Raw genomic sequence first — 144,179 nt, 5'->3', positions numbered from 1 at the left:
AAGTCGGGGTTAGTATCTTGCCCAAGGATATTTGGCATGCAAACTGGGGGAGCCGGGGATCGAACCACCAACCCTCTGATCAGCAGCTGACCTGCTCTACCTCCTGAGCTACAGCCAGCCCTTAAATAAATATATTAAATGACGAGAAACACGAGCGCACACTGAAAAAAAAACAAGGGACTCTGAGACACTGAGGCAGCTGATCTGGTTGGCCAATGTTAGCATCAGATTGATTCTTGTTTTAGTGGTTCCTTCCAAAATCACAATGCCACTAACCAAAGGTCACGAGGAGGGGGGAGGGGGGGGGGCTAAATGGTTGTTTGTACCAAAGCACTGTCTCGGCAAATTACTGCGTTGTCATGTCCTAATATGTTGATCCATTGGTTGGTGCAGCTCGTGTGTGCAGAGGCAGTTCAAATGGCTGCAGCCTCTTTAACGAATCACAGTTAACATTTGCATTCAGTCATATTCATTGCTTACTGTAGATGTAATATTTAAAGCACAGTGTGCTTGGAGGGAAATTCATTTCTGAAGATTAGTTTCAGTGGTTATTTAGCATGAACCAGACACTGTGCATGTATGCTGGGCTAATCTGTTCATCTGCCTGAAGTTTTGTGTCCAGAGTGGAGGAAGTGCTTAATGATTGGAAGCTGACAGGGAACACTGCACGGAAGGTTTCTTCAGAGAAGGTATTTTTTACTCATCAAATCTTTACATGCGTGTGAAGTATGCAGAAAGGAAGTATCTCACCTTCATCGTATGATGCTGCATTATCTGAACACAGGGGGAATACACCAGTGGAACCTGGGCGGAGAAGTCGCAGGAAATTAATTTTGCTGACTTCAAGTTCTACATAAGCCACTACTTTCTGAAACAAGAGTGTGAAGAGGATGATGGGAAGGAGAACCTCGAGGAAGGTAGAGTCACTTTGTCTGCACTATTATCAACATCAGCTTTTCATTGACTGTTTGTTGTGAATGATGTCGACAGTGTTGGACAGTCCTGCTCAGTGCACATGCAGGCTGTGGTGGAAGGACCGTCACGTTTTCAGAATTTTGTTATCAGAACGATGACAAGCTGACATCCAGACTCCACACCCTTTATTATGTAGCTTTAGTTTTTATTATCCTGCAGGTTTGCAGAAATATTTATTATTATTATTAACATCATCCCAGGGCACAGCTGTGGGCCTCCATCCTCTGGTTTTCATGCTTTGACTCTGGCTTGTACCACAGCCTGCTCCCACACCACTGTTGAAACACTGATGAAGTAAACCTTGGAAAAAGCACGAGGTTTGGATGTATCCGCCTAAAAAAAGGAATAAACACCTTTTTTCTTTGTACAAATAAAAGCAGGCAAAGCAGAAATGTTACCTGGATACTTGCTTATTTGGTTGTGAATGGCAGTGGGCGTCCACTGAGGAGGGTAGCAAGGCTCCATCTTTGAAATTGAACGCTGCACTGAGGTCTAGCAGGACAAGCACAGAGATGAGTCCACTGTCAGAGGCCATAAGAAGATCATTTGTAACCTTCACTAAAGCTGTTTCTGTGCTGTGATGAGCTCTGAAACCTGACTGAAACTCTTCAAATAAGCCTCTGCAGATGATCTGTTAGCTGTTTGACAACTACTCTTTCAAGGATGTTTGATATGAAAGGAAGGTTGGAGATTGGCCTGTAAGTCAGCTGGGTCTGTCCTGTACATCACTAGAGACACCAGTGATGTACAGGACAGTAAATTACTGCCACCTTGTGGCCGCAACAGAAATGAGCATCTGTGAAAGTCAACCCAGTACAGTTATTTTGGTAGATGTCCCACTTTAATAATCATATGCACCTCAGATGGTGTTTAAAATGAACAATGTTTTTGACACAGTTCTTCTATTGGCAGATGCTATACCGTTGGCAATGCAGGATCTTCTCTGTATGAACAATGATTTCCCTCCACGAGCCCACTGCCTGGTCAGATGGTAAGTTTAGTCTTTACTTTTTATGCTAAAAAACTGCTTCACTCAAAGTGGAGTGGAGTCATTTATCTGCACGCCTCACAGCGAGAAGGTCCCGGATCAAATCTGTGTGGAGATGCATCCTGTAACTGTGCCTGCGCAGGTTTCCTCCACAGTGCAAAGATGTGCATGTTAGGTTTGTTACGGATTCAAATATTGGGGATGGATACAAGAGGAAAAACCAAAATAACAACACTGGTCCAGCCGGGTTGAGTCAAACGATGATTTTAATGATCACACGCGTGGGAGATGGACACCGTACGCAGACAGCATCAGATCTCAAAATGGTGGAGCATTGATCAAACTCTTATAGCCTCTAGTGGCCCCCACCTAATCATAAAGCCTAAACATTCACATTCTTTCCCTCACACGGCGCCTAAGCTACGACCTTGGCTCCCTGTTTATCTGCTCCTGCTGAGATGGGGCAGAAAACCTCTCCAGTATGTTCTGTTCTCTTCTAATCAGACAAATAAGGCGATGACTTTCTGCGAACACTATTTCTTATAACTCAGCAGTATAATGCATTATAAAACAATATCATTCATTCACAATAAATCAGCAGTCTAATGTAATGCAAATCAGTTTAACAAATGCAATAGTTATCAGCTTCGTCTAATTCAGGAGAATAATGCAAACTAAAACTACATAATAATTCACAATCTTTAATTAGGGGTCTAACATGGCATAAAATAATATTATAATCCCACAGGTTAAATGGATATGTGAGCTAGATACAGTGTATAGCATAAAGTGCAACATGAACATATAGTTTAAGTGTGTCTTTCATTTAAGAGAGCAAGTCCAGAAAGTGCAAGTGTTTCTGGCTTTGAGTTGCCAGAAAGACTTCGTAAATATAAGCAGAGAATCATAGATGCGTCTACAAAGAGGTAATTCAGACAATTTCTGAATATTTTATTTTTCTTCAGAGTGAAATAGTAAAATAATATCCCATTGATTAGTGATGGTCTTTATTGTTACCAAGGGATCTAACAGCATACAGAATGAAGCAAATGTTTCTTCCATCCTATGTGGATAAATGTCTGCTGTGATGCTGTATGTCTTGGTAGGTTTGGCATACGAGAGTTTGTGGTCATCAGCCCTGGAACGAACTGTGAGGCCGTCATCAGTGAGTCGAAATGCAACCTGCTTCTAAGCTCCATCTCCATCTCTCTGGCCAACAGTGGCTGGTAAGTTACGGTCATCGCACTGCGTGGAAGGTTTTGTGAGCACATTAGTGCCTCCTGACGGTGTGATGTGTGTTCATGTTTGAGTTTTAAGTGTGCAACTGAAGGAGTGATGGTTCACCCTTTGAAGGCGAACCATTTCTCTCTCACTATCGATAACGCCACAGTTTTCCCTTCTCCTCAGGTTAAGAGCTTTGGTGTCATCCTAGACAGTTCACTTTCCTATAAATCTCACATCAATAATTTCACCTGTTCTGCCTGTTTCCATCTATGCAGCATTTTTTTTTTTGCCTGTCCCATTTGGTTCTTTAGCCGTCAGAATTGTTGTCTGAAGACCAACAAGGAGACCCGATGGATTTACTTTGCCAAATGGATCATCGTGGCATTGCCGTACTGGTCCATTTGATCGACCTTTGTTGTTGTTATTATTTATTTTATTTTATTTTCAGTTGTTACAGACGGGACAGACATGACTGAGGGATAGGAAAGGGAGAAAGAAAGAGGAAGGAAAAGAAAAACAGAAGGGGAGAGGGACAGTGAGAGAGGGCACTTAAAAAGAGAAAGAAGAGAAAAAAATCTTCTGGATCACCTGTTGAGAGAAAAAGAATAGAAAACAAGCAAAAAAAACAAAGCAACATACTAAACACAACACCATCACATTAATCTAGCTAAGTGTAAACAGCAGTAAATACTAAATATTGAATGTTGTTGTGCAGCACGCAGGACAGACAGCGCACAATGTGCTTGGAAATAGCACCAATAAAGGTGTAGTTTATGTCTATGAACAGTGAACACCCGTGTGCACACCTGTGTGGATCAGCGCGCTTGTATTCAAAAGGTTTCCCCATGTAACGGTCTGCAAGAGGATGTAGAGAGCCATAGCCCATTCTCCAGGGCATGAAGCAGGCATGGAGGAGATCCAGGCCCCAGACATCCAGAGGCCCCAGAGTGTGAGAGCCCAAGGAGGACCACCGGAGGGGCATCCGTGCCACCCTCCTGGGAAGAGCTGAGGAGAGCCCCAGACGAGGGGTCACCCCAGTAGCCACGGAGCAGAAGCCAGAGGGGGCTGCAGTGGCGTGCCCACCGGCTCTGCCGGCAGCCAGCTGTGCCAGAGTGAACCGAGCCGCAGGCCCGAGGGCCCCCTTTGCCCAGGAAGAGGCCCCGATGGCCAGCAGAGAACGGGGGTGTGTGAAGACCCCAAACCTCCCTCCTCTCGCTCATGTGTAGTGTTGCTGCGTGTTGTTCTAAGGTGCATTTAAAACATGGGAGAGCATGGTGCTGTTGCCAGAGAGCAGCAGGTGTTAGCACGGCCCCTCCCGAGAACCCTCAATGTCTACATGGATTTAAAGTTGAGAGGTGGGGTATGCAGCGTTAACAGATTACGTCCTTCTCTCTCCACCCAGTCTTCGTCCATTCTTGTCCACAGTCTCGTTACCTCCTGTATTGACTACTGCAATTCTCTTTTGCATGGTCTCCCCCATAAATCCCTCCATAAGCTTCAACTGGTTCAGAACTCTGCTGCTCGCATTATCACCAGAACCCCCTCCTACCAGCACATCACCTGTTCTTCAGGAACTTCACTGGCTCCCAGTGAAGTTCCAGATAATATACAAACTTCTGCTCACCTTCAAGGCCATTCATAACCTCGCTCCTCCTTACCTTTCTGACCTGTTCAGCACTACCTGTTCTGCCCGCTCACTTCGATCTTCTTCTTCTATCCAGCTTTCTGTGCTTCCCTTCCGCCTCACCACCATGGGAAGCAGAGCTTTCACCTGCTCTGCTCCCAGGCTGTGGAGCTCTCTGCTCCCACATATAAGAAACACTGGTTCTCCCCCAGTTCAAATCTCAACTCAAAACCCATCTGTTCAAATCTGCATGTTCACTGTGAATCCACTGTTTGTTCATTTTATCTCTTACTTTTGTTTTTATTGCTCTTCATTGTGTCAGTGTTCTGTTATGTGTTTTTATCTATTGTACAGTGTCCTTTGGTGTCTTGAAGGGCGCTTTATAAATACAATTTATTATTATTATTGTTATTCTACTGGAAGAAGAGTTTTACATTTAGATTGGCTTTTATTTTTTATATTATTTCACTATCAATCTGAAAAATGTTAAAAAGCCTTTAAATTAACATGGTCTCATCCACCCCATGCCCCCCCTTTAGACTCACCCCTGTTTGCTGCAGGTAAAATGCGACGGTTGCAGGCTGTGACATGTAAACATGGTATCAGACTAAATGAATAGTTCATCAACATATTTGAATGTAGCCTGACTTCTGTAGCTTTCCTGCTGTGATGGAGGACGAGCTCTTTCAGAATAAAGGTTTTAATGATTTAACCCTTTCATGCACAGTGGTCTGCAGCTATTCAAAGGCTGTTTTCTTGTATTTGTGTTGGTGTTGATGGTAAACTTGCACAGAAACACTACACACTGATGTCTCCATACCCTTCATAAGTCAAAACTTGAGGTTACTCTATTCCGTAACCCCTGTTCTCTGATAACATGAGTGAGGTGTCTCACTATGGGGAACGCTCTCTCAGCGTTGTCCTCAGAAGCCTCTATATCATTACTCCAGCCAGTATTGGCTGGCAGTCGTGACGCTTGCGTCAGGGAGGGGCCACCCTCCTCCCTATAAAAGGGTGTGACGCAGCGTCACCCGTCATTCAAGATAAGCTCACCTCTTCCTCGCTTCGTGCAAGGAGGGTGATCTGGTGAGACACCTCACTCATGTTATCAGAGAACAGGGGTTACGGAATAGAGTAACCTCAAGTTCTCTTTCAAACATTCGTTTCGGTGTCTCACTATGGGGATATGCAGACTCCCGTATTGCCAGATAAGCCCATCTGAACGACTGACTGCCAATTTAGGAGGTCTCGTGGGGACCCACACTTAACACAGCGTAGGCTAGAGACGGTGCAGTGACATCCAACCTGTAAAACCTTGCAAAGGTCAAAGGTGAAGCCCAGCTCGCAGCTGCACATATCTCTTCTATAGAGACACCCCTAAAAAGGGCCCAAGAGGTTGCCATCCCTCTGGCAGAATGGGCACGAAGTCCCTCCGGGGGGGGCAGACCCGTGCTGGAATAAGCCAATTGGATCGCCTCGACAATCCAGTGGGAAATGCGTTGTTTGCTAACGGGCTTGCCAAGATGTTGTTTAGCCCAGGAAACAAGCAGCTGATCCGACCTCCTGAAAGCCTTCGTCCTCTCTATATAGGTACATAAAGCCCTAACTGGACAGAGAGCATGTAGGCGCTCCTGTTCAGGGGAGGAGAAAGGAGGAGGGCAAAAAGCTTCCAGCTCCAATGGGGTGCATTGAAGATAAGGATTTTTGGGCACAAAGGCCGGATTTGGCCTGAGTGTGACTCTAGAGTTATCCCGCGTGAATCGGGTGCACTCTTTGTGTATTGACAGCGCATGAATATCACTGACACGCTTCGCAGATGCGAGAGCCAGGAGCAATGCAGTCTTCAAAGACAGGATTTTTATTTCCACCTGGTTTAGTGGTTCAAATGGTGGCTGTGAAACTGCCCCCAGCACCAGGGATAAATCCCACGTGGGAACGAGAGGTTTAGACACTGGGTGGAGCCGCCGTGCCCCTTTCATGAAACGGCAGACTAGCGGGTGATGGCTCACCGGGCCATCCACGAAGCCCACATGGCAGGCTGAAATGGCTGCTAGATATACTTTAATTGTGGAAAAGGCCTTTCCTTTATCTAACAGTTCTTGGAGAAAGGAGAGAATTGTTGTCACAGAGCACTGAAAGGAGAGAGTGTGAGACTTTCCACACCATTCCTCAAATACCCTCCACTTGTTCTCATACAATGATACAATGATTGTGGAGGGGGCTCTAGCACTCTGAATAGTGGCTATAACACCCTGGGGGAGTCCTGCTGTACTCAGATTCAACCTCTCACGGGCCAAGCCCACAGGGCGAGGCGCTCGGGGTGAGGGTGAAAAATCTCCCCCCTGGCTTGGGAGACTAGGTCTCGTCGGAGAGGGAGAGGCCAAGGTTCGCTCCACAAGAGGGGCATGATCTCCGCTAACCAATGGGACCTCATCCACCTTGGGGCGATCAATATCATTGTTAGCCCTCTCTGTCTCACTCTGGTTAGAGTGGGAGAAATTAAGGCCAGTGGAGGGAACGCATAAAGCAGAGCATGTGGCCAGTTGTGAGCTAATGCGTCTACCCCTAGCGGAGCCTCCTGGTCCCTCAGGGAGAAATACAGTGGACACTGAGCGTTCTCCCTCGAGGCAAACAGATCGACCTGTGGCTGGCCAAAGCGGGTCCAGATTTGGGTCACCACATGTGGGTGTAGGGTCCAGTCCCCGTACTGCGGGTTTCCCCTGGACATTAAGTCTGCTCCCAAGTTCAGGGCTCCTGGAATGTGAGTGGCTCTCAGTGACAACAGATTGATGCTGCTCCACATGATCAGTCTGCGAGCCAGCATGTGCAAAGGACGGGAACGTAACCCGCCCTGTCTGTTGATGTATGCCACAACAGTGGTGTTGTCTGTTCTGATCAGAACATGGTGGTTTCTCAACAGGGGAAGGAAGTGTCTCAGTGCTAGAAAAGCTGCTAGCAATTCTAGCCAATTTATATGAGCACCCCTCTGTTGTGAGTCCCAGCTGCCGCTCACTGCTCTGCCCTCGTGAGTGGCACCCCAACCCGTGAGACTCGCGTCCGTGGTCACCACCTTTCTGGCTGTGACAGCTCCCAGTGACACCCCCTGAGTGAGAAATGTGGGATTTCTCCAACAGTGGAGTGCTGCAGCGCAGTCTGCTGTCACTCTGATATAGCGGTGGGTATGGCGCTTTCGACTCAGTCTCAGTGATGCAACCCATCGCTGAAATTCCCTCATATGCAGTCTGCCTAGTGGAATGACTGCCAGTGAAGACGCCATTAATCCCAGCATCTGCAGGCATTTTCTGAATGGGAGATATCTTCCCAACTGAAAAATGCCGGCATGTGATAGCATTTTTTTTACTCTGTCCACAGAGAGACACGCTCTGTACGAGGCGGAGTTTAGAGCTATTCCTATGAAAGAGATGGCCTGAGCTGGCTGCAGGACACTCTTTTGGTAGTTTATGGTGAAACCCAGAGCCATCAGATGATCCACTGTCAACCTGGTGTGCTCTCTTCCCATTATTTCTGACTCTGATAGCAGCAGCCAATCGTCTATGTATGTTGCTATGCGGATGCCCCGCCTCTTCAGTGGGGCTATGGCCGCCTCTGTGCATTTCACAAATACCCGAGGGCTCAGTGAGAGACCAAACGGCAGGACCTGGTACTCGTACATTCTGCCCTGAAACGCAAAGCGCAGGAATTTTCTGTGAGGCGGGTAAATAGGGATGTGAAAATATGCGTCCTTCAGGTCTATTGATGTAAACCAATCGCCTGGGCGCACTACATGCAGCAGAGTGGTGGTCGTCAACATCCTGAATTTGTATGACCTCAGATGCTGATTCAGAGCCCGTAGGTCCAGTATCGGACGTAGTCCCCCTCCCTTCTTGGGCACGAGAAAATACCTTGAGTAAAAGCCGCATTGGCTCTGCTCCTGGGGTATTTCTCGTATTGCTCCCTTTGACAGCAAGGTAGTTATTTCTTCTTGCAGGATCCTGGCTGATTCGCCTTTTGCAAGAGAGAAAATCACTTTGTGAAATCTGGGAGGGGTGGTTGCGAATTGCAAACGATAGCCTCGCTCTAATGTCCTCACAACCCATTCTGGCGCAGCGAGAGCTCGCCATCTCTCTATTCTTGCTGACAGCGGCCCCAGAGACAGGCACTCCACAGTAGACGGAGCTCTGGCTCCCTCTTGTGGCGGAAACTGGTCCTTCGGACCAGACCCGACTGCGCATGCGCGGGCGGCCCGCGCTTGACCAGCGATTATGGGGCCGGACACCACTGAGGGAATCAACCCCGGTGGTGTCTGGGTGTGTGGGGGCATTATGTTTTTCAACATACTTTCTGTGTTTTTCACACATTTTTCCCGTGCCCTTGGCAACATGCCTGGATGCAACAGGTGAGTTTTTAATAAACAGTGTGTTTTGTGAGACAGACATGCTTGATTCAGCTGAACAGCGTTTCGTCGTCTCTTTTTTGAAATCCGCTCTGTGGGATCCAACTCGAGTCCCAAGCGCTGAAAGGTGGAGGCAGAACACACTTCTCCGAACGGGCTCCGGAACTGAGCCCTGGAGTGAACTTGGAGCCCGGGCTGGTCCGGCTCCGATCTCCCCGTGGGGGATGTTAGGCAGTCCGCTTCTTCTTGCGGTCCGACTGCTTGGCTGGTGGTGGGGCACCCTGAGCGGCAGCAGGCGGGACGTGTTTCTTGGGCCAGTGGGTCTTAGGGTTCTGCGATCCTAGAGGACCCTGGGCCGCGACCTGCGGGGCTGGGCGGCGAGGGATTTTAAACGTCGGCACGCCGGCTGGATGGCTGGTGACCTGAGCGAACGTGCGGCGACCGGGTGGAGGCGCAGCCTGGGTCTTCCTAGGGAGACACAGCTGCAGGGCCTCTCCCTCTTTCTTCTTCTCCTCGCACCGTCTTTGCATGGTGGCAACGGCGGTCCCGAAAAGCCCAGCGGGGTCGATGCTTTCGTCCAGAATGTCACGTTTTTCTCTGTCCGAAAGCCCCGACAAGTTCAGCCATCTTGCCCTCTCCTGTAGGACGATGATGCTGAGGGCTCTGCCCGCCGCTTGTACTGCTGCTCTAGTGAGGTGGAGACACTGATCCGTAACTACGCCCAGCTCTTCCCACAACTCGCTAGCATCCGGGTTCGCAGCAGCCTGGTCCTGGAGCTCCGCCGAGTAGGCTAGCAGGAACGATGAGGCGTTCAATGCCCTCGTGGTGGTGGCAACCGATTTATACGCCTTGTCAGCCAGGGAGGACTGCAGGCGTTCAGCCTTGGAGGGCAGGGACGGACCAGATGACATGGAAAGTTTCTGGTTTGGGTGGAGATGAGAAGCCACCAGATTCTCCACTGTGGGAATTTGGTAGATGCCCTTCTCTTTCATTCCAGCGCAGTCAAACGCCGCCGCTCCCTGCACGGGGTTGGGTGACGAAAATGGCTTTGTCCAGCAGCGTGTGACCTCGTCCACGCATTCGGGGAAAAGCGGCAGTACCTGCTTAGTAGTGCGCTTTGCTTTGGGGAGCCTTTTACCCTCGTATCGTGAGGTGGAGGTCTCCGTTGTCACCGCGGGCCATGGGATTGCCAGCTTTTCAGCTGCCCGTTTTGCAACGTCAAATAGCTCCATGCCGCGGGACTGTGTGCCGGGGTTATCACAATCGGCCCCTTGTGTCGCAGAATTCCGACCAGAGGGGGCAAAGAAAACGTCGTCATCCTCGTCCGAGACGAGATGTTCCGACGCTCCCTCAGAGGATTCGCTGAGTAGCTCGTCATTAGCCTCGAGGGAATCAAGCATAGCTTCGCAGCTGACCTCGGCATCATCCACCAGCGGGAGGACGATATCCATGTCGTCGCCCCAGCTGGTGCCTGGTGTGGCGGACTCAGTGTGCTCCATCGGTGGGCCGATTGGAGACAGCATTGGGTCCTCCTTCGAAAGGCTAGCCTGGCGGGCTAGCCTTCGGCGAAGGCTTTTTAGGGTGAAGCGAGCGCAGTGTTCGCATATACCCGGTGTGGAAATAGCCGCTTGGGCGTGTTGCAGCCCGAGGCACATCACACACACGTCATGTGTATCTGAACCTGAGATTTTGCAACCGCAGGGGCAAATTCTGGGCAGCGGTTTGCAGTCTGCCATATTAAGGAAGCTTGGTGTAGCTAGCTTGGAATGGCTGGACGGCTAACGCTGATCTTTTTTTTTTTTTTTTTCGGTCGGGTAGCTATGGTGAGCTAGTATGACCTGGCTAGTGTGGTGGCTAGCGCTTGTGCTACTTGGCTTGGTGACCGTGTGTAGCAAAGACAGTTAGCTTGGTCAGCTAACTATTGTGCTAGATGCGTGGTGGCAGCTAACACACTCTCCGACCTGGCTCTGTGGTGAAGAGCAGGCGACTCGAAACGCGAGCCGTGCTAGCGCCCGGTGACCAAGGTGTAGCTTGCTCGTGTGGACAGTTAAGCTAGCACTCACGTTCACAGTCAGGAGAGATGAGGTTTCTAAGAAGCGAGAAGAGGAAATTGAATGACGGGTGACGCTGCGTCACACCCTTTTATAGGGAGGAGGGTGGCCCCTCCCTGACGCAAGCGTCACGACTGCCAGCCAATACTGGCTGGAGTAATGATATAGAGGCTTCTGAGGACAACGCTGAGAGAGCGTTCCCCATAGTGAGACACCGAAACGAATGTTTGAAAGAGAACCTATGTTGTCCACCTAAGTGGACATTTAAAAAATGAAGTTCAAAAATCTTATATTCATTCCTAAAGAAGAATAAAAATCCTGATTGATGTTGTCATCATCCACACATGAGGGTTAAATGTGTTCAGTATGTTCCCAGAAACAGCCGACAATGACGAGGTGTAATCCACGCCTGTACAGAGAGATTAATGCTGCAGCTTGTTACCATAAACATGAGCTGATGTCTTCCTGTTGTCATCAGGGTTGTTCCCTGTTCCCTCTGCCTCCAGTCAACATCGCCATTCGCTTCACCTACGTGCTCCAAGACTGGCAGCAGTATTCATGGCCACAGCAGCCTCCAGGTAGGCAGTACATGTTATGGTATTAATACACAAATAAAAAAAATGTAATATTATTATTAAGAAATTATTAAATTTTTTTAAATACATGTCAGCAAGTGGCTGACATCCAGAAACCCTGCCAGTGGCTTTTAGGAGGCGTGTGTGTGATGCAGGTCATGTTGTTGTTTCCTGTGGAACGATTGTACCTGCTGGTTCCAGGTCGTTCTTCTGATAAGTCTTTTCACTCGTCTGTCTGAAATCGTGTGGGGAGCGCTTGGTCGTGGCTGGTTTATCGTAAATAAATAAAAACCCTGCAGGGGCAACGCCAGGTTTATGGCCCCAACAGTGCTGACTGGAACCTTCAGTAACTTAGAAATTCTTCTGTAGCCAATGCCATCAGTCTTAAGTGTGCAAAGGTCTTGAGAGAGCTTGTTGGTTTTACCCATCATGAGACGCTTCTTGTGTGAAACCATATAAATTTGCACTTATTCAAACCGACCATTCAGGATGGTTTTCTATTGTCAACATAAAAATGATCTGAATGAACTGAAATGTTTTCTTTTAACCATCAGCTGCACACAGAGGATTTTCACAGATTACAGTATAATCACAGTAAGTCTCTTTCTGTGGTCAACACTAGACTTTAACATCAAAAGATCACAGCAACAAAAAACGACGTCAAGAAAAGAATCATGAGTCAAAATAAAACGACTGAAATGAAAAAGCTGCCCTGTTGTTCCTATAAAAATGACAAAAATAAAAAAAAATGGATGACATCAAATTACAGAAACAAGTCGAGACAGTGACTATAAAACAGTTTATTTAATGTTTGCTTGGTGTGCAGGGAGACGTTGACATGCAGGGTTTAAAACATCGTTATTTTTGCAGCGAGATTCATTCTCTCACCGTCTGAAACTCCTGATGTCGCCATATTTTTACCTGTTCAATTCCATTTTATTTATACAGCACCAAATCACAACAGTCGCCTCAAGGTGCTTTATATTGCACAGTATCGTACAATAATAGATACAGAGAAAAACCCAACAATCATATGACCCCCGATCAGCAAGCACTTTGGCGACAGTGGGAAGGAAAAACTCCCTTTTAACAGGAAGAAACCTCCAGCAGAACCAGGCTCAGGGAGGGGCGGGGCCATCTGCTGTGATTGGTTGGGGTGAGAGAAGGAAGACAGGATAAAGACCTGCTGTGGAAGAGAGACAGAGATTAATAACAAATATGATTCAATGCAGAGAGGTCTATTAATACATAGTGAGTGAAGAAGAAACACCCAGTGCATCATGGGAATCCCCCGGCAGCCTACGTCTATTGCAGCATAACTAAGGGAGGGTTCAGGGTCACCTGGTCCAGCCCTAACTATATGCTTTAGCAAAAAGGAAAGTTTGAAGCCTAATCTTGAAAGTAGAGATAGTGTCTGTCTCCTGAATCCAAACTGGAAGCTGGTTCCACAGAAGAGGGGCCTGAAAACTGAAGGCTCTGCCTCCCATTCTACTTTTAAATACTCTAGGAACAACAAGTAGGCCTGCAGAGCGAGAGCGAAGTGCTCTAATAGGGTGATATGGTACTACAAGGTCATTAAGATAAGATGGGGCCTGATTATTTAAGACACAGGCATCGAACTCCAGGCCTCGAGGGCCGGTGTCCTGCAGGTTTTAGATGTGTCCTTGATCCAACACAGATGATTTAAACGGCTAAATCACCTCCTCAACATGTCTTGAAGTTCTCCAGAGGCCTGGTAATGAACTAATCCTTTGATTCAGGTGTATAGACCCAGGGTGAGATCTAAAACCTGCAGGACACCAGCCCTCGAGGCCTGGAGTTGGCAAAGCCTTATTTAAGACCTTGTATGTGAGGAGCAGGATTTTGAATTTTCACCATCGTACGTAGAAAGACTCACAATACATCGAGTTTATTTGTTATATTGTTTGATTTAAAGTTGTTTCTCTGCATGTGTGGATTGGATGGGTTGTTACCAACATCTAGTGAGAATTTCATGTGAACATCACCTTTAGAAATATATGTAGACAATTGGTGATGCGTTCAATATGTTTTACGTGTGTGTGTGTGTCACAAACAGAGGTTGGTTGTGTTACTGAACTCCCTGACTGTGAGGACGCCCTGGGTGGGCTCTGGTGACAGACTGCCTGCTCTGCTGTTTGGACGATTATTCAGTTTTTTTGTGTTTTTTCTGGCAGTTTTGATGCGCTCCTTGGTGGCGAGGTGGGGGGGGTGGAGTTTGGGAAGTTTCCATTCGGTGCCTGTGAGGAGCCAATAAGGTAAAAACTGATGATACTTTCTAAAAATTACAGTCACATGTTTTCTGCACACTGAGCAGTCGGTGTGACGGCTTTGTTGCTTATCACGTGGTCTCGGAGCCTCTTCATCATCATCCTTATCTGTGGGTCTGAGGAAGACTTACTTTGTTTGCTGTTACTGTGTAATAATAATAATAATAATAATAATAATAATTGTTATTATTATTATAATTAACTCCAATAATAATCCATCAAGACTTTGTGGATATGTTTTAATCTCTGTAAAGATTATTATAAAATGTTGTGAAGGTTTTGTTTATTTCAAAAGGATCTGTATTAGTAAGATAATAGTTTGCAGGTTTACTCGATTTTAGGCTTTTTCTCATGTTAACAGTAATTGAGGTTACAAACGTGGCAGGTCTTTCTTTTAATCACAGCTTTTTGTCACTCTGGAAACACTGTCATTTCTTCTCTTTCAGAGTCTGCTGAAGATATTCCATCAGTGCAAAAAACCATTCAGCAAGCTACAGTTCAAGCGAGCAAGCTCCTGCAGTCCCCCAACCAGGACTACAAGAAGTTAGAGGTCAGTGAAAACTCGACCGGACTTTCCACAAATAATTCAGTTTAAAAGAAAGTATCATTAGATTCACCCAAAAAAGTTTTGTTTTTAAATAAATTATTAATTGATTGTTAACTGTGTTTGTGTTGTAGTTAGGGATGGGTACCGGTGTCCGGTGCCATGATGGCACCGGTTCTGACATAAACGGTAGTAACCAGACTGAAAAGCAGCGCACATTTCGGTGCTTTATTTCGGTGCTTTTTTTTTTCCTGAGCTGTGATACACTTTAGATTCTAGCCAATCATTTTACGTTTCCGAGGATAGTAGGCGGGGCCAGGTACGTACGTTCTTTTAGAGCAGAGCTACAGATTCAAAATGCCCAAGGCGAAGCGGTCAAAGTCTGGCTGTACTTCACAGCAAAAGATGCAAACTCAGCAGCAACAAGTGCTTTAAGCTGATACTGTGATACTGTCAAAGGAGGTAACTCCTCGAATCCGATGAAACACCTGACGACGCATAGCGTTTTTTTTAAAAGCCGAGAAATGCGCCGTATGATAGCTTGCTGCGAGACCTCACACCGAGCACATCTACTGTGGGTGGGTTGCCAGTTATCGGACCCGGAGTTAGCAACATCCCCCGAGAACCCGAAGAGGAGAGTCCTGGCCCCTAGCCCTGCCAGTGTAGCAGAAATGATGAGGATGATGATGCAGCAGCAGCCGTTCTTCTCTGCGTGAGTAGGCTAACCACGTTATTACATTAATGCATGTAAGGTGAACTAGCAAACATCATCATAGCTACATGCGGCTGTCTTCTTGTTTGATGGCAGATGCTCCCTTCACCCTGGCCAAAAAGGCTAAAATGACCAAAGAAAAAGTGGAAAACAGTTAAACATGAGAGGTTTTTGGACAAAGTTTGTGTTTTTCCATTGTTTAAGCACTGCTTCCAGCCAAGAGTGATACCATACAGTGGGGCAAAAAAGTATTTAGTCAGCCACCGATTGTGCAAGTTCCCCCACCTAAAATGATGACAGAGGTCAGTAATTTGCACCAGAGGTACACTTCAACTGTGAGAGACAGAATGTGAAAAAAAAATCCATGAATCCACATGGTAGGATTTGTAAAGAATTTATTGGTAAATCAGGGTGGAAAATAAGTATTTGGTCAATAACAAAAATACAACTCAATACTTTGTAACATAACCTTTGTTGGCAATAACAGAGGTCAAACGTTTACTATAGGTCTTTACCAGGTTTGCACACACAGTAGCTGGTATTTTGGCCCATTCCTCCATGCAGATCTTCTCGAGAGCAGTGATGTTTTGGGGCTGTCGCCGAGCAACACGGACTTTCAACTCCCGCCACAGATTTTCTATGGGGTTGAGGTCTGGAGACTGGCTAGGCCACTCCAGGACTTTCAAATGCTTCTTACGGAGCCACTCCTTTGTTGCCCGGGCGGTGTGTTTTGGATCATTGTCATGTTGGAAGACCCAACCTCGTTTCATCTTCAAAGTTCTCACTGATGGAAGGAGGTTTTGGCTCAAAATCTCACGATACATGGCCCCATTCATTCTGTCCTTAACACGGATCAGTCGTCCTGTCCCCTTGGCAGAAAAACAGCCCCATAGCATGATGTTTCCACCCCCATGCTTCACAGTAGGTATGGTGTTCTTGGGATGCAACTCAGTATTCTTCTTCCTCCAAACACGACGAGTTGAGTTTATAGCAAAAAGTTCTACTTTGGTTTCATCTGACCACATGACATTCTCCCAATCCTCTGCTGTATCATCCATGTGCTCTCTGGCAAACTTCAGACGGGCCTGGACATGCACTGGCTTCAGCAGCGGGACACGTCTGGCACTGCGGGATTTGATTCCCTGCCGTTGTAGTGTGTTACTGATGGTGACCTTTGTTACTTTGGTCCCAGCTCTCTGCAGGTCATTCACCAGGTCCCCCCGTGTGGTTCTGGGATCTTTGCTCACCGTTCTCATGATCATTTTGACCCCACGGGATGAGATCTTGCGTGGAGCCCCAGATGGAGGGAGATTATCAGTGGTCTTGTATGTCTTCCATTTTCTGATGATTGCTCCCACAGTTGATTTTTTCACACCAAGCTGCTTGCCTATTGTAGATTCACTCTTCCCAGTCTGGTGCAGGTCTACAATACTTTTCCTGGTGTCCTTCGAAAGCTCTTTGGTCTTGGCCATGGCGGCGTTTGGACTGTGACTGTTTGAGGCTGTGGACAGGTGTCTTTTATACAGATGATGAGTTCAAACAGGTGCCATTCATACAGGTAACGAGTGGGGGACAGAAAAGCTTCTTACAGAAGACGTTACAGGTCTGTGAGAGCCAGAGATTTTCCTTGTTTGAGGTGACCAAATACTTATTTTCCACCCTACTTTACGAATAAATTCTTTACAAATCCTACCATGTGAAATCATGGATTTTTTTTCACATTCTGTCTCTCACAGTTGAAGTGTACCTCTGGTGCAAATTACTGACCTCTGTCATCATTTTAAGTGGGGGAACTTGCACAATCGGTGGCTGACTAAATACTTTTTTGCCCCACTGTATATGCCACATAGCTGCAGAAAAGGCTAACATTGTTATCTTTTTACAAAAAAACAGCTGAACACGAGAGGTTTTTGGGCCAATTTTGTGTTCTCCATTCTTTAAGCACCGTTTGAGCACCGGCACCGTTTCAAAAGTACCGGTTTGGCACCGGTATTGGATAAAACCTAAACGATACCCATCCCTAGTTGTAGTTGAGTATGTGCTGTACATGAGGTGATTGGACAGTGTGCACCATGGCTGAGAACTTGGCTGATAATTATTATGGCCATTGATGGCTGAACCATGAAAACAGGGGTGTGGTGCAGTGGGATTGTAGTGGGAGCTGGAGTAATAAACTCCAGTGCTTCCTCAGTGATGGCTAACTTTTTTCTAAACCTAGGTAATTCCTTCGGCTGTTCCCACCTGGGCTCAAAGCTTTTATACTCTGCTGATATCGGATGTGTTTATCAGTGATCGAAAACAGAGACTGAGATTGTTATTATTGAGTTTGATCACACGTTAGGTGCATTAAACACCTGCTTTAATACTGTCCTAAAGTCTGAGAACAATCATCACTTCTTCACATATAAAAATGTTCTTCTCACTAGCACTCAGTATCCATACAGCCCCTTTTCTTTGAATGTCACTGTACAGCTGCACAGCTAAACCCCACCATGTTAGTTTTGCTTGATTGGACAGTCTTGTTGTGTAAAAGTATTCTTGGCTTTCTCAAAGTACATTTAAGTATGCCATGTATCCACTGTGACTCCAAACACGCCTTTTACACCCCGAGACTCAGCCTATAACGTTCCACGTAGGAAAAACCATGTACAGTAACAATGTGGTGTATGCTGTACAGTGCAGTGAGGAATGCTCAGACCTCTACATCGGAGAAACCAAACAGCCACTTCACAAGCGCATGGCACAACACAGAAGAGCCACCTCCACAGGACAAGACTCAGCAGTCCATCTGCATCTAAAGGATAAAGGACACTCTTTCGAGGATGCCAATGTTCACATTTTGGACAGAGAGGACAGATGGTTTGAAAGAGGAGTGAAAGAAGCATCTATGTCCACTGTGAGCGACCATCTTTGAACAGAGGCGGGGTTTACGACACCAACTGTCTGCCATCTATAATCCAGTTTTGAGATCCCTCCACAGACGCCTTAACGCCCACTCACATCCTGGGCCATCTGATCTCAGGAATTCGCATGATAGGGTGGGGCCAGGTTTCACAATGAGCTCACCTGAAACCCTGGCTGATTGGGACCCACACCCAGTTTCACACCTTGGCTCATGTGATTAGGTAGAGGATCATCAGGGGGTCCTTTGTCCCTCTTTGGGGGGGAAACTCCCACTGGGTTTAAATCTGGGACTCTCCACCATTTGACCTTAGAACTGAAGAAGCTTCTCGGATGAGAGGTGAAACGTCTTCAAGCACCTTAGACTATGTTTAACTGTGTTATAGAGTCTGACAGCTGCCGATAGCGCTCCTTCCTACACTGTAGGTGTAAAAGTCTAAGCTGAGCAGCTGCTGCTGTCGGTCCCTAAGTCGCGGCTGAAATGCAGAGGAGACCGTGCCTTTTCAATTGCGGCTCCGATGCTCTGGAATAACCTTCCCCTCCAAATTAGACAAGCGTCATCAGTGCAGGTCTTTAAGTCCAGATTGAAAACCTATTTTTATTCCCTGGCTTTTAACTGTAGGAAACTGACACCTTCTTATTTATTTTATTGTATGTAATGATTTTATGGTATTTTTAATTTGGTTGTTGTTATGATCTGTGTTGTTCAGCACTTTGGTCTGCCTGGTGTGTTCTTAAAGTGCTATACAAATAAACGATGATGATGATGATGTTTCTTTCTCGCTCATGTTGGTGGTCTTATTTATAGTTTTGGTGTCTTCAGGTTTTACATGTTCTTATTTAAGTGTTTTGTTTTGTGGGAATATTGTAACATTTCCCACATTGTGTGTTGTCTCTAGGTTTGTGAGCTCCCTGCTGGAGGAACCAGAGGTGGTAGTGACAGGAGCAGGCCAGGGCCTGGCTGGCAGTATAATCCACAGACTCTTCATCAGTGCTCAGAGGGTAACTCTCACTCTCCGTGTCCTTCCCACGTCTTGCTGTCAGTTTCATGTATACAGTCATGTATTTGTCATCTATAGAGACATCTTTAGAGGTACACACACACACCAGTCAACCACTTATTCAATATCAGCATCAAGAATAGGTCGGTGTCCCGGTCCTAGAACAAGACATGAAGTCAGCGCTGTTTTATTTATATATACTTCATGTAGATGAAACTGGAAGGACGTGGTCAGCACTGATGTAAAGATGCGGTGTTTTCTGTCAGTGTCAGGAGAGTCTGCTCTATTGTAACGTTGTTTCTTCCTGAAACACACAATTGCTGTGCTGTGAAGCACGTTCAGAGCTATAAGAACCAGTCTGTTTAACTATCAATGAAAAATGAAGAATTATCAGTTTGACTGTGTGACAATTCTGCAGGAACAAAGTTGTGCAGCTCTCTCCACAGTGGAGCAGATCTCCTTCCTGTCTTTGACGCTTCTTTTTCTCTTTCTGCTGTAACAACTATTAATGTGCATTTGTATATGTTTACAGTGTTAGCAGAAACAAAGCTTTGGTGGCCGTGACTCCAGAGATGGAGCCGAGTATCTAATCGAATCATCGGTTTGTTCTTTAAGCCTTAAACGTGTCCATGTGCGCCACACTGGATCCCAGATTGACTCTGATGCATCAACTGGAACATGAATCCAAAATCCTGCTCCTTCAAGGTCTTAAATAATCAGGCCCCATCTTATCTTAAGGTTCAAGGTTCTTTATTTGTCACATGCATAGTTATACAAGTATAACACACAGTGAAATGTAGCCTGACACGCTCCTCGACATGTGCAAAACAATTGGGGGGGGGGGTGAAAAAAAACACCCAGCACGCCCCTGCGGGCGGTTTATCCTTCAAGCTCGGGTCCTCTACCAGAGGCCTGGGAGCTTGAGGGTCCTGCGCAGTATCTTAGCTGTTCCCAGGACTGCGCTCTTCTGGACAGAGATCTCCGATGTTGTTCCCGGGATCTGCTGGAGCCACTCGCCTAGCTTGGGAGTCACCGCACCTAGTGCTCCGATTACCACGGGGACCACCGTTACCTTCACCCTCCACATCCTCTCGAGCTCTTCTCTGAGCCCTTGGTATTTCTCCAGCTTCTCGTGTTCCTTCTTCCTGATATTGCTGTCATTCGGAACCGCTACATCGATCACTACGGCCGTCTTCTTCTGTTTGTCTACCACCACTACCACCAGGCAAGACCCCAGGTGCAGGCTGTGTAAAGATGCCCCAGAGACAATCCAGCACATAACAGCAGGGTGCAAGATGCTAGCAGGCAAGGCATACATGGAACGCCATAACCAAGTGGCCGGCATAGTGTACAGGAACATCTGTGCCGAGTATAACCTGGAAGTCCCGAGGTCAAAATGGGAGATGCCCCCAAGGGTGGTGGAGAATGACCGAGCTCAGATCCTGTGGGACTTCCAGATACAGACGGACAAAATGGTGGTGGCTAACCAACCGGACATAGTGGTGGTAGACAAACAGAAGAAGACGGCCGTAGTGATCGATGTAGCGGTTCCGAATGACAGCAATATCAGGAAGAAGGAACACGAGAAGCTGGAGAAATACCAAGGGCTCAGAGAAGAGCTCGAGAGGGTGTGGAGGGTGAAGGTAACGGTGGTCCCCGTGGTAATCGGAGCACTAGGTGCGGTGACTCCCAAGCTAGGCGAGTGGCTCCAGCAGATCCCGGGAACAATGGTAATTTACCGTTGCCATTTTACAGTTATTAACTGTAATTTTTATGCACATTTCTTATAGTGCAGTTTTTATCTCTCTCCTACCAAAACTCACTGAACCAGCAGCAAAAGAAGATCCAAACTACGCTTCACATTTGATAAACATCGTCATGAACTCCCTCTGACTTTCACTGCTCTACTTCCAGCACGATAAAATTCACACTTCATGCACAGCTCTCTCTCTCTGTACTTCAAGAACAGTTTCTCATCTCAAATCTCTGTTTTCTGCATTAATCATTCGCTTATTACTAGGGGTGCAACGATACACAAAATTCACGGTTCGATATATTTTCGATACAAAAAAAATTTTCATGCCTTTTTAATTTGTCATTTATTGAAATTATAAATATATATTTTAACTCAAAAGTACAGTTTTTCAATTTAATGTTGCTGAAACAAAAGTAATTAAAAAAAATAAACATATCTCAGGGCTCTCAAAATTTCAAAATCCCTGGTAGCCCTTCGGGCAGGGACTTATCAGTTTTTGGTAGCCCAAAATAAATGTAAGTAGCCCGAATAAAAAAGAGAGCAATTTTTTGATTGATGTTTTGTTTCTGTTACAATATTATACATTAAAGTATAATAAGTTGATAAAATAAATTACAAATTTTGTATTGTTCGATACATATGCGTACCCGTCAGTCTACCGTTGTTTACAGCGCTGTCGGCCGCTGTCTTTTTTTTAAAAACTTTACTTAAATGACCTCGGACAAGAAATCCTAATTTCTGCCGTTCAATACTGATGAAATTTAAACTTTTTAAAATTATGCAAACTTGCAGAATATTTTTAAGGTTACCTGCTATAAAAAGCCAGGACTGGAAAATCTCTTTCATGTTTTTCTGTTTTATCCTCAGTTACTTTCACACAAAGGCATGTGCTGTGATGCTCACACCTCTGATGAAGTCTCACAGTGTCAGTACTGATAAATGATCAGAACTATAATATTTCTGACTGTCTGAGGCTAAATCCAATCAAATCGGGACCTCGTGAATTGGAATCAAATGGATTATAGAAATCAGTGACGATACCCAGCCCTAGTGAGCAGCCTAGGCCCGGCAGAAGTGGAGGTAGCTGTGGGTAATAGTAAAGATGAAAAGAACTATTGATAACTTTTTGTTAAGGCCTGATCTGTCTGAAGTTCATAGCCAGCTCTGACACGGAGCCATCAATCTCTGAGCGTTGAAAAAGCACAGTGTATCCAGAAAACACATTACAGTATATGCTGCGATAAATGCACTGCCCAAGTGTCCCCTCTAACACTGCCTTTCAGCAGCAGGCAGCAGCAAACAGGTCGTCAGAGGCCGATGTGATGATTAAGTTTGACATTGTCTACAATATTGCCAAAGAGTGCCAACGCTCTTTAAGCACAAGCACTTTTTCAGTAACTTATCTTTCTTGTAGAAATGTGCTCCAAACAAAGAACTTTGTGTTGACAAGATTGTTAGTTAACCATTTACAAATTAATAGTGTCTGTATGGACAGCAATTTCCCCCCAAAAAGTGCACATGTAAAACTGTGGTTTTAAGCAATGTGGTTGAAAAATTTGGGTGCGCCTAACTGGTGCTGGTGCGTCTCAGAAAAAAAGAAAGACGCACCAGTGCAACCACAGCAAAAGGTTAGTCTAGAGCCCTGGTGTGGCAGATAAGTTAGACAGGAATTACAGGACTCTTTGCTTTCTGAGAACTGCAGTTTGCTCCACCTTCTGAAATGATGAAATAAGCTGTCTATCAGGTGACACAGTTGTCTGTGGGCACTGAGAACTGGCTAACATCTGCTAAATGAATTTAGAATATAACACTCATGGGGAGTGTAATAGTCTAGCTTAGTTATAGCACAGAGGCTAACAGTAGCCTGGCTAACAATAGGCAGATTTCCACACATAGTCAGACCCTCTCTGCACGCTCACTTTGAGACAGCAAAATTTACCTGAAGAATTCTAGAAAACAAAAGCACAGCACAGGGTTGAGACAGCTTTGTTAAGAATAAACTTATATGGAGGACGGGGCTGTGGCCCCCCCCACACCCTCTAGCAGATCATTACATGAAGGAACCTTTTAAAAAACAAAAAACAAGCGCGTCCATGCTCACAGGTGTACACACGGGTGATCACACCCACAAACTACACCCTTTTTGGCTCCTACCTCAAAGCACACTGTGTTCTGTTGATCTTATGTGCTGCACAATAATGTTTAACATTTAGTATTTACTGTCATATTCCCATATATCATTGTGATGTTGTTTATTCTATTACTCTTGTTCTCTTCTGCTTGCTTTCTTTTTTCTTTCTCAGCAGGTGATCCAGGTGATTGATATATGCATTTTTTTTCTCTGCTCATTCTGTTGGTTTTTGTCTTTTGCCCTTCTCCCCCGTCCCTCTTCTCAGCTGTTTCTCTTTCCCTCTTTCTTTCTCCCCTTCTTTCCTCCAGTCAAGTCTGTCCCGTATTCAGTAAGTGAAAATAAAATAAACAATAAAAGGTGAATCAAATGGACCATTACGGCAAGGCTGGGATGGTCAATTTGGTAAAGTAAATCCGTTGGGCATCTTTCTTTGCCTTTAGACAACAATTCTGATGCAAAAGAGCCAAACGGGACAGGCCAAAAAAAAAAGAAAAAAGAATAAACTTATAAAAGTTTAATAACTAGATTTACTCATCACTTCTACAAAAATAAATACATTCTGGTCTATATTTACACACATGTATTGCTTAATCTGTGTAGCGGACCACCAGGGGACTCCACTCACACCCAGCGAGAAGGGAAATGGGAAGAATGATGTTTCTGGGTTCTAAGGGATGTTTTGCCTCCTTGTGAAATCAGTTTAGTAAGCTGAGAATAAAGTTGGAGAGAAATGTGACGAGCTCTTGCGTCGTCCTTACATACCTCCACACCTGGATATTAGGGATGCAAAAAAAGAGTAGTTCTGAATATCTCTAAAGATTTGTTAGCTTAACAACCTTGAATGTTTGTTCCTGCTTGCTTTGATTTGACCTTCCGCTGTTGTGTGGAGAGTGCGCAATAGTTAGCAATAGAAGAGTCATTGTTTGGAAGTACTTGCTTCTCATTGGGTGAACACAGAGATAGAGCTGATCTTAATTTCTTTCATTCAAATACAAGCAATGAGAAAGAATGTTAAACAATCGTTTTTATATCCAAACACGTGCCTTAGTTGACTTTTTTGAGTGCAGGCCGGTCAGCCTTTAATCATCCCATTCTTCATCCATTATTTGTCTCGACTCAGCCAATGTGGTTGTGTTGGTCGCTCTGGCACAAACAGCACACACAAACTGGTCCCACAAGTGTCCATGCAGCGCTCAGCATAGCGGTCTCTACATCTGTACTCCTTGACCCTGTGATCCAACTGCTGTAGGCAGAATCTGGACTCAGTGCTGAACATAACATCCCTCCACTTTTTCAGCTTCCAGTGGCATGTTGCTGACACCAGTGCAAACAGGCCTGAGTAGGAAGGGCAGTCATGGCAGGCCTCCTGGCAGCCCTGTGAGGCCAAAGATTGGCTCAGTGTAGTCTGTTCTGGATTGTCTGACTGTGGGCCATATTGTCCTGCAATCCTTGACTGCAAATCTGTAGAAGACTGCCTACAGGTCCCAAGTACTGACACAGGGAGGAAATTATCTTCTTGGGACGCAAACGTCACAGCCTGTCCCTGACATCTCCCATTGGAACTTGACCTTTAATTTGTAGATGGTACTAGGGCTCACTCCAAATAATGCAGCAACTTATTTGTTGGAAGAAAATATTGAAGTTGCCCTGTGGCATTCGCCCTATCCACATCAGTCAAACGTGGCAGACACCACCTGACCGCTGTAGCAGGGTCCATGCTCATAGATCCTGACAGTCAGGCACCTGATTGTCAGCCCATGAGGTACTAGAAGCTCAAAACATGAGCCAAAAATTTGCTGTTTTGTAGTGGCAGAGAAGAGCTGGCAATTTTTTTATGGGACCAACCCACAAATGTGTCCCTGTTAATAAAATAAACAGGCTTTCCAACAGTGTAAGATTTAATGCCAAGAAGCATCGTTACAGCAAAGACATAATTGGTCAAACACACTTATTTTTACATGTCAAAATGACGCCAGGAAGAGGACGTTCAGTACTAAAGGTCACGGAGTAAAAATAAACATCACAATTAGGTATTTACATAATCTGCCATTAATCAAATAACAGCATGAAAGGTAATAATTTCAGACTCTACATGGCCACACAAAAGCCCGAGCAGCGGTGGAAAACATTTCTTTTGAACATTTATACACGTAACCAGGTGCCTCAGCTTACTGGCTAACAAGGATTGTTTATGTTCTGTATATCATGTCCCAGTCTCGGTAATGGAACTAATAGACTAACTGCAGCTTTCTTATAAGAGGTATTTATGTACAATTAGCTCACCTTAAATTGTAGGTGAAATAAATAAAGGTGAATATTAACGCACATTCACACCACTGCCCCAAAGTGCCGCCTTCCTCTTTTCCGTTTACAGATTTAATCCTTAAAACCATTTTTAAGGCTCGCGCAGCCGTGTTTGTACCTAACCGCGTGCGGGATGCAGGTGGGACTGTTCTTGGAAATGGCAGGAGTTGGCAAATATGTTTGAAGTTAGCGTAAATACAACCGGAAATGATGAATGTTGTAGCTGTATTTAGGCTTAAAACAAATTGTTTAATTAATGATAAACTACAGCAGGAAATACAATGAAATCTGAAATTTTTATTAGACTTATTACTATGGACTTTCTTATTTTGAAAGACGACACCGGAAGTTGTTTTAAATGCGTATTCGTTTATTATACGGGTCAACAACTGCTGCTTTACCAGAAAGCAGAAGGTGATCAAGTAACGTAATTTGGCGATGTGACATGTATGTCAGCCAACCTGCGTACGGTTGAAAAGTTTTCAGTGTGTGTTGTCCGCTGTTTTAAATGGTGCTGCGGTAAGGAGTGCTGCAGTCTTGTAAAAGGTGAGTTATAGTCGGAGCAGTTAACTACTTGTAGCGCATGAGAGCGAAGTTTTGGTGGAGCTGCAAGCTTCCCTACTTTGCTAGCTAGTAGCTTACCTTTTCTAGCCTGCTAAAGTAATAGAGCGTTGGCCACACCGAAATAACGAAGCCAACGTAAACTCAACACCTTTTCATTCACTATAGTCGCATCTGTTCAGCAACACTCGCGCTATATTTACGGTTTCAGGCTTCAGCGAGCCGCTTTGAATGTACACTTAAGTTAGCAAGCTAAGCTATCTGTTAAACTTCCCTGTTCCGCTCGCTAGTCAAGTGCCAAGGATGTAAACATATGGCTCTGTCGATACCACCGCTGTTCTCCGCTCAGTTTGACTCTTGTTTTTATTTTTTAAACACACGCTTTGGTTCATTATCTTGTCGTCCACGTCACATTGGTTGGTAATACAAGGCAATGCCTCAGTGATAAATTAGTCATATGTTTCTTAGAAAGTTCCAGTCAGACTGATTTGGGGGTGTGAGCTCATATTGTTTACATCAAAGATGTTTTTCTTTTTTAATGTTGTCATTTTCTTTGAGGAAAATTGGAATCGTAGTTTTTACTTATTTTTCGGGAATGCATGCCCCAGAGTTGTTAACAGCTCATCTGCATAGCTCATAAAAACTGTCTGATTAGCAGTTTCATGGTCAGATAAGGCCTGTTCCTTTGTTGTGCCAAAAACTGATTGCCAACGTTTTTTTTTCCATGTGTGATGTCTTTACTTATGTTGGTAAGTAGACTTAAGTAAACAGGATTTACAAAGTAGTTATATATAAAATTGAAAAATTACCTGTTCTTTAAGTGTTTTTGTGTATTATTTCACCCATATTATACATTTGGCCATCTAAAATATCTTTAGAGAAGTATTGTTATATTTGTTGCAATTTCTGACAGACCTACCTTGGAAAAAGTCATTTTTAATGTCAATGAGACTTTTATTTTTTTAACTGAGTAAATAAAGGATGTATAAAAGCCAGTCTGCCAAAAACTGATTGTGCCTACTTCATATCATTCATGAGGGATACATTTGACACATATTTCATATGTTGTAGGCCAACAAAATATTTTTAGCAGTTTAAATATGGGCAGTCACTTACCGGGAATCATTTTTTGGCAGTAGATCACTTTTTGACACAACACCTTCATTTGGTCGCTATATAAGGTAACCCATATCTGGAGTTGAATGCACTTTTGAACTTGCTTTTCGTATCTTTACATTGGTACTTTTAATTTGAAGTCCAAACATTTGTCAGTGCAAGTGAAGGAGCCCATCATTAGGGAGAATGAAGAACAGATAAACCTATGAGAAAGGCAGATAAAACTTTAAGAGTGGCCAAATCAGCGATCTGGTAAATTCTTAAAAAAAATAAATGCATTTGGCACCTCAGCGAATGGCCTGGAAGGCCTGTGTGGAAAATCATCATGTATTTTTTTTTTTTTAATACATTAAAAAAAAAAAAATCATCATTTCCGTCACACTTAAAGGTCCCTTTTTACTCCTGAGATGGGAAGATCTAAGATTAATTTTGGTTTAAACATTATTTATTTTCTGTCAGAGGTTGAACATGAACATACATAAATCAACTGTAATGTATTACTACTGTATTTTAAATAAATAACAGCGGTGTATGTATAATAAACAAAATTATTTATTGTGATAAGGCAAAAGTTTCATGTGTTTCAGAAGAACACCAATGAACCGGAAAACGGAGTATTTTGGTCTGTTCCAATAAAATAAAGTAGCTATTAAACAAAAAATCTGATAGTGTATTGTTTTTGGTGTAAAAACAGCTAGTTTGAAGTTGCCGGGGAACAATTCCACAAATAGATAAAGGAGGAAAAAGAACATATTTTGTCTCCTCAGTAGAAGATCAATAACTCTTTAAACATAAACAAAACAGACACTCCAGTTAGGGCTGGGCCATATTATACCGTTCACGGTAATACCGGTATAATGTTAGGCAACGATAGGAAAATGAAATATCGCGATAGAATATGAGTAAAACGCGCATGCGCAGTGCCTTTGTTTTCATACGCACATGGCCGATTGTTGAGTGAAACTGATGAACCAGAATTGGTTTGTAAAAATGGTGCAACTTCCGTGATGTGGAACTGGTTTGGTGTTTGTCCGTCAGATACACAACAAAGCACATTTTTTTGCAGAACATGCAAGCGGCTGTCGTTATTGTCGTATTTGTCGGACTAAGATGCTCTTAAATCTGGGAGTAATCTGGGTCCTAAACTCCGTATATTTGACTTCAGGTCAAACAACACTGCAGCATCACTGAGAGTTAAAAACTGTCTAAATTCTTTCATCTTTAATAAAACGATCAGCATTGCTGCTTTACCAGGTGTAACTATGAAGTTTAACTTCCAGGCATCCATGAAAACAAAAGTTATTACATTTAACGGAGTTAGAAGTTAGCAGGAAGCTAGCGGAAGTTAGCTCGCTAGTTTCGCTAGTTGCCTAAGCATGATATAGCATGTTCTGACTGAGAGATTTCTGAAAAAAATCAAACGTACAGCTCTGCTATCACTTCCAACATAAATGAAGACAGGAAACTAAACAGCAGTGACGTTTGTAGGGTTACTGAAGTTGGGCTAGCTGGTATATAATGATGTGCTACCTGATCGCTAGCGACACAGCTATGTTAGCATAACATAAACAGTGAAGCTGGAGGACGAACACTAACACTTTTCCACTTATAAAAATTAACGTTAAAGTTCCTAATAGTTAGAGACAAATGCAATCGCATGGCAGGATGCTGTAAACGGACCAAACTTCAGTCAGGAGAACTGAGATAATCCATCCACAATACGAGGTTAGTCATTAATATACTGCAACAACATGGGAATAGAGCAGAATTCAACATTAATGAATCAATGGTACAGAAGTGGAGGAAGCAAGAAGAATGAGTTTAATAAAGTTTGATTTATCTGACTGCTTTGTTTCGCTTAATGTGCCTTATAATTCCGTGCACCTTATGGTCCGAAAAATGCGTACTGCACACTGCAGTTTAATGTTGCAAAGCACCTCTTTTTAACTTCAGTGGATATTATACATGGTTATGCTCAGGATATGTCAGCCCATTTCTACTGGAAATGCCTTTTGGTTAAACTTTCAGCAAGGAATTTGCATTTGCACTGTTACATTTTTATAAAGCTTTAATGTACATAAAAACCAGCTTCTTGTTTAAGTGAAAATAAATGGAAGGTTGTCTTTTTGCGCTAGTAATGTTGTGGAGTTGTATTTTGTCTCGCATCAATTATATCGTCAGTTATATCGTTATCGCAAATTTTCAAATATATATCGTGATAAATATTTTTGGCCATATCGCCCTGCTCTAACTCCAGTTATTCTCCAAGGGGAACAGAGAGAACATAAAGTGTGGTTAATGACGTGGGCAGTGAGACTCTCATATGGATCCAATGTTGTAGTGAAAACAGCTGTTCAGCAGCGTCTCTAGCCTCCATGTGTGTGGGGAAAAGCCCAGTGAGAGAAATGTTAATGATCACAGAGCTACGCAGGTCAGTTACTTTAATGAGCTGCATAAAGCCGATGTTTGCGATTCTTGTCTTATAACGGCGTTACCTGGCTTTGGGGAAACAAACTTCAGTCCTAACATACCACTGTGTAGCAGCCCAAACATTAGGAACATTAGCTGCCGGTTGCTCCTCCTGCACTCTCACAGGGCTCCAATTCTACTTCAAACACATGAATGATTTGTGCAGCACTATTGTCGTTGGGCTTTCATGTTGTCTGTCAAAATAGGGATGGGATGGGCTCTATTGACTATATATATTGACCATGTTTTCTGAATAATTATTTGGTTTTATCACCCAGGTCTAGACACTGGCATGAATGTGAATACAGAACATTTACAACAAGGTGCAAACCACTGGTTACACTCAAGAACAGGAAGGGTGGATGCTACTAGATTACTTGTATAATGCAAATGGATAAGCATAGCAAAGCATACCACAACAGCAACGTAAGGGTGTCTAAGAAATGTGATATTCTCCCATGGCCAAGTCAGCCACCTGATCTCAACCCAGTAGCGCATACTTTTCAGTTACTGTGGTCCAAAGTGAGGGCAGAGAGACCTACAGACAAGCACAGACTGGAAGTGGCTGCAGGCCTGACAGAGCATCTCAGAGACTAAGCACTTGATGTCCATGGGGCTTAGGGTAGTCACTGACTGCTTGTTCACCCAAGTAATGAACCTCATCTTCAGTATTAGCGTGCTTGTTTGTCAAAGTGTTTTACTTTTTATCCTCTGGAAGTTGGAACTCTTATAAAAATACTTTTGTCAAACCCCCTTGAGTGACTCAAGTGCAGTCTTTCAGTCTGCACTTGAGTCACGTCATAATTGTTTGATTTAAAGTCCACTGCTACAGTGTACAGAGGCAAAATAACATGGAATGTATTATTGTCCAACTTATGGACTTAACTCATATTATTTGTAGGATATATTTTTTGCATTTCATTGTGTGAAAATCAGTAACGTATCTGTCATATGGCATCAGCTGATATTGTTTGCCTAGTGTTGCTCGCCCGGTCCTCTTCTGTCATTATTGTGTGAATGCCGTGATCACCAGTTTTGCTTCCCGGGCTGAGCCATGTTTTAGCTCAGTGAGATGAGCAGCTGTTCTCAGAGTGGGAGGCCGGGGTTCAAATCCCGCTTATGGCAACATTTTTTTCAGTTAATAGTTCAACCTTTTCAGATCTTTTCAACGAGAATGTCAGCTTCTTCACCACTTTTCAGCATAATTTTCAGTGTTTTCACCTCTTTTCAGCACAAATTCCAGATTATTCAGCTAATATCAGCACAAACGTCAGATTCTTTACCTCTTTTCAGTTTCTTCAGCTCTTTTCAGAAGTTTGATTTCCTTGAGCTCTTTACAGCCGAAAGTTTAAATGTTCAACTCTTTTTCAGCACAAATTTCAGTCACTTCTTCTCTTTTCAGCAGTTTTCAGCTTCTTCACCTCTATTCAGCATAAAGTTCAACAACTTCACCTCTTTTCAGCAGAAATCTCAGCCTCTTCTTCTCTTTTCAGTATAATTTTCAGGTTCTTCATCTCTTTTTTTGCTGAACATTCTGCTTCTTCACCTCTTCTGAGCACCATTTAGCTTCTTCCGCACAGTGCACATTTTTTCTCTCATCATATCTTTGTTTGAGACTAGAACTGGTTTGGCTCAATGGGTTGAGCAGCCGCCGTGAGATTTGGTGGCAATGGTTCGAATCCTACATGTGACAGTTGCCGCACATCTTCCCTGCTTGCATGTAATCTGCTTTCTTAACACTGCTTAGTGTACCCTTTCAAATAGAGCCATTTTCAGCAAAGAGTTCAGCTTCTACACAGTGTTTTTTCAACAGGTTCTCCTTCTTCTGCTGTTTTCAGATTACACTACACGGCATTCACACAGCAGTTTTCGCAGGAAATGCAACTTTTTCTAGTTCTTTGTTCTTCTACCATATTCTAGTTGTTCCAACCTTTGCTGGTTAACTCCTCCCTCAGTTTTCAGCCGATATTCACCATTCAAACTTTAAACTGTTCTGCTCCTTCTGCTAATGCCTGCTATATCTTTTGGTGCTCATAACTTTTATACTTTTTGAGATATTAAGCTTTTTATGCCATTTTTTTGGCCCATTTTGCTGAATGGGACCACATTATCAGTTAACACTTCAACTGTTTAAACTCTTTTCCACACATTTTTCAGCTTTTTCACCTCTTTTTAGCAAAATTTTCAAAAGTTCCAGCTTCTTCAACTGTTCTCAGCACAAACTTCAGGTTCTTTACCTCTTTTCAGCAAAAAAATTCTGCTGGTTCACCTCTTTTCAGAACAATTTTTAGCTTTTTTTCACCTCTTTTTAGCACAATATTTAGTCTCTTCTGCTCTTTTCAACACGATTTTCAGGTTCCTTATCTCCTTATCTTTTTGCTGAACATTCAGCATTTTCACCTCTTTTCAGCATAATTTAGCTTCTTATGCACAGTGCACATTTTTTTTCTCTCATCATGTCTTTGGTTGAGACCAGAACTGGTTTGGCGCAGTCGGATGCGCAGCTGCCGTGAGATCTGGTAGCAAGGGTTCGAGTCCTACATGTGACAGATGCTGCACATCTTCCCTGCTTGCATGTAATCTGCTTTCTTGACACTCTTCATTGTACCCTTTCACATACAGCCATCTTCAGCAAGCATTTCTGCTTCTACACCTCTTTTCAGCAGATAATTCTGCTTTTCAGCTGTTTTCAGCAGATTCCACTACACGGCATTCACACTGCATTTTCGCAGGAAATGCAACTTTTTCTAGTTGCTAATTGCTGTTCTTTTCACTCTGTCTAATCTGCTGACCTGGCCTTTTTTCCTCCTGTGTTCCTGGATTCACAGGATAACCATGGCAATGTGGATCCAGGCCCAGCAGCTGCAGGGTGATGCCTTGCACCAGATGCAGGCCTTGTACGGCCAGCACTTCCCCATTGAGGTGCGGCACTACCTGGCCCAGTGGATTGAAAGCCAACTCTGGTATGCAGAATTACACCAGTCTCTTTCCAGTCCTGCCCAACTTTATTTAGATGGCACATTTAAAACGGCAATATTAACCAACGTCATGTACATAAAATAGGGTCACACACACGATACTCAGTAAATAAATAAATAAAAACTAACTGTAATCAGTGTGTTTCTGTGTGTGTTTATATAACAAACCAGACCTGGATCAGTGAGTGGTGTTGGTGAAGGCTGTGCATTCTATTAACAGTTTAAAAACAATGGTACCGTTCACAGGGACTCAGTGGAGTTGGATAACCCAGCAGAGGAAACCAAAGCCAAGCGTCTGTTGGATAATCTGGTGGCCGAGCTCCAAAAGAAAGCCCAGGTCCAGGGAGGAGAGGACGGCTTTCTGCTCAAGATCAAGCTAGGTCACTATGCTAGCCAGCTAAAGGTACGTGTTGGCTACAAGAAAAATGATGGTGTGTTACTACTGGAACCTTTGTCCCTACATTTCCCTCATATATTTTGTGTAAACTTGTGCTGATGTTGTTTAGTTTTTATACAAACACATCTCCACAGCTCAGATCTAGACCCTGGGTCGTGTTTATTAAACTTCAGTCTTTTCTAATACGGCTGAGGAGAAGCCCTCAGATTTTCTTGTCTACATGTGTGTTTGGGTTGCAGAACATTTAGCTTCTTTCCTGTCGGTTTGTCTTTTTTCATTAATGTTAATCTAATGTTCTGATGTGTGCCGGGTGGCGGCCAGGAGCGGAGGCCCTGGCGGACTGACCCCCGGCTGCCAAGACTGGCAATAGGGACATGGAATGTCACCTCTCTGGTGGGGAAGGAGCCTGAGTTAGTGCGTGAGGTTGAGAGGTACCGGCTAGATATAGTCGGGCTCACCTCTACGCATGGCTTGGGCTCTAGAACCAGTCTCCTGGAGAGGGGCTGGACTCTGTCTCAGTCTGGAGTTGCACCTGGTGAGAGGCAGCGGGCTGGGGTGGGTATTCTAATATCCCCTCGGCTTGCTGCCGGTACGTTGGGGTTTTTCCCGGTGGACGAGAGGGTTTGTTCTCTGCGCCTTAGGGACGGGGAACGGGTCCTGACTGTCATCTGCGCTTATGCGCCGAGTGGCAGTTCGGAGTACCCAGCCTTCTTAGAGTCCCTGGGGGGGGTGCTGGAAGGTGCTCCACCTGGAGACTCTGTTGTCCTGCTGGGAGACTTCAATGCTCACGTGGGTAACAACAGCGAGACCTGGAGGGGCGTGAACCCAAGCGGTGCTTTGTTATTGGACTTCTGTGCTAATCACAGTTTGGCCATAACGAACACCCGGTTCGAACATAAGAGTGTCCATAAGTGCACGTGGCACCAGGATGCTCTAGGCCGTAGGTCGATGATCGATTTTGTAATCGTATCACCAGTCCTGCGACCATATGTTCTGGACACTCGGGTAAAGAGAGGGGCTGAGCTGTCAACTGATCACCACCTGGTGGTGAGTTGGATCAGGTGGCGGGGGAGGACGCTGGACAGACCTGGTGCACCTAAACGCGTAGTGAGGGTGTGCTGGGAACGTCTAGCAGAGGCCCAAGTCCGCGAGATCTTCAATGCACACCTCCGGCAGAGCTTCAACAGCATTCCGAGGGAGACTGGGGACATTGAGTCCGAATGGACCATGTTCAGCGTCTCCATTGCCGAAGCTGCTGCATTGAGCTGCGGCCGCAAGGTGGTTGGTGCCTGCCGTGGTGGTAATCCCCGAACCAAATGGTGGACATCAGAGGTGAAGGGAGCCACCAGGCTGAAGAAGGAGTCCTATCGGGCTTGGTTAGCCTGTGGGACTCCGGAGGCAGCCGACAGGTATCGACAGGCCAAGCGGAATGCGGCTGGGGCAGTGGCTGAAGCAAAAACTCGGGTGTGGGAGGAGTTCGGAGAGGCCATGGAAAAAGACTTTCGGACTGCCTCGAAGAGATTCTGGCAAACCGCCAGGCGTCTCAGGAGGGGAAAGCGGTGCTCTACCTGCACTGTGTATAGTGCTGGCGGAGCGCTGCTGACGTCGACTGAGAAAATTGTCAGGCGGTGGAAGGAATACTTCGAGGACCTCCTTAATCCCACTGACACGTCTTCCGAGGAGGAAGCAGAGTCTGGGGATGAGGGGAATGACCCGCCAATTTCCGGGGGCGAGGTCACTGAGGCAGTTAAACAACTCCTTGGTGGCAGAGCCCCTGCTGTTGATGAGGTCTGCCCCGAGTTGTAGGGCTGTCCTGGTTGACACGCCTCTGCAATGTTGCGTGGAGATCAGGGGCAGTACCTGTGGACTGGCAGACCGGGGTGGTGGTCCCCATCTTTAAGAAGGGGGACCGGAGGGTGTGTTCCAACTACAGGGGGATCACACTCCTCAGCCTCCCTGGAAAAGTCTATGCCAGGGTGCTGGAAAGGAGAGTTTGTCCGCTAGTCGAACCTCGGATACAGGAGGAACAATGCGGTTTTCGTCCTGGTCGCGGAACACTGGACCAGCTCTTTATCCTCTCGAGGATACTTGAGGGTGCATGGGAGTTTGCCCAACCAGTCTACATGTGTTTTGTGGACTTGGAGAAGGCATTCGACCGTGTCCCTTGGGGTGTCCTGTGGGAGGTGTTGCGGGAGTATTGGGTGTCTGGCCCATTGCTACGGGCCATTAGATACCTATACAACCGTTGCAAGAGCTTGGTTCGCATTGCCTGCAATAAGTCGGACTCGTTCCCAGTGGGTGATGGGCTCCGCCAGGGCTGCCCTTTGTCTCCGGTTCTGTTCATAATTTTTATGGACAGGATTTCTAGGCGCAGCCAAGTGGCGGAGGGCTTTCGCTTTGGTGGCCTCAGAATCTCATCTCTGATTTTTGCGGATGATGTGGTTCTGTTGGCTCTATCGGGTGAGGGCCTCCAGCTCGCACTGGAACGGTTCGCAGCCGAGTGTGAAGCAGCGGGAATGAGGATCAGCACCTCCAAATCTGAGGCCATGGTTCTCAGCCGGAAAAGGGTGGAGTGCCCACTCTTGGTCGGGGATGAGTTCCTGCCCCAAGTGGAGGAGTTCAAGTATCTCGGGGTCTTGTTCACGAGTGATGGGAGAAGGGAGCCGGAGATCGACAGACGGATTGGGGCTGCAGCTGCAGTAATGCGGAAGCTGCACCGGTCCGTCGTGGTGAAGAGGGAGCTGAGTGTAAAAGCGAAGCTCTCAATTTACCGGTCGATCTACGTCCCTACCCTCACCTATGGCCACGAGCTGTGGGTAGTGACCGAAAGAACGAGATCGCGGATACAAGCGGCAGAAATGAGCTTCCTCCGAAGGGTGGCTGGCCTCTCCCTTAGAGATGGGGTGAGAAGTTCGGCCATCCGGGAGGGGCTCAGAGTAGAGCAGCTGCTGCTCCACATCGAAAGGAGCCAGCTGAGGTGGTTCGGGCATCTGACAAGGATGCCCCCTGGGCGCCTCCTGGGTGAGGTGTTCCAGGCATGTCCCACCGGGAGGAGGCCCCGGGGCAGACCCAGGACACGCTGGAGAGATAATATCTCTCGGCTGGCCTGGGAACGCCTTGGTGTTCCCCCGGATAAGCTGGAGGAGGTGGCTGGGGAGAGGGAGGTCTGGGCCTCTTTGCTTAGGCTGCTGCCCCCGCGACCCGGTCTCGGATAAAGTGGATGAAGATGGATGGATGTTCTGATGTTTAATAGATGATTGTGTTTAAGTGCACACTGACTGTTTTCTGGCTTCTTACATCTTAAGTTACAATGTGTATATTTCTTACTGCAATACAGCATCTTTATGAAATTGGTAAGAACAACAGCTGCTTTAGTTTTAGGTTCCAAAGCCTTCTTGGAGACTATATATGAATTGTGGTCAGGAAGTTCCAGGAACAGCCTTTAAAATAATCAAAAGCATGACCTGAATAAAAGTAAAGACCTTCTTCTTCTTCACCTCCTCACAATTTTCAGTACAGCTGTGGTTTTATCTCTGTGTACAAGTCTCATCATGCTCAGTTGTCCGTGTCTCTGATGACTGCTCGATGTTCTACGGTCTGTCAAAACTGTTATTCCTGAGCTTGCACTTCATTTTCAGGAAGTATTAGAAAGAATGACCTAAAAACAGCTGATGATGGAGTTATCTGAACATATACAAACGTCCTCAACATAATCAGTACCATGGCTCGCTAGTGTTAATGCTTTATACTGTGGACGCTGTCCCTTTCCTATTGGTGGAAAAATGCACCACGTCACGAAGCATTTGGTTACTGAGAAAAAGGGAGAAGTTGTGGGAGCGATGGCAAAAGTAAGAGTGGCAATATCAGCAGCAAGTTTTGAGATTTTAGAAATTTAAGACATTTGGCACGTTTGGAATGTTGTGTAGTCATTTTTGTGTGTCAACGCAATAATACGACAAAAGCAGACTGCAGTGTAAACACTTCCTTCAGGTAGACACAGGAGTGATGCGCCCTCGTGTTTGTCAGACATGTGATGTACTTCTGTCTTGACAGGAGTGATTCCTGATTGATCTGCAAATAGTTGTGCAAAAACCACAGAGGCTGCATCTTAATGTAAACAGTTTTTAAAGGTGAAATAGTCAAAATGGTCAGTTATACCCTTGACCCCACATTGTCTGGATGGTAGTATCTGTATATACCCGTACATACTTTTCATCACTGATTAATAGAGAATAACTTTACCTCCATTTAAGAGATGCAGGCTTTTGAACTGAGCACAAATAACAAGCTAGCTGGTGTCTTTCCTGTTTAGTCCGGACGACGCTGCAGCCGCGTTTGTCAGTAAGAACGTCAAATTTCATTTTGGCTGACCTCAGAACAGTTTCCCACTTTGCCTCAGTCCATTTTAAATGAACTTTGGCCCAGACAAGACAGCAGAGTGTCTGCTACTACTTCTACGACTACTTCTGAAATTCAATTCAATATTGAGTTTCTACCTTGACCCTTGCACACAGAGATTTCTCCAGAGTCTTTGAATCTTTTGATATCATCACTGTAGATTATGAAGACTTTGATAGCACTATATGTGTGTGTGTGTGTGTGTGTGTGTGTGTGTGTGTGTGTGTGTGTGTGTGTGTGTGTGCTGCATTTGCTCGTCATGTGAGCTCATATACAAGCTGAAGCAGAAAAAGTTGTGACACCTGTTATCCTGTTATCTCTGACTCGAGCGTCAGGTTTTGTCAAACCAGTTAATTCAAAGAAGCCTTGCATGTGTTCTCAGAATGAAAGATGTGTATAATAACTATTGTAATAAACTCAGTTTGGGTTTATGCATATAACATTAAATTACATCAATGACCACATAAAGAGGCTTTATGCTGTTAGGTAAAGACCCAACAGGAGAAAACTAATCAGTCACACAGTCTGAGAAAGCACTCTGACCTGTCCTCCAGCAGAGCCAGGCCCAGGGAAGGGCAGCTATCTGCCACGACCATGGAGGGTTGAAGAGGTTGAACTGGCATTAGTTTGTTGAGTTTGTATGCTTAACTCTGTGTCTGGAGTTTTTTGTTTTTGGTGGGTTTTTAATGTGTAGTTAAAAGATTTTGGATCTTTCATGCATATAAAATATTTAAACGATAATGTCAAAAATCAAGCCTGTATTACTTGATTCATGCCTTTGCTTATATTAAACTACACATAAAGAACGTTGCATCCTGATGTGATTAAGTGTGTGTCTGTTTTGTAGAGCACCTACGACCGTTGTCCTCTGGAACTGGTCCGCTGCATTAAACACATCCTGCAGTCAGAGCAGAGGCTCGTTCAAGAAGCTACAAATGTAAGTCGAAGAAATTGCTGCGTTAATACTGCAGGAATCAGGGTTGTGGGTAGGTTAGGAACCATACATAACAGCTACAGCTTTTGTCTATCTGGCCTGTTGCAGCTTGCTAGGCTGCATATACCAACAACTCGGAGCACAAGAAGAAACAAGTCCTCCTGAGTAGTAAGAGGATACGTATCCCCATTTGTTCTAGATATAGGGGCAGGTTGATAACCACGGTGGAGCCCAGAGAGAGCAGGAGGACGGGAGAAGCTCACAGTGTGGAGTGCCTAACCTCAGTCTTTAAACCAGCATGTTTGAAGTTACCAGGTTAATGCACAGTTCAGTTGCCAACTAATAATATGTGAAAGCGCTTCTCGCTTTGTTTTGGTCATCAGTATGTTCAAGATGGAAATCACGGCAAAAGACAGAGCAGAATGATACATGTGCAGACAGTTTGACTGTGATATGAAAACTTGACAGTCCAGGGGTCGATTGATCCGATTAAAAAGGTGTTTTCAGTTTGAAGCATACGTCCCCAAACAAAAATACAGCGGAGGACAGAGTGCAGAAACATCTGTATGTGCACTTATTCTGCAGGAGTAACATTAAGCTAATATGTAGAGCAATAAACAATAGCATCATACTGACTGCATTATATTTCATGCAAAATAAATAAATAGCAAATTTCTGGGGAAAGGTTTGTAGTTGGTACATACAGTTTCACCAGAAAGCACGCCATCCCACATCCTACTCACCCCACTCAATGTGTCTTCCTTGCAGGTGTTCATATTCAGTTGCCTTTAGTTATTGTCGTACACAGAAGGTGTAAATAAGAGTTTTGGGAGCAGATTTTGTCCTGATTTTGTTTTAAGCCTTCATCATCTGTTTGGTGTCTAGGCCAGCAGTGGAAGTGGGAGCCAGGCCATGGACACGCTATCACAGCGCCACCAGCAGATCAACCAGGCCTTTGAGGAGCTCCGACTAGCCACACAGGAAACTGAGAATGAACTGAGAAAGCTGCAGCAGAGCCAGGAGTACTTCATCATCCAGTACCAGGAGAACATGCGCATTCAAGGTAAGGAGGAGAGAGAGAAACACAAGTGGTAAGAATGTAGAAGCAAATAAGCCCACCAGTACAACTGGAACCATTTTAGATTTGAATCTATTCTTTAAGTTGTGCTGGTTTTCCCACCAGAACACAACAACCTGTAACTGTTTGCATCACACTCGGAGCTCTTTCTCCCTATCCCTGTCTCTCTCTCTTTAGACTATATGCACAAAAAGTTAATTTACTGAAGACTAAAGAAAACTGCAACCACATTGCTCAATCAAACATAAACAGCATATCAGATGTTTAAATGGAGAAAATGTGTAATTAAAACAAAATATCAGTTCATTAGTGTGAATGCTTGAAAAGCATTCACAGTATTGTTCTTCTAATCTTTATTATTCCATTTTATTATTATTATCTATTCCGTACGTTTTTTGAAAGCCTACTCCTTCAAAACCATTCAACTTAGAAAAACCATTCAAACACCGTTAGATTCCTATTCTTTTGGACACTGTTGCTTGTATTTTTCTCATTTTTAACATTTATATTTTTAATTTTATTCAACTTTATTCAACAAAAATTTCCCATGTATTTCAATGGGGAGACCCTTCAAATTCTCATTCAACTTACTCATTTTTAAACTCTTACTACTTCAACATACGTTCACATAGAGCCACCATTCAAACTTTAAAACGAAGACAAGACATTCAACTATTCAACTTGTATTTATCTTTTCAATATCTATTATACTTTTTCTTCAGTTCCAGTTTAAGTTTCATGATGTTTTTTCACCCGTTTCAGAGTTTATAATGGGTGTGTATGGGACGGAATGTTGGGGCTAGAGTGAGGCAGCTCAACTGCTAGAGTGAGAGGAGCAAAAAAAATAATCTTAAAATCTTTTTTAAAACTGCTGCTGTGTCCGCAGCGTTTGCTCTACAGGTATGATTTTACCCTCAAAACGTAGCCATGGCTGTCCTCTTTCATCCAATGTGTTTACTATTGTCCTAGGTGTTATGGTTCTTTCATAAATGTCACCAATGCACAGCCTCCTCCCTCCAACTCTTCCATAGACTCTAATGTTAAAATGGCTCAGAAGGTTCGTTTGAAAATCAGAAGAGCATGGTGTCTTTCCACTGTCACCACGTCCATATAATAAGCTACACAGGCATGAAAACTGAGAATTAGGTAGACTAGACATTGCTGTCGCTCACGGTGAAAGAATTTTGTCAATACGACTTTTACTTTTCATTTGGGAGCGATTTGTTTCGGCCTGACTTTTCTGTTCATTTTAAGCAGCAAAAGTGAGGTGCATGTCTGTGTACGTGTGTATGGAGCCATTGGGTGCGGTCACTATAGCAACCAGGCTCACACCTGCCTGCTTAACGAGCTCTGCCTGCCACTGTGCCAAGATTCATCTTAAGCACTTCTCTTTCAACTGCTGCTGTGTCCACAGTGTTACAGCCATCATTTTACCCTCAAATTGTCGCCATTATTGTTCTCTTTCCAACACCGTATCTTTCAAAGCTCAGGCATTTAAACTTTTTAAACTGTGTGGATCAAAGTGGAGGGATCACATTTGAGTCATTCAGTGATTCAAAGAATATGACCTTTTAATATTCATTCAGATGTTTTCTGACTCTAAATGTTCTTTTCTCATTTCTTAGGGTTTTCTAATTTACATTTAAAACATTTTCAGTTTTTTTCCAACTCCTTCTTCTGTGTAACCTTCAGCTTTTAGCAGTTCAGCACTTTGGTTTTCAGGTGAAAATTTCTGTATTTTTCATCTCATTCAAAATTTTTAACTTAAATTCAGCAATTAATTCATTTCAGTGCATACATTCAGATTCAAGCATTCACACTGCAGTTTCTTCAGAAAATGCACTTTCTAGTTTTAATTAGACTCTTTGGACTTGAACCTAACCTGCTCCGGAGCAGCTATGACCTTCACTGGACCATCGCTCTGACCTCCGTGAATAACAGGAGGGCCCAAAGTCTGTCTTTCACATCAGTGATAAATTTTGTTATTCTAGTTCTAAAATTGAATATATGATCCTAAAACAGGACACCTACAGTGTACTGCTGACCTCATATTAAATTTTTGCTAAGCTGAAATTCTTAAAAGTTGAGAGAATCAGAATCAGATCTTTGAAGCTCCACGCCAAAAAACCCGTCAAAAATTGTCCTCAGTGTAAAATTGTAAAGACTTTCATATCTCATCATCTACAGCAGGGCTGTCAGGATTTACACTGAGAGCCACATACAGCTCGATTTGATCTGAAGCGGGCCGGACTCATGACTCTGTTTTCTGTCATTGTAAAGAAGTCACATATTTAACTGTTTTTCTACATGATGAAGGTAAATCTGCTGTGACAAAGAAGGAAATCTGTCAGCACGACTCTTTGGACTGTACGAAATAAACGTGTAAAATTACAGAAAATGTTCTGGTAGCTCATTGACTGTCCAGTTTTTTTGTTTTTGTAGTTGTAAAAAAACTGAAATCTCAATAGAAACCTTTCTCTTTTTCACAAAGTTACATTGTTTTTATTAGAGACAGAGCTAAGTGTTGCAATTTGGCATTATTTTGTGAAAGTTGAAATTTCTTCGGTGTTGAATAGCAGAAATTAGCCTTTCTTGTCAGAGGTACCGTATTTTTTTGGACCATAAGGCGCATAAAGCAAAACAAAACAGTCAGATAAGTCAAACTTTCCCCAACTCATTCTTCGTGCTTCCTCCATTTCTGTACCACTGATTCATTAACGCTGTATTCTATCACAGCTGCTCTATTCCCATGTTGTTGCAGTATATGAATCACTAACTTCGTACTGTGGATGGATTATCTCAGTTGTTCTCCTGACTGAAGTTTGGTTCGTTTACAGCATCCTGCCATGCGATTGCATTTGTCTCTAACCATGAGGAACCTTCACGTTAACTTTTATCGAGTGGAAAAGTGTTAGTGTTCGTCCTCCAGCTTCACTGTTTATGCTAACATAGCTGTGTCGCTAGCGATCACGTAGCACATCATTATATACCAGCTAGCCCAACTTCAGTAACCCTACAAACGTCACTGCTGTTTAGTTTCCTGTCTTCATTTATGTTGGAAGTGATAGCAGAGCTGTACGTTTGAATTTTTCAGAAATCTCTCAGTCAGAACCAGAGATGGGCAGTAATCCGATTACTTTTTCCGAGTAACGGGTAAAGTAAGGGATTACTATTGCAAAAACGGTAATTAGATTACCGTTACTTTCCCGTAGGAACGCTGCGTTACTGCGTTACTAAAACCGTGATTTCTTTGCGAGAATGTCTCATGACAGTGATGTAAGCGAGTGCGCTGTTAGTGACAACAGCTGTGTGCAGATCAACAATGGATCATATATCGAGTGCAGGAGAGAGTATGAGCGTGCAGCGTTTAAAGCGTGGAAGTACTGACCTTACTTTGAGTTTGATTCCATAAAAAGTGACAAAAACATTAGTGTCCGCTGTGCGTGGGAAGAAAACTTCTTTTTACAGCGAAAAAACCCCTAAACTTCCAACAAGCACCGAGTAGCTACGACGTGATGGGAAACTCACAGAGAAACTTGCGGATTCTTCCACTGACCGCGGCACACCTGCACCAGGGTAAACCTCCGCCTGCCCCACTCCTGCTTTACAGGTGAAAATAGAGCAACAGGACCGCTGAGACTGTGACTTTATTTATTTTCTGCTGTGTTTTACTTGCATCTATTTGAAAGACTGAGTGTAAACACACACAAAAAAAATTATGTGCTGGAATGTGCAGAAAATAGGTTTAAATGTTAAACAAATTTCTTCCAGTCAGAGAATGTTGCATATAATTAAATTTTTGCTTGATGCATAAAGTTAAAAGGTTAAAACTAATAAAACAAGTTTTAAAAAGAGACTTTTCCATTTGATTACATTTTGTATGATGGATTACCGTATTTCCCGGACTACAAAGCGCACCTGAATATTAGCCGGACAAGCTAAAATCAGGGGGAAATCCTGTTTTGTACATACATTAGCCGCACCTGACTAAAAGCCGCAGGTGTTTCAATGTTGACTCATCATATGTAAGAGAATATGCACAAAGGGAATTGTCAGGAAAGAGATGGCTGTTTGGAGACACACCCCTTTTATTAATATTTTGAAAAACAAGTTATGGGTACATATTTGCACATGTAGTACATAACAGTAACCTACAGCACACCAGAAAAATAGATTCGGACTACCTTTTAGGCTCAGGTGCAGTGACACGGCTTTAACAAGAAGAAAAGTCAGTCATTCACCACCATCTTTCTCTTCTTCCTGCACTCTAAAACCACCAAAGTCCTCTCCTCCAATGTCGGAAACGAACAGGCTCAGGATGGCTTCGTCATCCACTCTCCGCTTCTCTCCTTCGTTGTCACTTTCAAAACCAAAGAAATCCTCGTTGTCAGTGTCAGAGTCGAACACCCTCAGAAGGGCCGTGGCAGTGTCCTCTCCATCATGCAGCAGTCCAGCCCTTCAAAATCCGTTGGTGATCGTGGATGTTTTCGCACTTTTCCACACTGTCAGAATCCACCGGTGGAGTTGGGCATAACTTGCTTTTCACAAGTTTATCGCCGCTCGTCATCCACGCCTCCCGCTGAATGCGTAGTGCTACTTTGAAGTTTGTTTTTCGCGCTACTTCGTACGGCACTACGTTGCCTGGCGGACGGACATGTGACTAACATACCACTCTTGAACCCCGATCCTTCCGCCAGGCAACGTAGTGCCGTACAACAGCGGAACAAACAAAACAAATCGTCTTACGATATCACAAAAATCATGGAAAATCCATAGAAAAGCCGCACCTGACTAAAAGCCGCAGGGTTCAAAGCTTGTGCAAAAAGGAGCGGCTTATAGCCCGACAATTACGGTATGTAGAAAAAGTAGAATTGGGCTGAAAGATCTATCGCTTTATCACCTCTTCAGGTTGTAAATCGTGTTTTTAAAAAGTAACTAAGTAACTAAGTAATTAATTACTTATGAAAATAAGTAATCAGTAAAGTAACGGGATTACTTTTTTGGGGAAGTAATCAGTAATTAGTTACTGATTACTTTTTTCAAGTAATTTGACCAACACTGGTCAGAACATGCTACATCATGTTTAGGTGGAATCGAGCTAACTTCCTGCTAACTTCTAACTCTGTTAAATGTAATAAATCCTGTTTTCATGGATGCCTGGATGTTAAACTTACTTGTTACACCTGGTAAAGCAGCAATGCTGATCATTTTATTAAGGTGAAATAATTTAGACAGTTTTTAACTCACTAGCCCATCTCTGGTTCTGACTGAGAGATTTCTGAAAAATTCAAACGTACAGCTCTGCTATCACTTCCAACATAAATGAAGACAGGAAACTAAACAGCAGTGACGTTTGTAGGGTTACTGAAGTTGGGCTCACTAGCAAACAAACAGCAAGCCAAGTGAGGAACATATGTATAATGCTTACCGTTTAAAAAGTATCCTAAAAGAACTACAAATTCGGCGAACAGGCGGCGGTTTCTCGCAAGTGAAGCGGAGCGCTGGATTGACAGACAGAGGCGGGCACAAGTGAAGAAAATTTGTTTTAAGGTGGGTATTTCGAAGTCGCAGAAGTATGACGTCACAAGAAGGTGATTGGTCACTTGCAATGTTGAACTTGGAACAACATTTATTATGATGATGTGGGAACAACGCCAACACGAGGATATCAGATCGTCCGTATTTATATAGCGCCAAATCACAACAAAAGTCGCCTCAAGGCGCTTCATAGATACAGAGAAAAACCCAACAATCATATGACCCCCTATGAGCAAGCACTTTGGTGACAGTGGGAAGGAAAAACTCCCTTTTAACAGGAAGAAACCTCCAGCAGAACCAGGCTCAGGGAGGGGCGGGGCCATCTGCTGTGACTGGTTGGAATGAGAGAAGGAAGACAGGACAAAAGACATGCTGTGGAAGAGAGACAGAGGTTAATAACAGATATGATTCAATGCAGAGAGGTCTGTTAATACATAGTGAGTGAGAAAGGTGACTGGAAAGGAAAAACTCAGTGCATCATGGGAATCCCCCGGCAGCCTACGTCTATTGCAGCATAACTAAGGGCGGATTCAGGGTCACCTGGTCCAGCCCTAACTATATGCTTTAGCAAAAAGGAAAGTTTGAAGCCTAATCTTGAAAGTAGAGATAGTGTCTGTCTCCTGAATCCAAACTGGAAGCTGGTTCCACAGAAGAGGGGCCTGAAAACTGAAGGCTCTGCCTCCCATTCTACTTTTAAATACTCTAGGAACAACAAGTAGGCCTGCAGAGCGAGAGCGAAGTGCTCTAATAGGGTGATATGGTACTACAAGGTCATTAAGATAAGATGGGGCCTGATTATTTAAGACCTTGTATGTGAGGAGCAGGATTTTGAATTCTGGACACAACAGGAAGCCAATGAAGGGAAGCCAAAACAGGAGAAATCTGCTCTCTTTCTAGTCCCTGTCAGGACTCTTGCTGCAGCATTTTGGATTAGCTGAAGGCTTTTCAGGGAGTTTTTAGGACTTCCTGATAATAATGAATAATGAGTCGTCCAGCCTGAAGTAATAAATGCATGAACTAGTTTTTCAGCGTCACTCTGAGACAGGATATTTCTAACTTTAGAGATGTTGCACAAATGGAAGAAAGCAGTCTTACATATTTGTTTAATATGTGCATTGAAGGACATGTCCTGGTCAAAAATGACTCCAAGGTTCCTCACAGCGTTGCTGGAGGCCAAGGTAATGCCATCCAGAGTAAGAATCTGGTTAGATACCATATTTCTAAGCTTTTCAGGGCCGAGTACAATAACCTCAGTTTGATCTGAATTAAGAAGCAGAAAGTTAGCGGCCATCCAGGTCTTTATGTCTTTAAGACATTCCTGCAGTTTAACTCATTGGTGTGTGTTATCTGGCTTCATGGACAGATAGAGCTGGGTGTCATCAGCATAGCAGTGTAAATGTATGCTATGTCTTCTAATGATGCTGCCTAAGGGAAGCATGTATAATGTAAACAGAATTGGTCCTAGCACTGAACCCTGTGGAACTCCATAATTAACCTCAGTGTGTGAAGAGGACTCTCCATTTACATGCACGAATTGGAGTCTATTAGATAGATATGACACAAACCACTGCAGCGCAGTACCTGTAATACCTACAGCATGTTCTAATCGCTCTAATAGGATATTATGGTCGACAGTATCGAACGCTGCACTGAGGTCTAGCAGGACAAGCACAGAGATGAGTCCACTGTCAGAGGCCATAAGAAGATCATTTGTAACCTTCACTAAAGCGGTTTCTGTGCTGTGCTGAGCTCTGAAACCTGACTGAAACTCTTCAAATAAACCTCTGCAGATGATCTGTTAGCTGTTTGACAACTACTCTTTCAAGGATGTTTGATATAAAGGAAGGTTGGAGATTGGCCTATAATTAGCTAAGACTGCTGGGTCTAGAGATGCTTTTTGAGTAAAGGTTTAACTACAGCTAGCTTGAAGGCCTGTGGTACATAGCTGATTATTAGAGATAGGTTGATCATATTTAAGATCAAAGCATTAATTAATGGCAGGACTTCTTTGAGCAGTTTTGTAGGAATGGGGTCTAAAAGACACGTTGATGGTTTGGAGGAAGTAATTATTGAAGTTAACTCAGAAAGATCAATTAGAGAAAAAGAGTCTAACTTAACATCAATGGTACTAAGAGTAGCTGTAGATAATATTACATCTGTGGGATGATTACTGGTAATTTTTTCTCTAATGATAAAAATTTTATTTGTGAAGAAGTTCATGAAGTCATTACTAGTTGACGTTAAAGGGATTGTTGGCTCAAAAGAGCTCTGACTCTTTGTCAGCCTGGCTACAGAGCTGAAGAGAAACCTGGGGTTGTTCTTATTTTCTTCAATCAGTGATGAATAGTAAGATGTTCTGGCTTTGCGGAGGGCTTTCTTATAAAGCAGCAAACTATTTCTCCAGGCTAAATGATGATCCTCTAAATTTGTGACACGCCATTTCCTCTCCAGCTTACGAGTCATCTGCTTTAGGGTACGTGTTTGAGAATTATACCACAGAGTCAGGTACTTCTGATTAGAGACCTTAGTTTTCACAGGAGCTACAGTATCCAGAGTCGTACGTAGTGAGGAGGTGAAATTATCAGACTCTTGTTTTTTTTAAAAACGTGAGTATGAACTTATACAAAATGCAGCAATATATTTATAAAAAATAGTTTTATTGATCACAAAATATATCGGATTCATATCGGTATCGGCAGATATCCAAATTTATGATATCGGTATCGGACATTAAAAAGTGGTATCGTGCCATCTCTAGTAATAATATTGTCAAAAGACTCATGATTCGGCTCAGGTGCTAGAACAGGTTGTCTGCCAATCAGACGGGTGGTGGATCTTCAGACAGCACTGAATTAAAAACAGACATGATTCTGTCATAAAACTGTCATGAACTCAGGAACACTTGCAGAAGTTGTCTGTGTGTTGTTGTCTCTGACTCTATTGACTGTTTCTTATATAGCATGTTTATACCCCTTTAAACCCCAACCCATCGCCGGTGACAGGTTAGGGTTTAAAGCAGGAGTGAGCAACTCCAGGCCGCGAGGGCCAGTATCCTGTAGGTTTAGATCTCACCCTGGGTCAACACACCTGAATCAAATGATGAGTTCATTACCAGGCCTCTGGAGAACTGCAAGGCATCACACATTCATACATGTCCTTTTGTTCTATGCTGAAGTGCTAACATGTGCACACATTCAATGATGGGTACATTGAAGTATCTTGCCTAAGGATATTATAGGATATTAGATATACAGACTGAAGCAGCCTGGAGTTGAACCACCAAGCTTTGATTAGTAGATGAGCTGCTCTACCGAGGCCTTTGAAATAAAGGTGGGAGGGACAATACTGAACCACATACTGCAGCTGTTCCAGCAGCACAGCTTCATAGAAGAGTGCAGGTGTTGAACTGCCTGCAGTCCAGACCTTTGACTGACCCGAAACATCTGATACACCATGAAATGAAAAATATGGCAAAGCAGCGAAAAGCCTCTTCAGAGAAGAAAGGGACAACAGTCCTCTCTGAAGTCCAGCGTGGTTTTTGGTTTTTTCAAATTCAAAATGAGCTAATTTTTTCATAGATTTGCTCAGTTGAAACATTTGATTTATATTCTTTGTTCTATTTGTAATAAAATGTGGATTTAGATTTCCAAAACATTGCATTCTGTTTTTATTTAAATTTGATAAAGTGTCCTAACATTTGTTCTATGATCTGTGGCTATAAATTGACTTAAATCTTAATCAGCTCTCGGTGACTAAGTAGCAGCAGGTTTATGGAAACAGATGCTGCGTCACACACATTTGTACAAAGCTGCATGTGTTGATTAATTGTGATCGTGTTTAACATCTCCTACGTCTTGCTTTGTCAGCCCAGCTGAGCAGCTTGTCTTCACTGGCTCCAACTGAGCGCACCCAGCGGGAAACAACCCTGCAGAGCAAGCGAGCCACTGTGGAGGCCTGGCTCGCCAGAGAGGCCAGCACACTACAGAAATACAGGCTTGTATGGAGACACATCACACATACACTTCAGAATGGGTATCAGAAGATCTCCCTCCCCCTCCCTCCCTCCATTTCTTGTTGCTCTTGGTATCTAATTAGGCAATCATTTGGCAGCAGCTCAGTGCATTTAGTTGTGTAAGCTAGGGTCGTGCTGTGTCACATCCACGGTAATGCCAGTATGAAAATACCCCTGATATAAAATGTCATACCATGATATCGTTGATATATCTAGTGGTGCAAGGAGACGAGCTGGGGCGCGTCTGAAAGAGCTGCAGCAGCAGCTACATGGCAGCCTGCAGTGACTTTTACTACCTAAAACAGCTTCTGCTTCAGCAGCCTGTAGCAAAGCACAAGAAACACATGCAGATAAAATGCAGTTGAAACTTGACCAGATGCAACATTTTCTATACAGGTTGTGTAAGTGCTGTGATAATCTCTACAGTTAAAAAATAACAACAATGAAAAAATGCTGTCTCTGGTTTGAAGACGACTCCCACGGCCCATTCAGTGAACTGCTGTCAGATGTCTGCTTAGATCTGACCACGTGCGCTCAGCGCAATGATACTCCTCAATCATTGTGGGCTAGAAGGAAAACTCCAGTGTTCCTGAAAGGAACAATTATCTTTTAAACTTTAAGCCAAAATTACAAAATAACTCCATTAGGCCTGTGTGACTCTACATCAATAAATATCAGCCTAATACAATTGATAAGGCAAAACTGAGCTTACAGTTTTACGATGCTTGAGATTTGGTAGGACCACCTTTGGCTGCCAGTAGCAAAGCACCTAAAGAAAGAACTTAACACTGTTTGTCTGTTATATGTAGAGACAACACTCTCTCATGTTAGGAGTGAATGATCCAGATAAGTGAAAAAACAGTCTAAAGAACACATTTGAAAGGTCTTTAAACAATTCTTTCAAAGTCTGCTTCCTAATAAGCAAAACGGGGGAATAATGAAGGGTCAAGCTTTTAGCACACAACTATAAAAGACACACTGGCGCCATGTTAATCTGTAATTTACAGAGTTATATTTTTCATACGCACTTGTTTCTCAGTGTGTGGCTGTACTTTGGCAGGACCTGGCAGAACAGCACCAGAAGACCTTGGGCCTGCTGAGGAAACAGCAGACTGTGATCCTGGATGAGGAGCTCATTCAGTGGAAGAGGAGGCAACAGCTGGCTGGCAATGGGGGTCCTAATGAGGGGGGGCTGGATGTTCTGCAGTCCTGGTAATTGTTGTTTTACATTCACGCATTAAAATATAATTTTACCAACTCCAACAGCTGTTTTTGTAATAGTGTAAACATGTGGAGAGTTGTTGTTCAGTAATGACAGTGATTAGGACATAACACACGAGTTTAGGATTTTCCCCCTTTTTACTTTGTTTGTTTAGTTTTATGCATATTTGTCACATAAATGTTTCAGGTCATCAAACAAATGTAGATGTAAGACAAATATAATCAGATATATATCAGAAAATAAGTAAGTACAAAATAGAGATGATTCGATTTATCCAAACTGACCCTGTAGGAAAAGAGTAGCTGGCACTTTAAAGCTAATAACTGGTTGTCCAGCCTCTGCAGCAAGATCTGTGCTGACGGCCAATTAACCTTTCACATCTCTGTGGAGGAGTTTTGGAGTTATCTTAATACAGACACACTGGAGGGTTTCTTCAGCATGAATGGCTGAATGGTTCATGCTAAAGCATCTTGGTCGTATTTGAGACTGGATTTTATTTATTAGGCCACTCCAACTTGTGCGCAGTCTCTTATTGTTGAGCTCTAACCTTCACTGAGTCCCGCCGTTCTTTAGATGATGTTCTTCTGTAACCTCCTGGATAAGCCATTGGTGTGCTCTTTGGTTAGCCAACCATTCCTGGGAATGTTTACACCTGCTCCACGTTTTCTCCATGTGTGGATAATGGCTCTATCCATGGTTCAGTGAAGTACCAGAGCCTTAGAGACGGCTTTTTCACTCTTTCCAGACTCATAGATTGGCTCTCATCTGTTTCTTTGGATCGTGGTGTGACCTGTTTCATTCTGTCAGGCAGGTCTTTTAGGTCATCATGATATAAAAAAGACATTCTGTCCATATTAACCCCAAGTTGCTCTGTAGTGCATCTGTTGGAGTGTGACTGTGTGTGAATGAGCACTTAAACGTAGAAACAAGTGCTTGCATGGGTGAATGTTGTGCAAAGCTCTTTGAGGGCTCAGGTGGAGTAGAATATGTTTTATAAGATTCTGCATATTTACCATTTACAGTTACAAATAAATCTGTGAATCCACAAAAACGTGTGAATGAATACAGGACAGGCTCAGACTTCTGTCTTTTTACACATTTATCATGAAAGAAACTGAGACTTACTGTTGAAATTGATCTTATTTTTCTGATGTTACAAACATCTGTTAAATGTTATGATATTTAGTATTTAGTATTTATTTATTTATTGTCATTGTCAAGAACAATGAAATTGCGTTTGGGGCTTCCATACAACCCAAAAAAAAGAAGAAAATAATAAATACCCCTTAAAACCCAAGTGTACATATTTAACCCAGTGTGACTCCAATGCAATAAGACAATCCTTAGCAATAATGTTCGTAGAAATTCAGACAAAGACCTGAGAAACATGACAAAATACAACAATGCAACCCATTCAATATTATTGTACTGTGAGATATGATATCAGATATGATAGTTATCTATTTAAGAAAGAGGGGGGGGGGGGGGGGGGCAGGAGGGGGAAGAGAATAAAGATATGATGCACCAATGCAGACCAGTTCATTGCTATTAAGAAGTTGGATATGGTTATTGTCCGTGAGAGGGGGGCAGAGAGTTCAGGAGCCTCACAGCCTGTGGATACAGGCTGTTGGCCAGTCTGGATGTTCTGGCCTGTATAGACCTGTACCTTCTCCCTGAGGGCAGCAGATGGAAAAGGTGGCGCGCAGGGTGATGTTGGTCCCGCAGGATACTGTGCACCCTCCTCAGACAGCGAGTGGGGAAGATATTACTGATCTCTGGCAGACTTGTTCCAATAATTCTGCCAGCTTCTTTCACCACCCGCTGGAGTGCTTGCTGATCGGCCTTGGTGCAGCTGGGGAACCACACTAGAAATCCATACGTCAGAACGCTGCTGATGGCACAGTTGTAGAAGTTCAACATCAGAGATCTGGGAATGTGTGCGCTCCGCAGTCTCCTCAGGTAGTAGAGGCGCTGTTGGGCCTTCCGTACAACTGAGGTGATATGGTTGCCCCAGGACAGGTCCTCGGTCACAGTTACCCCCAAGAATTTAAAACTGCTCACCCTCTCCACCGCCTCACTGCCAATGAAGAGAGGCAGATGGTTGTTATGGCCCCTCTTCCGGAAATCTACAATGATCTCCTTGGTCTTAAATGCCTTTACGCTGATGTAAAGGACAGTATCAGCGGTTCGCCCCGCTCGATGTATGTGGCCGGTGATCTCTGGTGATCCTTCTGCTTCCTTGTTGCTCAGGTGTGAGAAGCTGGCTGATCTGATCTGGCAGAACCGACAGCAGATCCGACGCTGTGAACATCTCACCCAGCAGCTTCCTCTGCCGGGGCCCATGGTAGAGCTGCTGAGCAAACTGAATGCTGACATCACTGACATCATCTCTGCCCTGGTTACCAGGTGAGGAAAATTCAAACCAGATTACAGAGGCTCCATCCTCTTCAGATGTGGTCAGGAGAAACTTAAGAGCTTGATATGGTGACAATTGTAAGAGGTGGAGACTTGGCGTTACAGACTCTTAACACCACTTTCAAACTAATTAAAATAAAAAATATGTCCAAGTATACTGTGTAAAGAATGTTTGCAGAGAGCTGTCCATGGAGAAAAAGGCTGGTAGGCAAGATGAAGCATTGGTAAATGGACCGTTTCTTCCGTAGTGGTGTTCTACTCTGAGCACTCTACACTGTTTCTCAGCGCTTCCTAGCTAACATTCATACGCCGATGTTTGCATCGGAGAGCAACATGGGCTTAGTATCTTGCCCAGAGATATTTGGCATGCAGACTGGAGTAGACTGGGATGGTATCACCAGCCTTCCAGTTAGTGGGTGACCTGGAAGAGTGTTGGTTGGCTCACAGGTGCAGAAAGGCAGTTTGACAGAGAGGTCCTGGATGGAAAAGATGTACAACAGGACGTCTGAAACTAATGATCTAGAAACTGAAAATGACAACAAAGAATCCTAACAGTGAAGGATCCACACAAACATCTGCTGACTACTGGAGAGTTATACGCGTCTCTCCACAACACGATGTGTCACATAGCGTAGGGTCCACCTGTGAAAGTGTTAGCTTCACACTGCCAGTCAACCAGACAAATTGATGGTTGACAAGACTCAGCGCTGTGACAGACATGCCAACGTCAGCTTCAGTAAGGAGCTGGGTAATCTGAGGCTGAAAGACCTGAAGCAGAGTATAGCCCAGAGCGGTCGTCATGTTCAGAGGAGCGTCACGAGCCTTAAGGCCCAAACAGGAAGAGAGGCTCAGCTTGACTCCAGGAGCAACACAGCACGTCTCAGGACAGAAGACTGACGTGTGTTTGGGACCTTCGTACTTCACCATCTGTCAGTGACTTTCTGAAACATAACCCACGTTTACATACCGAGTTTGTGTCACTTAATGCCTTTGCTTATCCTGCATGGTGTCTGTAATGTCATTATCGCTCTTCTTCACAGCACCTTCATCATCGAAAAGCAGCCGCCCCAAGTGTTAAAAACCCAGACCAAATTTGCAGCCACAGTTTGCCTCCTGGTGGGCGGGAAGCTCAACGTCCACATGAACCCACCTCAGGTCAAAGCTGTCATTGTTAGTGAGCAGCAGGCCAAGGCTTTGCTGAAGAATGAGAGTACGCACAGGTGAGGCTGTACAGGTGACATAAACATGTCGTTTTAACGTCATCATCATTGCTTTGAAGAACAGTCAGTGAGAATATGTTCAATCCTAAACAGTGAAAGCAGTGGAGAAATCCTCAATAACAACTGTGTGATGGAGTATCACCAGGCCACGGGCACCCTCAGTGCACACTTCAGAAACATGGTGAGTCTCTCTAAATAAAGCTGTTACACTTGTGCGTTTCTCGGGCATTTTTGTACGTTTTGGTTTTTTCTTTGTTTTGATTTGGGGATCATGATGGCTGTGTTCAAGCTTTTAACTTTGGTAAAAAAATAATGCAGTAGTTCAAATGTTTAATCTGGCACTTAAAGGGTTAAAGTCCTGAAAATACTTCAACGTTTGATCGTTTTGAAAAAGGCTCACGTTGGTTTAGTGATTTATGAAAAGAAGCAGACATGATTACGTAGTTCAACTAATATATATATACAGCAGGTAAAATAACGTTGAACACGTCAGCAGTTCTCTAAGTAAATATATTTCTAAAGGTGCTTTGATGTGAAATTATCACCAGATGTCGGTAACAACACTTCCAATCCAGACGTGCAAAGGAATCAAACCACAGATGAAGTTGTGTAATAATACAAAGTGACACAGGGACATTTATTTATTACTTTATACAAATGTTGGTGATGACAGTTCATGGCAGCTTCTGTATGGAGAAACCAGTCCCATCATTGCTCATGACTTTGACCCACTCACCACACAAACAGTCTCTAAATCCCGAATGCTCCGTGGATCCTTCCCACAGATTCGGCTCAGGTGATTGGCTGGGCCGTTCCAGCAGCTTTACTTGATTTCTCTGAAACCAACAGTTTCCATTGGCTGTGTTTGAGATCATGGTCTTGCTGAAACATCCATCCTTGTTTCATCTTCATCATCCTGGTAGATGGCAGCAGATTTTAATCAACAATGTCTCCATTCATCCTTCCTGGAGTTATATTTAATGTCTCAGTGCTGTACGCTGAATAAACAGCCCCCCACCAGGATGCTCCCACCTCCAGACTTCAGTGTTGCTGTGGTGTTTTTGGGGTGAAGCCACCCAAACACGGTGTGTTTACAGCCTTCAAAGAGTCCAGTTTTGGTCTCATGTGACCAAACTATATTCTCCCAGCATTACACAGACTTGTCTAAATGTTGTTCAGCAAACTTTAAACACACTTCAACATGTTTGTCTTCAGCAGTGGAGTCTTGGTGGCTGAGTGCCTCACTGCGGCGGTCCCCAACCCCCGGGCCTCGGACTGGTACCGGGCCACGAGAGTTGAGGCTCAGGTGTGAAATGTCTGGTTTTCAGCGTTATTTTGTTATTGTTTTTTATCATTAACTCGGTTTTCCTGGGTCTTTTCACGTGTGTTATGAATAAATCTTCTTTTTTTCGGCACCGGTACTAGTTTTATTTTGTTGTATTTATCCGCGACACCTTAAAGGCCGGTCCCTGAAAATATTGTCGGGCATAAACCGGTCCGTGGCGCAAAAAAGGTTGGAGACCGCTGCCTTACTGCACTTTAAAACAATTGTAGCTGCTGATTCCCGGTGGTTTGTAGCTCTCCATCAGCGGCCCTTTGCAGTTTTTTCACCTGTCGGTCTGAAATCTTGTGGGGAGCAACCACAGCGACACAGCACAGATTAAAGATGGTACACGTCTCCTTTTCTTGACCAATGTCACTCTCAAACTAAACGGTTTCTATGGCACAGTGCAGTATGCATAAATGTTGATGACTGTTAGGACATAACAGAAGATGTAAATGTGATATATGCATGTTTTTATTTTTGTCTCTTCACTGTGACTGCATAGAGGAAATCCATCTGTAACAGATCCACTCTGACAAAATAAATGACAGACTGAATGTGATTATGAGTCACAACATTTACTGTAATCAGATAATCTGGTTAAATGTTCGTGTTTGTGTGTCACAGTCACTGAAGCGGATCAAACGCTCGGACCGTCGAGGTGCAGAGTCCGTGACAGAGGAGAAGTTTACCGTTCTGTTTGAGTCCCAGTTTAGCATTGGGGGCAACGAGCTGGTCTTCCACGTCAAAGTAAACCCCGTCTCCGTGTCTGATCTTTTTTAAACATGAGTTAAACATGAGCAGCCACATTTACTAGAGTAGACTGGAGTTTATAATTGAATTGTGGTGTGTTTCTGTAACCTGCAGACTCTGTCCCTGCCTGTGGTCGTCATTGTGCACGGCAGCCAGGACAACAACGCAACAGCTACGGTCCTGTGGGACAACGCCTTTGCTGAGCCGGTAGGTTGGCCGCCCCTCGTTGGCTGGTGACCTCAGTGCCTTCTTTAATGTTTGAGCACGATTTATGTTGTTTTTCCTCTGCAGGCCACGACAGCAGACTTGTGATTGAAGAGCAGGCTTTGAGCTGTTCAAATGAATTTTACAAAAAATTCACTTGAACAGCTTAAGAATTACAGCCTGTATATTAAATAAGATGTAGCTGAAATGCCAACAAACTGGGGGTTCTGCTGAAGGGAAGGCCTCACGCCTACAGAACTATGTTCTGTACAGACTAATGATGCTGTGGAACCTGTGCCAGGCTGACTAACCCATCTCGTCCTGTTTCTTTCTGCCATAGAGCTCCACTGCTGTCCAAATACTCGGACGTGTCCTCACGCAGCCTCAGTGTTATTCTGTGACCTGGAATAAATCCACATATTTTGAAATAAACAGTGAATATGTGGAGACAAATAAAATGCAGTTGGAAGCTGAACTTTTTTCCTCCTCTCATCAGGGCAGAGTGCCGTTCATTGTGCCAGAGAAGGTGCTGTGGCCCCAGCTGTGCGAGGCCCTCGATATGAAATACAAGGCAGAGATGCACAGTGGGCGTGGCCTGTCAGACGACAACCTGGTCTTTCTTGCACAGAAGGCTTTTTCAAGCAGCAGCAACAACTCTGACGACTACCGCAGCATGACCATATCCTGGGCCCAGTTCAACAGGGTGAGTCCCTCCTGGAAAAACAAACAAAAACAAACAAACAGAAAGCTCACAACTATGGGACAGAGCAAATATCAACAAATAACCACAACATGGCAGGTCATTGTGACCACAGAAGCACTCCCAGGTGCACTCAGGGCCTTTCAAGGATAACCTCAGACATCCGAAAACCAAACACAGAAAATACAATAATAATAATAATAATAACAATAATAACAATAACATAACAACATTGATAATTACAGAAAGAATTTTAAAAACAAAGAACTCAAAAAAAAGTGAGCAAAACAGAAAACCCATCATGTGAACCCCCCCCCACCATCCCCCCACCCCTTTACCCCTGTATGGCTCTCAACCTCATCACATTCATGTATCCAGACAGCCCATATTTACACCTATCTATAGAAACTCTCATGCACAGGAATCAACACCCCCACGATAAAACTGCAGCATTCAGGAAACCGAGTCAGGAGGGCCCAACCGGGGCTCAGCTCAAGGCAGACCCAGGGGGATTTGCGTCACCTCCATGATCTGTTAGGTCCAGAGACGGTCGTACTGCCAGGAAGGGGCCCCAGATTTTTCCAAAGGTTCCATATTTCCCTTTTACACTGTGCGATATCTTCTCAGGTGTGCAGTAGCTCATTAATCCCGTGTCTCAGTGTTGGGGAATTTTCAGCTTCCCAATGTAGCCGAATACATTTTTTCACTGCACTACTCACAAGTAAAATAAAATATTTCTTATGATAATTCACGTTGATAGAACCTGTGTCACCTATAATCCATAGTTTTGGGTCCAGTCCGATTTGGGTCCCCATTACCCTTGAGATTGTTTCAATGGCCCGTCTCCAGGACTCTTCTATCACTGGGCAGCATGTGCAGGAGATCACCATCTGTCACCTTACATCTCAGACATTTGGGGGAATAATTATTATCAATTTTATGTAACCTACAGTGGGGCAAAAAAGTATTTAGTCAGCCACCGATTGTGCAAGTTCCCCCACTTAAAATGATGACAGAGGTCAGTAATTTGCACCAGAGGTACACTTCAACTGTGAGAGACAGAATGTGAAAAAAAAATCCATGAATCCACATGGTAGGATTTGTAAAGAATTTATTGGTAAATCAGGGTGGAAAATAAGTATTTGGTCAATAACAAAAATACAACTCAATACTTTGTAACATAACCTTTGTTGGCAATAACAGAGGTCAAATGTTTACTATAGGTCTTTACCAGGTTTGCACACACAGTAGCTGGTATTTTGGCCCATTCCTCCATGCAGATCTTCTCGAGAGCAGTGATGTTTTGGGGCTGTCGCCGAGCAACACGGACTTTCAACTCCCGCCACAGATTTTCTATGGGGTTGAGGTCTGGAGACTGGCTAGGCCACTCCAGGACTTTCAAATGCTTCTTACGGAGCCACTCCTTTGTTGCCCGGGCGGTGTGTTTTGGATCATTGTCATGTTGGAAGACCCAGCCTCGTTTCATCTTCAAAGTTCTCACTGATGGAAGGAGGTTTTGGCTCAAAATCTCACGATACATGGCCCCATTCATTCTGTCCTTAACACGGATCAGTCGTCCTGTCCCCTTGGCAGAAAAACAGCCCCATAGCATGATGTTTCCACCCCCATGCTTCACAGTAGGTATGGTGTTCTTGGGATGCAACTCAGTATTCTTCTTCCTCCAAACACGACGAGTTGAGTTTATACCAAAACGTTCTACTTTGGTTTCATCTGACCACATGACATTCTCCCAATCCTCTGCTGTATCATCCATGTGCTCTCTGGCAAACTTCAGACGGGCCTGGACATGCACTGGCTTCAGCAGCGGAACACGTCTGGCACTGCGGGATTTGATTCCCTGCCGTTGTAGTGTGTTACTGATGGTGACCTTTGTTACTTTGGTCCCAGCTCTCTGCAGGTCATTCACCAGGTCCCCCCGTGTGGTTCTGGGATCTTTGCTCACCGTTCTCATGATCATTTTGACCCCACGGGATGAGATCTTGCGTGGAGCCCCAGATGGAGGGAGATTATCAGTGGTCTTGTATGTCTTCCATTTTCTGATGATCGCTCCCACAGTTGATTTTTTCACACCAAGCTGCTTGCCTATTGTAGATTCACTCTTCCCAGTCTGGTGCAGGTCTACAATACTTTTCCTGGTGTCCTTCGAAAGCTCTTTGGTCTTGGCCATGGCGGAGTTTGGAGTCTGACTGTTTGAGGCTGTGGACAGGTGTCTTTTATACAGATGATGAGTTCAAACAGGTGCCATTCATACAGGTAACGAGTGGGGGACAGAAAAGCTTCTTACAGAAGACGTTACAGGTCTGTGAGAGCCAGAGATTTTCCTTGTTTGAGGTGACCAAATACTTATTTTCCACCCTGATTTACGAATAAATTCTTTACAAATCCTACCATGTGGATTCATGGATTTTTTTTTCACATTCTGTCTCTCACAGTTGAAGTGTACCTCTGGTGCAAATTACTGACCTCTGTCATCATTTTAAGTGGGGGAACTTGCACAATCGGTGGCTGACTAAATACTTTTTTGCCCCACTGTATAAGGGGTGTAATATATCCTATGAAGTATGTTAAATTGCATTTGCCTGTTTTGTAGAAATTAACATGGTCTGTGCCTGTTCCAATAAATGGTGCCATTCTACCTCTTCATAGACATGGCCCAGGTCTGTCTCCCATTTTCTTTTTATCGACGCTTTGTTATGGTCAGGTAACTTTTTATTGATAATAGTATATATAGAAGATGCTATTCCTTTTATTGACTTCCATGGTTTGGTGCAAAGATGAGTTTCTTTTGGTATCTCGGGGAATAACCCTTTGGATTTCTCCTTGACCCGCTCTCTTGTTTGTAGCAATTTGAAGAAACTTTGTCCTGGGAGTTTGAATTCTTAGATTAGAGATTAGATTAGATAGAACTTTATTAATCCCTCGGGTGGGTTCCTCTGGGAAATTCGATTTCCAAAAAAGCACAGCACCGACAGAAGTTACAGAGTTACAGAATATTATATATATATATATATATATATATATATATATATATATATATATACACACACACACACACACACACACACACACACACACACACACACACACACATATATATAAATACACAGACAATATAAATAAAATATACAAAGGGGATAAATAGAATAAATAGGAATAAAAATAAAAATACAAGTGAATTGCACATTTCAAGTATTGAGTCTATTGCATTGTTGACTATTTACAAAAGTATTGCACAAGGTATTGTACAGTGAGGTGCAGAGGCACTACAGCTTAGTTGTTCCCCCCTCCTTTGTCCTCCTGTTTCCCCTCCCTCTCCCCTCCAGAGAGGAGTTAAACAGTCTGATGGCGTGTGGGACAAAGGAGTTTTTAAGTCTGTTAGTTCTTGTCTTGGGGAGAAGCAACCTGTCACTGAACAGACTCTTCTGGTTGTTAATGGCCGTGTGCAGAGGATGCCTGGCATTGTCCATAATATCCATCAGTTTCTTTAATGTCCTTTTCTCTGCCACTGTCACCAGAGTGTCCAGCTTCATGCCGACCACAGAGCTAGCCCTCCTGATCAGTTTCTCCAGCCTGGATGAGTCCTTCTTTGCTGTGCTGCTCCCCCAGCACACCACAGCATAGAAAAGTACTCCAGCAACCACAGACTGGTAAAACATCCTCAGGAGCTTCCTGCAGATGTTAAAAGACCTCAGCCTCCTGAGGAAGTACAGTCGGCTTTGGGCTTTTTTATACAGGTGCTCTGTGTTGCATGACCAGTCCAGTTTATTGTCCACCCACAGCCCGAGGTACTTGTACTTGTTTTGTTGACCACCTCCACCTCCTCCCCCTCTATCTGAACCGGTAGTGGACCTTCTCTGGACCTCCCGAAGTCCACAACCAGTTCCTTAGTCTTTGAGGTGTTGAGTTGCAGGTGGTTTGTGTGACTCCATGCGACAAAGTTCCTCACCAGACTTCTGTACTCCTCTTCCTGATCATCCCAGATACACCCCATGATGGCTGTGTCATCTGCAAACTTCTGAATGTGGCATAATTCAGAGTTGTAGCAGAAGTCAGAGGTGTACAGGGTGAAGAGAAGAGGGGACAGCACAGTTCCCTGTGGTGCTCCTGTGCTGCTGACCACAGTGTCAGACGTGATGTCCTTCAGCCTGACGTACTGTGGTCTGTCGGTGAGGTAGTCGGAGATCCAAGCCACCAGGCAGGGGTCCACCTCCATCCTGTTCAGTTTTTCCTGAAGCATACAGGGCCGGATGGTATTAAAGGCACTGGAAAAGTCAAGAAACAGGATCCTGACCGTGCCTTTTCCCCCATCCAGGTGTGAGTGGGCTCTGTGTAGGAGGTACAGGATGGCATCCTCCACTCCGACACCCGCCTTGTATGCAAACTGTAGTGGGTCCTGGGCATGTTGTACCTGTGGTCGGAGGAGGTTGAGGAAGAGCCGCTCTAGAGTCTTCATAAGATGTGACGTCAGTGCCACCGGTCGGAAGTCATTCAGCTCATTGGGCCGGTTCTTTTTGGGGACCGGGACGATGCAGGATGTCTTCCATAGGGCGGGCACTCTCCCCAGTCGCAGACTGAGGTTGAAGACTCGTTGTAGCGGCTCCCCAAGTTCAGCAGCACACGCCTTAAGCATCCTAGGACACACCTTGTCTGGGCCTGCTGCCTTTCTGGGGCGAAGCTTCCTCAGTTGTCTCCTGACCTGATCCACTGTGACACTGGGAGATGTTTGGGAGGAGGGGAGGGGGGGAGATGTCTTGCTGCTGAGAGAGGGATTGGAGGAGGGGGGTGTCATGGTGTCAGGAAGCGGGGGAAGCGAGGGAGGTAGGAGAGTGGGGATTGGACTCTGTAGTGAAGGTGAGGGTGAGGGTGGGGGGGTTGTGGGCTGGTCAAACCTGTTGAAGAAGTTGTTGAGTTCGTTTCCCTTCTCCACAGTCCCCCCCACTGTGCTTTTCTTGGTGTTGTGGCCTGTGATGGTTTTCACACCATTCCAGACCTCCCTCATATTGTTCCTCTCCAACTTCTGCTCCACCTTCCTCCTGTAGGTGTCCTTTGCTTCCCTCAGGCAGCGTTTCACCTCCCGCTGTGCTGCTTTCATCTCCTCCTTCACTTTGCTCCTGAAAGCCTTCTTCTTCATGTTGAGGACAGCTTTGACTTCCTGTGTTACCCACGGTTTGTTATTAGGATAACACCGTACCGTCTTAGCAGGGGCGACTGTGTCCACACAAAAGTTGAGGTAGTCTGTAAGACAGTGTGTCGCCCCCTCTATGTCCTCACCATGTGGGCTCAGGAGCACATCCCAGTCTGTGGTGTCATAGCAGTCCCTCAGAGCATCTTCCTTTTCTGGGGTCCATCTCCGGATGGAGTGCGTTGTGACCGGCTGCCTTTGGACGAGGGGTGTGTATTGTGGCTGTAGGTAAACCAGGTTGTGGTCTGACTTCCCTAGTGGGGGGAGGGGGGTGGCTCTGTATGCATCTCTCACATTAGCATACAGTAGGTCAATTGTCCTGTTGCTCCTTGTGGGACAATTCACAAACTGGTGAAAAGCAGCCAGAGTAGAGTCCAGTGTGGCATGGTTAAAGTCTCCAGATATAATAATGAAAGCCTCGGGGTTTTGTGTCTGAAGTCTTGCTGTGACTGTGTGTATTTTCTCACAGGCAGCTGTTGCGTCGGCCCTCGGAGGGATGTAAACACACACACAGATCACATGACTGAACTCCCGAGGTAGATAGTTGTTGAAAGTCAATAAATGAATCATTACTGTATAAGTCGGCAACAGTTAGAATATTTCTGTCCTTCCATCCCTGCAGTATTGGGTCAGGAATATGATGAGAGAAGTCAGGGTTGCCCCATAGGGGTGTCCTTCTAAGAAAGGAGATATTTATTTTCAGAAGCGAGGGGGATTCCTGCCAGACGCAGAAGGTGTTTAATATCAAATAGTTTGTGAGCTTGGACATTTTTTGTACCTAAAAATAGAACATCTTTTAATGAGGGTTCACCTCATGTTGTTCTATTGGAACCCATCGAACCTCACTGCTCTCTGCATGCAGCCAGATCCAAATTGATCGGTACTGGGAGGCAAGATAACAGTTCCTAAAGTTTGGTAAATGAAGTCCTGCCCTTGAATATGGGGCCTGTAAAGAGGAGAGTTTGAGTCTTGGATTTTTCTTTTGCCATATGAAAGAAGTTATAAGTTTATGAAGCTCTTTGAAGAAACTTTTAGGAACCTTTGTAGGGAGACATTGAAGTAAGTAAATGAACTTAGGCAACGTGTTCATTTTAATAACATTAATTCTGCTTATGAGAGATAATGGAAAATCCATCCATCTCTGAATATTAAGTTTGGTTTGCTCAACAGTTTGATATAATTTAGTTTGAATATTTGATCCTCGGATTTACCAATTTGTATACCAAAGTACGTGAAGCCATTATCACACCACTGTAATGGGTCAGTCAGAGCTCTAATACGGCTGTCTTGTATATTTGATGGCACAATCTCACTTTTGGTGTAGTTTAACTTGTATCCTGAGGCTGCACTTTATTCTTTAAGACACTTCATTAAGGAGGGAATTGATTTAAGAGGGTCCGTTATGTACAGTAGGAGGTCATCTGCGTATAGAGAAAGTTCACTTGTGCCAAATTTGATTGCAGATATGGAGGCACTAGTACGAATGGCAGCGGGTAGTGGTTCAATCGCAATCGCGAAGAGCAAGGGGAGCTTGGACAGGCTTGTCTGCAGCCTCTGGTTAAAGAGAAAGTGCCTGAGAGCACATCATTTGTTGTGATATTGGCTCTGGGGGCATTAAAAAGTGTCCTAACATAACAGGTGAACTTCTCTCCAAAGCCCATAGCTTCCATCGCCTGAAATAGAAAGCTTGGCTCAATCCTGTCACATGCTTCATTAGCGTCCATGGAGATTGTTAGCAGGGGGTCTTGGTTTTTTTGAGCAGTGTTCAGTATATGGAGCAAACGTCGCACATTATCTGCTCCGTGCCTGTTTTTAATGAAGCCTGTTTGGTCAGCGTGTATTATCTTAGTCATGATGTCTTCCAATCTCAGTGCAATTACTTTAGATAATATTTTATAATCTGCATTTAAGAGGCTGAGGGGTCTGTAAGAGTCACATCTGTTTGTCCTTGCCCAGTTTCAGGAGTATTGTGATTGTTGCGATTTCCAATGATTCTGGTAATTTATTATTTTCTAAAGCTTCTTTAATCATATTTGTAAGTGGTGTCAATCATTTATTAGAGAAAGCCTTATAATAATCGACTGGGAATCTTATTAATTTGTAAACACTTGAGGGCTCGGAGAACCTCCATCTCAGACATATCTGCATCAAGCCGTTCTTTGTCCTCATTATGTAATTTAGGAAGAGTTATTCCATCTATAAATCTTTTTGCAGCAGTAAATGGCCTGTATTTACACTGAACAAAAATATAAACGCAACACTTTTGTTTTTGCTCCCATTCCCCATGGGATGGACGTAGAGACCTAAAATTCATTCCAGATACACAATATAACCATCCCTCCCAAACAGTGGTCACAAATCAGTCCAAATGTGTGGTAGTGGGCACATCTGCCATATTGAGATAATCCATCCCACCTCACAGGTGTGCCACATCAGGATGCTGATCTGACATCATGAGTAGTGCACAGGTGTACCTCAGACTGCCCACAACAAAAGGCCACCCTGGAATGTGCAGTTTTGTCTCACAGCAAAATGCCACAGATGCCACAAGCAATGAGGGAGCGTGCAATTGGCATGCTGACAGCAGGAATGTCAACCAGATCTGTCGCCCGTGCATTGAATGTTCATTTCTCAACCATAAGCCGTCTCCACAGGCGTTTCAGAGAATATGGCAGCACATCCAACTGGCCTCACAACCGCAGACCTCGTGTAACCACACCAGCCCAGGACCTCCACATCCAGCAGGTTCACCTCCAAGATCGTCTGAGACCAGCCACCCAGACAGCTGCTGGAACAATTGGTTTGCACAACCAAACAATTTCTGCACAAACTGTCAGAAACCGTCTCAGGGACGCTCAACTGCATGCCCGTCGTCCTCATCGGGGTCTTGACCTGACTCCAGCTCGTCGCCGTAACAGACTTGTGTGGGCAAATGCTCACATTCGATGGCGTCTGGCACGTTGGAGAGGTGTGCGCTTCACGGATGAATCATGGTTCACATTGTTCAGGGCAGATGGCAGCTGAGAATGTCCCAGTTCTTGCATGGCCGGCATACTCACCGGACATGTCACCCATTGAGCATGTTCGGGATGTGCTTGACCGGCGTATACGACAGCGTGTACCAGTTCCCACGAATATCCAACAACCTCGCACAGCCATTGAAGTGGAGTGGACCAACATTCCACAGGCCACAATTGACAATCTGATAGACTCCATGCGACGATGTGTTGCACTGCATGAGGCAAATGGTGGTCACACCAGATACTGACCGGTTCTGGGTCCCCAGACCCCCAATAGCGCAAAAAACTGCACATTCCAGGGTGGCCTTTTGTTGTGGGCAGTCTGAGGTACACCTGTGCACTACTCATGATGTCAGATCAGCATCCTGATGTGGCACACCTGTGAGGTGGGATGGATTATCTCAATATAGCAGATGTGCCCACTACCACACATTTGGACTGATTTGTGACCACTGTTTGGGAGGGATGGTTATATTGTGTATCTGGAATGAATTTTAGGTCTCTACGTCCATCCCATGGGGAATGAGAGCAGTAACAAAGGTGTTGCGTTTATATTTTTGTTCGGTGTATATAGCGCTTTACTAGTCCCTAAGGACCCCAAAGCACTTTACATATCCAGTCATCCACTCATTCACACACAGGTGATGGCAGCTACATTGTAGCCACAGCCACCCTGGGGCGCACTGACTGTCGACCCCTCGCTCAGATTTATACAAATCTTCATAGAACCGTTTAAACTCGGCCTTTATGGGCGCTGATTCATCAAGAAGTTTATCATCTTCTGTTGATATTGTCCGTATAAATTTATCAGATGTTTCTTTCTTAATTTGCCAGGCCAGTAGTTACTTGTTTTGTTTCCATATTCGTAGTAGTGATGTTTAGTTCCTGCCATGGCTGCTTCCGCTCTGCTGGTGCATAAATTATCATATTGCATCCTTGTTTTTGTTAATGTATTGAGGTATTCTTCCTTTTTTGTAGCAATATATTCCTGCTCCAAGTTTTTAATGTCAATCTCCAATTTAGTTATCTTCTCTCTAACTTTTTTAACCTTATTGGCACCGTATGACATAACCAAACCTCTCATATAGACGTTGAGAGCTTCCCAGATATTGGCATGTGAAGAGGAATTTGAATTGGCATCTAGGAATATTTCAATATTAGTGTTCATATATGAAATAGTCTCGTAGCATGTAACTTTTAAACCTCCACCTGTGGGTTACAGGTTGTGACATGTTGGTAGCCCAGGAGAGTTTGATGGGATTATGGTCTGAAAAAGTAGCTGCTAAGTAGGAGCAATCTATCACTGTTGCCGTCATATGTTGTGGTACAAGAAACATCAATTCTAGAGCGTGTATTATGTACTGGTGAAAAAAGGAAGTCCCTCTGGCCTGGATGAAGGTTTCGCCACACATCAGTTATGCCTATATTAGAGCTGGGCGATATGAGATTTTTTCATATCACGATATGTTTTTTTCATTTCAGGCGATAACGATATCTATCACGATATCAGCCAAATAACTATATTTGTAAGATTTAAATGTGCCGTTGCTCACAAGTAAAATGTGAAATAATCAGCAGCTTGTTTTTATTTAAATATTTATTTCCCATAATAAGTTCAACAGGGTAGATGTACTTAAGGAACACGAGACTTTTTCAGCTAAATAAAGGCAAATATTGCAAACTACACAAAAGGCAGCCGCTAAAGCGTTTAAGTTTCAAAATAGAACAAACAAAACAGACTAAACTGTCAATTCCACTTAGAAACAAAATATTAATTCTAAAAATAAATCTTAGTTTGTTTTACAGAAGAACAGACAAAACTGACTAACTTTTGTCAATATCAAATAAACTGAGAACTAAAAGGAAATTCTCAATCTCTCCTTGTTGTATAGCTGAGCTTTTCAAACAGTTGTAACAGTTACTTTAGTCTGACAAAAGCCGAATGATGAATTAGCGCTTCCAGTCAGAGACTGAGGCTACGTCCACACGTACACGGGTATTTTTGAAAACGGAGATTTTCCGTTTCCGTTTTAAAAATAATCCCGTCCACACATAAAGGCAGAAATGAAGGAAAACGCTGCTATGAACATGCCAAAGCAGCAGGTGGCGCTAGATTCCTAACCGTGCAGAAATGTTGGCCAATCAGAAGTCTAGAAGCCTCGGTGGGAAAAAGTAAACAAAGCTGGGGCATAGAAGCAGAACCGAGTCGTATGTGTGGAGGGACAGTAACTGTGTGTATATGTAAGCATTTAAACACTGCAGAGAGTAGAATTAACAGTATTGTAGAAATTCATTTCACCGAAACAATAACGTGGCGCACAGTGTGCATGCACCAGTTTATTGTATTTCCAGACTTGCTTTCGGCACAATTTACAGTGCACGCTACTCTGTTTTTCGTCAGACTTGAAATAGCTGAAATACCTTCACACTACGGAACTTCTCCGTTCGACAATCTCTCCGGCGTTGGAACCATCATCTGTTTTCTCTTCGGTCACGCTCGGTTGATTTTTCTAGTCGGCACACTCATTTCCTCCATTACGCGCTGGCTGCTTCCCAAACAAACACACGTGCGGCTTGGCACTTGTGCTGTACGTAACAAGTCACGCGACGTGACGCTGCGGCTGTGATTGGTTCGGCTCTGCGCTACTTAATTTGGACTGGCTGACCTTTTTTTTTTTTTTTTTTTTTTTTTTTGAGGACAAGAGCAGCGAGGTCTATCGCGATAGCTTAATTTCTCTATCAAGTAAAAGTTATATCGCGATACATATCGTTATCGTTCTATCGCCCAGCTCTAGCCTATATCCTTCATAGCTTGGTTCAGTGCTGTTGCTGCCTTGGATAATAAAGATGTTTTGGGTGAGGACCGATCCAGAGAAGGATTTAGGACCAAATTAAAGTCTCCACCCACAATATACTGGCCCTCAATTGTAGCCAGTTTCATAATTAAGTTGTTAAAGAATAAAGGGTCGTCGTAGTTGGGCCCATATATATTTACCAAAGTTATCTTATTTCTGTTTATTTCACAATCTACAAGTAAGAATCTGCCATTTTTGTCCTTTTCAACTGAGTTTAGTTGAAAGTTCAGGTGTTTATTAATAAGCAGGGAGACGCCTCTTGCTTTGGAAGTATATGACGAGTAAAAAACATTGCCCACCCAGGTCTACGTAATTTTAAATGTTCAGCGTCTGTGAGGTGACTCTCCTGGATAAAAGCGACATCTACACTCTGCCTCTTTAAGGATGTCAGCATTTTCTTCCTCTTGATGGGTGAATTGATCCTCTAATATTCCAAGATATACAAGTTAGATGAACTGTAATTTAAGTTTTTTATATGAATATCCTGGACGGGTAAGTGTCATGGTATTCAACTCTGGGGATTTCTGAACACATTCCTGCTTTCCTGAGTTTCAATGTGGTGAAGCTCTGCACATGGGTATAATAGTAAGATACGGCCTAGACCAGGGAGCTGTGTGAACAGTTGTGTGAGTAAAATGTTTGGTAAGAGACCAAACATAACCCCAAAACGTTAAAATAAAACCCCTGTAACAAAACCACATTAGGTAGGTGACAGTAGTGGAGGCCCAGGCAGCTGCTAAGGTTCAAACTTCCCATATGGAAAAGAAATAGTAAAAACTTAGGTGATTACTCATGAAAGTGGCCACTTTCTCATTACTTTCATATATTGTTTTAGTAAGTATCCAAAACATACAAGTTTCATTATATAATTTTTCAAGGGATCTTATATCTGTTTTCACTCTTATATGCTTTTCATACAAGTTTCACACAAGACAGATACAAACGTTATAAGATTTATATATATCGTTTCCATATGGGTTTAGCCACTCTCAGTGAAATATTTACAGCTAAGCACTGAATTTTACAGTCAGATATAGAACATAACTGTATAAGAGACAAATAAACTGGTTGATCAAGATGTGATCACACTCATCTAGTAGGGGGTTGATATCATGATCATAAATGCTCACAAAATCTGTACTTTTATGAATTCGTACACATTATTTTAACTGACTAACGAGCAATTATTTCTATTAGTTATCTAATACCGGATAAGTTGTATCTCCAATTCGTCTGAAAAATAGAGGATGGAGAGTTTCTATGTCAATGATTGATGTAGTCTTTTCTTCCTTCATGTCGCCCCCACCCCCAAAGTTAACAGTGGAGGGCTTCTCATCTGAGAGTACCTATAAGAGCGAATTGCTTTGTTGAAATCACATTAGATCACTTTAGTCTACTGACTCGGAAGATCTTTTAGAGAGCGTTGTGCTTCGGCAGGAGTGGGGAAAACTTTGATAGATCCCTGGTGCCTGATGCGAAGCTGAGCTGGGTACATCAGCGCATATTCGATCTCCTTCTCTCGCAGCCATTTTATCGACACGGTTATGTGCGTCTCTAATGTCGTCTTTGTTTGCGCTCCGTCTCCTCAACCTGCTCAGAAAGCGCATTGAGACAGGATTCAGTTTTCGTCAGGGTTGTTTGTATGTCGGCCGTTTTTTGTTTTTTTGTTTTTGTTTTTTTTGTCAGCGTGGTTCGTGAGGTCCTCTTTAGTTTCCTTGATAGCATTGAGGTCATTCTGTGTGCACGGCGTAATCCCAGCATTACTGTGAGGCTCTGAACACTCACAATGAGTTGCAGCACAGAGCCAGAATCCTGGCACCGTGCTCACAGCACAGAGCCACCTGTGCTAATTACTTAACATCTCCCATGTGCACAAAGTAAGAAATGTTTTTACGTAGAATTTAGTGCAGTTTGTAGTAACTTCCCAGCCACAGACCTTAGTAAGGCGTATTTGTTTGAGACACTGAGGACATGGGTTGCAGGCATCGGCGCACTCTGACGTGTCTGATGTGTCGATATGTATAAAATAGCAGTTAAATGCAGGTGTTCCCCACTCTGTCCAAGGGCATAAATTAACGTCATTATAAATGTAATCTGTAGTTTCATGTTGCAACACACGTGTCATGGCATGCATGGGTCTGCAGACAACCCTCGTTTGTGCACAGACTTCAGCATGCTTTAAAGCAGACCTTCCCAAAGTGTGGGGCCCGCCCCCTGGGGGGGGGGGGTGCGCAAAGCCATGGCAGGGGGGGCGCGGAATGAAAAGGGGGGGGGGGGGGGGACAAAACGCTTGGACACTGCTAGCACGGGCGCCTACAGAAACGCAAAGCAGGAGATGAAGCATCGCTGAATATGTTTCCAAACCAACTTCATTCTAAGCCAAAGACTAGAAAATATGGTGAAGCAAATCTGCCCTTTGATTTCACCTGCACAGGTGCCGAGGTAGGTCTCCCTGCAGGGTTGGTTTCCCTGCGTCGGGAGCAGCGCTGGGCTGTTTAAATCACGGACAAACAGGATCCCACATTCTTGATTTAGTTCACAAACACTTCTTGTAATGACTAACTACTCCTGACATTTTGGAGATATACATACTATACTATACTTTATACAGTAAAGTTACAGCGGGATACAAATAACATCAGGCTGATCCTGCCACGATTGTTCAAATCACAGACAAACAGGATCCCACAGCTGTTTATGTTTTTAAACCCATTTTGCACAGAGAGGCATTTTTTGAAAAATGTATTGATGCAATGTTGAACATTATTACTCAGGAAAAAAACTACAGGTAAAATAATCACACTGCCTTTGTAAATGGAAGTAACTGCTTGTAAAACCTGCAGACAGTCAGATTAACAGTATTTGGTCTCTATCTGCCATTCTGCAGTTCATCTCCTGTAAACAATAACGTGGCCACAGCGTGATGTGAATAAAGGCGCATACCTTTGACGTTGCGTGATGAACTCTGTATTCCTCGTCCACACGGAAACGCAAAAAAGGATTTTTTTTAAAAAAACCTCCATTTTCGGTGATTCAAAACATCGTTTACGTGGACGAAACAGCTGCGTGTTCAAAAATACCCGTGTAGGTGCGGACGCAGCGTAAAAGAGTTGGTAGTTTATTTTATTACTACCTGTCATTTATTGCAGTTTACTTTTATTTGCTTAATTGTTTACTACATGTTTGAGGTGTGAAATAAACCGCAATGGAGCAAAATATGGGCGCGTGTGGTTGGAGGATGTGTGCGTGCGCACGTGCAGGCGGGGGGCGCGAACATTTTTCTTGAAAAGAAAGGGGGGCGCAGCAAAAAAGGTTTGGGAACCACTGCTTTAAAGTGTGCGTGCGTGCGCTTTTGTGAAAAGCTGCCTCAATCCATCATCATGATTCAAGGATACGAGGATTTTTATTATAATTTCAGCACACGTGCTCACACAAGGTGAAACACTCTCTGTTTAGAAGCCAAAACGAATGAGAACACAACCGAGCGAAATCAAAGAATAAAAGTATATTTACAGTGTAAACTACGTGTAAATAAAAGAGTTGGAGCAACAAGCTGACGGACACGTAGCTCTGGGTTTGTTTTGTTTTTGTGATTCTTGCGTGGTCTGGGCCTGGTGTGAATTTGATTGGACATCCGCTCCTGGGAAGATTGTGTTTGTATTAGCACACACCCTGATGCTCTAGACCAGCATACATCCAAATCTTCTGCTTTTGTCGAGGTGCTCACACTTTCTGGTCATCACTTAATCACGCACATTTGATTAGCAGCACCTGGTTGCTACTTGTTCTCTTACTTCCTAAGTAAAAGTGGACTTTTCCATAGTTTTAGACTGGAGAGGTTTCCTTTTTAAGGCTGCAGAGACAATCAGGAAGCAGCATCATATCATTGGAAACATAAAGGTCATAAGCAGTGTGCATATGAACCCACTGAAGAAATGTGTTTTACACAGGAAAGCTTACCTGGACGCAACTTCACCTTCTGGCAGTGGTTTGATGGAGTAGTAGAGCTTATGAAGAAACACCTGAAGCCTCACTGGAATGATGGGTAATCACTTTTATTTATGTTCCTTCTGCGAGAATCTGGAATGAAGATTTGTCTTGTATGATAGATTGAAAAATGATCTCGACTGTCAGCTTTAAACGAGCTTTGTGCTGTAGCAGAGCTGGTGGGGTGAGGGCAGCACAGAGCACTTGTGACAGTGCACCGGTGGTGTTTTAGTGTGTAACTGTGTGTGTCCGCAGGGCCATTCTGGGCTTTGTAAACAAGCAGCAGGCACAGGACATGCTGATGTCCAAACCCAACGGCACTTTCCTGCTGCGGTTCAGCGACTCTGAGATTGGAGGCATCACCATCGCCTGGGTGGCAGAAAACCCCAACAAATCAGGTACGCAGTGGCTCTGCTTTCTGGCTCTGTTACATATACAATGCACTGCTGCCACACAAAACACACTTTCAAAAAGTCCACATGAAGCTTTTGCTCTGCTGGAGACACAGGTTGATCTTCTTCTGTCAGTCACAGCCTGTGAACTTGTCCTTGAGTGACATGTCCACACAGAAACACTCAGCGTGGCACAAAGCCTACTGATGATTATGAGACGCTGTCTCTGCGTCCGTCCTTTTGCATGCGATCACTGCAATCCTCGGTTCTTTTGTGTAGGTGAGAGACTGGTCTGGAATCTGCTGCCTTACACAACCAAGGACTTCTCTATTCGCTCGCTGGCTGACCGCATCAGTGACCTGAACCATCTCCTGTATCTGTATCCTGACCGGCCCAAAGACGAAGTCTTCGCCAAGTACTACACCCCCCCACTTTGTATGTGTCAGCTCATTTTTAACATCGACACTTCACTGTTACCATAACACATATCTACTGTTTTATTTTATCTTTTGTTTTGTTCTTACCAGCAAAAGCAGTTGATGGATATGTGAAACCACAGATCAAACAAGTCGTGCCAGAGTAAGTGTCTCTGTGTCAAACTGCCACAGGAAATCTGCTACCTTTGTGTCAGTTTGTCACTCCCACATGTGAAGCTTTGTATCTGCACCTTTTGTTTTCCTTATTTTTGTTGAGCAGGATTAAAATTTCAAGCAGAAAACGCTACGACCCAGCAGAGTATTTCTGTGTTAGTCATAACTTTACTAGCAGCTATAAAGATCGCTAACACTATAATTTAATGTAAAACTAATCTTCTTAAACGTTCCTTTAATGCATTACGTTACTTAACTAGGTTTAAATATAAGTTATAGTTCTGCACAGTGATAGTTATGACATCATGTCTCCGTTTTCCTCACCTGCCTCCTCGCTCACTGACACCTCCGTGTTATTCCTGCCTACCTGAGGCTCTAACACATGAAACCGTGCAGAAACATCTTCATACCGTTACCGTTACTTGTTGTTAATTACCTCCAGTTTAGACATGTGTCCCTGCTGTTGCTGGGCAGCTGGCAACGAGACACTGATTACATTCACCTCGTATGAGAGTTTGTTGTTTAAGTGTCCAAGCCAAACAATGTTAGATCAAAAAAAGTTGCATTAACGGCAAAATGTGACCTTAGAGCACGGTTGTCATGTTCAACAGAAGCAAGAACAGCAACACCTGAAGTTCAGGATTTCCTCAGCAGCTCACCTCAGTATCAAACTTCTTACATTAACAGCGTCCACCACAGTAAATAGGATATATGCTGACAGCTGACTGACAGCCTGCACTCACTACAGGTGAACAGCAGCTACAGTAGCTGGATTGTAGTCTGCTGACATCTAGTGGTGAAAATGTACACTGCACCAGTAACATCACTGGTTTTCTAGCTTGGCGTTAGCTTGCTGGCTGGGAAGATGGTGGAAGAGAGTTGATGTGCAGCAGCTGTTTCTTAACCATGTTGTTCTCTCTCCGTTCTCCACTCGCTCTTTTTTTGCAGTCAAAATAAGAATAATGTTGATATCTGCACTCAAAACTTATAAACACTCAACTCAATATTATCTGAATATTAACCTGAATATAAATATATTAGTAATATAAATAAAAACGAATATCATTGTAAAATGTGCTCTTTTAGTAATGCTGCAGTAGGCTAAAGTGAAGTGTGGCATGTCTCTGATAGATTCACCACCCCGAACCCTGAACCCAGTGCAGGAGCTACTGCATTCATGGACCAGACTGCTTCTCCCTCTGTGACCCACCCCAACAACTTCAACGTCTACCCTCCCATGTAAGCAGCTTTCTTTTTGCACGTGTGCATATGTTTAATAAAACTCTTATAAACATGTGAAAACACAAAATTAGTCAGAATGCCTTTGACATTTGTGCTGTGCAGTAGTACTTCATAACCTTCATAAATCCAGGAAACGTTTTGTTCTTAAGTCAGATTCACCAAGAACACTGAGGTTTGGCAGCACAGCATGTACACATGATCATTGCTTCATGCAACAAAATTCTGTGGTAAAAATCATCATGCTGATATTTAAAACAATAATATTTATAATAGATATGTAATGGATATATTATACATGATCAATATTGGCATTCAGTAAATGCATCAGGGGAAAGCTGGTGCTCAGTATCATGTCCAAAGATATTGCAACATGCAGACTGGAGCAGCCTGGGATTGAACCAACAACCTGTGTGGCAGAACCAGGCTCTGGGAGGAGCGCCATCTACAGGAAGACGGGAGAAAGACACGCTGTGGAAAAGAGCCAGTGATTAATAATGGTGTTGATTAAACGCAGAGTGGCATGTAACCACGTAGTGAGTGAAAAAGGTGACTGAAGAAGAAACAGCCTACGCATAATGCAGCATAACTCAGGCAGGAGTGGAAACTGGAAGCTGGTTCCACAGAAGAGGGGCCTGAAAACTGAAGGCTCTGCCTCCCATTCTACTTTTAAATACTCTAGGAACAACAAGTAGGCCTGCAGAGCGAGAGCGGAGCGCTCTAATAGGGTGATATGGTACTACAAGGTCATTAAGATAAGATGGGGCCTGATTATTTAAGACCTTGTATGTGAGGAGCAGGATTTTGAATTCTGGATTTAACAGGAAGCTAAAACAGGAGAAATCTGCTCTCTCTTTCTAGTCCCTGTCAGGACTCTTGCTGCAGCATTTTGGATTAGCTGAAGGCTTTTCAGGGAGTTTTTAGGACTTCCTGATAATAATGAATTACAGGCTGCAGCCTAGTCCAGACAGTTTGTAAACAATGCAAACTATCAATACTGGTTTTGGGTGTCTTTGTTGTCACTGCTTCATTCAGGAATGTAAACCATCCATGATGATGCTATAACATTGTTTTCCATTGACCATCTTCGCTGCTGTCCTGTCAGGGCTGACGGCATGTTGGATCCCGATGGGGACTTTGATCTCGAGGACACCATGGATGTGGCTCGTCATGTGGAGGAGCTGCTCCGCAGGCCTATGGCCAACCAGTGGAACAGCCAGCAGTCCTAAACCAGACACCCGCACCTGCGGCACACCCCGAGGTCATCTCCATCTGGAAACACTCACGCCTGCAAAACCACCTGGAGTGCAACCAGTCCAGGTGGTCGGGCAGATCTGCGTCACATTTTGTTATTCAGGTTTCTCTTTAGCTGTGTCCAAAATGAGAATACACCTGGTGTCGAATCCTTGTCTACTCGCCCAAGACTTTTTAAAGAAGTAAAGTCAATGTTACTGCCATTCAACAAGCTTTAGATCCTCTCCTGCTTCCTGTAGTTTCTCACTGCTGCTGTCTGGAGGCAGTTTGCTTCAGTTGGATTTTTATTAAAGACTGAGACGGGTCGTTCTCAGCAGAAGCTTTGCCTTTGTATGCGCACGCTGAGCATCAGGAGACGTGCACGACACAGATAACACACAGCTTAAGTCCCTTTCAGACACGCACTCACTTTTCTGTTGCATTGTGATGTTAAGGGCCGGCTCATTTACAGTAACGTCTGAATCCACACGGGCACAGCTGGAGGAATGACTCTGTGTCCTGGACCTGTTTGTTGTTGCTCGCCTGTTTCTATTTTACAGTATGATTAGACTGATGCATTTCCCAATCAGGAAGCCTGAAGCTGTCTCACACACTGATCTCACTGTGGAGAAGTTCAGCTACACCTCACTGCGTGTCTGAAAGGGCCTTAATATCACTGTGAGGAGCTCTCTCTCCCAGTACACAGGCAGTACTGGTTACTGTGACGCATAGTTAACAAATGTATTCTTTTCTGTATTACAGAGATGATTTTCTTTATTATTGTCAAGAAAAATGAGAAGATTTCCAATCAAGACTTAAAGAAAGACGATGTAACTTATTCCAAATCTTGAGTAATAGCTTAAAGTAGAAAGGGACAGCCAGAAGGAAACAAACTTGTCTCCTAGTAAGGTACCTATTTATAATTAGCTCCTGAGCTTAGCTGTGGCCTAAGCTTGAGGACAGGTTTACCCTCCTAGGACCTGCCGTCCACATATGTGGACATCACATTTTGGGTTATCTAGACCAAAATATTGAACTGTGCTGTACAGGAGCCTGATATCTACTCACGAGGACATTATACTGCTACTAATCTATCAACATTTTAAACGAATATCCTCATATGTGGCTCTCATGTTTCTTAAAAACAAAAATAAGGTAAAAAAAAAAAAGAAATCTGGTAATTCTTTGGGGCCCGATCAATGTAAAAACAATGTGACCAAATATCAAAGAGAAATTAAAAATGCTGCTGTGGAAGAGTTCGGGTCTCACGAGGCTAAAGCTCCCTGTTGGCTCAGTGTGAGCCAGCGTCTGTGGGCCGCAGCTGTTTCAGTGTTTGGTTGAACCTGCAACAGCTGCTGTTTCTGTAACATGCTACACACCTGAGAGCAGCTGCAGACTGAACGTTAGTAAAGTGACCCTGTAGTGTGGGGTAGTTGTGGGGCTTGCTGGCACCGACTCTAAATTGTGAATGTCGATTGGTTTGTTGCATCTCTTCCCTCAGAGGTTACTTGGTCTTCCTCGAAGTCCTGACAATAAACTGTAAGAGGCGTGTTTAAAACATTTCTACCAATTCATCTGTTTCTCTGTGACGACGTTGAACCGAGCTGCCTTACAGCACAGCGCACTTAGGTGCTATCACTATAACTGCTCACTGCTTTGAATTTTGTTGTTTGTCTTCTCTCAGATGGAGTTTTATATTATAGCAATGAGATGAACACAGACAGATTTTATTTTTTATGATATTTTGTTGTTGTTTTAAATGTACAGAGTGGCCTGAGACCCCTGAGAACTTTAATGCCATTTGAATAAGAAACAGTTTGTTTACCCAAAGCTCTTCAACAGTGCAAATTTATTTGTGGTAATTTCCACTTTCATTCATATTTAAAGGGTGATAACAATTACTTTCCAAAACATCTTGTTAGCATCTCCACACCTCCAGGCTGGTGGATTTAATGACAGGACACTAGTCCAGCCTGCAGGCAGGGTTCATGTTTGGGATGCAGGTTCGGGCCATCAAGCTTTAAAGCAGCCACATGTGTTTCACAAAGTGAGCGAATAGCAGCGAGTCTTTCATGTGGACTGTATGTGTCTCTGTTTCACTTTGTGCCTCCTCATCTGCTCAGCTTGACTTTCATCAAAAGTACACCTGGCATGTATGTTAAACGATCGTGGGCGATCGTGGCTCAAGAGTTGGGCGTTCGCCTTGTAATCGGAAGGTTGCCGGTTTGAGCCCCGGCTCCGACAGTCTCGGTCGTTGTGTCCTTGGACAATACAGCCGTTGTCTGCTGGTGGTGGTCAGAGGGCCCGGTGGCGCCAGTGTCCGGCAGCCTCGCCTCTGTCAGTGCCCCAGGGTGGCTGTGGCTACAATGTAGCTGCCATCACCAGTGTGTGAATGGGTGGATGACTGGATGTGTAAAGCGCTTTGGGGTCCTTAGGACCAAGTAAAGCGCTATACAAATACAGACCATTTACCATTTTTAAACCATCAGCAAGCAAAATGTGCTCTGTCCCGTCCATGGAAACGTCTCCCTGAGTGAACTTCATCACAGACGCTCCTGCTGCACGCAAACACAGCTTCTCCACACTCTGCATTCATCAATTATAAATCAGAGAAAACAGTTGTCCATATTTCAGAGATCTGATGGCCACTGTACTGTCACACAGAGGATACCGCGGTGAGTGACACAAACAACATGTTGGCTGTATGAGCTGGAGTCTCCAGCCCAACACCTTTTTCAAACTGGAGGTCTGATCACACTCAAGTCTAACCAGTGCCTTTGTCTAATTATAAACCAAGTTGTGCCATTTAGCATGGGTTTGAATAGCACTCTGGCTGTAAGATACATGTAGGCAGTCACACAGCATGTTTTCTTAAAGCTGATAAAGTTCTCACAGTGTGTGAACTGGGACTGATATCTGGAGGTGTGCACGGATCTGTTCATTGTAACAAACTCGTAGCCTTAGAGCACGTTGGCATGTTTAACTAATGACATCTGACGTTTAATCAGTGACACACATGTTAATGTGTGCTAAACGCAGCTTTCTGTGTGGAGGCCTTGAAGCCGCGTCCGAAAAAACAGCGATTCAAACTCTTTCCATGGTGGAGACGTTCTGTGTTTCTGTGGACGAAGAAAACGGACGTTTTTGTGCCGTGTCAAAGGTGTTGGTCGGCTTCTGATTGGACAGCATTTCTATGAGGGCTATTTCAGCAACTGGTACTCAGGCCTGCTCTTTACATATCTGATGTTTTCACGTGAATAGTGTTTTCAGTCCCCGTTTAAACGGTACCCATGTAGAGAGTGAAGCCACCGTAGTGATTGTTACGACCACGGCTCGTAATCACAACCATCGCAGCCGTCCTGTTAGACGACTCGTAGATTTGGGAACATTCACCGAGGACCTGAAAGCAAAGAAGGGACAAAACTTACTCTTACCTCAGTGTGTGTGTGTGTGTGTGTGTGTGTGTGTGTGTGTGTGTGTGTGTGAGATGTACTGTTTCATTATAAATTTGTGACAATGAGAAGGATGGATGGTGAAATTCTCCGACCTCTTCATACTGTTAAACTTTTCTTAGGCATATAATTTTAAATATTATCTGATGTGATGTGCGTCTCTGTACAATGATCTAAAAAGCCATAAGTAAGCTTGCACACTCATCTGAAAAGGGCTGATAGTTCTCTAATGCTTACCCACCATCACCTCGTCTAGCTGATTATTTGTAAATCGCTCCGTTTCTCACGCTGACCGATTCTTCATGTTTGTTTGTCACAGTAACTGGAGTGTTAGGCGTGGCGCTCACTGTCATTTCTCTAGCTCACTGCATCTAGAATGAGAACCCAAGAAATGTTATCCCAGTAAATATCGGACCTGTGCAGCACCCATGTGCATGCGTGCACAGTTAGTTAATCGCTGCCTTTATCGTATGATGTTTGTATAGGCTACAAGCACGCAGTCAAATGTTAGACGGACAAGCAGACGAGTCCTCAGTGTATCCACGTGTCCATCAGCCGCTGTACACGTCGCAGGAAGAAGTAAACTCCCCGTGGCGCTGGCGGGTAATCGGCAGCTGCTCCAACGTTTCGAGACTGCTCTCTGGCATGTCGTCCTTCAGTTATTATTGAATGCTCTAAAGTGTAAAAAGGTGAGTAACCCAGATGATACCGAATGCATACATGTTCCCCTGCGAGGGAAGAACGTGCAGAATGTTGTCGAGCGTAGGTGTGCGCTCCATCTTCACGCCATGTCTCCTCCACTCCCAAGTGTTTCTTCTTTCAGACCTTGTCACAGTTTATTCTCACTTCTTCCCAGGTTTCAGTCCAAACTTTAAAGAGATAAACTTTAGAGGTTTTAGAGCAGGAGAGCTTTGTGAATGCGGGCCCAGGTAGATGATGAACTGCCCGGATTGTTACTAAGCAGTTTTAACCGTGTGCGTAGTTTCTGTTCAGATGTTGTAGCTCTCGTATGTTGCCTTTCTCTTTCAAGCTTCAAGAACAAATTGGGTGTTTGTGGGTGTTTAAAATGTGTGGAGAGCATTCAGGCCGTCACAGGTCGCTCTTCTTGACTCGTTTGCTTTGGGTCACTGTTTCGTTGCAGCCTCTCTTCAGTTTGGACCACTGTTGCTTTATTGAAACGTCCGACTCCAGGTAGCTTTTGGGAAGTCTTCATTTTCTTTATGGGGCAACAGTGTGAGGTACGACTCGGTATGTTCAACTCGCACTGAGTCGTACCTTAGTTTGTGTTAGATTGTTATATAATTCTGCAGAAATACCGGCCACACCGAGCTGTTCTTGAAACGGTTTGAACCTCAGCCGAGTCCACGTTAGTTGGATCAGTCACGTGAGTCAGTGTGGTTGAGCCTGATCACTGATGCAACAGTCTCTCCAACATCCTGAATCAGTGTATCTGTCTGTGTGTTTGCTGGCTTCTGTTAGCTCTGTGCTCTGTCTGTTTTACTGAATTTGTCCTACAGTTTACTGGAACTTTGATGTTGGGATTGGAAATATGACAATAAACTTTTTTTAATGAATCTTTCCGTCGTGTTTTTCTGTTCTTGTCCTGGCACACATCAGAGATGTTTGTGTGCAGGTTTGATGAAATGATTTGGCCTCTTACGAGTGTTTTTTGACCAAAATGTTTGTTGGGGAAATAAAGTGTTTGTGGCTTCTTGTTTGATTCTGTTGTGGAAAAAAATGGCAGAAACATGAGCGCAGTCACTACGAGATGGGTCACAGTCAAAAGATGAGGGCGTGGAGTAGATCTGACTGTATTTATTTGTTTTAACCAATGGCAGCAGCAAAGACATTACCATTAGATGTGTTCAAGCTTCACAGAGATCTGAAGTTCACAGAGGAGAAAGTCGCCGTGCTTTAAAACCAACACAGCCGATTTCAATGGCTCAATGACGTCCTCAACATGTCTCATGTTTCTAGAGATAACGAACTAATCACGGGATTTTTACATGCGTTTATTATGTAGACCCTTTTCAAATTTATATTCAGTACTTTGTAGTATTGGATCATGATTATTGATAAATCAATGATTTGATTTTGATTGATTTGATTTGATTGATTAGCATTCAAATATCTCAGTGAAGACAGAACAAAGATCTGCCACAAAGCAAGAAAGCACGAGACAAGGCTAATCAAAAGGTACTGGCTGAAGCATTTGCTTATTACACCAACCCTTTAACAAAAGATCTTTTTGCATGCAGCTCCTGTACACAGGGCTCGAAGCAAAGAATAAAACAAAGCAAAAACCAACCAAACAAACAAGAAAAAAAACTTTCCACCTTAGAGAAGTAACTACATCAAAGCAAAAGAATCAAGAGGGTTTTTTTGTTTTGTTTTTTTGGTCTTTTCATTCTTGATTTATATATTTTTCTAATACTATATTTTTACATTTTTAAAATACTTCATTTTCCTTGTTTAAAAATATGTTTAAAAATAGAACTACACCTTTTTAAATCACTGTCATAACTATTCCACAGGTTAACTCCTCTAAACACATCTCTGCTTTATATTTGTCCTCATCTTGTTTTTCTTAAAGAAATCTGTTCCCCTTAAGTCATATTGACTCTCTCTGACTTTGAACAGCTTCTGAGTACTGCGGCAAAGCAAGTTATTTTGTGCTTAATACAATACAATAACTCTTTAATGTTCCACCTCAATGGAACTTCGAGCTACACAGAAACAGAAAAAATGTAATCTATAATAATGCAATTAATTTGCACAATAAGAAGAAAGTCATTTTTAATCATGTGTTATTTAGAAATGTTACACTGCTTTTTAAATGGCACGTCACTCCTTGGTAACTGATGAAAAGCAGTTTGATGACAGATTTCAGTCCATGCATCCTCTTCCACGTATCAGGGTTTCTGTCCCAGCTGGGCGAGAGGTCCTCGTGTACAGCCTGACAGTGAGAGTGCGAGGGGTTGGTTGGATTTCAGTCACCGTGCAGCACGCCTGTGCAGGCTGACTGCACTCTTAACCAGAGATGGGCAGTAACGCGTTACTTGTAATGCGTTACTGTAATCTGATTACTTTTTTTAAGTAACGAGTAAAGTAAGGGATTACTAATGCAAAAAGGGTAATTAGATTACCGTTACTTTCCCGTAGGAACGCTGCGTTACTGCGTTACTAAAACCGTGATTTTTTGCGAGAATGTCTCATGACAGTGACGTAAGCGACTTTATTTATTTTCTGCTGTGTTTTATTTGCATCTATTTGAAAGAGTGAGTGTAGACACACACAAAAAAAAAATTATGTGCTGGAATGTGCAGAAAATAGGTTTAAATGTTAAACTAATTTCTTCCAGTCAGAGAATGTTGCATATAATTAAATTTTTGCTTGATGCATAAAGTTAAAAGATTAAAACTAATAAAACAAGTTTTAAAAAGAGACTTTTCCATTTGATTACATTTTGTATGATGGATTATGCAGAAAAAGTAGAATTGGGCTGAAAGATCTATCGCTTTATCACCTACTCAGGTTGTAAGTCGTGTTTTTAAAAAAGTAACTAAGTAACTAAGTAATTACTTTTGAAAATAAGTAATCAGTAAAGTAACGGGATTACTTTTTTGGGGAAGTAATCAGTAATTAGTTACTGATTACTTTTTTCAAGTAACTTGACCAACACTGCTCTTAACAGGACAGGGTACCAAAGTCACTGTGTTCCACACACAGTGCCATTTATGAGGTCCTGCAGGTTTTTCCAGTTGACCAGGAGTGAAGGAGTGACCCTGCATATCAGAGCTGACATCACACAGAGAGGTCTCCTTGTCCCAGAGGTGAACATCTGTCAGGTCTCCTACAAAGGACTGTTTTGCATTGAAGCCTCCACCGCAAGTGTCTTGATCTTGACCCAGAATGATACTCGGAGAGCGGGTCAGAGTGATGCTGAAGGATTTTCCGGTCGCTGCGCTTTCCATTGACTCACATTGTTGTCATCCCGTTTGAGTTCCACGTAGCGAGTGGAGTTCCATTCAAAAAGAAATGCTGTCTTCAAAGCAACAAACACGCGTGCCTCCTGTGGAATTTTCTCACATGTGTCAATCCACATTTTCAGTTTATCTGTGATGTGTGTGGGGCGGAGTCTGACTTTGGTAACGACGGGACCATGGTAACCAACTTCAGGCGCACACTGGGATGCAGCAGACGACTGAAATGTTACCCAGACAAATGCTACTGTTAGACGTTACCCGCTGCTTCAGAGGGTTAGTTCAGCGCCGCCAGGATGTCTTTGCCTGCTGTTTGCCGACCCTCAGATTTAAATGTTTTGCTTCAAACGGTTCATTTTCTCTGTTAAACCTGTGATGAGCTTTCTATGTTGCACTGTCAATGTTCAGCATTTGAAGTACATCATTATGTCCTTTTTGTGTTTGTTTGAATCTGACGGAGATTATTTCTTTTTATTAGAATCAATAAAGAAACAAAAAAATTGTAGATAAAAATCTAAAGTGGTAACTGTAGCTTGTAAAGTGAGGAAAACCTGTTACAAATATTCTTCAAACGTCATAGCGTCCATTCTTACTCTCATTATTTTGTGCAGCACTAAAAGTACAAAGTCAGAACCTGTGTCCTCGTTACCTTCAGTCACCGGCTCGCTCACCTTGGTGCTGAGCATAAGCTGTGCAGACTGAGGTCAGCAACAACAGCAGCTCCTCCATCGTCTCCTGCTGTTGGACAGTCGGACAAGATTTGCTTTTGTTGGAGAAAATTTGGAGACTAAAAAAAGTCTGAACTGATTCTGAGCAGTTACAACAAGTCAAATGACTCAGTTCACCAAGAGATTCCCTGATATGGACCAGAGCTGCACAAGTGTTTGTGTGTGGTTAGCTGTTTGTGTGTACTTGTGTTACTGTCATAGTGACACGTTGTGGCTGCTCGACCTGCTTTTGGGATCAAAAGTCATGGCTGCACAACAATCAGTCTTTTCAGGTAAGACAGATGCTGTGCTCGTCCCCACGTCGGAGTTATCCCCAAACTTTTTGTTACATCAGTCATGATGAGAGAAAGCAAAACTACGGGGTATGAGTCATATTTGAGGTGACAGTGATCGAAGTAAAGACTCTTATTCATTTACTCGTCTGTGCCTTCCCTCTGTAACCTCTCTCCCTCTCCTGATTGGCTCCTGACTGTCTGACACGCCCTCTTTTCACCTCCACAAGTAAGGTGAGTTAATTTTGATCCTCTCCAGAGTTCATACGACTTCTTTCTTTTTAAATGGACGACTTCAAATCTGACCTTGTTTTCTCTTTCAGAGTTGAGCTGTCCATGTGTGTCTGTGTTAAGTACACAACGAGCTGAGGTCAAACAACACTGGAGAATCATTGATGGCTGTGTGATGATAACAAACCTTTGAACAGTGATAGTAACTGAGTGTTAGCCTGCTGGCGGTTGATAAAGTTACGCTTGTTTCATAAGCTAACCAGCATATGTTAGCCTCCTAGTATCACCAAGCTAAGACGTCAACCAGCTGAACTTTACTGAAAAAACAAGCAGCACTAGCTGGCAGCTCATGTTCTGAAAGATATCATGGTCAAATATGGATCACCTTACTCTGTGGAAGGAAATGATTCTGCTGTGTTTGAACTTGAGTCGATTACATTTAGACGATATTCATACACTCAGATATTATATTAAGCCCACTAAGTTGTGTTTAATAAATATACCTCAAACAGGAATTATGAACATTGTCTGAATAGAAAGACCATTTGTTATTACTCTGTTTTATTTAAATAACACATTTAAAACAGAAGCTGACCCAAAGTGCTGGAGCCGCTGAGACCCAGCCGGTTCATTTACTTCCTGTGTAATGGACTTTATGGTCGATATGTTTTGAATTATTTGAGCTACCCTACCAAGTCCTGATGTACTAAACAGAGGCAGGAAAACGTTCAGCTGAAAGAGGTTTAAAACAGCCACGTTTATAAATGTGGGTCTCCAGAACACCCAGTTTCTAAATACACTGCTCAAAAAAATGAAAGGAACACGTTGACAATACATCAGATCTCAATGTCTGTATCATGCTGATGCAGACTGGCTATGACTGATGGAAATGAAAATGATGAACCTACAGAGAGAATTCAAAGACATCCTGAAAAGTAAAAAGCTGATGACGTGGACTATTTTGCTGAAATATCCTTGGGCTCACTGTTTAGCTAAATGCAAAACTGGTGATTATTTATTTCTATGTCAGAAAAGATGAGGGGAAACGTGTCAGGCCTCCACCTGTTACACCATTACAGGTGATGCCTCTGCTGAGCAGATCAGTATCGCACGTTTAACTGCCTTGATGCTGCACTCTGATTCAAAAATGCTGCTTTTTTGTTTTGCATGAAAAGCTGAAGCATGTTTTATTGTGTTGACTAATACCATACCATACCATACCACCTTTATTTATAAAGCACTTTAACATAAAACCAGAGTTCACAAAGTGCTGTACATGCTAAAAGCATAAGTAAAGAAAATTAAAATGAGATGATAAAATAAATAACTAAAAAACTAAAATAAATTGAAACATGTCAAAACAAATTTCTAATCATTATGGAAAGTTCAACTCAGTGTTCATGTACACATTAATGATGATTCAGCTCATGAATCACAACACGCTGCTCTTCCCTGCATGGTGCAGCAGGCTGCTGATATATGTTCCATCAGTCTGTTGTTGAGAGCACCATGGTAAATGGTAAATGGTCTGCATTTGTATAGCGCTTTACTAGTCTCTAAGGACCCCAAAGCGCTTTACACTACATCCAGTCATCCACCCAGTCACACACTCATTCACACACTGGTGATGGCAGCTACATTGCAGCCACAGCCACCCTGGGGCGCACTGACAGAGGCGAGGCTGCCGGACACTGGCGCCACCGGGCCCTCTGACCACCACCAGTAGGCAAACATGGGGTTAGTCTCTTGCCCAAGGACATTTGGCATGCAGGCAGGAGGCAGCCTGGGATCGAACCACCAACCTTCTGATTAGTGGCTGACCTGCTCTGCCACCTGAGCTACAGCCACCCCATCATCTTTGCTGTGGCGTGCTGGGGTGCAGGCATCAAAGCAAAGGACACAGACTGAACAAACTCATCTGGAAGGTCGAGTCTGTTGTTGGCGTGAAGCTCTCCACCCTGGAGGAGGTGATCGGTGACAGACTGCTGACTGCTGGTAATCATGGACAGTGACTCCCATCCTCCATAACACACTGGACAATCTGAAGAGCAGTTTCAGCAACAGGTTCCTTCAGCCTGGCTGTCTGAGGGAGCGTTACAGGAAGTCGTTCCTTCTGCTGCTATCAGACTCTTTAATTCACCCACTTGGGTCAGATCCACACATTTGGAACAGAACTAAGAACACCTCAATGCCCACTGTCACTGTACACCACGACACATACTATTCTTTTTATATTTACACCTATATCTCTATACTTGTCTATTTATCCAGCATATCTGTTTCTACACTGATTTTCTGAGTGCTTGATGTTTGTTGTATATTTGCTGCTATGACCGCTGTGAGTCTGCTGAGCTGTGTTTAAAGCGTCGGTGCCGTCGGTAACACTGGCTTTAACAGTTTAACAGTAACTCGCACAACACTTCTCTAAGTTTACTGTCATGTGACAAACTGATCACGTGCCAAAAAGCTTTCAGGAAACAACACTCGATTGGCTGACAGTCAACGGAGGCCGCAGCGCTTTCTCTGATTGGCCAGCAGGCTTTTGGTAAAGCGACGCTTCCGGGTTCTCCGCAAATAGACAAATAAACTCGTTTTTAAACTTATGCAACGGTGGGAAAGTGTCTCCCGTGGACAGGGCTCAAAATGTCAGGCGGAAGCGGCTGCTGCTTGGCTCTGTTGCTCGTCTGGAGCCTGTGTGTGAGCGCACGCTGCAGGTTTCCTTCTCTGGACCACATCAGACCGAGAGCCAGCGACCGAGCGCAGGGCAGAGCGGTGACCGAGCTGCTGAGGCGGCTGCTGGGGAACAGATCGGCCGAGTTCATCGTGTCGATCAACGGGAGCCTCTCCAACGACAGCCTGGACGTGTGCGAGCTCAGGTCCACCAAAAACAACAAGGTCGTCGCCACAGGCAGCACCGGGGTGGCCGTGGCCTCCGGGATTTATAATTATTTGAAGTATTTTTGCAACTGCCACGTTTCCTGGTCCGGGAATCAGCTGGATCTGCCCAGACCTTTGCCAAAGCTCACCGGCGTCCTGCGCATCAGCACCCCGCACAGGTCAGTGACCCGCACCGTCCTCACAAAGGTTTCTGCAGGCTTACAAGAGACCTGCGAGGGACCCGTTTAATGCGCCAAGTCCTTACAAAGGTTGGTGTCAAAGCCCTCTGTGACTGTCTCACCTGGTTAGACCGTGTGTCCAAACTGTGAGCAGCTCACGTTTCATTTTCATGTCAGAGACAACAAACTGACACTTCCTGACCTCACACACAGCAAACAACAGGAGGAAAGAAAGTGTGTGTGCTTTCCCCACACAGACATCGGATCAGCTGTAATGCGTTTAGACCCCCAGAACTTGAAGTGTGGGCAACATCTGCTACATGAATTGAATCTTTATTTTGAACGTGGTACAAAAAAAAATACAACCACATAGAAAAAAAAGAGACAAACAAACAAAACAAAAGGAAAACAAAGAAACCGCAACAAAAAAAACATGCATTTTAAAAGAATTCTTATTTTAAAGGTGAAATGTTTGTCTCACTCCTAGAAGTGTGTGTTTTGTGAGTATAAGATAAGAGATAAGATAAGATTGAGTCTATTGCACCGTTGACTATTTACAAAAAGTATTGCACAAGGTATTGCACAGTGAGGTGAAGAGGCACTACAGCTTAGTTGTTCCCCCCTCCTTTGTCCCCCTGTCTCCCCTCCCTCTCCCCTCCAGAGAGGAGTTAAACAGTCTGATGGCGTGTGGGACAAAGGAGTTATTAAGTCTGTTAGTTCTTGTCTTTGGGAGAAGCAACCTGTCACTGAACAGACTCTTCTGATTGTTTATGGCCGTGTGCAGAGGATGCCTGGCATTGTCCATAATGTCCATCAGTTTCTTTAGTGTCCTTTTCTCTGCCACTGTCACCAGAGTGTCCAGCTTCATGCCGACCACAGAGCTAGCCCTCCTGATCAGTTTCTCCAGCCTGCATGAGTCCTTCTTTGCTGTGCTGCTCCCCCAGCACACCACAGCATAGAAAAGTACTCCAGCAACCACCGACTGGTAAAACATCCTCAGGAGCTTCCTGCAGATGTTAAAAGACCTCAGCCTCCTGAGGAAGTACAGTCGGCTTTGGGCTTTTTTATACAGGTGCTCTGTGTTGCATGACCAGTCCAGTTTATTGTCCACCCACAGCCCGAGGTACTTGTACTTGTTGACCACCTCCACCTCCTCCCCCTCTATCTGAACCGGCAGTGGACCTTCTCTGGACCTCCCGAAGTCCACAACCAGTTCCTTAGTCTTTGAGGTGTTGAGTTGCAGGTGGTTTGTGTGACTCCATGCGACAAAGTTCCTCACCAGACTTCTGTACTCCTCTTCCTGATCATCCCAGATACACCCCACGATGGCTGTGTCGTCTGCAAACTTCTGAATATGGCATAATTCAGAGTTGTAGCAGAAGTCAGAGGTGTACAGGGTGAAGAGAAGAGGGGACAGCACAGTTCCCTGTGGTGCTCCTGTGCTGCTGACCACTGTGTCAGACGTGATGTCCTTCAGCCTGACGTACTGTGGTCTGTCGGTGAGGTAGTCGGAGATCCAAGCCACCAGGCAGGGGTCCACCTCCATCCTGTTCAGTTTTTCCTGAAGCATACAGGGTCGGATGGTATTAAAGGCACTGGAAAAGTCAAGAAACAGGATCCTGACCGTGCCTTTTCCCCCATCCAGGTGTGAGTGGGCTCTGTGTAGGAGGTACAGGATGGCATCCTCCACTCCGACACCCGCCTTGTATGCAAACTGTAGTGGGTCCTGGGCATGTTGTACCTGTGGTCGGAGGAGGTTGAGGAAGAGCCGCTCTAGAGTCTTCATAAGATGTGACGTCAGTGCCACCGGTCGGAAGTCATTCAGCTCATTGGGCCGGTTCTTTTTGGGGACCGGGACGATGCAGGACGTCTTCCATAGGGCGGGCACTCTCCCCAGTCGCAGACTGAGGTTGAAGACTCGTTGTAGCGGCTCCCCAAGTTCAGCAGCACACGCCTTAAGCATCCTAGGACACACCTTGTCTGGGCCTGCTGCCTTTCTGGGGCGAAGCTTCCTCAGTTGTCTCCTGACCTGATCCACTGTGACACTGGGAGATGTTTGGGAGGAGGGGAGATGTCTTGCTGCTGAGAGAGGGATTGGAGGAGGGGGGTGTCATGGTGTCAGGAAGGGGGGGGAAGCGAGGGAGGTAGGAGAGTGGGGAGAGGACTCTGTAGTGAAGGTGAGGGTGGGGGGGTTGTGGGCTGGTCAAACCTGTTGAAGAAGTTGTTGAGTTCGTTTGCCTTCTCCACAGTCCCCCCCACTGTGCTTTTCTTGGTGTTGTGGCCTGTGATGGTTTTCACACCATTCCAGACCTCCCTCATATTGTTCCTCTCCAACTTCTGCTCCACCTTCCTCCTGTAGGTGTCCTTTGCTTCCCTCAGGCAGTGTTTCACCTCCCGCTGTGCTGCTTTCATCTCCTCCTTCACTTTGCTCCTGAAAGCCTTATAGTGAGAGTATAGTGAGAGTATAAGAAGCTATAAAACATTATTTCATTCACAGGTCATTGGCTACGTGACTTAAATATTTTTAGTTTTCCCAAAATAATGGCCAGGGCCCGTATCCCTAAAGATTCTGAGAATCCTCTCAGAGAGCTCCTAACTTAACCTAAAAATTCCTTGCCAGGAGTTTTAGCTTAGAAGTGAACTCTGAGCAAGGAATGGATGGAAAATCCTATCTTAGTGAGGAGGTGTGGTTGACCCCGTTGCTAGGTATGAGTCATCATTTCAAAAGCCGTGATTGGTTGATCCTACAAGTTTGATGGAAATGAGCTTTTGGTGATAATGAGCAAAGGATGTACCCTCAAATCAATAAACATATTATATACTCTAATCTTATGCTGACTGTAATTGTAAATAATATTTCACATTCAAGAAAATATCTGGAAAATGAATAGTAAGCTGTAGGGGTTATAGCCATTAGAATCTAAAATATGTGAAAACTTAAACTCATTACACCCTGTTCAAATAATGATTCGTGTCTTATTTGCTCATATAAATATCCTAGCTGGCATATTTTGTACTTTCACTCCCATATGGACCCCGTTGAAAACAAGATGGCCTATCTCAAGGGGCTGTCCTTAATGACGTAGAAATCACAACGTTACAAGTCCAGTGTGGTCTTAACGAGGGTAACACGGCTCAGCTTTTAGCAATGTCTGTGATTGCAGACCCAAGTCATCACTGCTGCATTGTTGCATTTTCCCGGTTGCCAAATACCTCAGGGTTGTGATTACTTTCGTCTCCGGTGTAATAGCGTTGTGGCGTCGAGTTGGTGAAGTAATTGCATCTCTAAGGAGATCCACCACAAACATGATTCCTGCACGATCCAATCTGTAGCATCTCAATAATTCCCTGTCATCCAGTGTTTGCAGGACATCTCTCCTGCCTCTTCTGTTGGCCATTTTGTGCAGCTGCTTAGGGGAACTCCTAAGCCACTAAAAGTCCTCTTCCCTGCTCTTAGCAGATCTCACCTTAGGAGCCCTTTTAAGCGCTAGGAATCTTGAGGAATAGCTTTTATATTAACTGGGATTGTCGTGTCACTTTTAGGGGAAATTCTAAGAAAACGTCATGACTCTGAGAATTTTCTTAGAATTTGGCCGCTAGGAGCCACTTTTTGCACAAAGATTCTTTAGGGATACGGGCCCTGGTCCCTACAGAGGGGGACAGAGGTTTTAGCCCGCTGCACTCATAGTGTCACAGCTCCATTAACATGTAACAGGAAGGTAAACAAATCTCAGTCTGTCAGTTCTTTATTTGTTGTTGACACAGCCATTGTCCACTTTTTACTTTACTGGAGTTTTTACATTTTTAATTCACAATATATTTTAGACTTGGATTAAAAAAACAAACAAAAATCCTCAAACATGTCATGTCACATTTTCCCGTTCAGGTTTAAGCTCCATGTAGTCACAGACAGCTGGTTGGGAGGTTCACCACTGGTGATGTTACAGAGCATCCCAGTCCTGCTGTCAGATGAAATTACAGTTCACATGTACATAACTAAGAAAAATGTTTTCCCACCAAATCCACTTCACACCCGTTACATTGGATGTTCACCAGCTCCTCTCAGTCGTTCATGGGAACTGCTCTCCACAGAGTGGACCTGTTGCAGTCACAGCCCCCGATGGCATCACGACAGTCGATGGTTCTTATAGTTCTCCGTCACCTAAGAACAATTGCACATCGAGTGCTTTTGTGACAGGTTCAAACTACACACAGGACGATGCCGGGGTACCGTCTCAGCCTGAACAAACCCGGGTGCATGAGAAATGGAGCGTTGTCACACATTTGTCATTGTTTTCTCTGAGCACTTGTACTGCCGCCAGGCCCTTTAAAGGACTCTCCTTTCAGTTGTCTGTTGTGCATTAGACCCGGATCAGCTCACTGCAGCTATGTCATGTGCAGAGTGGCTGGGCTGAACCATCGGCAGCATGTGTGGTTCAGTTTGTTTTGCTCATGTCTGTAACATAGTTGTGGGGAGCAGTGTGTAATCCTTCAGCATCATACAGGGAGTGTCTACACCCAGGCCTCCACTCTCACTTCACTGGAACAGTTGAAGTGTTGTAGCTTTATTTATGTGTTTTTCTTTTTGACTGTTCCTGTTTAAACTTCAGTGCTATATTTAAGCACCGTGTTGTGATTTTGGTGCCCTGTAAATAAAATTGAATTATATGAAAAGTTTATATGTTGGTGTTGTAACTCTGTACTTCATGAGTGGCTTTGAATCCAACCGCTCACAAACAGGACAGCTGAAGGAATGACAGTGAACGATGCTGATTAGGTCTGGACTGTATGGACTCAAGGAACAACTTTGTACTCAAAGGTGTTAACTGTTGTTCAAGACAGTGACAGACTGGTGACCTGTCCAGGGTGCGACCCTGCCTCTCACTCTAATACAGTGGGGCAAAAAAGTATTTAGTCAGCCACCAATTGTGCAAGTTCCCCCACCTAAAATGATGACAGAGGTCAGTAATTTGCACCAGAGGTACACTTCAACTGTGAGAGACAGAATGTGAAAAAAAAATCCATGAATCCACATGGTAGGATTTGTAAAGAATTTATTGGTAAATCAGGGTGGAAAATAAGTATTTGGTCACCTCAAACAAGGAAAATCTCTCACAGACCTGTAACGTCTTCTGTAAGAAGCTTTTCTGTCCCCCACTCGTTACCTGTATGAATGGCACCTGTTTGAACTCATCATCTGTATAAAAGACACCTGTCCACAGCCTCAAACAGTCAGACTCCAAACTCCGCCATGGCCAAGACCAAAGAGCTTTCGAAGGACACCAGGAAAAGTATTGTAGACCTGCACCAGACTGGGAAGAGTGAATCTACAATAGGCAAGCAGCTTGGTGTGAAAAAATCAACTGTGGGAGCAATCATCAGAAAATGGAAGACATACAAGACCACTGATAATCTCCCTCCATCTGGGGCTCCACGCAAGATCTCATCCCGTGGGGTCAAAATGATCATGAGAACGGTGAGCAAAGATCCCAGAACCACACGGGGGGACCTGGTGAATGACCTGCAGAGAGCTGGGACCAAAGTAACAAAGGTCACCATCAGTAACACACTACAACGGCAGGGAATCAAATCCCGCATGGTATTTATTTTGAGCCAAAACCTCCTTCCATCAGTGAGAACTTTGAAGATGAAACGAGGCTGGGTCTTCCAACATGACAATGATCCAAAACACACCGCCCGGGCAACAAAGGAGTGGCTCCGTAAGAAGCATTTGAAAGTCCTGGAGTGGCCTAGCCAGTCTCCAGACCTCAACCCCATAGAAAATCTGTGGCGGGAGTTGAAAGTCCGTGTTGCTCGGCGACAGCCCCAAAACATCACTGCTCTCGAGAAGATCTGCATGGAGGAATGGGCCAAAATACCAGCTACTGTGTGTGCAAACCTGGTAAAGACCTATAGTAAACGTTTGACCTCTGTTATTGCCAACAAAGGTTATGTTACAAAGTATTGAGTTGTATTTTTGTTATTGACCAAATACTTATTTTCCACCCTGATTTACCAATAAATTCTTTACAAATCCTACCATGTGGATTCATGGATTTTTGTTTTCACATTCTGTCTCTCACAGTTGAAGTGCACCTCTGGTGCAAATTACTGACCTCTGTCATCATTTTAGGTGGGGGAACTTGCACAATCGGTGGCTGACTAAATACTTTTTTGCCCCACTGTAGGTGATAGGCTCTAGCCTATTAGGCTGTATTACCCAGTTTTAACCCTGAGGTTACCTGGATACCTCCAAATCCCTCCTCCTAGGACAGCCAGGCAGTCACAGAAACACAACAGTTTGCAGCCACCTCTTTCTCCAGGTGTTTTTTTTTTTTTTTTTTTTTTTTTTCAACAAATCAGCATTGTCAACCACTGCAACAATGCACTTGCAGTGTTAAGTTGATGCACACCTTCAGACTTTGGTGCCTCCCTTCATTCTGCTGGAGAACTTTGAATGTGAGGAGAGCTGCAGAGTGAAGGAGGGGCAGGGCTGTGTGATTTAGAGTATATTTTGAGGACACATAAATAGTATTACAGTTTTACTGATTAACTGATTAACACAAACTGTTTTTATCATCATGTCTTTAAAACATGATATAGAGCTCAGCGATCACATTTATCAAGCAGAATAGTTTGGCTTTACAGGTTATTGGGAAAAGAACCCGTTCTAATACAGCAATAACACTGCAAACTATCAATCACACCATCCATCACATCAAGCTTCCACTTATCGTTTTCAGGATCCTATCCCAGCTGTCGTAGGGCGAGACAGGTTGGCAGTCTGTCGCAGGGTCAACACACAGGGACAGACAGCCATTCACACCTATTTAGATTTTTCACCAACCTATCCCCACAACTTTGGACGGTGGGAGGAAGCCGGAGTACCCGGGAAGAACCCATGCAAACTCCACACGGAAAGACCCGGCCTGATGGTGGAATTGAACTCAGGACCTTCTTGCTGTGAGGCAACAGTGCTAACCACCGTGCTATAATCACACCATTATACTACATTTGTATTATATTTCTGTATTAAATAAAATGCATTTCTAAGCCACATATTTGTGTATTTGTATCTAGATTCCGGTACTATCAGAACGTCTGCACCTTTAGTTATTCCTCCGTGTGGTGGGACTGGCCGAGATGGGAGAAAGAGATTGATTGGATGGCACTGAATGGACTCAATCTGCCGCTGGCTTTCACTGGCCAAGAAGCCCTGTGGCAGGAGGTGAGGAAGTCTGAAAGTTCAGCTATGTTTTTTTTCTCTTCAGCTCTTGCAATGATATGAATCAGGACTAGATCAGCTTTTGTACTTCAGTTCTGTAGTGTGTTTAACAGCTGGTTGGCATAATTCTCTGAGCAGTACGGGGAAGAAGTTAAAGTTGGAGGAGAACAGGCTCAGCCAGAAGCCAGTACATAAGACGTCTAGGAAACTTTGCTTAACACTGAAATAAGTTGGGACTAGATACAAAATGCTGACTGTGAGTGTTTAGAAGCTGCTCTTGTTGTTTTTAGGTTTACCGTGCTCTCGGGTTAAACCAGTCAGAGATAGAAGAGTTCTTCTCCGGTCCGGCGTTCCTTGCCTGGAACCGTATGGCAAACTTGTTCAAGTTTGGTGGACCTCTGCCGCAATCCTGGCACGTGAACCAGCTCTACCTTCAAGTAATCAAACCTCAACACAGCAACATGTCAATGGACCAAAACCAAGTTGAATGTACGCTGAGACGCTGCTGTGGACTCAATCATCTCACATCACTTTTTCCTCACTTTTTCCAGTTTAAGATTTTAGAGCGGATGAGATCCTTTGGCATGATCCCCGTGCTGCCGGCCTTCTCTGGAAACATCCCCAAGGGAGTCCTCAGGTCACTCTTCTTTATGTCTCAACATCATTTTCTGCTCTGTGCCACAGCAAACTTAGTCTTATAGGTACTTACAGCCAAACCAGTGCTACCATTAATAATTACAAGAACCAGTCTGATTGGCTGCGGGTATTTATTTTTCTTACAGATGTGTGATGATTATCTGCCGTTACAGCACTGGGACTAGAGTGTGGGGCAAGTTAACATGAAAAGTGTTGATAGGAGTGAGACGTTCTGCAACTACTAACTATCAACTTGACCAGTTAATTTAATGAGCAATGCAGTCTGCCTGTGTGTTCATGATGTTACTGTTACTTTGCCACATAAACAGCATTGTTGAGGCTCAAAATAATAGATTTTCTGGGGTTAATTGTGATTTGAAGTACAAATGCTGTAAAGTCAATAAATATAAAAAGTGGATAAAAATAGACTGAAGAAAATGGCCAGTACCTCCTGACATGTAGTGAAATATTATCAAGAAGACCAAGCATCACTAATTTTACTTCAATGTAGTTAAATCTAGTCCGTGTTTGCTGTTACTGTCCTTCTGACAAACTGATCTTTGTTTCTCTGTTACACCGTCACTGAGTCTTATTCTTACCTTGTGAAAGAAACAAGTACACATGCAACATACATCGCGTTTATCTAACATGCGCAGCCATCAGTTTTGTGCTTACCACCATACGCATGCTGGTAATGCCACATGTAAGGAAACACAGTGATCTCGACCTGAGGCTGAGAAAGCTCTGAGGATGTTGTGGGGCAGGATTCACATGGATGCGTTTCAGGCTTTGACACGCTCGCTTCTCATTCGCTTTGGTTGGAGTGACGTCACGAGCTGCCAAACTGAACTATGGATCCGTTGGTCCGCTTTGCTCATGCTGTTTAACTTTGGAAGTGCCAGCCAATCAGAGCACACGTGTTTTTATTCAAACACACAAATGCAACTGCTAGCCAATGAAATCATGTTATGCAAATATCCCGAGACAGTCATTTGGCACCAAAACCCAGCAGACATTGATCATTGCAGTAAAAGTTACTAACAGGTCGCCACCTGGGTGACTATGGCCCAGGTGGTAGAGCGGGTCATATACTAATCCACAGGTTGGTGGTTCGATCTCAGACCATTTACCTTCGTTAAAATGAAATGGTCTGTATAGCGCTTTGCTTAGTCCCTGTGGACCCCAAAGCGCTTTACACATCCACACATTCACACACTGGTGATGGCAGCTACATGTAGCCACAGCCACCCTGGGGCGCACTGACAGAGGCGAGGCTGCCGGACACTGGCGCCACCGGGCCCTCTGACCACCACCAGTAGACAACGGCTGTATTGTCCAAGGACACAACGACCGAGACTGTCGGAGCCAGCGCTCGAACCGGCAACCTTCTGATTACAAGATGAACTCCCAACTCTTGAGCCACGATCACACCTTGCCAAATGTGTTTGTCACTAGTAAAGTTAGGAATATTAGGCGTAGCATTTAATGAACTCTCATGTTCATCTCAGCTAGCCTGTTTAAACACACTATACCACCGTCTCTTATAAAGAAGGTTTCTCGTCTGTTTTTGAGCATTTCATGTTGGAATTAAATAATTACATTTCATCAAAAGAGGCAACAATTCTGAAACTCTGGATATTTTCCACTGATAAAAAGAACCAGACCTACCACACAGTACGGTAGGCTCCATAACAGATCATGAATGTGTGCCTGGGTTAGTCCACTTACACAGCACGATGGATCCAAAATGGAGTCGCAGTAGATCTGATTTCCCAAATCATGCCATCTGGATCCATGTTGGATCTGTAGTTTGTCCCAGCACAATCTGTATTATTCAAAAATGATACAGAAATATGTCAAATCTAGCTGCCCGAGATGTAGATATAAGAAAGCTCAGGCATTCTTATAACATGCTTGCCTTTACTGATGAAGCTGCCTTTTTTCCATTTATTTTCATCTGCACTGTGTTTGTCTTGTTTATCTCTGTTTTAGAATTTAAAAAAAGAAACGCTTTAATCACTTTTTCCTGGTAGTCAGAGTTGTTTGAATTGGTTTGTTAGTTTGTCCTGTAGCAGCAAACTGCATCTCTGTGTCCGTCAAACGTATTTCATGTAACCACTCTGTGACTAGAGAGTTAGTATTGCTGCTGTTTGCTTGTGTTTCAGGCTGTATCCAGAGGCCAGAGTAACCAGACTGGGGCCATGGTCTCATTTCAACTGCAGCTACTCATGTTCGCTTGTCTTAGATCCACAAGACCCCCTTTTCCATCACATTGGTTCCCTGTATCTGTCCCAAGTGCTGAAGCAATTTGGGACGGATCACATTTACAGCACAGACACCTTCAATGAAATGACTCCACCCTCCTCTGACCCCGCCTACCTGTCTGCAGTCAGTCGCTCAGTCTTTGCCTCAATGACAGCAGGTGAGTGTTTGAATCAGCTGCCTGAACCGTGACAATTTCTGGGTCCAAGTACAATAATTGCCCTAGTTTGTTGCCCCACGGATGACCTGTTGTACAATTTTCTTGCACAGACAGTTTGCTAAAGCTCCCTGCTGATTTTGAGCCATGTTCAAGAGCTGGTCTATTGTCTGGCCCTTATCCAAATGTTTTTCTCTCCAGTTGATCCCCAGGCAGTCTGGCTGATGCAAGGTTGGCTGTTCTTCAGCGATGCAGCGTTCTGGAAACCAGCCCAGATTCAGGCCCTACTACACGGAGTGCCCCTTGGACGGATGATTGTGCTGGACCTGTTTGCAGAGACCGAGCCAATCTTCTCCTACACAGAGTCTTTCTATGGGCAGCCCTTCATTTGGTGTATGTTGCAGAACTTTGGGGGCAACAGTGGGCTGTTTGGTACAGTTGAGAGCATCAATTCAGGCCCTTTTAAAGCCTTGCATTTCCCAAACTCCACCTTAGTAGGCATAGGCATGACACCAGAAGGCATTGAGCAGAATCCTGTGACGTATGAACTGATGAGTGAGCTGGCTTGGCGCAAGGAGCCAGTCAACTTGGCCAAGTGGGTGTCGCTCTATGCCATACGTCGCTATGGCAATACACAAGAGAGCCTGACTGCTGCATGGAGGCTCTTATTTGCCAGCATTTACAACTGCAGTGACCCACACTACCGAAACCACAACCACAGCCCACTGGTCCGCAGACCATCCTTTCACATGAACACTGGGCTTTGGTATGACCCCGCTGACTTGTACAAAGCTTGGAAACTCATCATGGATGCAGCTCCTTCTCTTATGTCCAAAGAGACATTCAGGTACGATCTTGTGGATGTGACACGGGAGGTACTACAAGTACTGACTACGTCCTTTTATCGAGATATTGCAGATGCTTTCAAGAAGCAAAACCTGTCAGAGTTGCTGACTGCAGGTGGTGTGCTAGTCTATGACCTCTTGCCGGAGCTCAATCGATTGCTGAGTAGCAACCGAAACTTCCTGTTGGGGACGTGGCTGGAGCGAGCTCGGTCCCTCGCCGTGGATGACAAGGAGGCGCAGCTCTATGACATGAATGCCAGAAACCAGATCACTCTCTGGGGTCCCAGTGGTGAGATCCTGGACTATGCCAGCAAAGAGTGGGGGGGGCTCATTGAGGACTACTATGCCCAGCGATGGGGCCTGTTTGTCCAAACGTTGGTGGAATGCCTGAACAGCGGACAACCCTTCAAGCAGGCTGCCTTCAACCAGGCGGTATTCCAAATAGAAAAAGGATTCATTTACAACGGCAGAAAGTACCCGACCAAACCTCAGGGAGACACGTACGAGATCGCTTATAGGATCTTCCTCAAGTACTTTCCACAGGCCCTAAACAGACTATAGTGAGCAGAGAGAACATTTTTGAAAAACTTGCAAGTAACAGCTTGAAGAATGTGTTTGTCCACTTTCAGTCGTCCTCGGCTGTCCCTGAACAAACTGCTTGGGTTTACAGGAACAATCTGTTTTTTGCACACTTACTGAAATCAGCAACGGGTGGTTTTGTCTGTTCTTGGAAGATTATTTTCACGTTATGCTCAGACTGATCACATTCCCAATAATGCTCCGTATCAGAGGAGGAAGTATCAGATCTCTTCTCGACTGTTTGAGGTGTTCTACAAACTCTGTGGTACTGTTTTAGACTGAACACATCGTAAGGAAAATGTTTCACATATTCACCATTTCAGATTAATACGAGAAGACTGACAGGAATCTCCAATCTGCGCTTCAATTGTAGAAAGTCTGGATCTGTCCAATCCAGTCTGCATGCATAACCTGCTGTGTGCCTGAAATGCGCACTTCAGTGTCCCGCTACTGTTAGTGGGAAAATCTAGCAAGGAAGTAGAAGCACATTTAACACACAATAATGTGTAGTTATAGTTTCAACTGTAACGCAGACACGAGTCTGATCTCCATCTTTAGTCGCACAGAAAGCAAATCTGAATATTGGACATGTTAAACTTTAAGTGAATAATATGCTGTTTTTAGAAACTGACTCTGTTATGCATTAGTCTGAAGTTAATTTGGATATTGTGATTTTTTTTTTTTCTTGCTTTTTCTAAACGACATGAGCGACAGGAATATGTTTTATAGAACTGACATTAAGTAGAGACAGAAGAAGAAGGCCAGCGTCCTACTTATAGAACTGTTTGGGTGCTTCAGACGCTGTTTAACAACCACCTCCTGTATTTAGAGCTCCTGCTAACATGTTCAGTTAAACGTAGTAATAATCCACAAAGGTCTTCCAAACAGATGAATTTGTATTTAGCAATGAACGATAAAGCTGACAAGCTCATGTATTCTTGTCTGAATGATTATTCTGATTAAAAAAAATATATTTTTATATCAAAATAAACACCTGTCAGACTTCGACATGTCAAAGGAATCGGTTACTTTTTCAGAAAAACAGTTGTGTTCATCACATTGAAGATGTTGATCAGAACTGACCCCTCGAAGCGTAGATCACAGGACTCGGCCTGTGCAAAGGTGCCCCAGAAACAGTCCAGCACAAAGTAGCAGGACGTGAGCTGCAAGCTTGGGCACGGTACACTGCCTTTATGACCATTAAAAAAGCTGGTGGAGAAAGCATTTAAAATGGAGCATAAGTTAAAAATTTAACCCCGACTGAAAAATACTTTGTGTGTATTTCAGGAGCTGCATGAAACCATTTATAACATTTCTCATTAATGAAGGCATCTTTTAAATATCTCTGAAATGTGCAGTGACTCTCACCGGTCCCCAGGACAGCCCCCAGCTGGCTCCCCAGGCATGGCGTCAGACCAGGTGGGGTTCTCCCAGATAATGGACAGAGAATCCCGAGTACTGGAGCCCTCCCTGAGGTCCCTGCCACAGTATCCTCGAGGCTTGACGAGGATGTCGCCTTCAGGGGCCACTGCTGCCTGATTTTCAGGACCAGGATCAGAAATCCCGAAGTAAATTATGGGTTACAGCAGGCAGCACGCTAAATGGTGCATGCGCACATACAGACGAACCCTCTGACCAAACTTTACACAAACATCACTTGGGAAAGACATGTCAAGCGCGTCCATGCTCACAGGTGTACACACGGGTGATCACACCCACAAACTACACCCTTTTTGGCTCCTACCTCAAAGCACACTGTGTTCTGTTGATCTTATGTGCTGCACAATAATGTTTAATATTTAGTATTTACTGTCATATTCCCATATATCATTGTGATGTTGTTTATTCTATTACTCTTCTCTTCTGCTTGTTTTCTTTTTTCTTTCTCAGCAGGTGATCCAGGTGATTGATATATGCATTTTTTTCTTTCTTTTTTTCTGCTCATTCTGTTGGTTTTTGTCTTTTGCCCTTCTCCCCTGTCCCTCTTCTCAGCTGTTTCTCTTTCCCTCTTTCTTTCTCCCCTTCTTTCCCCCAGTCAAGTCTGTCCCGTATTCAGTAAGTGAAAATAAAATAAACAATAAAAGGTGAATCAAATGGACCATTACGGCAAGGCTGGGATGGTCAATTTGGTAAAGTAAATCCGTTGGGCATCTTTCTTTGCCTTTAGACAAGAATTCTGATGCAAAAGAGCCAAACGGGACAGGCAAAAAAAAAGGAAAAAAGGAAAGACATGTCAGAGAAGTAGGCTGATAGGGAAACAACAACGAAAATACATAACATGAGGTGAGAGGAGGAGAAAAAAACTACACTCAGACTAAGCTCGTACTGGGAGAACAGAAAAAACACCCCAGCACAAAAAGCACATGACTGTCAATACACCACAGAAACACAAGACAAGCAACAGGGGCGGGTAAAGGTGAGAGAGAGCCGGTGTAGACAAGCATGTCTGCGCTGGTCCAGTCGACCGCCATCTGCCCCGGGAGGGGACAGGCATCGAAGGCGAAGACCAGGTATGACTGATTGATAATACTTTATTTATCCCAAGGGAAATTGTTTTAATGCTGCCAGTAGGGCTGGGCCATATTATACCGTTCACGGTAATACCGGTATAATGTTAGGCAACGATAGGAAAATGAAATATCGCGATAGAATGGGAGTAAAACGCGCATGCGCAGTGCCTTTGTTTTCATACGCACATGGCCGATTGTTGAGTGAAACTGATGAACCAGAATTGGTTTGTAAAAATGGTGCAACTTCCGTGATGTGGAACTGGTTTGGTGTTTGTCCGTCAGATACACAACAAAGCACATTTTTTTGCAGAACATGCAAGCGGCCGTCGTTATTGTCATATTTGTCGGACTAAGATGCTCTTAAATCTGGGAGTAATCTGGGTCCTAAACTCCGTATATTTGACTTCAGGTCAAACAACACTGCAGCATCACTGAGAGTTAAAAACTGTCTAAATTCTTTCATCTTTAATAAAACGATCAGCATTGCTGCTTTACCAGGTGTAACTATAAAGTTTAACTTCCAGGCATCCATGAAAACAAAAGTTATTACATTTAACGGAGTTAGAAGTTAGCAGGAAGCTAGCGGAAGTTAGCTCGCTAGTTTCGCTAGTTACCTAAGCATGATATAGCATGTTCTGACTGAGAGATTTCTGAAAAAAATCAAACGTACAGCTCTGCTATCACTTCCAGCATAAATGAAGACAGGAAACTAAACAGCAGTGACGTTTGTAGGGTTACTGAAGTTGGGCTAGCTGGTATATAATGATGTGCTACCTGATCGCTAGCGACACAGCTATGTTAGCATAAACAGTGAAGCTGGAGGATGAACACTAACACTTTTCCACTTATAAAAGTGAACGTGAAGGTTCTTCATGGTTAGAGACAAATGCAATCGCATGGCAGGATGCTGTAAACGGACCAAACTTCAGTCAGGAGAACAACTGAGATAATCCATCCACAATACGAGGTTAGTCATTAATATACTGCAACAACATGGGAATAGAGCAGCTGCCAGAGAATTCAACATTAATGAATCAATGGTACAGAAGTGGAGGAAGCAAGAAGAATGAGTTTAATAAAGTTTGATTTATCTGACTGCTTTGTTTCGCTTAATGTGCCTTATAATCCCGTGCACCTTATGGTCCAAAAAATACGTACTGCACACTGCAGTTTAATGTTGCAAAGCACCTCTTTTTAACTTCAGTGGATATTATACATGGTTATGCTCAGGATATGTCAGCCCATTTCTACTGGAAATGCCTTTTGGTTAAACTTTCAGCAAGGAATTTGCATTTGCACTGTTACATTTTTATAAAGCTTTAATGTACATAAAAACCAGCTTCTTGTTTAAGTGAAAATAAATGGAAGGTTGTCTTTTTGCGCTAGTAATGTTGTGGAGTTGTATTTTGTCTCGCATCAATTATATCGTCTGTTATATCGTTATCGCAAATTTTCAAATATATATCGTGATAAATATTTTTGGCCATATCGCCCTGCTCTAGCTGCCAGACGATCCGGCGCTACCATGAGCACCCCTTCCAACTATACATAGAATACATAAACATAACATTGGGAACACAGGTCAGAGGTACGAAAAAAATATTGCAGGCAGTCGAGGCTCCTACCGCCCTGCACTGATGGTCCCCTTCCTGCAGACGGTTTGCTGCCATGCATGGCTGAGAGCAGATTGCCTGTGGGCCCCCCTGCCACTATTGGATCTGCCTCTGGTCACCCCCTTAGGGCTTCCTCCTGGGGAGGGCTGCATGTCCTAAAAGGGACGTGAGGGTGATGGACTCCCTGTTGGCTGAACTACACAGGGCCATGGTGACCCAGGCTTGTCTATCCAACACGACGGCCATCTTGTCGCTCCACTTGGCTCGTCAGTTGCAAGCGAGTCCTGGGGACCCAGAAAGTGCAGGGGAGCTGGTGGCTGCTACCTCGCACATACTGTATCCTCGCTCATGAAAGATCAAACCATAGCTACCGGCTGCTCCTTAGCCTCATTCTGGATGGCACGCCACCACCTCTGGCTGTCACAGTCCTGGCTCTGGCAGGACAACCGGGACTACCTGATGAGGCAGCCGGTTGACCCTACAGCCATATTCAGACCAGTGGCGACCCAGCTCCTGCAGCAAGCTACAGACAATCGCCATGCTGCCCAGGAAATGTCACGGGGCTTGCACAGGCATTCGGCCAGAGTGGGGAGGCCCTGAGCTTCATAGATGCTGCCCTAGCTCCAGCTTGGGGCCCTGGAGATCTCAAGCCCCAGCTGAAGGCTTTGATAGATGCGGTGGCCGCGAACAAGGGAGGCGGGGAGGACGTGGAGCCAGCTGCCCCCCTCCCTCCTGACATCTCTTTGAGCCAGGCCACCTAGCCCCCTCCCGACCCCAGCAGGGAAAAACTGGTAACACCTCTAGCAAAGGGAGCCATACGCGAGGTAGACACTGGGGACCACGAAGCAGGTTTTTTTCACCCGCTACTTCATGGTCCCCATGGCCAGCTCCCCCGCTGACCCCAGTAGGCACCCCCATACTCCGCGACCCGCCAGGGAAAGGGGGCCCAGGCCCATCCAGACCGGGGCAGTCCACCCAACCCCACCACAGAGAAAACTTCACCCACCCCACCATCCACTCATCTTCCAGACTACATAAGACAAAAAACACCCAGGCTGAGATCTTCCTCCACCTCTCCTGTATCTCCCCCTCCTGCAGAGAGAGCTCCTGAAAAGAGGAAAGCTCCTGCAAGATGTGACAATCTCCCCCACCAGTTGAAGAGCCCCCCAGGTGGCTCGATGCACCGGCGGCACCCTGCTCCAGGGCTGGGCCCCCATGCACCCACCTGCCCACAACCCCGGCAACACACCAACCAGGACCCAAGCCCCCGAGGCCCGGCCCGGGCCCCAGCCCAGAGACGGAGCGCCCCCAGAACCTCACACCCATCCCGGACCCACCCAGGGGCAGCCAGGCTACCAGGTCAGTAACCCACGTCCGTCAGCACAGACCCTCCCCTAGCCCCACTGCACGCAGCCGCGAGGAAACAGTCACCTGAGAGCCAACAGAGCCCCTAACCGGACATGACCGCTACTCCGGGTTGAGCCCCCCAAGGAAGATGCCTCCGGGGAACCCCCCGACGCCCTAAGGCTGTCCCTACCCCCACACCAATCACAACAGTGAAGGCGGGACCAAACTATGACCCCCCACCCCCACTAGGTGATGGAGCTGATCAAAGGAGCCCAGAGCAATTGATCTGATGTGGTGGCAGAGGCTGTATCAAGACTAATGTAATCTAATAGATAATTTCTATATTGGTTAGAATTAAGATTATTTTTACTCCTCCTTGAATCGCTACCTTATCGTGGTGGAGGGGTTTGTGTGTCCCAGGGATCCCAGGGGCTATGTTGTCTGGGGGCTTTTGCCCCCTGGTAGGGTCTCCCATGGCAAACTGGCCCTGGGTGAGGGACCAGACAAAGAGCGATTCATAAGACCCTTATGAAAAGGACACCGAGGGAACAGTTTACCCTGCCCGGGATAGGGTTACCGGGGCCCCGCCCTGGAGCCAGGTCCGGGGAGGGTGCCCGAGGGCGAGCGTCTGGTGGCCGGGCCTTAGTCCATGGGGCCCGGCCGGGCACGGCCCGAAGAGGAGACATGGGCCCATCCTCCCGCAGGCCCACCACCCGCAGGAGGTGCCATAGGGGTCGGGTGCATTATGTGCCGGGTGGTGGCCAGGAGCGGAGGCCCTGGCGGACTGACCCCCGGCTGCCAAGACTGGCAATAGGGACATGGAATGTCACCTCTCTGGTGGGGAAGGAGCCTGAGTTAGTGCGTGAGGTTGAGAGGTACCGGCTAGATATAGTCGGGCTCACCTCTACGCATGGCTTGGGCTCTGGAACCAGTCTCCTGGAGAGGGGCTGGACTCTGTCTCAGTCTGGAGTTGCCCCTGGTGAGAGGCGGCGGGCTGGGGTGGGTATTCTAATATCCCCTCGGCTTGCTGCCGGTACGTTGGGGTTTTTCCCGGTGGACGAGAGGGTTTGTTCCCTGCGCCTTAGGGTCGGGGAACGGGTCCTGACTGTCATCTGCGCTTATGCGCCGAGTGGCAGTTCAGAGTACCCAGCCTTCTTAGAGTCCCTGGGGGGGGGGGGGGGTTTGTAATCGTATCAGCAGACCTGCGACCATATGTTCTAGACACTCGGGTAAAGAGAGGGGCTGAGCTGTCAACTGATCACCACCTGGTGGTGAGTTGGATCAGGTGGCGGGGGAGGACGCTGGACAGACCTGGTGCACCTAAACGCGTAGTGAGGGTGTGCTGGGAACGTCTAGCAGAGGCCCCAGTCTGCGAGATCTTCAACGCACACCTCCGGCAGAGCTTCAACAGCATTCCGAGGGAGACTGGGGACATTGAGTCCGAATGGACCATGTTCAGCGTCTCCATTGCCGAAGCTGCAGCATTGAGCTGCGGCCGCAAGGTGGTTGGTGCCTGCCGTGGTGGTAATCCCCGAACCAAATGGTGGACACCAGAGGTGAAGGGAGCCACCAGGCTGAAGAAGGAGTCCTATCGGGCTTGGTTAGCCTGTGGGACTCCGGAGGCAGCCGACAGGTATCGACAGGCCAAGCGGAATGCGGCTCGGGCAGTGGCTGAAGCAAAAACTCGGGTGTGGGAGGAGTTCGGAGAGGCCATGGAAAAAGACTTTCGGACTGCCTCGAAGAGATTCTGGCAAACCGCCAGGCGTCTCAGGAGGGGAAAGCGGTGCTCTACCTGCACTGTGTATAGTGCTGGCGGAGCGCTGCTGACGTCGACTGAGAAAATTGTCAGGCGGTGGAAGGAATACTTCGAGGACCTCCTTAATCCCACTGACACGTCTTCCGAGGAGGAAGCAGAGTCTGGGGATGAGGGGAATGACCCGCCAATTTCCGGGGGCGAGGTCACTGAGGCAGTTAAACAACTCCTTGGTGGCAGAGCCCCTGCTGTTGATGAGGTCCGCCCCGAGTTTCTGAAGGCTCTGGACGTTGTAGAAAATAGAAAATAGCGAAAATAGCGTAGGCCCCGCTAGCTGTTCCCCGGCAGGTCCCAAGCAGCTGGGGAATCAGGGAGGCTGGGTCACGGTGAGGAGGAAGCATAGTCCTAAACAGAAGCCCCAGGTACACCACCAACCCGTTCATGTGTCTAACCGTTTTTCCCCACTCGGCGACACACCCGCCGGGGGTCAAACTCTGGTAATTGGCGATTCTGTTCTCAGACATGTGAAGCTAGAGACACCGGCAACCATAGTCAATTGTCTTCCAGGGGCCAGAGCAGGCGACATTGAAGGAAATTTAAAACTGCTGGCTAAGGGTAAACGTAAATTCAGTAAAATCATAATTCACGTCGGCAGTAATGACACCCGGTTACGCCAATCGGAGGTCACTAAAATCAATATTGAATCGGTGTGCAACTTTGCCAAAACAATGTCGGACTCTGTAGTTTTCTCTGGTCCCCTCCCCAATCAGACCAGGAGTGACATGTTTAGCCGCATGTTCTCCTTAAATTGCTGGCTGTCTGAGTGGTGTCCCAGAAACGATGTGGGCTTCATAGATAATTGGCAAACCTTCTGGAGGAAACCTGGTCTTGTTAGGAGAGACGGCATCCATCCCACTTTGGATGGAGCAGCTCTCATTTCTAGAAATATGGACAAATTTATTAAACCCCCCAAAATATGACTATCCAGAGTTGGGACCAGGAAGCAGAGTTGCAGTCTTACACGCTTCTCTGCAGCTTCTCTCCTCCTGCTACCCCCCCAAAAACCCATCTCCATAGAGACTGTGTCAGCTTCCAAAAAGACAAAAAACAAACTAAAAACCAGCAACAAACAACTTAAACATAAACAATTACAAAGAAAGAACAATACAGTATCCACATCTGAACCAAAGAGTAAAACAGTGAAATGTGGATTATTAAATATTAGGTCTCTCTCCTCCAAGTCTCTGTTAGTACATGACTTAATAATTGATCAACAAATTGATTTACTCTGCCTCACAGAAACCTGGTTGCAGCAGGATGATTATGTTAGTTTAAATGAATCAACACTCCCGAGTCATTCTAACTACCAGAAATCTCGAAGCACAGGCCGAGGGGGCGGTGTGGCAGCAATTTTTCACACCAGCCTATTAATTAATGAAAGACCAAGACAGACTTTTAATTCATTTGAAAGCCTGATGCTTAGCCTCGTCCACCCCAGCTGTGAAACTCAGAAACCAGTCTTACTTGTTATCATCTATCGTCCACCTGGGCCTTACACAGAGTTTCTGTCTGATTTCTCAGACTTTATATCTAATTTAGTTCTGAGCTCAGATAAAATAATTATTGTGGGTGATTTTAACATCCATGTAGATGCTAAAAATGACAGCCTCAACATGGCATTTAATCTGTTATTAGACTCAATTGGTTTCTCTCAAAATGTAAAAGAACCCACCCACCACTTTAATCACACTCTAGATCTTGTTTTAACATATGGCATCGAACCTGAACATTTAACAGTGTTTCCTGAAAACCCTCTCCTGTCTGATCATTTCCTGATAACATTTACTTTTACAATAATTGATTACACAGCGGTGAAGAGTAGACTTTATCAAAGTAGATGTCTTTCTGAAAGCACTGTAACTAAGTTTAAGAATATAATCCACCCACTGTTATCATCTCCAATGCCCTGTACCAACACAGAGCAGAGCAGCTATCTGAACGCTACCCCAACAGAGGTCGATTATCTTGTTAATAATTTCACCTCCTCACTACGTACGACTCTGGATACTGTAGCTCCTGTGAAAACTAAGGCCTCAAATCAGAAGTACCTGACTCCGTGGTATAATTCTGAAACACGTACCCTAAAGCAGATGACTCGTAATCTGGAGAGGAAATGGCATGTCACAAATCTAGAGGATCATCATTTAGCCTGGAGAAATAGTTTGCTGCTTTATAAGAACGCCCTCCGCAAAGCCAGAACATCTTACTATTCATCACTGATTGAAGAAAATAAGAACAACCCTAGGTTTCTCTTCAGCTCTGTAGCCAGGCTGACAAAAAGTCAGAGCTCTTTTGAGCCAACCATCCCTTTAACGTTAACTAGTAATGACTTCATGAACTTCTTCACAAATAAAATTTTTATCATTAGAGAAAAAATTACCAATAATCATCCCACAGATGTAATATTATCTACAGTTACTCTTAGTACCATTGATGTTAAGTTAGACTCTTTTTCTCCAATTGATCTTTCTGAGTTAACTTCAATAATTACTTCCTCCAAACCATCAACGTGTCTTTTAGACCCCATTCCTACAAAACTGCTCAAAGAAGTCCTGCCATTAATTAATTCTTCGATCTTAAATATGATCAACTATCTCTAATAATCGGCTATGTACCACAGGCCTTCAAGCTGGCTGTAGTTAAACCTTTACTCAAAAAGCCATCTCTAGACCCAGCAGTCTTAGCTAATTACAGGCCAATCTCCAACCTTCCTTTCATATCAAAAATCCTTGAAAGAGTAGTTGTCAAACAGCTAACAGATCATCTGCAGAGGAATGGTTTATTTGAAGAGTTTCAGTCAGGTTTCAGAGCTCATCATAGCACAGAAACAGCTTTAGTGAAGGTTACAAATGATCTTCTTATGGCCTCTGACAGTGGACTCATCTCTGTGCTTGTCCTGCTAGACCTCAGTGCAGCGTTCGATACTGTCGACCATAATATCCTATTAGAGCGATTAGAACATGCTGTAGGTATTACAGGTACTGCACTGCAGTGGTTTGTATCATATCTATCTAATAGACTCCAATTCGTGCATGTAAATGGAGAGTCCTCTTCACACACTGAGGTTAATTATGGAGTTCCACAGGGTTCAGTGCTAGGACCAATTCTGTTTACATTATACATGCTTCCCTTAGGCAGCATCATTAGAAGACATAGCATACATTTTCACTGCTATGCAGATGACACCCAGCTCTATCTGTCCATGAAGCCAGATAACACACACCAATTAGTTAAACTGCAGGAATGTCTTAAAGACATAAAGACCTGGATGGCCGCTAACTTTCTGCTTCTTAATTCAGATAAAACTGAGGTTATTGTACTCGGCCCTGAAAATCTTAGAAATATGGTATCTAATCAGATTCTTACTCTGGATGGCATTACCTTGGCCTCCAGTAACGCGGTGAGGAACCTTGGAGTCATTTTTGACCAGGACATGTCCTTCAACGCACATATTAAACAAATATGTAAGACTGCTTTCTTCCATTTGTGCAACATCTCTAAAATTAGAAATATCCTGTCTCAGAGTGACGCTGAAAAACTAGTTCATGCATTTATTACTTCCAGGCTGGACTACTGTAATTCATTATTATCAGGATGTCCAAAAAACTCACTGAAAAGCCTTCAGCTAATCCAAAATGCTGCAGCAAGAGTCCTGACAGGGACTAGAAAGAGAGAGCATATTTCTCCTGTTTTGGCTTCCCTTCATTGGCTTCCTGTTAAATCCAGAATTGAATTCAAAATCCTGCTCCTCACATACAAGGTCTTAAATAATCAGGCCCCATCTTATCTTAATGACCTTGTAGTACCATATCACCCTATTAGAGCGCTCCGCTCTCGCTCTGCAGGCCTACTTGTTGTTCCTAGAGTATTTAAAAGTAGAATGGGAGGCAGAGCCTTCAGTTTTCAGGCCCCTCTTCTGTGGAACCAGCTTCCAGTTTGGATTCGGGAGACAGACACTATCTCTACTTTTAAGATTAGGCTTAAAACTTTCCTTTTTTCTAAAGCATATAGTTAGGGCTGGACCAGGTGACCCTGAATCCTCCCTTAGTTATGCTGCAATAGACGTAGGCTGCTGGGGATTCCCATGATGCATTGAGTTTTTCCTTTCCAGTCACCTTTCTCACTCACTATGTATTAATAGACCTCTCTGCATTGAATCATATCTGTTATTAACCTCTGTCTCTCTTCCACAGCATGTCTTTATCCTGTCTTCCTTCTCTCAGCCCAACCGGTCGCAGCAGATGGCCGCCCCTCCCTGAGCCTGGTTCTGCCGGAGGTTTCTTCCTGTTAAAAGGGAGTTTTTCCTTCCCACTGTCGCCAAAGTGCTTGCTCATAGGGGGTCATATGATTGTTGGGTTTTTCTCTGTATCTATGAAGCGCCTTGAGGTGACTTTTGTTGTGATTTGGCGCTATATAAATAAAATTGAATTGAATTGAATTGAATATGGGTAGACATTTCCATCTAGCCAGATCATCTTCTATCTTCTTTAAAAGTGGGAATAAAATAAAAGAGGCCCAAGTACCAAAGCACTCTAATGCAAGCCTCTAAACTGCATGTTGATAAGTACATGAAGCGTACCTCTACAGCTGAAAACAGATTGTATCCATACTTTGAGGATCTGCTGAATTGTTTTTAATGGCGCTTTTTTTTTTTGATGAACTGCAGATGATGATGAATTCCTCTTTATTGTAGAAACAGTCCCTAAGCTGTTGTTGCTCATACTTACTGAGTTCCCTAGCTACTTCCTTACTATGTCAGTAAACTTTTTGAAAAGGAAGCTGCTGTAGATTTAAAGAAACACCTTAATTGAAGCAAAGGCAAAAAAAATTGGAATGAATTTTATGTGACTGTAAAGCCAACAATAAGTGAAAATCCAAAAACGCCTCCAATCCTAATGATCTTCCCTCTCTCTCTCTCTCTCTCTGTGTGTGTGTGTCCTCACAGAAGGAAGGTCACGACAGGAGCTTTTTTCAATCAGTTTTTTACAAGAAGTGTAGCTCATACAATGGTATAAATGTATTATTTGCGATACTTTATAAATATGAACCTCTAAAGATTTTGAGTTCGTGCACATTGTGAAGCAAGAATCTAAATATTTGTATCACAATGATTTCTATAAAAGCATTTTGTTTATGGGGATAATGTGACAAATCTTTTGTGACCCTATTAATGATCAATGGTAATTGAAGAGGAACCCTGGCTCTGGACATTTTCATGACAAGTGACAGCGCTGACATCTACTAACGAGAGAACATGTTTTATCATCATAAAGACTGTGATAAGACGCATCGTTAAAGTGTCACTTCAGTAATGTTGACTCATGTTTTTTAATAGATGACTTAAAACACTAAACTCTAATTTCTGTGGTTATTTTAAGTTTACAGAATATAACATGTGGTAAGACGACGAGTTTTACTTCTCATGTTATGTGTATCTATTTATCATGTATGCTACTTTGCTCTGTGGACTGTAAAATGTTTCATTGTGTTCATGAAATAAACCAGACTTTCACTGTCTGCATCTTTTACTGTTTTTCTGCTTTTGTTCACTCCAAGTTTGACAAAACCTACAGATATCCAGAGTTAACTCGCTAACAATGTGGAGCAGTCTCAGTGCATTTAGCTGCTTTTTCCCTGAACACAACCAATCGAGAGAAACGCCTGTAGGCCTCACTTTGGTCATTTTGAACGCTGAAGGAGATTTGTTCAATAGACACCTTATACTAGTGTTTCCTGCACTTAATCCATCACTACTATGTTCTATATAAATCCAGATTCCTTTTATAGTTTGCAGTGAAATTTGTTAAACCGTTGCTTAATGGGACAGAAGTACAAGTCGCTCTTTACTAACACATTTGTAGATGAGTTTAATGCTGAACAACACAGCTAGCAGTCTCACACACTCTTTAGGTTTTTCAAGTTATGTGTGTGTGTAAGGGTTTAGTCTATCAAACCTTACCCTTTTCTCCCCAGTATCACAATAGTATGACTCCCAAAGTACGGCTCAGTAAACAACCAATGATTCTAAAGCCAGAACAGAAAGATACAGTTGGAAGATGAATGATTGCGTTTTTATGATGTGTAGTAAAACGACCCCCTCTTCTTCTTCTCTGTGTTGTTCTTGTGTGTGTGTGTGTGTGTGTGTGTGTGTGTGTGTGTGTGTGTGTGTGTGTGTCTTATGCACAGCCAGAAACATGTTTCCCCACTTTCACAATGCTGAGGTGACAAATCCACAACCCCCAACAAATGGTTTATTACACGCGGGTGTGAAGGGCAAGCTTTACTTACACAGACTCACACACAGTAGATTTTTAAAGTTTTTTGGGTGCAGGGGTTTAGCCACAGATGCAACATCCACTTTTGATAAAGATCACTCCACCTGTTTATTTCTTAAGAAATTAAGCATCTTTATTAAGCTCTTATTTATACATGTCTACACAATAATAGACACCGTGTGCTCTGAGACATTATAGTCTTCTACTTCTGCTTCCATCGGTTTTGCATTTTAAACTCCCAACCTTTCAGGTTGTTATGAACGGCTTATATTTCTAACATTTTGTGATGTAAAAGTGAACCATGTTTTTTTTTTATTTTTTTAATTTTCTGTTTGATGGAAGGACTTAAGACACGAGTTATTTAAACAATTCTAAATGACCGTGTGATGGCCATAGTACTTTATGTGGGCCAAATGTGTTAAGGATAATGTTTATCAATGTAAAATTGCAAAGAATTTGTGGATAGATTATAACATTTTGTAAACAGTTACCTCAGAAGCTGTACTGGTAGATCTATGTATGTAAGGTAAAACTATCCACAGTACTTCCACTTAAGTAGCTAAACACATAAAGTCACCCTTACCAATAATACGCTGCTCCTTGAAAAAAAGTAGCACAAACAGACAACTGACTGAGCAATGATAAGTAGAGCTACCCGAGGCCGATACTCAAGCAGAAGAAAATTAAAAGTTGTTGTTTTTGTGGCTCGAAAAATTAAAGAATGTATGTTTAATAATTCAACAAGACCCACACCTTCAACACATGTACATCCAAATTTTGGAACAGGCTCAACATTGCTGTTTGTTCAATAGTTTTTATCCGTTTGAAAAAGTCATTTTACGGCTTTAATGTTTCCAGCTGATAAGGAGAATGAGTGCGTTTCAAATGAGCGTCCGAAGGCTTTAAACATCTGCTTAGTCTGTAACGACAGTATCAAACTACAGAGCATTGTTTTTACTAAAATTCAACATTTTCAGATGAAAATTTGGCTACTTTTTTTTTCTTTACTGTAACACCCACCTCAACGCCGTTGTTAGGATACTCTTGGTGATCACATTTTTTCATATTTATGCTTCTGGCACTGAGGGTATCTAATACGCATGTTGTCGCTGTGTTTTGTACTACCAGCTGTGAGGGCTCTGCTTTTGCTTTGAGCAGTCTGTTTTTATTTTGTCTCGTGAGTGTGTGTTTTTCAAACGAGATCCTCGTCAGTTTGATTTTGTTACCACAAACTTTGTGTGAAGTTCACAACAGAGGTAAAGAGATTTAAACACCCCAGTTTAAGGAGGCAGGCAGGGGTTGGACCACCTGCACAGGACAGGTGAAGCAGAGAGTGTCGGGGGGAGATGTGCAGCAGAAGCAGAGGGAACATTTTACTAGATGATAAATGGCAGATTTAGATGATTAAGGATTTGTTGACAAGATTAAAAGACACGTCCGTCAGAGTTCAACAACATTACAGTTTGATTAAATAAAACTTTTTTAAACTACACAAGGGTCATTTTCTCCTCTGATAGTAATCATATTAAACATGTCAAGAAAGAAAGAGTATAAAGAAAATAGTAAATGTGTGTCTAATTAAACTCTTCCTGTGAGCCTTACATCATCCTTTAATATGTTTGGTGTTACAAACTTGAAGAAGCACAGAAAAGATCATCAGACATTAATCTAATCAGTTTTCAGCCTTCATTCATATTGAAAAGTTGAAATCTTCCCTGCTAGACCCAAGTGCAGCGTTTAACACCGTCGGCCAGAACATTTATTACAGCTATTATTAAATGGAGAGTCCTCTTCACACACTGAGGTTAATTATGAAGCTCCACAGGCTTCTGTGCAAAGACCAGTTCTGTTTACATTATACGTGCTTTAGAAGGCATAGCATAGCACAGGTCAGCTCAGCAACATCTCGACTTTGGCTTGTTTTTTCTGGTTAACGTTAATTACGTAATTTAGAATTAAAGTTTAGTGTTTTTAGCATTTAGGATGGCCGTGGCGAGTAACTCAAGTGCTGTAAACATTTCATGAAACCTCATCAAAAGTTATCTGAGTTGGAAGGGTGGCTGTTATTAAGCCATTCTTAAGGAAGGAGAACAGAGAAAAATAAGGCTGAGGTGTGCCAAATTACACAAGAAATTGACTGGAAAAAGAAATCAGCTGTAATATGTCTTATGGAGTAATGAATCCAAATTTGAAATATGCACGGAAGAGGTCCGAAGAGAGATACAACAGTGAATGTCTATAGCCGTCTTTAACACAGCGTGGATACTCTACCGTGCTTTGAGGCTGGATTTCAGCCAGTGTTGTTGGAGCTCTTATCCAAATTAATCAAATTATGAATGTAGAAAAGTTCCACCAGATTTTGATCGACCATGTATTACCACGTAGTGTCTGATTGGCTTCAACTTCATTTTTCAGTACGACAATGATCGCAAACATACTGCCAATGTAGTCAAAGTATGTGTGGAATACACCAGGCACAAACACACGCACACACAGGTATGTACTGCCAACTTCCACATTTATTGAAGCTTTGAGTTTTGACAGCTGACTCAGTCGTACAGTCTGACAGCTCACGAGCCCAGCTGATCTCTCCTCTGGCCGCCCCTCCCCGTCTCACTATAAACACAGCGGAGGGAGACCATCATCAGTACATAAACACCATCAGCTGTTCTTACCGGCCTCGCAGCGCCGCCCTGTTGAGCCTTCTGCTGCACTCCTCCCCTGCAGCTGCGCCCGGGGCCACGCCTCCGCCACACAATGCCTGGATGAAACAACGCATCAGTCATGGATTGATCTCTCCAGGGTTCGAACCTCAAGATAATCGAAGCGGTGTGGGATCATCTTGACAGAAAACAAAACAAAAGGCAGCCAGCATCCAAAGAAGAGTCTCGGATGTCTTTCAAGAAGCCTGCAGAACTAAGAAATTACAAGAAAGCTTACCTATTAGAGTTTAAGCTGTGTTGAAGAATGAAAGGCAGCTTTAACTGGACAAAAGGGGAGAAAAAAATCCCACATTGACAGCTATCTCTGAGTGACGTGTCCCTGGCAGGCTGACTGTAATTTTCTGAACCATGGGTACAGTGGAGAATTATTAACAGGTAGGGATCTGGTTCCAAGGAAACTAATTATTGTAGACACAAACGTCTTAAGATAGTAAGTTACATAAACAGCTGAAGTCCCACTACTATATTCAGAGTTTATCTATGCAAGCGTGTGTGTGTGTGTGTGTGTGTGTGTGTGTGTGTGTGTGTGTGTGTGTGTGTGTGTGCAGTCGGGAGAGTTGGAGGTATCCAATTTCCTTTTTTTTTTTTTTTTTTTGATTGCCTTCTTGCGAACGCCGTCTGTTTTCCACATTCTGCAACGGTAAAATACGACTTTGAGGCGGATATTTGTTTTACCAAATGGACAAAACCCGTCTCCTGTTGACAAAACTCGCCTCATGGTTTAAACTTGACTCTGAGAAAAAAAACTCTTTCCCACAGAGGGGGGTGCTTTAATAAACTTATTCGAATATGAGCTTTTTTCCACTAAGACTTATTTTATTGGGAGATGTACGAAATTATTTACCGGGTTACAAGCAAGGATAATATCGGCTGTTGACTCCTCAGCATCATCATTTTCTGTCTATTGAGAAAACCCATTGTAAAAGTAATGAAGAAAAAAACTTTTCCGCTGTCTCATTCCTCCTTGACCCGCGGTGTGTGTGCGTGAAACAAGATCGCCTGTCACGGCAATTATGGTTTGTTTTTTCAGTCTCTTGTAAAAAGGACTCTCAAAAGGAAAAGTAGTATTCACTAAGGGATATTTATTCCATTTTTTACACATACGGGGTAGGCAGCCTGTAGGTTACAAGTGGATAGAAAGTTCTTCTTTTCATAATAAGCTATGGTGTATCTTAAAGGTTTTTTACTGCGTCTGTATTATAGGAAAATAAAATTACTATTGAAAGAAACGGTTCTCTACAGGAAGTCATCTCACTCCTCTTTGACCCGCGGTGTGTGTGTGTGTGTGTGTGAAACAAGATCGCCTGTCACGGCAATTATGGTTTGTTTTTCAGTCTCTCAAAAGGAAAAGTAGTATTCACTAAGGGATATTTATTCATTTTTTACACATATAGGGTAGGCAGCCTGTAGGTTACAAGCGGATAGAAAGTTCTTCTTTTCATCACAAGCTATGGTGTATCTTAAAGGTTTTTTACAGCGTCTGTATTATAGGAAAATAAAATACTATTGAAATCTCTACAGGAAGTCACTCTTTATTTCCATTACAAACGCCGGTGCAGCTTAAGAAACTAAAATTACATCCGCTCTGTCTCTCTATACACCACAGAATCAGCTGCTGCCCCCCATGCTCGAGGGTTCGGAGGGAGAGCAGATTTCTTCGCCGTCCAAGTAAACAGGAGCGCTGCTGGGCTGCAGAATGAAAGGATCCATCTTGTGTGTGTCTGTGCCTTAGAAATTGTGACGCCTCCTCTCTGCTTTTTATTCTCCTCCCCTGCTGCAGTCCCTCCCTCTAAAAACTTTTTTTTCCCAACAACAGATGGCGCGCTTCCGGGGTTCACCCCCCCCCCTTCTCCGGATGCAATTCGTCACGCTCATTACACACTTCTGGGGGGGAGGTCAAAAGGTCATGATTAGGGCCATCAATCACTTCGGATTAAATTTTGTCATAAGCTGTATGGGAGTATCTCTCTCGTCTGGACCTGGAGCCTTATTATTGGGCATACTTATCAGGGCTTCCTGGAGTTCACCTGATGTCAGTGGTGAATCCAGTGCCATTGCTTGAGTGTCCAATAATTTTGGAAGAGTTATGTTGTCCAAAAACTGATCAATTTCTTTTTTAGATGGGTTTATTTGTGGTGAATACAACGTTTTATAGAAATCCCTGAAAATGTTGTTTATTTGTATCGGATCATATATTGTGTTCCCAGATGAATCTTGAACAGCACATATAGTTGTTTTTTCTTTATTTATTTTTAGCTGGTTTGCTAGAAATTGACCGGATTTATTACCATGTTCATAATTTTGTAGGCGTAGTCTTTGTACTAAGAATTTTGGTTTTTTATTAATAGTTTCATTTAATTCTAGTTTAGTTTTGCGTATTTTGTTCAGTGTTTCCTGATCTTGGTGGGACACGTAGGCTTCTTCTAGTGATTTGATGTTTTTTTCTAATTCCTGAATATTTTTGTTTTCTTTTTTTTTTTTTTGTGATGAGAAAGAAATTATTTTACCTCTCATCACAGCTTTCCCTGCTTCCCATAGAACAGAAGCTGATGTTTCGGGAGTGTCATTATAGTCCAAATATGAAGTCCACTCTTTTTTAAAATATTTAATAAAGTCTTCATCTTTAAGTAGTGATATATTAAATCTCCAGTTTTTACTTGGCGTAGTATTATTCTTGTGCATTAGTGTTAAAGATACAGGACCATGATCGCTGACAGCTATAGGGTGAATCTCAGTGTCTGAAATGTCGCTCAGCAGTGAGCTGCTGACCAAAAAATAATCCAGACGAGAGTAAGAGTGATGAACATGTGAGAAAAAAGTATATTCCTTACTGGTGGGGTGAAGGGAGCGCCATGCATCGCGAAGGCCAAAGTTACTCATATACTGTTTGATTATATTTGTGGACTGCCAATTACGCTGAGTTCCTGCTGTATTGAGCCTATCCATGTCTTCATTTAGTCCAAGGTTGAGGTCGCCTCCAAGAACAAGTGTGCCATCTAAGTGTTCAGAGAGTGCACTGAAAAAACCGTGAAAGAATGAGGGATCATCAACATTTGGACCATATATACTTGCAATACATAGCTTTTTATCACGTATAGATAGTTTAATGATTAAGAATCTGCCCTCTGGATCTATAACTGTATCGAGTACTGTGAAATTAATATTTTTATGTATTAAAATTGCTGCTCCCCTTTGTCTAGAATTATAACAAGCTGAGAACACATTAGGAAACTCAGGTGTTTTAAGTTCATTCGAACCTCTAAGAGGTCTGTGGGTCTCTTGTAAAAGGACAACATCTGCCTGTAGTTTTTTGAGTTGGTTAAATATTTTTAACCTCTTTTCTCTGGAGCCAGCTCCATTTACATTCCATGTAACGAACTTTAGTGCACCCATAGATGTTTGTGTATAACTAGGGATGTATGTTGTGTGCGTCGCTTAGCCAGGTGGAGAGAATACGTCACTTGTTCATAAATAAAGAGAAGGAGAGAGAGAAAAAATGTGTGGCGAGATGCTCCCTGAGTCTGACTATGTGTATGCATAGTTACTAATATGAGTAGGCTTGGCTTAAGTGTGTGTATCCTAAACGACTGTGTGCGCTGTCTGACTGAAGTAAATGTGCTGCCGTTGAGCGCATGGTGCGTATGTGTTGAAATAAAGGATGTTGCTTGTGGATGAGTGTCGAAGCAGGTGATCGAGGCAGTGAAAGGAATAAAGAAAGAAACCAAGGACAGGGGTGAGCAGCATAAAACCAAGAGGGGGAAAAGAGAGGAAAAAACAACAAAAAAAAAACGAGAAGAAAAAAACAGAAACAAAACGTAAACATTCCAATTAAATCACTGACGGAGAGTGACGGTGTTAATTCTGCTATGAAATCACACTTTAAGATGCGATTTGATACTGGTAAGTTAAACAGATGTTAATGCAAGTTAGTGTGAGTGGATAGGGAAAGGGTGTAGCTGATTCTTATCTGGTGTGAGGTTAATACAGCCACGGAGTGATGTTGGGGTCGCGGTGGAGCTGTCCGTCCACGTACAGCCGGTCCACAGCGATGACAGCGCGGGAGCCCTTCTGGATGAAGCCACGTCGGATTGGGAGTGTAACCTTCACCCATACATCTATGCTTGCTAACCAAGCTTACTGGCCTTACCTGATAACAAAGTACTTTACACTTTGGTCCAAATACCATAACTTCTAATCCCCAAAACGATTAAGATTGGAGCGGCTAGTTTCAAATACGGAGTCCAAAACCAAGCACTGCACTGCAAGACAGTTTTTCGATTTAAAAATAATTATCAAAATATCTCTTATATTGCTAAAATGGTTAAAGAAAAAAGGTTCTGTCCTAACCATTTTAATCAAAAACAGGAGTATGTAGTAATCAGGCAGCATGGCTGTGTTCTGGTGTCAGGAAAGACGCAGCTGGTCAAACTGTTTATATGTTTATTGTTGAAAAAACAATGGACAGAGGGAGTTGCACTGTTTTTGTCGCCTCTAATCTCTTTTCTTCAGCCTCTTCATCATACAAATCCAGTAAATGAAAATTCAGACCATTTTATAATTCCACAAAGACGATTTAAGAGCTCAGAGTCCTAGGGTACAGGGACCGTCCACGTTCAGTCCAGTGCTGAAAGAGGAGCTGCTCCACAGGAAGTGCTCACAGCAAGCTTTCAGTCATCAGCCTCACATCTCAGTTTCCTTCAAGTGACACAAACACACTTAAGTAAATCAGTGTTATCACTCAAAATAACTGTGCTGGATGAAAGGACAGTTAATGTGAACCACAGTTTGTATTTAAAGCTTTCATTAAACCCATCTCAGGTTTAATGGTACTCCTGTGTCTGCAGCTCTGTCCAGCTGAAATGGTAAATGGCCTGTATTCGTATAGCGCTTTACTCTACATTCAGTCATCCACCCATTCACACACTGCAAGCTACATTGTAGCCACAGCTGCCCTGGGCTACAGCCTCGCACTGACAGAGGCGAGGCTGCCGGACACTGGCGCCACCGGGCCCTCTGACCACCACCAGTAGGCAACGGGTGAAGTGTCTTGCCCAAGGACACAACGACCGAGACTGTCCAAGCCAGGGCTCGAACCAGCAACCTTCCGATTACAAGGCAAGCTCCCAACTCTTGAGCCACGACCGCCCCCACTGAACATTGTAGGAGATTACCAGAGGTCTTCCCATGTCACACGAAAACTCAAATACTGCCAAAATGATTCTGATTGGCTGAAAAGATCAGAACACCCTCATGTTAACTGAGGATCACATGATGAAGCTCATGCTGGCTTAAATTTCTCCTCTCTGCAGTTTGCTGTGACTCTTCACTTTCCCTCTGCTGCTACATGTTCACTGGAGTAAGCCTCAAAATTAAATGTGGTGTATGCCAGTGTGCAAAAAACATCCTGGATTTGCCTCATTGTGACTTCCAGTTCCTGAAAAGTAAAACCAGGCTGAAGGATGGTTGGAGCCTGATGTAAACATACCTGAACAAATGAGGCTCAGGAGCAGATTAAACCTTTGAACCGAAGCTCTTTTTCCTGAAGAGATTCAGAACAGCACTCTGCATCCACATTTCCTTCTTCTAACTCACTAAACAGAGAGTTTGATTCGATATGTCAACTTTATTTTCAACATTTTGAATCTTACCTTCCTGTTAGAGCAAAGGTCATATGTAAAGCTCTTTAAGATGAACAATGCAGTCTTGTTTTAAAAAGCAGACAAGCACTCAAAGCAGATTAAAGTTTTTATTCACTTTGACTTTATATTACAGTTGAGATGCAAATGAATAAATTTGGGTAATTAGGCAGATTGTTGTTACAATTTAGTCAGTGATTCGGACTTTTTCAGTTTGCACCTAAAATACTGTAAGAGATCGATGCACAAATGAGTGAAGGAAGAAAACAACAACAACGACAGAGACAATATGATATGCTTCATCTGATTGGCTGTAAAGTGAAGCAGGAATAAGATGAGAAATGTCACAAACCTGTGACCAGTGTTAGCAGACCAACACGCTGGTGTCATCAGGTTCATGTTGGGAACAAAGCGGACGTGATGTTGGTAAAGCTGCCTGCCTGCACCGAGACGCCGGGCCCAGGGACACGCCCTGACTCGGTTAACGATTAAGCAATGCCCTTCTGTTAGTTAGCCACGACACAGCAGGCCCAGAGTCACAAGCTGCCACAATGATCATGATCCAGATGTGTTACCAGAAAATAAGGCAGCGCTTAAAAAAAAAATTCCCGTAAACATCCTTTAAGAGATTAACCTAAAACCAATGGAAATTATAAAAAAGAAGCAAAGTCAGAGAAAAGTGTCAACCTTTGCTTTTGGTTCACATTACAGTTCAAACACATTTCATCAGTTTCATTTACAAAACATCAGGATTTTGAGATTTTCCTTATGTCATGTGATTCAGCTGGAGTTATGGTGCCGAGGCGAGACGGTCTCAGCGTCACAGCGTTCACACAACGCAACAGCATCAATCACGAGCACCGCCGAACGCTTTTCCAGAACGCTGCCTTATATCAGCAGGGGGATTATTGCCATTCCAGGTCAAAGACAGGAGGGGCTGAGATTCCAAAATAAAAGACAGGAAGCAGATATTTCAGCACTGAATTTACAAGAGATAAAAAAATACTCGTTGACAATTTAAATAAACTTTGAGATCGTGACAAAAGGTCACATTTTTAAGAAAAGCAGTCTTCGACTGTTACTACTCGTTCTCGCCCACATCCAGCGGGGACTTCCTGTTCCCGGAGCTGCATCACCATTTCTAAAACACTATTTCCAGCTTTCTTTTTTAATATTAGCCTCGTTACCAAGACCAAGGACTGCAAGAAAACCCGGAGCAGCTTTGGGGCCTGAACTTGGTGTGATACAGTCGTCTGCAGCAGGCTCCATCCTACCAAAGCACTAACAAACACAAAGCTGCCCTCAGCTGAGAGTCGTGTAAGAACGAGTTGGGATCACGCACAGAGCTTTTTCCTACAATCTTAAAACTATCCTTAGGGAATCATCTCAGCTTATACCACAAGCACATCGTGTATTAATCAGTGCAGCACGTCCCTTCTACCAGCCAGCCAGCCAGCCAGCCAGCCAGCCAGCCAGCCAGCCAGCCAGCCAGCCAGCCAGCCAGCCAGCCAGCCAGCCAGCCACACACACACACACACACACACACACACACACACACACACACACACACACACACACACACACACGATCCCTTCACAGTTATAATGGCTGATTTTCCAATTGTTACCCAGTTAGAAATGAATTCCTCACACGATCAACTTAAAATCACTGACCTAAGCTAACAACAGAACAATGGCACTGGAGTCATCACGACAAATCCAAATGTAGAGAAAAGCAGACGGGCGTCTGGAAGGATGATATGGCAGCTCGACGTTTACGAGGACAGAAGCAGCCACGGTGAAAGACGACAGGTCAACGCCGAGGTCGACATCGATGAGCTAAATCGTGTCCAAGATCAAACAAGCCATGGCTGAGACGGGATGAGGAGCACGGTGGCACTAACATTAAGCTGTTTCTTACAGTAAATACCTGAGTTAGACATGTTTAGACAGTGGTATGAACAACAACGGTGGAGCAGGCCCGCCTCATCCCTGACTCACGTCTGCTTTCCAGCCCTGGTTTAGGAATCTGACGCCACACTGTAAACATAAATGAATCCAGTTAAGCCCTGTGAATGATAAGATGATCAGGAAGTGTCAGCATGAGCAGTGGAGCTTTAGGTAGTTTACAGACAGACTGCATAGAAGTCACCACAATCCTGACCCTGTGAATCCAGGAACAACAAAATCCCTCCGTCTGCACAGCTGCCCGGAAACATCAGGACTGAGGTGGTGGGTGGATCTGTGGTCTGCAGCTCGCTCTTGAAAGCGAGACACCGCAGAGCCAGCGTTATCAGAGGTACGGTCGACACCTTCCCATCCTTTTACACTACGTGCCGTCACAGTTTCACTGGCCGTGGCATCAGATACTCAAACCACTGATCGCTGAGGTCAGGTGACCCTGTGTGAGCATCAGTGAGCTGCAGACGCGGCGTGTGAGGTCCTAATGCCTTCATGGGTTGGTTAGTGCATGTCGTGCTGAACACAGCTGCCCAGTCGCCTCCACTGCACACACACAGTCAGGTGAGATGATGCTTCGTCGTTTCAGCAGGAGGCGGGGTTTGTTTGAGCGAGCTCTACGCTGCATCACACAGGATCTGCTCCAGCACCGTCAGCAGGCGCTTCAGGCCGTAGATGTAGCCGTGATCCTGGCTCTCACTCGGGAAAACATGAGCAAAGTCGATCATCCTGACCTCCACGTCTCCTGCGCCGCTCTCCGTTTCGTCGCCTCCTCGGTCCTCCGCCTCCTCCCCGCTCCTCCTGCCGTCCTCTCTGTCCACATCCTTCTCTTGCAGTTGGGATTTGTTTCCGTTCCCATTAGGTGGTCGTTGCAGCTCACGCGACTGTTTCCATGCAGAGTTGTCCTCCTCACCCGGTGCTGAGACGCCGTCTCCAGACACGGCGCTCACAGCACCACCGTCTCCCCTGTGACCGTCCTCACCTTTCCTGCGATTGGAATAAACAGCGTCCAGGCTGTAGTCCCAGTGCTCTGCCACCTGGATGTTGTTGTTGTTGTACTCGGCCACTTCCTCTCCTTGCCCCAGCTTTCCCTGTCGGACTTTCCGCTCTGTGCCGCCTTCACCTGATGACAAAGACGTGGGTGTTTTTAACATCACAGTGGGGCTGATGGATGGACTGCTGAGGAGGGACGACAGGGAGGATGAAGAGACAGAGGAGGGCAGGCCCTCGTAGACAAACAGAAGGGAGCTGGCATAGAAAGTCAGCTGGTGCTGGGACTCGAACCAGCGAAGGATCCGCTGCACTCTGCGGATGCTCGCCGCCACGGCGTCCTTCCTCAGGCTAACTCCATTATGGAAGAATTTAGACAAGCCTGGTGGACAGGAGAAGACGTTCAAAAACAATAACACCAATAATAATAACAATAACACACAATAACTCAAGCGCAGCCTGTGTCTCCACTATGTGTGCCACTGTAACACATTACTGTAATCACGCTGCACACTGATATGTACACCATGCTAACACAGGCCCGATCAGAAGTTTCACATCAGCTGAAAAATGGTACAAAATCCTATTTTGCATGTTTGAATCTTAACAAGGTTCCAGGAAGAAATGAGAGAGACACAAACGAGGTTTAACAATATCAGGCTGGAGCCCCTTTGTTCCTTCAGACCTGCCTTTGACTGGCACAGACTCACACAGCGTCCACATCCCAGCACTGAGATCGGGTGAATGTGGAGGAGCATTCAATGTCATGTTCAACAAACTACAGCATGATATGGGCTTCAGGACATGCTGCGTGGAGGAGTAAAGGCCCTGTTTAAATTTCATCAAACATACAGTCTCACACACATACATACCATCTTTAAGAGTGTCCTTAACCAATCCTCTTCCATAATGCTGATCATAGGAGTCGAAAGTGTCCGTGCACACCTTGTACACCTGAGAATACAAGAAAATCTCACATTAAAACAAACGTCTGCATTAGTTTTGGTTTGAAACACAGTGTCACTGTTCTCAGAGTCACTTATTCAGCAGCTGGCAGCAAACCAGAATGTTCCTGGATTTCCTGCTGAGACGGCACAACAACATCTGTGAGCTGTGACGAGGCCTGATCGGTCAGGACTTTGTGATGGATTTCAAACTGATTGAAGACAGTGGGCCAATGAGAGAACGGGACCTGAAGGCTGCCTCCACCTAGTGGCCCAGAACTACACAAATGTGTGTGCGTGCGTGTAACTCTGCAGCAGTGGTTCGAGCTCAGACGCTTCTGTTAATGTGCTGAATGCAGAGTTACATACCGACACAGCTTCAGAGCCGCGACTCAAACACTGAGCAGCTCTTTCAGACTGACATTTCTGTCCACAAACCCATGCAATGCATGCTGGGAGCCTTTTACGTCTGCAATCCCATGATCATGAACTATAAGGGGATTCACTACAATCTAAAAATCAAGACAGCCATGACAAAGATTCCACAAATTAAAAACAACCCTCAAAATGCATTTAGAGCCAAGCTAACTGAATCAACTGTCAGAGATTATTTTAGCATAATAAGACATGCTGTCTTCTGTTTCCGTCATCAGGAAGAGAGTGATCAGCAAACAGCAGCATCCTCTCTACGTAAACAACTGAAGTAGACAGGAACGCCCTCAGATCAGTGCGCTAACCTCTGATGGTAGCAGATCGTGATGATGCAGACCCACACCGCTCCTGTCAGTAGCATACAGCGCCACTGTAATGCTGATGAATGTTTACAGCATTTAGAATCAGTCTATAGAGAGCACTCTAACTTTAGCATTACTAAGGTATTAGAAAAAGCTTAATTTATCATTTATACAGCATTACTCCTCCATAGTATGGCTTTCATAAACACTCATATGATTATGACTGTGACGATTACCAGCAGTGATAACTGTACACAAGGGTTGCAACGATACTCGTATGGATATTGAACCGTTCGATACAGAGCTTTCGGTTCGGTACACATATGTATCGAACAATACAAAAGTTTTAATTTATTTTATCAACTTTCCTTCTGACGATGCTGTCTGTGTGGAGCGCTCAGTGGATCTGCGCTCGACAGTGCAGCCTAGGCGGAGTAGTCGAACGCAGATTCACTGAGCGCAGGGCAAGCTAGCGAGACAGAAGCTAAGCTCGTTGCAACATGGCAAACTGAACCTCCCCCACCCTCATTCAGATCTGACGTTTGGAATTATTTTGGTTTTCATGTGATGTATGACCCTGAAGGTAAGCGCGTCATGGACTAAATTAAAACAGTATGTTGGATGTGCCACGCAATGCTCAATTACATGGGTGGGAGCTAGTGTGTTAGCGCAGTTAGCTCGTTAGCGTGTTGGACGTCCAGCCCCACGCACGGGGCGATCCGTGGTAGCTCGTTAACGGAGATTTGCCGTGTTATGGCGTTAACGTCATTTCAGATTAAGGCTGACAGCACTAGTGGGAACACAACGAATATGACTGCACATTTACTCCGACATCCTAGTGCAAAGACAAGTGGAAGCAGACAAAAACAACAAGCACGCATGCTACAAACTTTACCCGAGTCATTTAGACAGCCATTAGCACAGGATTCTCCTTATGGGGACCTGATATGTTTAATATGCTGCTGAGAATATAGCCCAGAAGAAGCGGATAGTAGAGCTTTTATTTTGAAAGAGACATTTCTCTGTAATAAACTCTCTTTTCCAAAGATGAGTGATTTCTCCATCAGATAGATTTATTTTTTTATTACTTTGTTTCAGCAACATTAAATTTAAAAACTGTACTTTTGAGTTAAAATATATATTTATAATTTTAATAAATGACAAATTAAAAAGGCACGAACATTTTTTTGTATCGAAAAAATATCAAACCGTGAATTTTGTGTATCGTTGCAGCCCTACTGTACACGGTGTAACTAGTGTGATGTTATTGTAAAATGTTTCCCAGATTAGCATTTTTAAACCTTTTTGCTTTTACAATAGAACTTTATTTTTACTGAATAATCAGTGTTTGGTTTAAAGCTGCACTAAGGTGTTTGTCACCAGCAGAGGGCAGTACAACAACCTACACACAGACATGACGTTTGGTGATGAAGTCCAACGTTCAGTCCTGTGAACACGCTGTTGTTATTGCTCTAACCGAAGTTTAACGTTTGGGAGAATGAGCTGTGGTGAATTATTTATTGCCTTTCCTCGTTAGCCGTGTTCCCCATTTCAACCTGAATATTAGTGGGCGGGGCCAACATGGGTTCAAGCAACATCTGTATCCCTACTCCAGACCTTCCCCATTCATATTACACCAGAGCCATTAGGAATTAGATTTCTGTAATTCCAGAATGAATCTCCAGTTCGGGCATAAATAATGTTATCTAAAGTTTACACTTTTATTACTTACAGTTTAAGCCTAAAGAGTGGTGCTGACAGATTTCTTTCATTTACTTACCAAAATAAACCGAGACATATTCTTTTTCTTATATTAAAAAATATCTATTATGTGTGGAGCTTCTCACTGGTCCGGCCCACCTAAGATCAAACTGGGCTGTATGATGGAAACTGCTCTTGCAGTGTTCAGTAATATTAGAAAAGAACTATATAAATGGCAGTGCATGTGATACTCATACACTCACATGGACACTGCAAACATGTTTGTTTAACTGACCTCAGTAAAACATGCGTAGCCTCATACTTTAGACCAACACAAACAGGTTTCTTTGGCTCCCTGGGACATGTTTGCTGTGCAGTGTCCCATTGTTCTGTACAGAAGCCTTCTCTGCAGACACCACATGATAAACACTGAGCACTCAGCTAAAGTCCACATGCAGACATCACATTTTATGAGCCGTTTACAAAGGGTGTGGAGCTATAAAGCTGCTGCTCCGTCAGCCCATCGGTCGATGCTAAACACTCTTCACATCATCTAGAAACTTATTACTCATTTCTGCAAAACACATTCATGACGTCTCAGCACTGAATCACACGTATCCTTCCCCTCTTTCATACCGCAACCTCTCTCACCCTGTAAACCGACCGGCCGTCTGTATCCACTGTGAGCGAGACATAACTGAAGCCATAGCGGCTCAAATGTCGCCCTGGTTACCGAGATCTGCATTGGGTGATGAGGACCAGACCTTCAACAGATCCGAGGAACGACATCTGAGATCTCCACCATGAAGGACGCAGTCCTAGAAACAGCAAAGATACTGCACAGGACCCTAAAGCTCCCAGGCCTCTGGCAGAGGATCACGCACAGGGATTTCATTTTTTTACATCTCTGTATAGGGCTGCTCGATTATGGCAAAAATGATAATCACGATTATTTTCACTGAAATTGAGATCACGATTATTTGACGATATTTATTTAACCCTTTAAGACCTACTATAGAACCAAGTCCACCAGAGCTTATATTATTTTTTTTACATGCTGTAGTGCCATTTGTGGGAGCATTTCAAGTTGCTATACATCAATACAACTGTTATAGCCCATATTTTAATAATATGTATGCATTAAGTGCATAGTAATTACATAAATTGCAAAAAAGTGCAATAAACTACAAAAAAAAATTGAAAATCGCTTTTGTTTTGTTTACATATATTTCTACTTGGAGAAATTTAAGAGGTTTATCCCTCAAAACTTTAAATACAATAAAGTTGCAAAAAATAGTTTCCCACCACAGGAAATTTATTTTGAGTGTCTTCATAGTTTTATTTTGGAGATACAGCAATTTTTATATACTGCAGGAAAAACAAAAAACAATCCTATGATGCAAATTTGCAAAGAAAACAGCAGGTGCATCATTTCACTGTGGGAAGTGATAGGAACGGCAAAGCGTGTTTCTGGAATATTATGTTTTTGTTCCTGCAAGCGCTTTTTATGCAATTTTTGCAAAGCTTTATGTGGAAGGAAACCGTGACCGAGGACAAGCTGATGGCATCAGATGTAAGTACAACTCCTCCGGTTTCATATGCAAAACAAATTATTGCGCTAGCTTACACGGTTCAGGTTCTACAGGGATTTAAAAATAGTTACGCAAAACAGAGCGTGCTGCTCTGACCGGCTTTAAAGGGTTAACAATGACTTTAAAAAAATAATATAAAATAGTGTGCAACACCACTGAAGTTTGTTTTTTTTTTTACCTCTCTTTTCAACCAGCGGCAGTCACTCTCCTCTCCAAATAACTTCTGCTTAGCTTTCCGAGCTTCCCTCGGGTCCTCTTAATCAGCGGTCTCCAACCTTTTTTGCGCCACGGACCGGTTTATGCCCGACAATATTTTCACAGACCGGCCTTTAAGGTGTCGCGGATAAATTAGGGAGGGGCTAATAATCGGCTCAGTCATTTTTAATGATCGTTGAAAGCCCAGATCGTAATCGTGATTAAAATTTGATTAATTGAGCAGCCCTATCTCTGTATGTGTGTGCGTCTCATTTTTGCTACATTTGATCTTAAACAGACAGAAGCAAAGGGGAGAAAATGTATCTAATGTGACAGAGCTGGTGTTACAGGGTTAAAGAGTGCTAAATAGAAAGTTTGGGGAAAAGCCCCAAAATCCAACCTTCGTGTCACCATTAGTTCAGTCTACATGAGCCTCTGTACTTTATGCTCACCTCAGATTAGCCCCAGACACAGAACAAGTGGGCTCTTCACTAGAAACTTGTTTGGCGGCCTTTGCACTTCATGGCTCTCTGGCCTTTGACCCAGACACATCACACCAATAAGAGGAGAAGTGAAAACAAGTTTGCAAAGATCATCAACACATTCACACCACAGCAAAGAAGCTGGAGGTGTGGAAACACTGAATGCAGTCCTGGAGTCAGAGCTCAGCGGTGTGGCACATTCAGATGAATGCTTTTAAACATCTGTTCAAAGACAAACAAAGGACAGTATCAGAGTGAGCATGAAGCCCAACGCTGGCTGTATCACTATCACACTCTAGCCCTAACCAGCACTCCTACTGCGGATGATGACGATGACAAGTTGTAATGGAAACTGATCGACCTGATAAAGGTTTCGCTATGTGACTCTCTTTCAAACAGATAAGCTGTCTCTGTCGTTCCTCTTATCTGTTGGTTTGGTGTGGACAGTGGGTGTGACTGTGTGTGCATGCACATGGAAGCGCCACGCACTGTTCAGCTGATTTATTACAGGGTTAAAGATTAACCCATTTCCAGGTCCACTCCACGGCATTTCTCAGGACAAACGTTACTCGTTTTCCTGATTGTAGTGATTTGTGACCCTGTGCAGCAAAGATATTTCCTCCTGCAGACATCAGCTTTACTAATACTGTGAAAATAAAGATGCGAGTCTGTGTTGGAACCAACACCAGCCTTTCTACATGCACGTTCTTTGTTTGCATGCAAGCAGCCGTCTTAGCAGATGTAACTAGCAAAGGTGTCTAAACGTGCTGGTAAAAAGATGCAACTTTTACAGCCGAGTCAATGCACAGTTGCATTTTACATACTAAGCACCTTCAGCTTCTCTGACACGAAAGACACTGAAACATGTGCGAGTCATAAGATCAGTCAACACATTAGACCCACAGCCTGCAGAACAAGCCCATCGTCCTCCCTCCACCGGCGTGCTGACAGCGGCGTTGGTCGTTTTCCAACTGCACTGTCATGAATGTCAGCATTTAACATGCTGACTGAGGTCTGATGGCAGCCATGTTGCTCTTGGGTTTTTGGAGCAGTGCACTGATGTTGGGGTGAACTTGCCGGGGCCTCCACTCCGACTGGCAGCTGTTTCCTCTCATTACCAAACGTTCTCTCTCGGTGTTTCCAGAGTGATGGGCAGCAACAGCTGCTTCTCTAAGATCACTGCTGATGTTTCTCCTCCACAAACTGCTTTCAGAGAGGTGCTCACACAGTTACCAGTGATATTCGACTGCACCTTCTACTCACCTTCTTAACTCCTACAGAAACACTCGGGGGGATATTTGGCTCGTCACACAAAGACTCTGCATTTGGACTTTTCACACCGACTGATCTGCAGGCCTGTGCGTGCTTTTACTGTCACAGCACCATGACTCAAACTCACCCTCAAGCCAAGCACCAGGAACCCGATCTCCTCCATCAGCGGGTATTTTCTGATCTGCTGTTCCCGTTTCTCCTGTGAGGCGTACGGATCATAGCTCCGCTGGCCCAGCTTCACATCCATGATACAGGGTTTGATGAAGTGACGAGTCACATCCTCCAGCTTCAGGTACAGGTCTGTCAGTCACAACAGAAGCTGTTAGTTTGTCTCGTTTTGTCTGATTGTTGGTGAAATGCTGAACGTTCACGGAGCTTGTTGGCATATCAGCGTGAGTTTTATTTTAAAAAATCTACCTCATGTAAGAATACAATGATATGAAGACACACCCGCAGTGCAACACCTACACCAACAATCACATCTGGATGCACCAGGATGAACACGAATCACGTGCTGAAGCTTTCACAGCTCTCATCGAGGCTCTAACATACAGTGGTTTTCTCTTTGACTCTGCGGACAGCTACAGATCCTTACTGAGAGACTGACCGTTTCCTGTTACAGTAAAATGTCAGTGTCTGTACTGGTATTTGGAGCTGGAGGTCCCAGCGTACACTGGGTCCGAAGCTCTCAGGTTTCTGTTTGCTGATCTGAGACATCTTTGCTTACACGCAGGTAAACAGTGTGTGCAGAGAGGAGACAGTTAAACTCACTATTAGCTTTTTTTGTCTTTTGTCCGTAGCGGCTAATGCTAGCTGTTGTCTGTGTGATGCCACAGTACGGCCTTACCGTTGGGCCTGTCAGGAGAGGACCAGGTGCCGTAGTATCTGGGCAGATAAGTCTGGAGCTCGAGAAGACAGGGATCGCAGCAGTCCTCTGCATAAACCTAGGACAGAATGCCATACGATGGTTTATCTCTATGTGAATAAGTACCTGCCAAAGCTTTTACAGTAACTAAAATCATCTCTCAGGACGGCATGAAGAAAAGGAAGACGGTGCAGCAAAGAACTGAACAATCTTCTTTGGTATTAGTGCCTCCCACGACGAAAATAATATTCAGGCTCTTTATAGTAAGTGCAAAGAGGTCAGTGTACTGGAAGCGAAGGGTGGCTACATCTGTTGATACTGGGACTGTTTAAAAAACAGAGAGCAAGCATGTGTTTGATGACACTGCCTCCTGAGCTCAGTAAAGTTTTGGAAACTGGGAGCGATGCTGGTCAGTGTGGGCCTGCTGCTGGGATCCCGTCAAACGACAGCCACACGTTAGCCTCAGACTCCGTCCTGACACAGCTCTAAAGAAAACAGTGAAGCAGCTCACTGTGGCTGCCTGTACTGATAATTCTTCATCCATCCAACACCGGCTCAACTGACCACGAGCTACATCTGACCCGGTGACCCCGGGGGAACTTTAAGCAGCTGGTTAAACAGCTCCACCCGAGATCCAACAGCCTGGGTAGAACATATTTCAGCTTTATTGTGAGACAGCATCGTGCAGCTTCTGAAGGTCACAAGGTTGAGTTCAAGTGTGAAGTCATAAAGGCTACGTTCACACTGCAGGTGAAAGCGCATCAAATCAGACTTTTCTGACCCTCTGCGACTCATATCCATCATGGTGACAGTGTGAACGGCACAAATCCGATATTTTCAAATCCGATCTGGGTCACTTTCGTATGTGGTGCTGAATCCGACGCATATCTGGTGTTTCAGAAAGCGACTGCTGCTTGATGGTCACGTCGCATTAAATCCGTCTTTTACGTCACTGACACAAGACAGACGCCAACTATCAGCGCCGGAGAAGACATCGCGAACCTTCCTGGCCCTCCAGTGAAACTGTTGGGAACAACGTGAACATTTTATTTGTTCTGTATAATCTGCAGATTCTGACAGAAATCTGCAGCTATCCTTTGAAGCAGCGCTCCTCTGAAACAGCAACAAGGATCATTATTAGGTTATCTACATTATTATGTCAATAACAAAATAACTTAAAGCAAAAACTGGGAAACGTGAAGTCCGAAGTCTTTATATTGAGGCCGTCAGTCAAACAATACTGTTGCTCTGGGTCTAAACAGAGCGCGCTGTGTGTGACGTCTTCTTTTGCGCATGCGGGCGCTTGAGCGTTCACACTAGAGCGCGTTTGCTGTCACATTTTATTTGTAGTGTGAACGAGCAGACAAAAACATCGGATTTGATCAAAAATTCGGAATTGAGCATCAAGACTTGCAGAGTGAACGTAGCCTAAGTTACACTTGAAATATAGGAGGGAAAAAACCAAGCAAACAAAAAACTGCCCAGGCTACTCTGGTGCTCGTCTGTGACTCACGCTGTAAACCTGCGTCCTCTGTGACAGCAGAGGTGCAAAACAAGGCTGTTAATGCCCTTCATGTACTTACTCAGCAGCATTTATAAGTCTGTTAACTTTATCACCAGAAACATGTTTACTGCTAATCTCCTTAAAATATCCCAGTTTTATTTTGAAAGCATAGCACACAAAGTTTAAAAACAATATTTTGAGACATAAATGTTGTTTTTATTTTTTGGGCCATTTTCAAAGAGACCATGTGACCCGGTACAGTGTGTGTGTGTGTGTGTGTGTGTGTGTGTGTGTGTGTGTACCATGCTGTAAAACTGCATCTCTCGTGGACCTCTGGGTGGAGGCTGAAGCTGTTTGAGGACTGTTCCATCTGGATGCTGCAAAATACCTGCAAGAAACACAAAAGACGGCACTGAAAGTGGAAACTTACAAAAATAATCTGTGTGAAAGGCCGATGGCTCCAGGTGCTGCACAGTAAGACGACGGTTTAAAGACACCTTAACAGTTTAACCATAAACAATTCATTCAGCACTGAGCTTTATGATAAAGTTCTTAAATCAAAGGTTTGACAGAAACGCACAGAGAGGAAAAATAAAGTACAACACTTAATGATTCACCACATTTACACACATGACAAATACGAGCTCTCTGACACGTCACAAACACAGTCTCTTACAGTTTGCTGGTATTTTATTGGTGGGAATGTGTTGTGTTTGGACAATGACGGGCTGTTTCCTGCACAGAGGAAAATAACCACCATCAAGAAAATGTGCACAGACCTGCTATTTCACACAGGCCAAGAAAACGTATTCAGAATGCAAACATCCAGTCAAACGTGTCCTTTTAACCCTCCGGCTCACTACAATTAAGTCGGCTTGTGAGAATAGGGCAGGGCATTCAGGGAATTCAGAGCCAGTGGGTGTGTGTCACGTGGTACAGTCTATGCAAACCTCACTTAAACCAAACATATTTCCGGTCATGACGAAGAATCTTATGGAGACTGTTTCGTGTTGTTCGTGTTCACAGCAGCTCAGACCTGAAACCTGGACAGTGGCAGAGGAATCGTTTGCAAAAACACCTTCAACAGCACAGAAGCAGCAGAGGCCTGAAGACACAGTGGGAGGAGATTATACAAGCTCAACTTGTTCTACAACTGTCAAAAGCCGCAGCAGTCCTTTTCTACGCCCGTTAGCTGGAGCTTAAGTGCTCTTTGTTAATATTCATTCTGTTCTTGAGGTTGGTAACTTGCCCAAAGATACTTGACATGCAGACTGGCGGGGCCAGGGATCGAACCACCGACCTGATCAGCAGCTGACCTGCTCGACCTCCGAACACGCCGATGTTACTCTGCTGCCTCACTGACAGTGCACAACAATATTCAGATTAAAGAGGTTCATACGCACGCACACACACACACACACACACACACACACGTTTGTTTGTTTATTTGTTTAAAACAAATATCCGAGTCAGCCAGCCTGATCAGCATAATCACTGCGTAAACATCTTCATTTATTCCCCATATTAACAAGTTACTGACTGGCAGTAAATCATCCATGTGAGCCGACACACCTGAACGTGAGCAGCCAAACAACAACATCTGATTCGGAGCTAACATTATGTCAGGCTTGAGTCCTGAGAATCACACTCTTCCTCTGACAAACAGCTTGAATACACTCGTATCGTATGAGAGTTCCAGTGATGTTAGAGCCACTGTCAGCTAACAGCTGCAAAAACAGCAGTGCTCAGTATCGCTGTCGCTGGACACTTTCACTGACTCCAGAGTTTTACAGCCTCCTTCAGGGCAGACAGACGTGGACACATATTGACAGCTGAGGTAAACAGCAGACTGACAGCATACACTCACTGCCAATCTGCAATGTACTGATATCTAGTGATGGGATTTTGCCCCTTGTACCTAAATAATAATCCAATAAACAGATAAACGTCTGATTTACAGGAAATAAATAAATAAAGTACTCTCAGTACTCATCCAGAGCAGGAGGTTCTCAAGCACAATGTTTCAGGCTGCAAGAAGCCAATCTCAAATATTTGGTGATTGTGAAACCACACAGCAGCAGATATGGAGTGATGAATGAGGAACACAGAGAGAAGCTGAACTGACAAGAGACGTGCAGCTGCATGAAAAACGTCTTAAAGCAAAATCTCAAAGTGATGGAGCTGTGAAGACGCGACTACGTCAGGTGGACAGAGCGCGGCTGTACGATGCCTGTGGCCTACGTGATCAAAGACCGCTGCACAACCATTGCTGTGAAACAGGCTGTGGGACACCTTTACAATTACTCTGTTGGATATATTTGTAATAATACTATCAACAGTCATATTGATTCGTGTTAAGCTGGCAACTAATCAAAATCCATCCATTTCTGTCTGACTGTAACTGTGTCATATAAAAGTGTCTCCAGTATTACAGGTACACATCTTTCATACCCTGATAACACTGGTAAAGTAATCCCATGTGTTGGCAACACTAAGACAAGTCCAGGTATCTCAGAGTCGAGCTCAAGCTGAAGTGTTCAGCAGTAGTTGCACACCTAAAAACAACAAAACTGCTCAGGCTACACTTGTGTCTACAGCTGACTCACGCTGTGTCACTACTGTTGCACTATGACCCTGCTGGGAACTTGATTCATACTTCAAATTAGGAAATATGTCATTGGTGACAGTAAGTCACTGGGAAAGGAGGATACTGACACTTATAAATGCTTCTGCCTGCAACCATCATCAAAGTGTTCTCCAGTCATTGTATCACACATAGGGATGGGTATCGAAAACCGGTTCTTGTTGAGAACCGGTTCCCACTGTTTCAATTCCTTGGAAGTGTTTGCCATTTTTGCAAACGATTCCCTTATCGATTCCAGTCGCCCCGAATGACGTCATCACGTTGCGGAGCGTCATTTACCTGGCAGGAAACACGGCGCGTAAGCGGCTCAAACGCTCAAAAGTTTGGTTAGACTTTACGAGAACGGATGACAACAGGACAACTTGCAATACTTGCAAAGTGGATGTTTCATTTAAGGGAGGAAACACTACGAATATGCAAAAGCATTTGCTCACAAAACACGCGATGACCTTAAATGAATGTCGTGTTTTTAATTCCGCTCCGGACTCATGAATCTCAACCCAGCAGCAGCGGTAACGTTTGCACGTCCTCTCCCGTTAATGCGGCAGGTAAATAATCAACTAACAGTGCATATTATGTTAGCGTGATCTGTCTTATTACAAACCTGCCATTACTGTGCATTTAGTGACCATGATGAGACAGAGTCTGGCTCAGATGCTGGCAGCTCTCGCTGCAGTCTACCGGCAGCGTCTCCTTTCAGGCCAGGATAGACGAATGTCACCGAGCAGTGACTCAGTTTGTGGTCAAAGGTTTGCACCCGTTTGCCACAGCAGATGATTTTCGGTAAGTGAATGTGTTTAATTGTAGGCAGGGACATTTCTGGATATTCTTGTGTAATTGCTACAGAATAATTTATGTTGCTACAACTACACATGTTTCTTTTCCAACTATTTATTTATAAGTGACTTATGTATGTATGTATGTATATATATGTATATATTGTACTATTCTTAGTTAGCATATTGTCTGTCTTGTCTTAATGTTGGTTTAAAATGGAGCACTGTAACAAAAAATAATTTCCCCCAGGGATCAATAAAGTATTCTGATTCTGATTCTGATTCTGATGTTATACTTTGTTATTGCTACAGAAGAATATTTATTTTATTATTTTACATTTACATTTTTTTTCCTGGGGACCCTGTGACACCCCATTGAAGAGCCGTAGGCTGGATCTCTTAAGATCTCACTGTTGGGTTTGTAAGGCCATGTTACTCCTAAATTTCTATCTTGTTCAAAGAGAAGATATAAAACAAAGTTCTAAGCTAATCGACCTTAGTGTTCTCCTTTTTTAAAGAGAATCGATAAAGAATCGAATCGTTAAACAGAATCGAAAATGGAATCGGAATCGTGAAAATCTTATCAATACCCATCCCTAATCACACATACAGAAAATATGTTTTCCTGAAATGTTGTGCTATAATTTTGAGTGTATAACGCTCACCCCTACACTGCAGCAAGCGGGACGATGGACAACTTTCTGAATTTTGGCATTTCAACGAACTCTCCAAATGATACTGTAGAGCGCGACGTTTGCAAAGCACAGAGAGAACTGCAAAGAGAAACTGACACATGTGTTCCTATCATGGAAACACTGAAAAAAGGTCCAGTGTGTAAGTTCGCTGTTTGCACACATGGACATTAGACACACGTCTGCTAAACAGTTGATGTCTCTTCTTTGGTGAGCGCGGATTCTATGAGGACAAACAAAGGAGTGAGTGTCTGCATGTAAAGGTGCGTTAACACCTGTCAGGATTAAGTCAGATCTCCGTTTGAATAACCAGCTAACATGAAGTCACACGAAGGCGAGCACAGAGGTGGTTCTGTGGCAGGACCTGTAAGTGCAGGGTGATCAGAGTCGTGTCCGCAGCTGACTTACCCACTTTATCCACTCCATACTTGTGACCCGCCACCTGATGTGACAGCGGGACGCAGCCGTTCAGGTGAGCCTGGCTCTGGAGCCCTGAGGGTGGCTGGCCGGGCTTTTCTTTAGGGGGTGCGCCTCCGGGGAGCCGAGAGGTCACCCCACCCGCGGAGGAGCTGTGGGCCAGCGCGACAGAGGACTCCATCATCATCTGAGGCTGAGTTCTTGACATGTGTTTAAAACCGTGGATGTGCAGTGCTGGGCAAGAAAGTCACAAGCCAAACGTGTCATTCACATGCTGTCATTACGTAAAGCTCAGGCTACAGGCACGCGCAAATTCAACAAACTGTTCCCGGGCACGGTGCCGTCCAGGCGGGGACAGCACAGCGGCTGCGGCCGCTGCTTCGACCCCTGACACGAACCACGCTGACGGGCAGCGTCAGTGAGCGTACCCCCGCTGTGAGCGCCGGGGAACACGGGCTCTAAAGGCAGAGCTGATTTACTGACTCTCACATCTCGGACAGCAGCATAAATACATCCTGGCCACATCCCACTTCCTACCAGTGTCAGCGCACGCAGAGCCAAGGGCGACTTCCGCTCGCACACTCCAAAATAAAGCCGACCAACGTGGATAGATCATTCGGGATACACGGCACTGGCAAAGGACTAAACGTTATTTTACAAATGACAAGTTGGCTGTAGTTTTGTTCCAGTTGTACTCCTCTGTTTAACCCCAGAAGCCATTTATAAGCGTAAACAAAACTTCTTAGGGCTTTTATTATGGCGGTCAAGTCACACAACTTCCGGTCTCACGTTCTCCGAGTTCCGCCAGCTCCACTTCCTTGCTTCAGAGAAGTAAATACTGATGTCGGAGTAAACGGAGGTGCACGACACAGAGACCCTGTTCCACGCAGCAGCGAGTCGGACACGCGGCGTGATCAGAGACACACAGACATGACACGATAACTGTCCTCAGCCCGGCCTTGTTATCGATCCAGCCCATTAGGCTGCTAACAGTCCGTCCTCGCGGACACACCGCTGCTGTTCAAAGCCTTCAGCACGAGGGCCCTGCAGCTGCAAACAGGTCCGCGCGCTGTGCCGCAGTCCTAAAGCACTGATATGAAACGAGGTCGGCAGAGCCTTCCTCGGCCACAGATATCCAGGTCAGTGTAGGCGGCAGCCTCTACGTAACGAGCAGCTCAAAGCCTCCCACACGTTTGCGACACTTGCCAGTACTGTCGCAAAACCATCAATTTTCATCCACGAACGACAGCACGTGCCTTCATTTGCATTTTCCATGAAATACATTTTACTCTTACGTGACTACATATAAAAAGCGTGTCAGTGTTTCGGTTACAATCAGATATTACTGCGAGTCTAAAAATAAACTGTATTTGTATAACCCCAAAATAGTTAGAACGTGGTTTGAAGAAGACAGTACAAAAGATCAAAATCACAATAAAAAAAATAGACTCACATAAAACCTGAACAAATCTGAAGTGAACATAATGGGACAGAGAAAACGAACTGTATAAAATAATATGCCTTTAGCTTAAATAAGTCAGTAATGACATGAGATACACTTTATTTGGGCACAGCAAACATATAACAAGTAGTTTGAACATGTGATGATCAGTGAGCAGCAGTGTGGCTTCATGCTGAGAAAGAGCACTACAGATATGGTGTTTATTATAGAGGAGGTCAGAAAGAGCTTCACTGTGTCTGTAAGGATGTGCATGAGGAGGCCAGGAGTGGCAGAGATATATGTGAGGGTGGTGCCAGAGAGACAGTGGTGAGGTGTTCACGGTGGTGGTGGGATCACACCTGGGATCTGCTCTGAGCTCCTTCCTCTTTGCACAGACTGTCAGATTAGGTCAGGCAGGCGTCTCTGTGGACTATGATGTTTGCAGGTGACATTATGATCCGTAGGGAGAGGTGGAAGAGCGTCCAGAGAGGTGGAGGTACGCTCTGGAGAGAAGAAGAATGAAAGTCAGAATGCACGTGGAGTGGAGAGTCATCAGAGCTGTGACAGTGCAGTCATGAAACACCAAACATATAAAGGCTTGTTTACATCATGTAGCCCTGCTCTGAAACACTGACATAGATGTAACTCTGTCTGTGAAGCTGGATTTAAGAAATAAGTGTTTAAAGTTTATCTCCTGTAAGTACAACATGTTACCTCACCAGGTTGGTTGACTTATATTAGCTTATGTTAGCTAACTAGTGACAGAATTGATAACCCAGTGGAAAATAAGGACACTAAAACTACACATCAGTTTAAGGGATCACCTTTACGCTGCCTCTGGCTGCAACAATGGGTTTTATGTTCACTTTCACTCTCTGTCTTTAGCAGTAAGTGGATCTTTGCTACTTGGCTAGCTGTACTAAAAGGGGAAGATTCACCTGCAAGCTGTAATGTCCACGTTTGTAAAGCAAACTTATAAATGACAACTGTGTGGAGGAGAGAACAGATGAGTTGCTTAAGGTATAAAAGATTTAATGTATTTGTCCTTGTCACAGTGGAGCTCCATCAGTCTGTCAGAGAAGGTCCTCTGCTGCCTGCTGTAAGTGGTGCAGAGGGTGGTCGAAAGCTTGCATAATGACCTCCTCTCCCCCACAGCTTCAAATGTTTCCAGTGTGCAGCCAGTCACATGAACACATAGCCATCACTTCAGTCTGTCTGTAGGTGTCACCAGCTATGATGCTGTTCCCCCAGCAGAGCCTCTGTGCTGGTCTTCCTTTTAGCCTGTTGTCATTGTGCCACATCAGTATCCTGCCTCAGGATAGACACGATTTGTCCTCTTCATTCTGAAGTCAGTCACCATTCTTGTAGGTGGAGACACACATCACTGTGGAGCTCCTGTCCTGCACAGGCAGGACAGAGCTCTGCCCTGTTGAGACATTCTGCACATGTCTCAACTCTGTATATTTTTATATATTTTATTTATTATTTACTCTATTTAAATTGTAAAATATGTGTATACACACACACACACGTAGAAAAATATTTAGTATACACATCCAGAATTTTTTTTTTTTTGCATATACTATTATATATTTATTAGTTTCAGATGTAGCCATTCTTGTATTTTGCTTGTTTACATTATTGTATTTTGCACAACTCTGTTGCTTGTGAAGCTCGCACACAAGAATTTCACTCACATGTGCTGTACCAATGTACCTGCACATGTGATGTGACAATAAAAGTGATTTGATTTGATTTGATTTGATTCTCACATTCTCATATTGTCTGTTAGGTAGTCGGTAATCCATGAGAAGGTGGACGTGTTTGCTGACACTTCCTGTGGCTTATTCTTCAACAGCAGCGGCTGGATCACATTAAATGGATTTGATAAACGAAAGAATGTGATCCTCCATCATGCAGTTACTCGTTTGTTTCTAACATGTAGATAGGAGTCAGATCTCTGCAGCACCCAGATTTAACTCATACACAAACTACAGGAGGAGAGTAAATACAGTGTCTTATAAAATGGTCAATCAATTAATTTAATAATTAACTCTATGGAGAAACAAAGTTAAATAAGTCAAATAAAATGCTGGTATGACCACTCTGTAGGTTTACAATACAATACAAGTTTATTTGTATAGCACATTTAAAACCAGAGGTCCAGTGAAAGCAGTAGCAAAATATAAATGCAAATAAGCTAGCAGGTGGAGAGCATTGATTAACCAAGCATAAGCAGATATCAAAATAAAACTTATAAAGTAAAATCAGTACAAAACATTGTTCAACAAAACAGAAGAAAAGGGCTTGCATAAGAGTACACTTACAAGAAGCGTACTCTAGATAGCCGGGAAGGCTAAACCAAAGTCTGGATTGAGTCAGATGTGCAAACAGCTTGTAGGAGGTTGTTCCAGAGGTTAGGTGCAACTGAGGGGAAAGCACGGTCACCTCTGGTCTTCAGCCGTGACCTACGGTAGGTTGCACCAAGAGCAACTGGTCTGATGATCTCAGTGCGCTACTAGGAATATACAGGCTGAGAAGATCAGTAAGATAGCTAGGCACGGTATTATTTATGATTTTAAAAGTAAGCAATAAGATTTTAAAATCAATGTGATCTTTAATGGGAGCCAGCGTAGGTCAGAGAGAATTGGGGTAATAGACCCAAACCTACTTGGTTTGGCTTTAGAGATTAGACGTAGTTGGTCAAAACTAGATTTAACTACAGAGGACGCATGTTTGTCAAGCTTAAAGCACGGCGGCTTGTTCGTGACAGAGACTCTGAGTTTGGACATTTGTCCTGCTGTAAAATGAATTTGGGAGAAATTCTTTTCTAATCACTCTGAGGAGTTCCCGGCATCGGTGTTAGTTTGGGTGTGTTCATATTTGTTGTTGTTGGTCTCACTAAGCTCCTTTTTTCCGTCTTCTCTTTCTCCTTATCACCCAGCCAATCACAGCAGCTCGCTGCCCCTCCCTGAGCATGGTTACACTCCTGTTTTATCTACTGCAAATGGAGCTTTTTCAGCCCAGATTTGCCATCTGCTGCTCACAATAGATCATCTGATTGATGGGATTTCTCTCTAATATTCCTGGGTTGATACATAAAACACCTTGACATGGCTGCTGTGAACTAGTGCTATATCAGTATAGTTGAAATTGGTGTGGGGGTGGCTGAGGCAGTAGATACTCAAACTGTTTAGGGGGGCAATATCAGTGGCAGGAAAGTTTCTTTTCCACTGACATTCCTGATCCACATGCAATTCCACTGAAAATGGTTTTAATGCCAAAAAGAAACAAGAAAAAAGCCAATGTTACCTGATGTTTATGGAAGATTTTTCCCCTCCAGACTGTACAAAGCTAGGATAAAGGTGTAATTGACTGATTTAATGTCTGCTACTCTTGATGTAACCTAGAAGTGACTGTGAACACTACAGCTTCTCTGCACCAGTTAAACATAGGCTGTGTCCCAATTCAGGGTCTGCAGCCTTAAAGTACGCAGCCTCAACGATCCTCAAGGGCCGCGTACTCAAAGACCGCTAAGGCCGGAAGTGCGAGGCTTGTGAAATGGGACGGTCTAGCCTCCGTTGCGCTGCCCAGGTTGCCTAGCAACCATGATACTAACAGCTGGAAACGTGTCATACAGCTTTGTGTGACAGAAATGAAGGAGAAAATCTTTTGTTCATTTGTTTGTTTCTACATGAACTTTGATCATTCTCTGTAGGATTAAGCTCAGCTATTGAACGGCGTATATTTAAAGGCTTTAAAACCAAGTTAGTACAAACGTCACTAATGTCACTAATCATAGCTTGTTACTGCGAACTGCTCCAGTGTAAGCTGTAGGCCACCACCTGATGATATCAACAGAGCCACATCTCAGAGACGAGAGTCTGAGACCACCCAAGTGGAAGCCTTCTGCCACTTGGCTATTCCTAGAAATCCTGTCCATGTTGAAGAACACCCACCAGGAACAAGTTTGACTTCTTACCGGCTATGTGGACCAAGCTCTTGCAATGGTTGTTTAAGGATCCAACGGATGGTAGCAACAGTCCAGACACCCCTTTCTCCCAAAGCACTTCCCACAAAATACTCCAAACTGAACAATCAAATGTCCTCTCCACCTCGACAAAACACGTGTAGGCTGGTTGGGCAAACTCCCACGCACCCTGAAGTATCGTCAAAAGGATAAAGAGCTGCTCCAGTGTTCCGTGACCTGGATGAAAACCTGGACTGCTCCTCCTGTATCTGAGGTTTGACTAACAGACGGACTCTCATTTCCAGCACCCAGACATAGACTAAAGAGTGTGATTCCATTGTGGCGGGGCGTGGTCTGTGGAGCTGCTGCAGGGGAGGTGGATGCACCTAAGTGGGATCCACAATCACGCCTCGCCGGCTTAAAGTCTGTGCTCGGACCGATGTCATGTTTGTTGTTGATGTGTGTGGCTGCAAGCTGCAGCTGGGTATTGTGTACAGCAACCGTGAGAGAATAAAAGATGATGCTGAAAAGCATAAAAATGTGGACAGGTCTGTCGTCTGATGATTACAGTGGTGCCGAAACCAAGCAGGAGGGCACAGCAGACCAGGGATGGAGCTGGTGGGTGCAGCGGGAGCAGGCCACAGTGTCTCGCAGCCAGCGGGATGAACTCCAGGACCGGATCGAGCGCCGGATGCAAAGGATTGAATCTGGTGGTTCTGATCCGGTCCTGGCCGACGCTGCCGATACCCCCACTGGCGTTCCCCGGTGGCATGGGAGTGGAGGAGGTTCAGACTTTTCCAGTGCCCATGCGGACCCCCAGGGTGCGACCAGCCAGGACGCAGCCTGCCGCCGCTTGCTGCGTTTTGTTTTAAAGTTAAATAATCAGCAGATGAATCCATTATAAATGTGTATATTTTTGGTTAATCTGCATCAAATATAAAAACCTACTTTACAGTTTTGAATGAGTAATGATACAATAAGGATATAATAGAGACTTAGAGTCACAGCGGGTATTTTTTCTGCAGTGAGTAAAACTGTAATACATTTACAATACTATTATTATTATGTTTAATACTTGTATTTAAAGTAACACTTTGAATGCAGGACTTGTATTAGATGATTGTTTCAGCGCTGTCAGTATAGGCTAGAGTATTCGCACGTCTTCTAGTTTGTGTCTGTAGTTTGCAATGGTTTTATACAACTTAAGTACATTTGTGGCTTTGGAGAATCGAAACAACATCGTCTTTTTGTGCTCAGAGTGTGAGAAAGTATGAGGCTTTTTCTTTCCTTGGCACACAACCTGTAAAAAGCCAGTAAGTCATGAAATATGGCGCCGCGGATGGTCGCCCTGGTG

The 144,179-nt window shown here is 44.1% G+C and overlaps 4 protein-coding genes across 4 annotated transcripts in view; 3 read left to right on the top strand and 1 right to left on the bottom strand.

The window, feature by feature from the left end:
• Positions 1–3,218, top strand: part of LOC113027744 (rab3 GTPase-activating protein catalytic subunit-like) — a 4,808-nt gene extending 1,590 nt beyond the window's left edge. Inside the window, exons 3-6 of the mRNA XM_026177502.1 lie at positions 611–689; positions 785–917; positions 1,888–1,966; positions 3,070–3,218. Of these exons, the coding sequence (XP_026033287.1) occupies positions 611–689; positions 785–917; positions 1,888–1,966; positions 3,070–3,193 (415 nt within the window). The 3' untranslated portion in view covers positions 3,194–3,218. The remainder of the gene's footprint in view (positions 1–610; positions 690–784; positions 918–1,887; positions 1,967–3,069) is intronic.
• Positions 3,219–25,840: 22,622 nt separating this feature from the next.
• Positions 25,841–76,422, top strand: LOC113027743 (signal transducer and activator of transcription 5B-like). The gene is made up of 19 exons (XM_026177501.1): positions 25,841–26,013; positions 32,442–32,576; positions 32,838–32,994; positions 38,234–38,323; positions 39,206–39,383; positions 48,803–48,933; positions 50,009–50,160; positions 52,421–52,576; positions 53,626–53,805; positions 53,899–53,986; positions 55,757–55,879; positions 55,997–56,089; positions 56,583–56,789; positions 71,815–71,909; positions 72,107–72,249; positions 72,523–72,678; positions 72,771–72,822; positions 73,965–74,072; positions 75,178–76,422. Exons 2-19 carry the CDS (start codon positions 32,449–32,451, stop codon positions 75,299–75,301), a joined length of 2,361 nt encoding a protein of 786 aa, XP_026033286.1. The 5' UTR covers positions 25,841–26,013; positions 32,442–32,448; the 3' UTR covers positions 75,302–76,422.
• A 10,073-nt stretch (positions 76,423–86,495) lies between these two features.
• On the top strand, positions 86,496–99,739 carry naglu (N-acetylglucosaminidase, alpha). Its single transcript, XM_026177500.1, has 6 exons — positions 86,496–87,027; positions 94,108–94,255; positions 94,543–94,689; positions 94,804–94,889; positions 97,054–97,310; positions 97,509–99,739. Exons 1-6 carry the CDS (start codon positions 86,615–86,617, stop codon positions 98,711–98,713), a joined length of 2,256 nt encoding a protein of 751 aa, XP_026033285.1. The 5' UTR covers positions 86,496–86,614; the 3' UTR covers positions 98,714–99,739.
• A 22,449-nt stretch (positions 99,740–122,188) lies between these two features.
• ipmkb (inositol polyphosphate multikinase b) lies at positions 122,189–138,636 on the bottom strand. The gene is made up of 6 exons (XM_026177498.1): positions 137,406–138,636; positions 133,188–133,273; positions 131,364–131,460; positions 130,644–130,816; positions 124,469–124,550; positions 122,189–123,978 (listed from the first exon to the last, which is right to left on the bottom strand). Exons 1-6 carry the CDS (start codon positions 137,620–137,622, stop codon positions 123,224–123,226), a joined length of 1,410 nt encoding a protein of 469 aa, XP_026033283.1. The 5' UTR covers positions 137,623–138,636; the 3' UTR covers positions 122,189–123,223.
• Between the last annotated feature and the right edge of the window lie 5,543 nt (positions 138,637–144,179).

The sequence above is a fragment of the Astatotilapia calliptera genome, chromosome 8, assembly GCF_900246225.1.
Source record: "Astatotilapia calliptera chromosome 8, fAstCal1.2, whole genome shotgun sequence".
Taxonomy (NCBI): Eukaryota; Metazoa; Chordata; class Actinopteri; order Cichliformes; family Cichlidae; genus Astatotilapia; species Astatotilapia calliptera.
This window is presented reverse-complemented; position numbering and strand designations above follow the sequence as displayed.

What these genes read in the sequence shown, in the direction of transcription:
- LOC113027743 (XM_026177501.1), top strand. Translation starts at nt 32,449, where the DNA reads ATGGCAATGTGGATCCAGGCCCAGCAGCTGCAGGGTGATGCCTTGCAC. An exon ending in GGAGAACATGCGCATTCAAG is followed by an intron (nt 39,384 to 48,802) that starts GTAAGGAGGAGA and finishes TTGCTTTGTCAG; the next exon opens with CCCAGCTGAGCAGCTTGTCT. An exon ending in CACTACAGAAATACAGGCTT is followed by an intron (nt 48,934 to 50,008) that starts GTATGGAGACAC and finishes GTACTTTGGCAG; the next exon opens with GACCTGGCAGAACAGCACCA.
- naglu (XM_026177500.1), top strand. Translation starts at nt 86,615, where the DNA reads ATGTCAGGCGGAAGCGGCTGCTGCTTGGCTCTGTTGCTCGTCTGGAGC. An exon ending in CGCATCAGCACCCCGCACAG is followed by an intron (nt 87,028 to 94,107) that starts GTCAGTGACCCG and finishes ATTTGTATCTAG; the next exon opens with ATTCCGGTACTATCAGAACG. An exon ending in ATCCCCAAGGGAGTCCTCAG is followed by an intron (nt 94,890 to 97,053) that starts GTCACTCTTCTT and finishes CTTGTGTTTCAG; the next exon opens with GCTGTATCCAGAGGCCAGAG.
- ipmkb (XM_026177498.1), bottom strand. Translation starts at nt 137,622, where the DNA reads ATGTCAAGAACTCAGCCTCAGATGATGATGGAGTCCTCTGTCGCGCTG. An exon ending in GTATGGAGTGGATAAAGTGG is followed by an intron (nt 133,274 to 137,405) that starts GTAAGTCAGCTG and finishes TGTTTCTTGCAG; the next exon opens with GTATTTTGCAGCATCCAGAT. An exon ending in TAAGGACACTCTTAAAGATG is followed by an intron (nt 123,979 to 124,468) that starts GTATGTATGTGT and finishes CCTGTCCACCAG; the next exon opens with GCTTGTCTAAATTCTTCCAT.